Below are 144179 nucleotides of genomic sequence, written 5' to 3' on the forward strand. Positions count from 1 at the left end.
CACAGAGGTCAAGCAAGCAGACTTACAGCAGTTGCATTAGGTGGACTCTCATATCAGAAAGAGTTTTTCGTGATCATCGATCTCAAACTAAGAATTTGAATGTTGAGGGGGTTTCTTTGACCAGACCAAAGAAGGAGAGGATTTATTGTGAATATAGGGTGCATGCATTGATGTCCTAATAAGAACAGTTGGGCCTTAGATGTTTCTATATCTGTTGGGAAAGAATGTACATTTGAGAGCTGCCAGAGGCATAGCAGTGAAAGAACCATACAACAGATCAGGAAAGAGTCAGGTACGCAAGGGATTAAGACTTGTGTTGCAATCCATACCCTTTCAGGGTAATGGCTATAAAATTACTGACAGTTCCTTGTGCAAATGTTTCAGGCAAAAGTCTTTGGCCACTTTAGCTCAAATATAAACCTGTGATATCAATGAATATGTTAATTCTTTAGCATATAACACTTTTTATACACGTATATGTCAAATTCTCAAAAAATAAATGATTAAAGAAAGTATAAATGACCACTGCAATGATTAGTATTGTCACCCAATCTAAACTGATACCTGTTAGAAGGCTCAAAAGGATTAGTTAAGTTGAGTCTGAAAGATTGAAATTGACAGTCTGAAAATCACACCTTCATCTCAGCTGAGCTTAATTCACCACCATAGCTTGTTACAAGCTCACTCTCGGGCACCCTTTATCGATTAATGGACACACACTCTTCTCTTCCACAGTGCCTTTAATGGCTGAAATGTGTCTGCTGATGCGCACTAGATCGTGTACATTTTGACTGTCCTTGGACAAAGCTGTTTTTTTCCCTATTTTGTTTATTTGAATCAGGCATTTTCTCTTTTCTTATTTACATAACAAAAATGTTATATAACAAAGATAATAGTACCAAGACGTCTATAAAGAGCTGTATGTAGTGTAATGCATAAAAAGTAGCTGTTATGCATTGAAAATACATTTTCTACGCATGCATTGATACATAAACAGGAGCAGAGAAAGATGGCAGGGCCAGTATATTCAATTAGAAGACATTTGGACAAGCTTTGGCAAAGCAAAGAGGTTTGTCTTTAATGTACTAGCACGTGCAAAGAAAGACATGTACTGTTCCAATTTACGTGTGTTTAAAATTAAACAAGTGTTTTCAAGGTATATATTTCAGTAACAGGTAAACTGCACATAGTTGAAACATTTTTATAGTGTCCAGTAAACATATGCTGTCCAGAACTCAGCTCATAACATGCTTACATTTTTTTTTCTCAAAAAGAATAAATCTTTGTCACCATAAAAATGCAAGTGATTTCATGAGTTAAAGGCTAGACTGTCTCCCAAGCAGCCTCTATAATTGGTGATTAACTAAATGCACACATTTACATTCCTTTCAGGTAGCAGGCACCCTGGTGAAAAGGCCTGATTCTTCTTTAGCTGCTTGCCCCTTCTTCAGTTTTGCAACTCTGGAAACCCCCAACTCCTTTATTCACTTTCACCCAGAGACATCTCAAGGTCTGCATTAACCATTAAGGGGGCTTGTTTTATAAATAAAAGTATGGGAAATGTTTTTGTAAGTTTAGAAATACATGGGCATGTCAGTCCCCATCGATTCTGCCACTTCAACCTCTCTCCAGATGTCCTTTCAGGTGAGACAAGGGGGATGATGGTTTAGAGGATAACAGCAGGATCTTATTCAGAATGAGAGTCCTAATAGTTCGGACCCTATGGACTCATAGTAATGTCCCGGAGAAAGAGGAAAAGAGCAAAATCAGTGTATAGCGTTTAAGAGATGGTGCAGAGAAAGGATACTATGTAGGTGCTACTTTTATCATTTACAAATGGACGGAGACAGCTTCTTCAGAGGTTTGCCTTGAGGAAAGTGGGGAGTTATTAGGGCTCATTTTTTATTTATAGGACTGTCACTGCCATTAGTGCAGCATGTTAAGTGGCACTTAGGCCAGGGCTTTGAAGCCACTGCATTCAAATTATGTCTGTAGAACAGTAAAATAGTGGTATAGCCCATTTCCTTGCTACCAATAGGGTCCAGATCACCCTTTATTCACAGGGCACCAGGCCCAAGTAACAGGAGATGAAATGTCGTACTTTCCCCCTTTTTATTATTATGTTTTTTTACACAAAGGAGCAGAAAGTCTGCTTTGGACCTCAGGCCCAGGAGTTATGGCTCAATTAAATGGTCTCAGAGAGACAGCAGAGAGGGGGATGAAGCAAGATGGGGGCCCTTGTCCTTAACATAAGGCAAAGGGCAATGAAGTAGGCACTGCTAGCATTAAGGCAAAGGGCACCCCAGCCACAAAAAGGGGGTAACACTTGGGAGCCTATTTGTTTCTTAACTGGACAGAGAGCCAGTTTCAATAGTAGAGTCATGGCCAGGGATGGTGGGGAAGAGATGAAAGAAATAGAGGAGACAGGCTGCTACTCAGGGTGGCCGCTATGTTTAGCGCAACAGGTGCAGTTGCATTGGAACCGAGGTGTGCAAAGGGCTCACAACACCCCAATTATGAGAAGAAGTGTTTTTGGACAATTTGTTTTGTTCTATTTATTTGCTCTTTCATAGGTCTCACATTTAGTATGGATTATGAGCTGCCGAAGAGGGTCCCCTGCAATTAATTTATGAGCCTCACACTCTGTCCTCAGACTACCTCTTCCACTCCCCCAGTTCTTGCCATAACATTTTTGGGGATGTGGGAGGTTACTTCAAAACATTTTACTTAGGGGAGTTTGGAGCCAAAACAAGATGCTTGACCTCTGCTCGCTTTCCTCTCCATTTTGCACCATGCTAGCCTGGGTATCCCAAAATAGAGCTGAGGACCTTCCATGTTTTGTACCAAGCAGAGGCACACACGCAAAGCCAGTGCTTGTATACACTATACATACAAGGCACAGTATTGTATCCAGTTAAATACACAAAATGTAGCAGTGGGTCATACAAACAACATGAACCAACTACGTGTCTCAGAACAAAAACTAGACTCCATATAAAGTGATATGGCTGGATGCTATGAAAATGGGGTATTCCTTCTTTGTGAAAAAAATACCCATCAGTTGTCGATTGATACCGCCCTGTTCATCATTTGGGAGCCTTCACATCCAGAAGGTATGAGTTGTTTTTTTATATCCACTGGGGATAGGAAATATGTAGACAGCCTATCCAACCAATGAGGCCCAGTGTGTACTATGGTATACCTCGGTATAAAGTGACAACTGTAGAGCAGTGCATAAGAGTGGAAAAGTGAAAAAGTGCTGAGTGTGACTAAAATTGGATAGTGAAGAGGGAAAAGGACACTTTAATGAGACACCTCTTTACTCCCAAATAAAGATAAAAAGAGAGTAACAAGGCAGTAGTTTTAACAAATAACTACTGCTTAATTCATAAGGTAGACATGTTTCTGCAGACTATGTGGATCACAAGAGGTATCCTGCTGCTTCATCAGGACCATTGTCACTACTGCTCTATGTGCTCGTGAAAAAAATAAAATAGATATTTTCACATGGGTATTGTGCTTATCATCATTCTCCTGGCTTGCTTTGCAATCCCCAGGATGATAAATGATCAGGAAACACACAAACAAACACGTAGAAAGACACACAACCAAAAATTATTGTAAGTTTGGTCAGGATTCATATTGTAATCCAGATTTAAGATAAACTTTTTTATTCTCTGGTGCATATAGAATTGCACGGATACTCTCTAGGTAGAGTATAGACTCTCACTTACCTAGATGGCAGGAGAGAAAGACTCCACCTCACCTGGCCACAGCGCAGGTTAATGGAGCACCGCTCTAGAGGACAAGAACATCATAATATAAGGGGAAAAAATGACCAATCAGTTACCATATTCCTATAGTACTGCGCATAGCACCAAGATAACGAATCAATTGTTGTAATGTTTGATCTTCCGTTAGATAGCCCATTGTTTACTCAGCGTAAAAAAACAGGTCTTTTTTTTGTTTATATATTCACTGGTATAAACCCATTTTAACGCTCTTTTTTTAAAAGTAACTCTGAGTCAAACAATACTCGTGCATAGGTTTAGCTGTACGGTAGGAAAGTGACTCTAATTTTTTTAATCTTGCACGCATAATGTTTGATGTATTAGCATACACGTGATTGGCTGTATTAGACTATTTTTCAATGTTCGCAAGTCAAACCCATTCGCTCTTTGTCGGAACATTACAATCCCATTTGGAAGTAACTCTAAATGCATTGCTACTCGTGCGTGCAGTTTACAGAAAAACGGTAGCTCCGAATGAACAGGTAACTATATGCCACGTGTCTCGTCAAAGTCTAGTGCAGCGGAAAGGCATACAGAGCAACCAAGGCTAAATGATATCGCAGGCTTACCTTCCGGTCGGTACCCCTGGCGTCCCTCTGCGCTGTCTCGGGGAGGTACCGATCGGTGGGAGCCGTGCCCCTTATCCACATTAGTGCATTGCGCGGTTGACGTCTCCACGTCATCACGCTTCACACGCCTCCAATTACTGATGGGAAATGGAGTCCTTGTCTGGATCTAAGCCCCGTTTTCGGCTCTTTTTTTGATAAAGTTTTTCAAAGGGTATCTAGAAAAAGGTTTTCATTTCATACACGGACACGGACTTATTTTAATAAAGTTCATTGAAAACCATGTCCTTATTTAGGAAAAAGGCAAAGACTCAAAGTGTTTCTTCTTTATTTATGAGCCAATCAGAGGAGTTAAACTGAGATGTTTCATCAGTACTCAACTACCTCTATCTCAATCACGTACACTATCTTATTATCAAAACAGTGGAAAACCTTTCGTTAGCATTTAATTGATACCCATTAGCGTCTGTCCACAGTTTAGATTAGGCGCAATTTGATTCTAGAAACCCATCTTGCAAGCAACCTAGTTTGTACTATTGTTAAAAGGTATGGCGAATACTTATAGAGACAGTAGAGGTTATTTCATATCTCGATGTAAACGCTTAGCCATGAGCCAGCGGGTACTTCCGAAAACACATTTACAGAGACATATTCTAGTTGATACAACACCTTCTGCATCTAAAATGTATCAAACAACGCTTTAGTCACGAGTGTGTTGAATAGGAAAAGCTCAACACTGAACCCCGGTGTTGATAGCATAGACACCAATCTCTTTGTGAGTTATGAATACACCTCAGTCTTGTGTCTTTTGCAGACGCTTCCACAGCTACATACTCCAGACTCCTTGTTTGTCCCTATTGGGTCAAGACACATATAGTTCATGAATTTACAGTATGTTATAGCGACATCCAAGGGATGTCCTCGTTCAATCCAATCTTGTCTGAATTCAATTTATATACCCATTTCTGTTCCTTTTTTAACAGAAATTTGTTTATATCTGTTACATGGGTAGGGATTTTATGTCGGTGGGTTTATGTCCTGTTTCTAGAAAATGGGTCGTCAGTCTCGTCGCCTGCCTCTGACATCTAATCGAGCTCTTATGTTCAGAGATCCGGGTCTTAATTTTGCGCGTTGTCATCCCTACATATTTCATATTGCAGGGGCAGGTTATAAGGTACACAAGGTTCTGACTATTACAGTTTGTAAACCGTCGCTGCTCCCAGGGACGTGCCGTACCTATATCAATGCTAGTTGTTCTGGAAGTTTGGGGACATGCAGCACAATTGCCACAAGGATGATGGCCTGTGACTGCTGGCATATCCCATAAGGTGCCCACTGCTCGAGAAACCTTAGCCTTTGGTCTCGTATGGACCAATTGATCCTTCAAATTCTGCCCTCGTTTAAAAGCAAACAGAGGTGGAGGGAGCTTGTCTGTTCCCGTGTTCAGGATCCCCCAATGTTTTTTAATGATCTTCTGGATCTTATTAGACTGTGTACAGTAAGTATTCACACACGTAATTCGATCTTGTTTCTCTTTCGGGGGTAACAGTTCTAGCAGGCTCTCTCGGTTGTTATTGGAGGCTCTTTTCTTTGACCTACGAATTAAATGTTTTGGATATTTTTTAGCAGCTAGATTTTCTTCTAGAACTTTAGCATGGTTCAGAAAGGATGTTTTAGTAGAGCAATTGCGCTGGATTCTCAAAAATTGTCCATAGGGCAGATTATCCCATAAGGCTTTTGGGTGACAACTTTCATAATTTAGAAGGGAGTTTCCGGCCATTGGTTTACGGTATAACTCTGACTAAAAACCAGAAGATGTTGATGTGATCAAGAGATACAGGAAGGCCAGCTTGTTTTTATTGTATTCAATGGTAAATTTCAAAAACTGATTTCTCCCATTAAGCCACAAGTGGAAGCTCTCTAGGTCTTCAATTGTCCTCCGCCAAACAACTAACACGTCATCTATGTAACGTTTCCACAGCCGGAGACAACTGTGGTAGGGGTTAGTTGCATTGAGAACATGGTCCTGTTCAAATTTGTGTACATACAGATTAGTGAGATTAGGGGCAAAAACGCTGCCCATACTAGTCCCGCTAATCTGTAGAAAGATGGACTCTTCAAATTGGAAAAAGTTTTCTGTCATTGCCAATGTGGCTAGGGTCATAATGAGGCCGACCGGTGTAATGGAGTTGAGATTACTCTCGAAAAGCAGAGTCTCTATCACCTCCAGCGTCTCCATTTGTGGTATGGACGTATACAACGACTCTACGTCGAAGGAGATGAGTAAGTCCAGATCCCTGTTAAAATCAATCTCCGGTAGCAGCTTGAGGACATCTTTTGTGTCCTTCAGAAAGGTCGGCATCTCCCTCACCATGGGTTTGAGGAAGAAGTCAACAAATGTTGACAATGGTTCTAATAATGAACCTATGCCTGAAATTATTGGGCGTCCCGGGGGAGGACGTTATACTTTATGTATCTTTGGAAATACGTAGAAATATGGCATTACCGGATCTTTCGCACAAAGATACTCAGCCTCCTTCCCAGTGAGCCATCCTTCAGATAAAGCCTCCTCTACGATATGTCCAATGGCTATAGATAGTCTCTCTGTTGGATCTGTAGTCAATCTGCGATAGGATTTTGCATCGTTTAATTGTCGAAGGCACTCATACCGGTAAGTACTGGAGTCTAAAAGTACTATCGCACCGTCTTTGTTCGCTGGTTTGATTATTAGCGATTCATTGCTTGACAGATTCTTCAGGGCATCTTGTTCTTTTTTACAAAAATTGACATAAGGTTTATGGTGTTGTTTGAAGAGTTCTCTCACATCATGGTCCACTGCTTCCTCGAAGGTCACAACTTTTGGAGGAAGTCCTATGGTCGGATTGAAAGTAGATGGTCTCTTCAGACCCGTATTCTGGTCACTGTTCGTTGTATCTTGAACATCTCCGTTCTTTTTTGAGAAAAGAAAATGCAATCCAATTTTGCCAAAGAACTTTCCCATCTCTATTTGCATGAGAAAAGGGTCTCCAGTGTTGGTGGTCACATAACCCAGTCCTTTGTTCAGAACCTGTTCTTCCATGTCGGTTAGTGCATGCAAACTCAAGTTGACTACGATACTGGTCCTGCTGATGTCCCTGCTTGTTCCTGGGGGATCTTCTTCCCACTCCTGAGGTCCATCGTTTGTGGAGGGAGATTCCATTGGACCTGTCCTTGTTGCTGTGTCCGCTGTCTCCCTCTGGTTCTCCCCCAACCAAACCCTAAAAAAGGCTGCTTATTATAGTCGGAATAGTATTGCTGGGGACCATAGGGCCCTGCTTGTTGCGGAAAGAGTGGAACTCCGGATGCCCAAGGAGGTGGTTGCCACCAAGGGGGAATGGGTACTTGACCCTGGTGGGGATGGAATCCCCTCCAGTTTCTCCTATTACCTCTACCTCGGTACTTATTTTGTATGTTCCCTGAGTTAGAAGTGTCAGAGTCACTTGACCCATCTTCTGAACTAGAGGTCCCATAAGTTGACCCACCTCTTTGTCCATTTCTATTGTAAGGGGCTGGTGCATAGGTATCACTCGTGTACGGGTAGATCTTTTCCAAAGAAAATTTAGCAAGATCTTTTTTAAATTTCTCCAATTTAGTGAAAGGATGGAATCCTTGAATTCCTTGCTAGTTTTATTGCCCTCGTCTTGATTCTTAGAAAAGACCTTTGTCAAGAGAGTAGCCTTGATCTGACCTTCCAGGACCTGGATCTCAATTAGAATTTTATCTGCTGTTTGTTCTGCTGTTTTTATGATTAGTACTAGCCAATCGCGAGTACATTTCCAGGCGATCAACGACCAGTCTCTCAGAAATTCTTTATCGTCAAGGAACAATGGTGGGGCATTTGTGACAATAAGTCCACTTGGGGCACAACTGCCACGAAGGTACTCTGCCATTGATATCCCGTGTACACATACTCGGGAATGATTCTTTTTAAGTATGAGGATTTTTGCCCAACCTTCATCGTTGTTAACCTGGACGGATGGTATCATATCTAACACACTCGGATTCTCAGACAAGATAGATTGGATCTCTGTCTGTTCAAAGGCCAAACCTAAATTGGTTGCCATAGTGAAAAGCCACAGATGCCGGTCGGCTTTTTCTACAGGCAGATAATGTTTGGTCAGAAAAAAAACCTCTTCCTAGAGAACTCGTCCTACTAGGTATTTTTATATTTTAAGGGATAAAAAGGCCCACAGCCTTAGCTGCACAAGAACATTAACACAAAACTATAGAGGGAGGGCCTAAGGGGATATTTAAGGACCTGCAATGCTACAACCCCCAAAAAATACAGTTAAATACACAAAATGTAGCAGTGGGTCATACAAACAACATGAACTAACTACGTGTCTCAGAACAAAAACTAGACTCCATATAAAGTGATATGGCTGGATGCTATGAAAATGGGGTATTCCTTCTTTGTGAAAAAAAATAGCCATCAGTTGTCGATTGATACCGCCCTGTTCATCATTTGGGAGCCTTTACATCCAGAAGGATGAGTCCCATGCTCTCCATGCCACTGGAGTCAAGCTAGCCTGGCTGATGAGGGCTGAAAGCCCGAAACCGGTCCTAGGATGCTTGTTTCCATTCCAGAGATTACCTGGCCTGGCAGTTCGGTCTGGACTGTTCCCATTGGGTGCAGGGTCAAGGCTGATTTGCATATGGCTGGGTCCAAACTGGAATGGCATGGTGAGCAAAAAAACGATGGATTTAGGCCCAGATCTCTCAACTGGGGTGAATGTATGACATTGTTCTGCATTCTGTCCATCAATTGTTCTTTTAGCATTTGTCACCCCGAGTGGGACGGGTATGCTCAGAGGTGTGTTCCGTGCTCTCAATGCCACTGGAGTCAAGCTATCCTGGCTGATGAGGGCTGAAAGCCCGAAACTGGTCCTAGGATGCTTGTTTCCAGTCCAGGGAGGACCTGGAATGGCAGTTCGGGCTGGACTGTTCCCATCGGACGCAGGGTCAAGACTGATTTGCATATGGCTGGGTCCAAACTGGAATGGCATGGTGAGCAAAATAACGATAGATTTAGGCCCATATCTCTGTCCTGGGGTGAATGTATAACATTGTTCTGCATTCTGTCTATCAATTGTTCGTTTAACTTTTTAAAAGTGGCATTTTCAGAATTACAATTTAAAATCCAATTTCACCATAAGTTAGTATTTTAAATAAAGATTCCAGAGGCACCAAACATGAACCAGTTTTCTTCCCATTTGGAAATTACATTTTTAAAATGTAATGAGGCAAATCCAAAGTGATCCTATGGGAGGGATAGGCCTCGCAGTAGTAAAAAAAAACAAATGTAAGAGTTTTTCACTACTGGACATGTAAAACTTAAAACTACATGTTGAACTTTGCTGTTGGAGCTGTCCCATGCCCTTCTTAGGGGTGACGTATATGTATTAAAATGGAAGGTTCAGGCTTGGCAAAAGGTTTATTTTGCCAGGTCAAAAACTCAAAATGGTAGGTTAAAGTGCACACACAGGTTCTGCAGTGGCATGCCTGTGACATGTTTAAAGGGATACATATGTAAGTGGCACAATCAGTTAGACCCCCTGACAGCATTTAATTTTCAGGCCCTGGGCACATCACTAGGGACTTCAAAGTAAATTTATGATGACAATTGGGTTTAAGCCATTGTTTTAATGTTTTAAGCAGAGAGGCAGGCACTTTCGCATTGGTTATCAGTGGTAAAGTGCGCAAGGTCCTAAGGCCAGCAAAAAGTAAGGGAGTCATTACGATGATGGGCGGAATTCAGTCCGTCCGTCGTCGTATTGTATGTGGGACCGTCCGCCTACAAGGTGGTGGTCCCACAGGGCAAATTAAAATGCGACCACCCCCGTGGTGGTCGCAGTGCCCATCTTTTGTATTGCAGCAGGTAGGTACTGCGCAAGACAGATCCCGCCGTAAGACAAACCAGACACCCCACGCATATCCCTGCACCATGTGGTAGGCACCATGTAGTGCCTACCACATGGTTCAGGGATGTGTTGGGGCACCTACACCAAATGTCATGGGCCGGGGGAAGGGGACCCCAAAGTCCTTTTTCACCAGCCGTTTCATGGCTGGTTACCCACCATGAAAAGTCCGGTGGAAAGGAACATTGCAATCCCTACAACCTACTCTGCCAAAATGGTAGGGACTACAAGCCCCTCCACCACACCGGCAGGCTCAAGGAGCCCATCAGATGTGTGGCGGTCAGACTTTCCACCAACCATCACACCACCTGCCATTGTAATATGGCTGGTGGGAAACATGTGTGCGATGACTGAGAGACCGCCATTGACAGCCTGTCGGCGGTGGTCTCCCTGCCATCAAAGACAGGCCCTAACTCAGCAAAAGTAGGAAGTCTGAAGGCAAAATGTTAGGGGGAAACCATGTCAAGGATGACAGGTCTAACACTTAACTTCTATATGAGAAAAATAATTACCGAATTAAAAATGTACTTAACATCCTTTTCTGTTGGCTAAACGGTGCATGAAAAGTGGCTGTCCATTGCTGGTCTATATATTTTCCTTAGCTATTATGATGAAACCTTTCGAGGAAGAAGGCTGTAGCATGTTGCAGAGGTTAATGTTTTCATTGAATATCATGTGAATCTTCTTTAAGCGTGATACACGCAGGAAGATTGTTATGAAGAAACATTAATTATTGCAACATATTTATTGTACTTGTGGGGAAAGGATTACATGAATAACGAATGCTGCAGATATATAGTATATTTGTATTGTAGCAATACATGTCTACGAATGAAAAACAAAAGAAATGTTTTTATTTTTGAGTACCATTTCCTAAATACATGTTGACAGAAAATTATGTATATAAAAATGTCACGGTCCATTGTGTTATGTGCAAAACAGAATAAATGGATTTGAGTTATTGTTCGCAGCTCTCTTTCCTTTTAGGAGTCCTTTTTGCTAGGGCTCTTTATTTGTTTTGTTTTTTCAGACCATGTTGCCCTGTAGATCTTTTGAAGCCAGGAGCTCGTTTAAAATGTATTATTGGTTTAGAGTTTTCTGTGAACTTACTTGGCACAGTTGCACTGATATCTTATTGTAACTTATTATCAGGCTTGGACGAGAGTGCACATTTTTAGAAGTGTTGTTTTCATGCAGATCATTTTGTTACTTATTCTTAATGACTGCAATTTTATTGTGGGTTTGATTCAGAGTTGGGCGGAGAAAGTACAATGTCATCTTTGTAACTGAGTAACCTCTCCGTCAAACTTAAGGTTTGCCAGCCTGATTTACAGACAGGCCGGACTTCACTGTGTAGATGGAAAAAGACTACTCTGTCTCCGCTGCCTTCATACCCCTCTGTTGGCGTAAAAAGAGTAAGGACCTTTGGAGGTTTGATCATGTGTCCGCCCGCCTGATTTAGAGTGGGGGGACACATGGCCAGTTTTTACTTTTGCAAACTGCCACCCAAAGCAAGGCAGTAAAAACATCCATGAATCCCCATGCCATGGTGAGCAGGTATTTTTTTCATTTTCAAAAACAAAATCCTCTTTTGGGATTTTGTTTTGAAAATAAAAAATGAAATGAAAATGTGCAGTGCGGCGCCACCATCTTGACAGAGCCACACTGACCAATTTCAAAGCATATACATGAACCGATGTGACAGTGGTTTCTGTTAATGCTAAATATGTTCGCTGGGCCGGCAGACATCCCTAAATTTGGTGGTAGGAGTATTGACTCCATGGCGAGTTTAAAGTACTCAGCAATAGTGACGGTACTAACACCATCTGCCAAACTCCAAATCATGCCCTATGCCTTTTTATCTGGTTCGTCTATTGTCCATGTGCCATTTGCATGCAATTGACTTTTTGTTTTTCTACTATTTTTGTGGGCCACATTACTGCTGCAATTTTAATTACATTAAATGAATACATCTATTTATAAAAAGACTAAGTCAGAGTCTTTTGGTAAATTATTTATGGCCCAGTTTTGAATCCACTTTGCGACCCACTTATCCTGTAGTTCAACCCCTTTTCATAGATGGAAAGTTTTGAATATGTTCTATTCCTGTATTTTTGTAGGGACAATATTTCTGAGATATTTATGTAAAACTATATTTTGGATTTGAAATCTGTACCATTAATTGGGCCAAAATTGGTTTGTGGGAGTTTTATTTTGGCGTTCTGTTTCATTATGCACTGAAGGTTGCAGAGTTTGTGCCCGTGGAGCTGGGCTTTCGAACATTACATTAAAACCTATCTCTCTGGCAAATGAATCCTTACCACCGGTTATGTATTTTAACAGCCATCAAACTCAACACCCCACTAACATATCTAGTACGGACAAGAGGACAGACTTCATGAGGGTGTTGAAGGTAGTCTATAGATCAAGTGGGATGAGCATTGCCGCTCAGCCTTCACCACAGGTTAAGGACAGTGTTGTGGACATCTAAAGGTAGAGTGTTGCTCACCAGCTTAACCTGAACTCAAGCTTCTGTTGAGTAAGAACTGTGTTATACTCCCAGAACATCTGAAGTTTTGTTATTGTTGTGTCTTTCAAAACCTTTAGCAGAAAACAATCTTTGAATATAGGATTCTAGTGTAGTTAATACAGAGGAGAGAAAGTTTTGATTTTCTTGAGAAGAATGTTACATTGGCCTGCTTTAAAAGTTCTCCCATGTTCTAAATGAACATGTAATACAAACATTTTATATTGTTAATGATTTTTTAGAAAATTATTTCATTTTATTGTAGAGCTGGGATCACATTGGAAGTTATCTATATTCATAAAATTCCATAATTGTTGTCTTCTTTTCTAGTTCCATGCCTAAAGTGGACTAGGATACCTTCATCATATGACTTGTTTCTTAGTGCTTAGTCTAAAGAGACTGCTCTTGGAACTGAGGGGCATATTATCAAGGGGGTTTATCTCCGCTTTTTTGGCTTTAAAAGCCAAGAAAGCGGAGATAAAATTATCTCCCTATTACCTAGCTGTCGCTAACACCAGTTAGCGACAGCTAGTAGGAGATAGCGATCATCTTGGGCCCCACTTTGCATGTCAGTGATATTTATCACTAATGACATGCAAAGTGGGCGTGCCAAGATGTTTGCGACTGGAAACAGTCGCTAACATCGCTATCTCCTATTACCAACTTATGGAGATATTCGCGCTAAGCGCGAATATCTCCAAAAGCTAACACCTGCCCTGAGCAGTTCTTAGCCATGTTATCCAATGGGAGGTGGATAACATGGCTAAGAGCATTAGCTCGATAATGCATGAATATCGCTGACTTTTCAGCGATATTCATGCATTGCGGCAGATTTTTATCGCATTTGCGATAAACCTTGGTAATACCAAGGTTTATTTGCGATAAAAATCACCGCAGCTCAGGGGTAAATTTTTGTCTCTAACACCAAGCAATAGTGATAATTATCGCTATTGCTTGGTAATATGCCCCTAAATCTTTATGGCAATTTAGTTTTTGAGTTGTTGTTTGAGTAGCCCTATTTCTAACCTCTTTTCTGTTTTTGTCTTCTTTTTATCTGCAAATTTCCCTTGCATTATGCTATGACCTCCAGTTGTCAGATTAACCTCTAAGAACTTGGAGGATTCATGTGTCTGGGATTTGTAAAGATTTATAGAGCTATTTGTTCAATTTTCTGAGTCATCAGTCCATTTTGAGTAGTGAACTTCTGTTATTTCAATGAGAAGCAGCCTAAAGAGGTTATTGGCTAACTTTATCCAATTTATGTGTGGAAGATTTTTTTGTGTGTTTATATTTTTGTGCATCATTAACAACATGCTGAATGTAATTTCACACTCAATCACACATGCATACACTGATATAATACTCTTGTCTTTGAAACAAATTTCCTATGATGTGTAGAAGTGCGTTTTCCTGGCTCTTTTAAACTGGGCCTAAATTGGGTCTAGCAGCCGTTTTCATTGTTCATGCTGTTTTCAATGAAATTCCCTAGTTCAGTCACAAACTGTAACTACAGGTAAAGGTCGTTCTGTCAGTTCACTGTACCGTGTTCATTCATAATGGTGTGCTGCTGTTTATGTATCTGGTTTGCTCCACCGTCTCCAGATGAAGTTAGTGTAAAGGGGAAGAATAAGTATTCATGTTGTGGGATATTGCTTAGGTGCTAAGGCAATATGACATTTGACAGCATGAGAGTATGCTCTGGTTTCCTATGATTTTCGATTATACCATGATGATTCTGCTGTTCTATTAATTTTATACCTAAAATGAATGTATAAAACCCTTGATTTTGAGGGTGAGGCAGTAATATACCTGACCACTTGGGACTTAAAACGTTTTTGATTTTTCATGTATCTTACTAAGAGCCTTCCTGGCAATTACTCAGTAATTGAGTGGGCCCTTTTACTTAATAGATTGTATTTCTGATATTTTGGGAGGTGCCTTACTTCGGGACACATTATGTCATGAAATTGAGGTTTAACACAGTCTCCAATCTACCTGAACTTGAGCATGCTGTTGAGGCCAACATTGGGGGCTCAAAATTGTATGGTCTTCTGCGTCCACAATACCTTTCCTTTCCCATTTCTTCAATTCAGCGTAACCTGTCCATATGGAGCGTAAGCCCGTGCTAAATGACAAGCGAGGTAATATTTTAGTGTGTCATGCGAGCCCTGAAGAATGACATACGCTGGATGGATTCTATCCTTGGCAATTATTGGGAATGTCCCAGAAAATAAGATGTCATAGTGGTTGGAGGTCGAAATGCTGTAACAGATCTTACCAATGCATTGCCCTATTCAAATCCTTTCCAGCCCAGGTGTGCAGTTGATCATTCTGGTCTGTCAGGAGGCTCAATTTTATAATGGACATAAGGGTCATTGCAGAGAGTTCATTAGCGTGTCGGCCATTAAACTTAACAAGAAAATAAGGACCTGTAAATGTGTAAAATATTTCTTTGGACACACCTAAAACAGATTCATATGTAAGGCAGTATGTCAGTCAATCAATTTACAGTGAGTTAACAAAAAACCCCAAAGAAACCTAACTCACGGGAATGTTTTTCTGCTAATTTAAAATATTTAAAGTATCATTCTTTCATAGCGCTAACAGCCAACTCAAAGCATCCGTTCAGCACAAAAGTGTTTCAAATGTCACACCAGGCAAGGTCTAATATGTTTTATTTTGATGACAATATTTTCTTTAAAATGGTCTTGTATGTTTAGTGTTTATTTGCTCATAATCTTAGTTAAAGAAGGATTCTAACACTTTAGGGGGCAGAGAGCAGGAAGTAAGAAGATGTTACAGATGTATGTGCATAGAGTTTACATTAGATACTAGGCGATGCATGTGATGTCGTATTTTCTAAAACTGCATGACTGTAACCAGCCCCTGCTTAGACCTGCACATCACAGAGCACGCTTAATAAACATATATGTTTAATTTTCATGTTTTCAGTTATATGCAAATAGGCATGGAGCTGGCTTTCACTAAGCTGGAGCATTTTGAATTCTGTATGACTTCTCTGGTAGAATGTCTGTATAAAAACACACAAAAGAAGCATTTTACATACATATGTAGTTTATCAGTGAAATCGAGGAGACTGTGTTCCTTGTGAAGATCAACAGGCAGGGTGGTGCCAACCATGCCAGCTTGTTTCTGCTTCCCCCGACTCTGAAGCCAAGTATTTGATCTGCCAAATCTTTTGTGGCAGCCGATCTGACAGTCTTCCTAATTCTGGTTTACAAGAATATGTGACTTAAAAACAGAGGCCCTGGGTTCAAAAGAGATTAATAAAAAAAAACAATGTTTAGGGAAGTTACTGAACTCTTCTTGTAACGAATTTATACGAAGACAGAGGTCTTGAGTCCATGCAAACCACACTTGATCTATAATTCAACTATAAAAAGACAAATTATGTGGAGATTCGCTCACCACAACTCTCCACAGCTTATGAGTCATAAATCAGAAACAGGTGGTGTGTACACGTTGCCGGGACTGAATGGGTCTTACTTTCCACGGCATACTACGAATGTCTGTAGGTAGATAAATGCAATAGGGATAAATGGTCTGACTTTCTTGTTTGTTGTTCTAGTGGTTGAGTGTTTCTACCAGATGCGCATGCGAATTCCTTGGTATAAGAATGGTAATCCTATGTAATTTGAGTGATTTCGCGTTATGCCTTGTTTGGCATGATTCCTGAAATTGTGATATTATACCATGCTACTAGGCAAACATTTGGGGCAAACATTTGCGCAAGTGCAAACGAACAACAGTAATAATCATAACATGAGCGTTTGCTCTTTGCAAACACTTGAGATTTTTACACTTTTTTGTGCAAAATAGATCTTCGAATCCAAAATAGACACGAGGACGCATTTGGCATTGAAACATAGCACCAAATGTCGATTTTGCATACCTTATGGTGATTATCACAACATGTTACGTAATTACGTGAATACAAATTACGTGAATTTTTACACCCCTATTTTCTTGCTACATTGGCCAGTATGCTTCAAAGGGTATTGTTTAAGGGATTTTGCAGCAACAATGGCTGCGTGTCCATCACAGAATGTGCAACAGATGCGACACGCATCCTCTGGTACCAGTGACAAAGGGAGGCTTGGCAGAGAAGGCAGCATGAGAGGAAGCTTCCCGAACACGTTCTGTGCAACACTGGATGATGAAGTAAACAACGGCTTGCATGGATTGTGAACGACAACTTGGAAAAAAAATCACCCTATTCCTTCTCATTTCTGAATCACTTCAAATGTTAGGTGCGTCTCAGGCCTCCATCTGCCATGCTACTAGACAAGTATCATTCAAGAGAGTTACGACATTGATGGATGATGCTAAGTAAATTGCCGGGTGACTCTGCACACATTTTTGCAGAATCCCAAAGTCTCAAAGCTGACAGCAAATATTGTCTTTAGAAAGAGGCCAGACAGGGACCGTGGCAGGTGAGATCTGGCGCCTGCTCAAAGAAAAAAATCGTACAATAACCATACTCCAATAACCATACTCCACGCTGTTACTTGAAGCGTAAAAAGTCGTTTTATAGGACAAGGATGCAACACTTAAAACTTTATTAAATATTATATGAATGCAACTATCACTTTTTAGCATAAACCATACCGTTTCATTCTCCCTTTGCCATACTCATTCCCCATCTCATTTGTTTCCCTCCTCCCCTTTCACTCTCTGACCTCATTCCATATCTCCATTCTCTCCTTCACTTGTCCTCAAAACGTCGCCCCTTGAATTTCCTCTATTGCTCATTGCATCCGGTGCACCGCCATCAGTCACCTGCGCACCCTCCCCCTCCGGGGGTGGATCCGCCCATATGTGACTCAACACCCCTCCAAAGTACCACTGATGCCCTGCAACCTGTCCCAAACTGGCAATGCTGTATCACTCTACACCAGAACCCCCTTCCTTAACATGTTGGGTGGGGGGGCAGACTAACTTTTTAACCCGTATCTCCGGGTGGTGCTTGGTGTCAGGGAGAGGCCGGATCCTCCTCTAATGACACCTTTATAACCCTCCCTACACCCGCCCCTTCCCCTACGATCCCTACCACCCACCTTTTCCTTCCGGTGTTGCACGAAGAACCCCAGGGGTAGACTGTTCTGGAATCCTCACTTCTCCTGGGTCCAGCATTCTGATTTTCACCCAGAAATGAAGATGCAGGAGTGCTCTAAAAAGAGCCTGTTGGTCCCCATTCTGGGCACTAAACTGACAGCGGGATCTGGTCACGGAGCTATGTAGAAAATTAACATGTTGCTGAATTTTTTCACTACAATCATCTCCAGTTTGATAATTCACATTATTGAATAAAGAACTCTAATAATTATCCAAAGCTTGCAGCCAGTATTAATGGTTTTTACCACACAACCACTGCTTTTGCAATGGTTGGGTGTGAACATTTTTTAAAAAAAACACACACCTGGTTGCTTGAAATATTCTTACCAAACTGTCAAAAACTTTTGTACACTAAAGTCAGTAGTATTCAAGAGGTTATTTTGGACCAGATAATCAACCATTTTTTCAGTCATAAGCAGTCTGAATATGATCTTAAACAGCCATTTTTTTTATTTTTTTTGTTTGCAATTTATGCGTTCTATTTTAGTTGCATGCAAAGTTTTACTGCCTCCTAAAATGGGATTGCAAATTGATACTGATTCGGTATTTTGAAAGAGCATCCACCAAATCTATATGCAATGTATGAATAACTTACATCCATAATTCCATTCGCAAATCAATGAAAAGGTACTGACCCTGAAGTTGGGCTGGTAATCGATGCGCAAAAAGGAACATGTCCTCTTTGGACCAGTTCTTCTTTATGAATGCTGAAAAAAGATTCAGGGAGAGTTGGAGAGAGTATTCAGTGGATCAAAAAAACCACCGCCAACTCAAAGGGAGATAAAAAAAGAAAACATCTGTTTTTAAAAGGGGCCTTGTTTCCAGTAAGGAAAACAAGCTGCATTAAACAAAAATACAATCTTAAACTCAGTTACAAACATGGTGGTCTGCTAACCTTTGCAGGCCACTGTTTCTGTGATTCTGTTCAATGAAAGTGAGTCACAATTTGCAACCTATCTCATGAACATTAAGTTAGTAGGTCAGATCGCAACCCTTTCTGAATTGTATTAACCAACCCTTTTGGTACATGGGTCAGTTTGCTAAATTCCACACTGGTTGCCAAAAGAACTGGTCACAAATTGCTACCTGGGATAATACTACATCTGGCACATTGTTATCCGAGACTGTTGTGCCCACTCCTCAAAATAATTTGAGTATGTTTAACTTTATACACAGACAGCCTATGTGGTGAGAATAAACCCACTATTTGAGTTCACAACAGTTGATTTTGCGCTGCTAAAAAAATGTTCTCCCAAGAAAACATTTGGGTGAGCAAATCTAAGGAACTGTAAGGTTGTAAGAGAAACCTTTACCCCCAATTTGCAAAACATTCTGGAACAGATTTATCATAGGATTGCATTACTTGCATCACGCAAGGGGACACAAGGGTACCACAATATTTTAGTCAGATTAACCAAGCCACACATGGCCAGCTTGCATACCCCTGTGTAAGTTGAGTATAATGCAAGGCAGCACAAGCCACTGCCTTGCATTACTCAGCTCTGTAAAGGCTTTACATGGGTGGAGCATAGGTATTCCAATGCAGCCACCCATGTATTTTGGTACATTCCAGCTATACTAAAACTGGTAAACCTCTTGCGGGCTGCGGTAGCGTTCTGAACAGGTTCACAAGCGGGGAGTCGTTGCCAGTAAATTTGCAGGCAACGTGAAGAGTAACCCCCCCCGTATGCCCAGGCTACGAGTTGAATATCCACGTGCAATAATGGCCTCTGGGGATTTCTGGGCATGCCAACACGGGTAAAACCGTGAGTTTTTTAATTTTTTCACATTAATATCCTCACGGATCGGCTACGCCTTAGCGTGCGTGGACCACCGGGGATATTCACTTTTGGTCCTGAAGAAAGCTGCGCTGACTATAGCCTTAACAGCAGAAACATGTGGACCTACACTTCTTAGGACATAGTGGTTCAAATAATCTGACCACTGGGTGTCCTGTTCACCAGTTTTTAACGGTACCAGCTGACCAATTAATACAATTGTTGATGGTACAGCTGTTATCTTTTGACATTGCATTCACTACACTTGAGCACTTGATAAAACTTGATCAAAAAACCAGCTCCGCTGTAAAACAGGCGTTGAAGCACACTGGGGGGACATTCGGTTCCTTCCCCCAGTGGGAACCCCATGATGAAGCATGTCACCACTAGGTTGGTGAGTGAGGATTCTTTTAATAATTAAGATTTTAACTTTTAGCACGTTGTTGGTTCACCTTCTTCTTTTGATTATAGTTGTGGTTGCTTGTGGGTAATTGCTTTTACAGCACCTTGAGTTACTCTTATGTTGTTGTTACATATTTCTTAGGGGAAAAGGAGTGACCTTGGTACCCTCACTCTCTTGTTGTTTAAATATAAACCTAGGAATGCGTCAAAATTGCACACCTTCCCGATAGAGGAGCAACAATGAGAAATGTCTTTATTTCTCTTTGCTGTTTTCTCTTTTTAAGTATTCTTCATACTGCAGAAAACGTACAAAGAGGATAGCGTCTCTGACGATTGTTCTGTGTAGGAAGACTTCCCTTTGTGCACAACAGCACAAGCGTGCCTGCATTGGCACTAGGCAGTCACAAGTGCACCAGCACATGGAGAGAACAGGAATGAACTTTACCTTGATAGATATGACGCATTACTACCCTCCCCATTTGACGCAGCAAAGCAGGTTATCTTCTGCTGCATCACATTTTGATAAATCTGTGCCTCTATTTTAAACTGAATGTACTGTTTTTAATGATTGTGTATCAGTGGTGTGAATAATGTACAGAACTGTGGGTCTAAACTGACAAATACAATTCAAGTGTAAACCTATTTGAATCTTTTCATATGTATATGTTTATATTTCTCTTAAAATGTGTTTGAGAAAACATTAGGAAGGTAGCGGTAGAATGCAACCAGCCTTCCCAATTGCCACTGATTCACCCTTCCCTGAAAACCATTCATGAACCACCCCGATTCCTACCATAATACAACCAAAAAATCAAACTACTGGTTTTCTATAGAATTACATTCCATTTGAAGGCATAAATGTCAGAAAATCATTTATCTGCATTTATTTCAAAGATTTATATAGCGCTTATATGTCAGAAGAGTGAATAAGTGTGTTGCTTCGCCTACGAATGACTGATCCATTGCTTGTGATGTTTTTAATCTCTCTGTTTCAAATTGAAGGGAATTGTTGCATCTGAGGCCATGTTGCCCACCAGAGATTGTTTGCAAGTTGTAGAGCAATATTGCATTTCTTAGTGAATTGCTTTCTTTGCAATGCAAATTATTTTGAAATTGATCCTCACCTCAAAGTTGCATACTTGAATTTGCCTTTGACAATTCACAACACAGTTCATGAACATGGGCCTATGTCTAAAACAAAACAGCTGTGGCAAAACCTTGACAATTCTAATCATCAAAATGTTCTGAATGCATTGCATTGTCCAGGATGTCAAAATTAATGTGACCAATGACTTGTTGTAGGATTTTTCCCAATCTCCTGTTTTAACATTCTAAAAGTAATTTTATTGCTACACTCACATCTATAACTGAATCGTCATCATCCCAAACATAAAATCCCATATCACCTCTAAATCAGGGTCTCTCCATTCTCAAATGCCCTCCTTCTACATTGTGTTCCTCTTTTATCTATATAGCTTTTGTTTTTTAGAGGAGATGGTGTTGGACTGGCCTGTAGGCCACTCTGGCACTAGCTGATGAGCTGGCTTGAAAGGGCCAGTGTACAGCCCATTTTCTCAGTAAGAGCTGTACCATGCCATTCTTTTTTGGACAAAGTGTTCATGCAGGGTGCAATTGGTTTCTATGGTGAGTCCCAGTGACATGGCATTGGGTTAAAGTTTGACTTTAAGTTCACCCAACTTCATGAAACTGAGCCAGATGTGGACAAGCTGTTAGTTGTTAATGCAAATAGTAGGAACTCTGTTTTGTTAAGATTCAGGTATGTGTTAGACGTCCAGGTCTGCATCAGATGCAGGTTATTGTTTTAAGCTTTGGCTGCCTGGAGTAGAGGCGAATTTCAAATATAATTGTGTGCCTTTGGGGTATTTGTGAATTTTGCTATTATCTGTGTGTGGAGCACCACAGAGGGGTCTCAAGTATCAAGTGAAGATGATAGCAGACAAGATGAAAACCTGAGGAAACTCAGCAGGTGACTGTGATCTTAAAGAACCTGGAGGATTCCTCATGAAAGAATGTTGTTTCAGTGGATAGGGAGGAGGAGAACTAGTGTACCACATTTCCATTGGAACCTACCTCTACTCTGCTGAGTTGAATCCATGTTTCGCTTACTACTTTAGAAATTGTACTAGTGTGACAGTTTCAAGCCCTACATCCTGCTGTCATCATGGTTCCATTGACAGTTTCAGGTTCCCCTCTCAAATATCAATGTTTGTTTTGTTACATTAGGTTAAGTTATGTTATGTTATGTTAAGAACTACTTATTTAGCGCTTCAACCTCTGGAGTCTTCACAATAGGATGGTAAGACAGGAGCAACCAGCAACTATGTAACTGCAGAATACAACCATATGTTTTAAAGATTTCTAAAATACTAAGATCTAGCTTGTGTCACACAGAAACATTAAATAGTAGTTCATTGGCTCTGGGTCCAGAACACTAAACTAAGTAAGTTTCTCTTTCTACTTTGAAGTACCAGTTCCATTTCACACTGTTGACTGCTCTACATTAACTTTACTTTTGTTTCTGATCTGTTATGTCAGTTTCCTCTCAGTTCACTACAGATTTCACATGTCTGCTGTGTCAGTTTCTGGCATGCTTTCTGTTTCCAACATTGATCAGCTGAGCTTGTTTCATGCCCCCTTCCATACTACTGCTCTGCTTCTCAGTGAAGGCATTGCCACCTCACACTCTGCTGTTAATACTGCTCTGATAAACCTGTTTTCTTTCTTGTTCCTTACAAAATTCACTCATGTGGGGGCAACATCAATCAGACCTGACCGGGAGACCTACCTGCTGGACACACGCTCGCTCCTGGGGCCCATACGCTGTGGTCTCGCCGCTGCCGCATCGCTCCATCTCGTGGCTGGCGGCTGAAGACTACAGCTCCCAGGGAGCCTAGCGCCCACTTCCTGCCGCAGCGCGCCCGGAAGCGTTACATAATCAGGACGCTCCCTTGGTGGAGCGGGGGGCAACATCAATCAGACCTGACCGGGAGACCTACCTGCTGGACAGACGCTCGCTCCTGGGGCCCAAACGCTGTGGTCTCGCCGCTGCCGCATCGCCCCATCTCGCGGCTGGTGGCTGGAGACTACAGCTCCCAGGGAGCCTAGCGCCCACTTCCAGCTGCAGCGCGCCTGGAGGCGCTACATAATCAGGACGCTCCCTCGGTGGAGCGGGGGGCAACATCAATCAGACCTGACCGGGAGACCTACCTGCTGGACACACGCTCGCTCCTGGGGCCCATACGCTGTGGTCTCGCCGCTGCCGCATCGCTCCATCTCGCGGCTGGCGGCTGGCGGCTGAAGACTACAGCTCCCAGGGAGCCTAGCGCCCACTTCCTGCCGCAGCGTGCCCGGAAGCGTTACATAATCAGGACGCTCCCTTGGTGGAGCGGGGGGCAACATCAATCAGACCTGACCGGGAGACCTACCTGCTGGACAGACGCTCGCTCCTGGGGCCCAAACGCTGTGGTCTCGCCGCTGCCGCATCGCCCCATCTCGCGGCTGGTGGCTGGAGACTACAGCTCCCAGGGAGCCTAGCGCCCACTTCCAGCTGCAGCGCGCCTGGAGGCGCTACATAATCAGGACGCTCCCTCGGTGGAGCGGGGGGCAACATCAATCAGACCTGACCGGGAGACCTACCTGCTGGACACACGCTCGCTCCTGGGGCCCATACGCTGTGGTCTCGCCGCTGCCGCATCGCTCCATCTCGCGGCTGGCGGCTGGAGACTACAGCTCTCAGGGAGACTAGCGCCCACTTCCTGCCGCAGCGCGCTTGGAGGCGCTACATACTCAGGACGCTCCCTCGGTGGAGCGGGGGCAACATCAATCAGACCTGACCGGGAGACCTACCTGCTGGACACACGCTCGCTCCTGGGGCCCATACGCTGTGGTCTCGCCGCTGCCGCATGGCCCCATCTCGCGGCTGGCGGCTGGAGACTACAGCTCCCAGGGAGCCTAGCGCCCACTTCCTGCCGCAGCGCGCCCGGAGGCGCTACATAATCAGGACGCTCCCTCCGCGTCGCGGGCCGCGCGCGGGCGACGCCGGGCTGAGCCCAGGCAGAGGACGGGCCATCTGTGGCCATCAGGGGTCATCAGTGGTCGGGTCGGGCCACCACCCTTGGCTTTAGGATGGGCAAGCAAAAACTAAACACCAGACAAGAGGAAGGTAAGAAGGCCAAGGTGCCCCGAAAATCGATCATTTCTAACTTAACTTCTGCAGTAGGGGCTTTAAATGGTCAAATAGCAAACGTTGAGAAGGAACTGGGACTAGATTTACTTACAAACGCTGTGCCCACTCTGAATGTAGAACTGTCACCAAGCACCGCACCCCCGACTCCTCTAGAGCCAGACATCATTGTAGTCAATACGCTCCAGGGTGCCCAAGATAACCCGGTCGTTGTGGACACTTCCGAAACAGCTAGTTCGGGGTTGAAAAGGCCATGTGATGAAAGCATTAAAACTTCTAAGAAAGATACCAAAAGGAACAATCCACCAAAACAGACCAAAGGGGGAGTGGCTACTAACCCGGACCTTGGGCTACCAAATAATGTTTTGGAGTTGATGGAGGAATTGATTGAATCTCATTTAGAGCCTGTGCTTGTGAACATTGGCAAGGACATTGTGGACTCTCTGAACCTTTGTGTCGCAAATATTGTCAAGAAATGTGAAAATATAGACAATTTCCTGAAGGACTTAAGGGCCAATTTGATAGGTCCCAATCATGGTAATGCCTCATGGGTAGAACAAGCTAGGGTACCCAGACAGGATATAGATAATGACATTCCCTCGGTAGAGGACTTGCAAAATAATATAGGAAGTCTTAATAAACATCTAAAGACGCCAGATTCTACCCTGGGGGTTCAACGCCATTCCTTACCGAATGAGGTCACACATGTAAAGACTTTAGCCAAAGATTGACACACCTTAAAATTACCCAGATTACACCTTCCCCCACAAGCTGCCCCTCTAGTGGTGGTTTTGTCTGGTATCCCTCCTTAAAAAATGGTACTGAGGAAAATGAGAAAGATCTTTTACACAGAACCAAAAGGTGGTGCTCTCAGTTCAGTAGTGGGAGCGCTGACATTTCCACGAGTATCATCGCGGCCAGAAGGGTTGAGTGGGCGGGGAAACGGAAAAAGTCCATCCCAGGAGATTGTGTGGTTGTAAATTTCAGTAGACCAAACATTGGGGACACTTTGTTGTGGGATGGCTCTGAGCTTGATGGACTAGGCATCAGGCCACTTCCTTTGGGTTATTTTTATCCACCTCCCTTCCCACAACCCACAGCAGGTCAATACACAGCTCCCCCGACACGTGGTCCCACACTGAATGACAACAAAATCAAAAACCACTCATATCAATCACATCAGGCATCCTTAAGGGTAGCAGAAACAGGCACGGTTGACATAAGTGGCACAGGAGTCAATTCAGATATAACACTATCTAATAGATTTACCGCTCTGTCTAGTTTAGATATAAATGATTGACAACTACCCAATGGTAATGTGAACATGTCCAGTAATGCCCAGATCACTCAACCGAAATCCCCTTCCCTGCTCAAAATAATTAGTTGGAACGTGGCTGGATTAGGTAAGAAAGTCAAGGATGACAGTTGGCTACAATACGTGAAACAACATGAGATCATAGCCCTACAAGAGACCTGGGTCACAAGTGATCTCTTTTATCTAGATGGTTACTGTAGCTATCAAGTCAAGGCTACCCCCGGACTGGGCAGGAGACCTAAAGGTGGTCTATATATCTTAACTTCACTCAGACTCCCAGGTTCATTTACCGATTTGGGACCGCTCTCAGCTAACCTACAAGGACTAGAATGGAGTCGTCACAAACACCCAAAGATTCTATTACTGAATTTTTATAATGCGCCAGAGAAGGACACACAGCATACACACCTGAATACACTGGCCTCCTTTTTAGAACATTATAAACAACACAAAATGCTTTATTCGATGTAATCCTGATGGGAGATTTTAATATACACCCCTGTGCCTGGGATTGTTTGGCTAAACTAAATACAGGTCCACCTGGCTCAATCTCTACTCACTTCGAACACTCGCCCCAGGATGAGTTGTTGGAAGAACTTCTTGCAAATACCAACTTATATGAAGTGGAAGGTAGCGGAGGGGAGGAAAGGGCTCCGACCTTCGTAGGTAGAGAGGTAGAGACTGTAATCGATTATATTTTTGTTTCCCCTGGCATAGTTTATGTGTGTTCCTCTATTGAGGTTGCAACCTCAGTTTTTAGTGACCATAATCCATTGATTATGTCCCTACATAAGGGGTGGGAGACAGACAATCAAAGGGACATTGAGGAAAGTAATTCTGATAAAATTATTCCTAAAGACCAGGGGAGGAGATTGAATTGGGCCAAGGTGGTCCCAGACACTTTTATGATGGAACTAGAGAACAAAGTAAAGGAAGATATGGCAATATGCCTAGATAATCAGGCGGAGGGTAAAGTGGTCTTAAATTCTTTTTCCAACATCTGTGCTCAAGTTAAACTCCAACTGAAATGCAAGAAGAAGGGGGATGGTCCCGACCAACCAAGGTGGTTTGATGAGACGTGCTCAAAAGCCCACAAAGAACTTATTTATGCACTAAAACAAAATCCAAGAAACCGGGAGCTGGTGGCTGCACTTAGGAAAAACTATAAATTAGCCACGGATAACCGTAAAAAATGCATTAAAAAGGAGGCTTTGGAAGACCTCATCTCAATCGATGTACTTAGAGACAGCTCAAAATTTTGGGCTGTAATTAACCACCCTTACTTTACTGATACAAATAACAAGGTGTTGGATTCCGTGATCCCTGATGAGACATGGGTTGCGCACTTCAGTAAAATATACGATAGTGCTGAGGAGTATACTTTAATAGTTAATCCCATAGAAAATGGAGCAGCCCCTCCTTTATGTTTCAAGGAAATGGAGGTACTTAGGGCTATCACAGAGATGACAAAAAACAAGGCCCCGGGCCCAGATGGTGTGCCCGCAGACCTTTATAGGTCCCCGGTGGAGTTTTGGACTAAAACACTCACAAACGTATTCAACTCCACAGTCATCTCGGGGTTCCCCTTATCCTGGGCCACTTCATCTATAATACCCATCTTTAGAAAAGGCTCAAGAAACGACCCTGCCTGTTACAGGCCGATCTCTCTGATTGACTGTGCTGTTAAAATCTTGGGCAGAGTCATCCTGCAGAGACTCGGTGACCATCTGGAAGAGAGGAGGGTCCTTTCTGATCTACAATATGGGTTTAGGGCTGGAAGGGGCACCCTAGATCAATGCCTAAACCTCCACATGCTAATCAGTAAATATACCTTGGCTAAGGAGGGTCAATTATATATGGCATTTATGGATTTATCGTTGGCTTTCGACTTGGTCAATCGATCCAAACTTTGGGCGATTTTAATTAACATAGGGATAGACCCGCCTTTGGTGAATTACCTAGCGACACTGCACCAAGATCTCCGTGCCTCTATCAGAACTAATAGAGAGGGAGGTACCACTAGCTTTTTTAGATCAAAACGGGGAGTAAGGCAGGGGTGCATTTTGGCACCCCTCCTATTTACCTTATACATAAACTCCCTTGAATCTGCCCTGAAGGGGTCCACATCTGATGTCCCCCGCGTGGGGGAGTACACAGTTCCGGTGCTCCTCTACGCGGACGACACAGTATTGCTAGCCCGTACCGGGATGGGGCTACAGAAACTCTTGGATGATTTTGGGGTTTTTATGTCCTCCCTGGATCTACAGATTAACAATAAAAAATCACATGTAATGGTTGCAGGGAAACGTTTGAAAAGTGTAAAGGTAAAAAAGTTTCTATGCAACGGTGAAGAAATCGCCAAGGTTCCGGTCTTTACCTATTTGGGGGTCCTGTTCGACGAAAAGGGCACCTGGAAGCCACAACTATATGCTAAAGGCCTAGCTGTCACTAGATCCACTTCTGCTCTACTGGGCTTTGCGAAACGGCTAGGTTCAGGCCCAGTAGAAACACTACTGACAGTTTACAAGTCAAAAAGCCTTTCAATCGCCAGGTATGGTGCTTCACTATGGGGCTATCTACCGCAAGACAAACTACAGGTGGTAGAAAATAAGTTTCTCAGATCCCTGTTAGTGTCCCCCAATCAACTCCAGTGCTTTCAGTTCATACTGAGTTGGGTCTTGGCTTCATCAGTGATCAATTACAGCTAGCACCTTTGATCTGTTGGGCCAAGACCTGGCTGAACCCATAAATTAGTTTAAATCACTCTATTCTAACAGACTGTTTGGCACTGGATAAAGTGAACAAAATCCCATGGTTGGTCTACATTAAAAATACGTTTTACAAATTGGGTAGGCCTGAATTATATTTCGCCCCGAATACCATCAAGAGAGGTGATTTGCTATGGATTAAGAATAATTTTCTGGAACGTAGGGAGATGGAACGGGAAGAAGTAGAGCTCCAGAAATCGGGAGTAAGAGCTAATTACATACTGCAGACTACCCCGAAATTGGAACCCTACTTGACTATTGTATCTCGGCCCTTCCATCGTAATCTCCTTGTGAGATTCAGACTTAATATCATTCAATATTCCCTGGGGAATTACCCAGTATGGGGTACGCCAGATCCATCTACCCCCTGTAGCTGCGATAATTTCCCTGAACAAACCCTGATGCACTTTATTATGTTTTGCGGCTACTACGAGGAATGTAGGAAACAGTTTTTACTACCTATTCTGAGAGAAGCAGGGTTTATACAAGTTCGTCCCGCTCTCCGTTACCTACAGCTCCTAAGTAGCACTAAAGTAATATTCGGGGTCGCAAGTTTTCTGGTTGCAGCTACGCGCATTAAGTCTAAACAATTGAAGTTAAACGTTCCATGATATGCATTCATATTAACTGACCATTAGCTGTTCCAATGAATTGTACTATCCCATGTAATTATATGAAATTGTTCTCTTAAATGTTCCTTTTTAAAGCTAAATTGTTAATATGAATTGTTTTTAACATATGAATTGTCATTTGTATATTTATGCTGGAATTGCTTTTATGATTTTAATTAATCGAATAAAGCTTGTATTGACTTGACTTGACTTGACTTGACTTGATGTGTCTGAAACTCTAAATCTCCATCACTGCTTCTCCATATCAGTTTCACATCCTATTCCGTATGACTAACACTACTCTACTTTGTGAGATCAAAATTATCATTACCTCTTCTTTGCACCAGATCTTCACTTGTCTCCCCACCAAGATTCCAACTAAGTTTTATGAGTTCATCAGGATACTCTTTAGTCCCGTCATTGGTTTGCCATTTCAGTTGCCTGCCCCGCTCCCCAAAATAAAGGGCTGTTCGGGTTCAACTGTCTAGTTAGTTAACTACAGACATCACAATGTCCTATGTGATTACATTGACTGATCCTATTATTGACACTGCTTCTGAAATGGTCCATTCTTCACTGTCTTCTTGATGCATTGTGACCTGAAATCCAGTGCCTTGTGACTGCAGCAGCTGTTGTATCCTGTGGAGAGTATCCCAGTTCACACTAGGAAAAGGGATCCATTGTGTTCACAATAGGTTTACTTTCTGTTTCACAATACATTTGCTGACAGCATAGTTAGAATATGTTTGTGTTAGTACTATTTACAATCAAATGTATGTGTGTAGCAAGTATTTGTAGTTAGATATGACTTCTAATTCTTTCTCTTGTCAGTGGCATGAACAACAATCTGATCCTGACTATTTTTCCTTCCTGATTCCATAAGCTCCTTTACCATCTTCCATAACCTAGGGATCTATTTGAAAAGTAAAAGTGCACCTGTTTGGTAACTACACAATATGATTTTTTTCTTACTGTCATCTCAGTGAAAAGCCTCATCTTTGCATGTGTGCTCTGCAAGGACAACTATCAATGCAGCCTTTGTTTCAGACTCTTTCACTACACTCCACCCTTATAATGCCCTCTACTTTCCAGTACACTATTCTCAATCTCCTGAGATCTGGCTCCATCTTCCCTACAGCAAATACGTTGGTTGTGTACCTGCAGATTCCCAGACCAATATTCAAATTGATCATCTTGATTTTCACATGCATCCATGTTTTCATCCATTCCTACTCAAACTAATCTTCTCCTTCAATATCTAACTTTCCCAAAAGATCTCAAAATGTTATGCTGCATATCCATCACTTACCTATAGATTCATCAAGCATCCTTCTGCGATTCCTTATTAGCGAAAAATAAGGATTCGCTAATAAGGAATAGCAAAAGGCAATGCATGAAGAACTCTCTAAAAAATAGCGATTTCTTAACATTCCTTAATTGCGAGTCACAATTAAGGAATACCTCCTATGGGCCTAGAGGCCCATAGGAATGAATGGCAAGATATTCTCAATTTGCGAATCTCAATTGGAGAATCGCAAATTGAGATTCCAATTTCAAGGGTGTCAGGGTGTCAAAAGGACACCCTGTTGCACCCCTGAAATCTGCATATGGGTACATATTGCACACACTCCATGCCTGTTCTTCGCTAGCCCAACTCAACATCTCTCAATGATTCTTTCACCCCTATCCTGTTTGTGGACATTAACTTGATGCACTTCATATAATTTCTACTGGATGAGCTAATCAAACAGGGATCTACAATTTAAAAACATTTTAGTGTAGTCATTTAGAATTGCATTAGAAATATTTCTCTTAATATATTATCTGTGACGTTTTGACCATATACGTAATCTGCTGCAGTCTTCATAAAGTATAAACAACAAAAATACTGTTGGTACTAACAGGATTTTTGATTTTGTTTTGTGTGTGTTTTCTGTTGTTCTTTATATTAACTGTTACCCAGATCCTGAGGTTCACTGGGTCATCCCATTAGAAAGTAATGGGCAGCCTTCATAAAAGCAGTACTTTCTATTATTTTCTTTTATCGGTTTAAGAATAAAAATTGTGTATGTTCCAAAATAAACATTATCCAATAAATGTACCAACATAATCCGTTTTATTGAATTGTACATTGCACAGCATATGGATAAAGCTTCAATTAGAAAAAAGCCTTGCACTCTTCAAGGACAGTTATACTAAATGGCTAGTTATAACTTCAGCCCGGGTCCGAGGAGGGCTACAGTATTGTATCTATATGTCCCTTTGCTATCCCTAAAGCTTGGGATTTGGGGAAAGTAAATATAAGATTCCTTTGTCCCTTCAATGTGATAGTGAGCATCTGCTTCATTAATTTGCCCTATATTGAGAGATGACTATTCATGTGAATTGAAAAGCAGAAGCGGTGGTGGTGATGAGCGTGTAAAAATTCACAAGGTTTGTGCTACAAAGCTTGACACTTTTGATTTTTCTTTTCTTGACCAGTCACTGCTGAGTTGGTCACAAAGATAACTAAGAGAATGCAATGTCCTTTTATAAAATATAGGCATTTTTGTTCTTCTTCTACAGGAATTCTAGCAAGTCAGCACCAACGCTTTTTGTAACCCCTTCATTTTTCAAATAATAGACAATGCTGCCAACGCTTGCCATAAGACACTATGTAAATGCCAAATAAATTTTCACATCGGGAAATTACTTGTGCTCTTTCCAACGAAAGGGCCTGTCTTGCAGAGCAAATGCTAAAATTTTAGGTGATTAATCTGCCATAGAAAGACCAAAAATGAATTAACATGTATCTTAAAGAATTGCTATTTAGTAAACGTCAAACTGGACAAATCAGAAGCAGGATCGTAATATTTAAGACCCTTAGCACTAACCCATTTCTTAAGGTAAAATAATTCTTCCTTTTGCTTACAAAGCAACTGCAGACCAGAGATGTAAAATACAATTTGAAACATTCTCAAACAATGGCTCATACATAAATGTTCTTTTGCAGGACTACATAGAACTTCCAGTGGAATTCCTTCAAAATGATCCAAAGGGAACATGATGAAAAGCTTCCTTTACAATAGATGCTTTCTAAGGAAAGTAAGCATCCACGTCATATCACATTTTGCTCCCGGAAAACTGTGGGGAGGGAAGACTTGCAGGAGGTCACTGATTGGAAGAATGAGCAGGAGTGATATGAGCAGAACATCAGACGCTGCATCGATTTTAATAAAATTTCTCACATGAAAATGTGGCATAACTCTACTGTGGTGAGGCCCTCTTGGACCCACTTTGGGTATCCTTTTATTGTTTTGTATTTGAAATGTTTTAGCAGATTTAGTTTTAACTACCTTATTTTTTACATGATATTATTCTAAGAAACGCTGTACATGTTGCATGTTGCTTGTGTTTAGAAAGCCTTTCCTGCAACATAATTAGTAGACTTTGTCCAACGATGTGTTTGTTGTTTCAAGTGCAACATCATTAATTCATCAGTTAGGACTATGTGCAGCCTAAAAGTGTATAATTAGGGGCAAAAAGAAAGCTAAGCACAAGATCTCTATTATTTAAATACTACAGTACATCAGGCCTAAATCTTTACAAACAAGTGCATGCTATCGGTGGAATGATTTATTCAAACCATGAACATCAACTGCAATGAAAGCTTCATCATTAAATGACTCAAAGTAGTTCTTGAGGACAATATTTTTTTGTTTAATGGCCAGCTATTCCAACACATTAGGGTCATTAGGATTGCGGTTTTTCCGCATCCTCTGGGCCGGCGGAATCCACCGCCGGCCCGGAGGATGCGGAAAAACCGCAGCGGACCGACCAAAGACCCACCGCCACATTAGGATGGCTGGTGGGTCCTGGTTTCCGTCCGCAGCTTTTCCGCCGCGGTTGGCTTACAACCGCGGCGGAAAAGCTGTAATATGGTGACGGTTTCTCTCAGACACCGTCCACCATATTAGGATGCACAGAAAGAAATGCTTTTACACGGCGGATATTCCGCCGTGTAAAAGCATACGGTGCTTCACTGCGGGGGCCCGCTGCAGGCCCCCTGGGTGAAGGGGGGGTGGGGGGTGCACATGGGGGGTACCTATGGTACCCCCCTGCATATGTATGCAGCAAGCAGCAGGCACCGCGCGGTGCCTGCTGCTTGCTGCATACATATGCAATGTATGCTTTTTTAACATTACGGCGGGTGCAGCTTGAAGCTGCACCCGCCGCAATGTTAAATATCCAGGATGTGACCGCCAGGGTGGCGGTCACATCCTAATCTGCACGGAGGGACCGCCGCAGCCCATGCGGACGGTCCCTCCTACTCTAGGGTGGCGGACGTCCGTCCGCCATCCTAATGAGCCCCGTGTGTAAGCATGGGTGCATCCTGTGCATCAACAGTGGAGAATATTTATATGGCCAAATTTGAATACACACTTATCTACAATGAAGTGGCACCATTTTTCGAATTCATCTGGAAATGGTCACGCGTCATAGACAATATTTTCTTCATTTGGTCAGATACTGAGGACAACCTAAATGAGTTTCTGATATGGTTAAATCTGTGGGACAAAAATCTACACTTTACTCCTGCTGTAAATAATAGCCAGATAGAATTTCTGGACATTGCTATCGAACACGTTACAGGAAAGCTGGCTGTCGATTTGTTCACTAAACCCACGGCCCGTAACACGCTCTTTCACTATGGCAGTTTCCACCCCATGTCATAGAAAAACAATATCCCTTTTAGTCAGTTTCTGCGCTCGCGAAGAAACTGTACCACTATTACTGACTATTATTTGAAAGCCTCAGTCATGAGAGAAAAATTTCTGGCACGAGGATACCCACGAAAATTAGTGAAAGACTCATATAAGAGAGCAAGATTTTATGACAGACAGTACCTACTGATCAATATTAGCAAACACAGTACCACAGCACTAGTATTTGTTACCAGACAGTCTATGATGAATGCACAAATAAGACAAATCATCTCTTCAAGTTGGCATATTTTGAATGTCAACAAAGAAACCAAAGAGAAAATACCAAAGCCTCTATTTGCCTGCCGCAAGAATAAAAACCTCAAAGATCTAATAGTAAGATCACGGTTATGTGGAAAAGTAAATTTTGCCATGTTCTGTGTCCCTACGCGTCCTCCATCATATGTTATGTGTGCATGATTAATATGCATATGTATTCCCCATGTTCGATTAAAGACGCAATTATATTTGTGCCCATCTCTAGTATGCCAGTTTCCAGTTTTCGTGAATACTACGAATATTAGGCCTATTTAAAGTTACGTTGCCACGTTTCTCAGTGTGCACGTTATTCCATTGTAAAGTCCCCGTTTCTAGGCCTCAAAAGGGCCCGGACACCAGATTCAGCTCCTGTCTCCTGAAGCCCTCGCTGAGGAGCGATACAGCCCCCACCTGTATCCCTGACCCTTCACTTACTTCCTGCCTCACAGTGCCCGGCTCAGCCTGGCTCTGCCTCTGAGTCTGCCAAGAGTATGTTATGATTCTAGTTATCGGTCCAACCCCCCTTCTCTGCATTCCTAAGCTACTGAATCGCATCAATAGTTACCGTCATAGTTTAGCCTTTACGTCTCCATGTTAGAGAAATACTGTATTAATGATCATTTAATATTCTTCATCACGCACCACATGTAGAATAATGCATGCTCCAGTCTTAGAGTCTGTTAGCCTTTACCCTGATAACTTTTGGATTCTATCAACATGTTCTCTAAACATCAGATACTAGATAGTTGTTTAGGCACATGTCGCCCTGACTCTCCAGACTTCAGTCTCTGCTCCTAGCACAGAGTTCATAGCCCCCAGCTTCTCCTAGTAACACATCATTGCCAGCTTGCGCGCACCATCAGGTTAGAGGTCCCGGCTCCTTAGGTAGCCCCCTCCATGTTTCCGCCCCATTCATGACATATTCTGCTACGTTTGCATCACCTGTCTATGTATACGCCCTGTTACACCCACTTTCACCCTTATCTTTCGCGACTGCTACGCGTCACACCCTTTGCTCCACCCACTGCTCCGCCTATCATATGTACTGTAATGCAACTGTTTTACTATATATGCTTGTGTATTGTTCTTAAATGCTAGCGCGCTCATCCCAGATCCAGCCCCGGCAGCTGCCGGGCCCTGCCATCCTATTCCTGTGCAGGTTGTCCTGTTCCGGTCCTTATGCTGTATTAAACCTGCAAAACTCCTACTACCTCGAATCTTGACTCTTATTTATTGAGCTATCTGTTATTGCTATGCCTAGTCAAACCTAGATCCGGTATTATTTATTTATATACCACATAATGGCGCCCGAACAGGGACTTGCCCTTTCCCCACGCGCCGGTGAAGCCACGCGTGCCCCCTGACCCTCTGCAGCCGTGACGGAACCATACCGTGCACGTGCAGATATTTCTGCTTCAAGTATCCCTCAGGCCCACGGAGGAGACGGAGGTGGCGGTCCAGCATCCAGACGAGGCGGTGGAGGAACGCGGCGAGTCCCGACCAGAGCCCAAGCCGAGAGTCCAAGGTCCGAGGTATCCGGAGGCCCACCTGTAACAGAAGTCTGAAGTTCGTCCGTCCGGCGTCGAAGCAGTCCAGTCCAGTCCGAGGCCTTCCGTTCTTGCTGCCCGGTGAGTACCGTTGCTGGGGTAGTATCTAGACAGGGTCAATCTAATTGACTCTGGTCCGTGGGGTTTTGGTGGTACACATATCCCAAACGAAGTGTCCACTTCGGTGGATGCGGGTCCTGACGTGTCTCTTTATGAGACCGGTAAGTTTAGTACTGTTTTAGCAGTGCATCTAGTTCCTGTTCTAGTCAGTTCTGTTCTCGAGAAAATTCATGTATTCTGTTTTCCGTATTCCAGGTAGTATTCTGTTCGAACTGTTATTCTGAATGTTATTCATGTATTTTAATGTCGTGGTATGAGTGTGAAGTAATTATCGTGTATCGTATTGTGTTGTGTCCAGATTATAGTTCAGTCATGCCGCTCTTTTCAAAACTGCGTCAGTTAAAAACCAGAAAAGGTCTGCTAGAAGCAGCAGTTCCTGTTCCGCCTAGGGACAGTCCAGGTCATTTCATGTATCAGAAGCATGGCATAAGCGCCATATTGTATCTAGATTTATGGGTAGAGTATACCAAAGGTTTGGAAGAAAAGTATAGATGGCCCGTATCAGGTACATGGGATGCCGAGTGCATCATGAGAGTAGAAGAGGCATTATGGAAAAAGAAAGCCAGACAGTCACAGAAAGATGCCATTGAGTTATGGCGCAAAGAATCTCATAAAAGAACCGAAAAAGAAATCAGAAAGTCTGAATTAAGTAGAGAATCCTTAGAGCGAGCACAAGAAAAAGAATTAATCGAGATAGGTGAACGAATTAAAACCGAACAGTCAGACAGACAGAGGCATGCCCTTATTAAGGGTATGTATCCTCTTCTTGCCGAGGGCTTGCCAAAAGCGACCCCGGAGGCATCCAGTAATTTCCCGCCACCATTAGTTCCGCTCAAGCTACGTCACAAACCGACCGCAGCTGATATTTTCATTTCGTCCTATTTGGACGACACAGTCCCGGAATATGCAAATCCTGTTCCGCCAGTCCCTGTAAATCAGGCAATTCCTGCTCCCCCAGACACCGGGGCACCTCTTGCAGTACCTGCTACGGTACCCCCGGTCCAGCCTACGTTACAATTTCCCGCCACGCTAGTACGAAGAGTATCAGTCGACGATTCCAGTTTAGGGGCCGCAGGAGGAGGTCCTCCTGGTACCCCGCCGCCACACAAGCGTTTAACGTTAGCCGAATTACATGCACAAGCGTCACAGCGTACGCCCAGATATCAGTCTGTTGCAGAAATAAGAAAAGCCCTTACCGAATGTGGCTATGATCCAGTCCCAGGCGAGGATAATATGGTTTTATATTCATTACGCGTGAGAAAGGTGACCGAGTATCTAGTCACCCTACCAGATATGAAAGAAGATCTAGACAGAATATATCGTTTCATCCGTACAGGGAATGATCCAGAAAGTATTAGTGACGTCATGTGCCAAAGAAAAGTTGAAGTCCAGCTCATGCTATTAAAGTTTCTGATTAATTGTTTAATACGAGAACAAGATTATCCGACCAAAGATCGAGCCGAAATGAAAGTCCTGACAAGGTGGAGTGATAATATAGCCGAGGGTAAGCACAAGACTGTCAGTAGTATAGAGAATATGTACAAGAAGATTCGTAAAGAAATAATAAGGATACATGAACAACGCAAAGAAACACGAGTAAGCGAGAAAGAAAGTAACTCTGATACTGAAGAGGTAGAGGACGAGAATCCCGACAGAATAGCGTATGTAGGAAAATCTAGATTTCCAGATCGCCATTTACGTCTAGAATACAAGCCAGTTTTTCACCATCCAGCATCAGAACAAGGTTCTCTAGAACAAGTATTTCAAGCTACCGATCACATTCTGAAATCACGAATCGGTTATAGCGAGTTAAGTACCATGCATGAACAAGAACTAGTCCGATCAGCAGTCCGATGGATTACTGATTCTACCACTTTTCCAGACGGAATAGTGGCACAAATGTTTCTGAAAATGCCCCCAGCCGAGCAACGACTGGCGGGTATGTATATGATCCAGCACCTCATTACATTGTATGAGGATCAACATTCTGATCCAGGTCCGTTACACGATGTCCTGAACGAGTTACTCCAGTACAAATGGAAAGGTTTAGGTACCGATTTGATTAGTGTCATTCTAGAACAGCGCCACAAATACAGAACGTTTCTGAACCCACATTTTGTTCATGTCTCACCCCCAGAAAGTAAACCCTTTTACATAGACAGACAGAATCCGTTACGAGAAGTACATCCAATTAAGACAGACGGTGGTGAAATGCAACGAGTGTTTGTTTACACCCCGATCACAAAGATGGAACTCTTAGAGATGAAAAAGTTAATTCCCTGTCATGATAAAGATCCAGCAGGGTTCCACCGAGAATTAAAAGACATGCTCCGTATGGGAGAATACACGTATCCAGATATCATTAAAATGTTAAAAGTCTTGTTGCCCGCAGGGGTATATGAGAAACTCAAAGAAAAAGAATGGGAGGTGGGAGAGAAAAAGATCGATTGGGCAGTTCTAGAAGCCGAAGATAAGGCACGAGTACCAGGTACAGGTCTTGGAGATAAATGTAAAGAATTACCAGAATTATTAATACAAGTTTTGCCTAGATTATTGACAACTAGAAAAGAAGACTGGGATGCAATCTCAGCCTGTAAACAGAAACAAGACGAAGATATTAGTGATTATTATTCCAGATTTGAGAAATGTTTTAGCATCAACAGTGGCCTCAAGACAAGTAGTGAATCATACCCTCATCTTTTTGTTACTAAATTAGTCGAGAATTCAAGTCCACAAATTAAAAACCGAGTTTTGAAAGTCGAAAGTACCTGGCAAGCTAATACCCCGTCCCAAATGTTACAGATGCTTCAATACCACCAGAATAGAATCAGAGAAGAGCAAGATCACGAGAGAAAACGTATGAAAGACACGAAAATGAAAGTACTAGTTGCACAATCTGTTCCTCAAGACAGTCAGAAGAGGGGACCAAATCAAGCCAGTCATCCTGCAGCTCCCGTTAAAGGGAACTGCAATTATTGTAAACAGCCAGGTCATTTTATAAACGAGTGTGCAGTTCTGAAACACAACATAGCTACCGGTAAGACTAAAGAAAGACCACGTCCGCCTAGACAAGAACAAGTTACACAGACTCCTCAGTCACAGAATGCACCACAGACAGTTACAGCACCGCAGCCTATCGCTGCAACACAGCATGTTACACAGCAGATGTACCAGTATGCACAGTCCGAGTATCCAGAGTATCAACCGTATTCATGAAACAGCCTAGAGAGGGAGGTAGGCTTGCCTCTCATCGAGATACCTGTAGATCAAGAAGGTCCCTATGTTCACAGTCAAGTATTAGGGAAAGACAGAAAGTTTCTGATTGATACAGGGGCAAGTAGGACCACTATAAGCCACGCCGAAGTTCCAGGGGCTCCGCTCTCAGGCTCTAGAAATGTTTCCCTTGGATTTTCAGGAAAGCCTATTGTAAATGAAATATCAAAGCCAGTTACTCTAGAAGTAGGTCCATTGTCCCGCACTACTGATCTGTTACTTACGAAGTCATGTCCAGAGAATTTGTTAGGCATTAAAACACTGAAAGAGTTAGGTGCAGTTATATGCTGCTCCCCAGAGGGAATACGATTGTTCCTACGCGACTTCAAGGGTCACTATGTATTACAAGATTTTGATCCCAGATTGTCCAATGTTCCGCAGCATCTATGGGCGCAAGGTCCAACTGATGTTGGTTTTATGTAAATCACACCCCATCGTGTGACTCTCAAGCCAGGTGTAGTGTTACCACGAATAAGACAGTACAGATTGCCACCAGAGGCTGTAGCAGCCTTATCCAAAATTATTGACGAGCTCATGGCTCAGGGAGTAGTTGTAGAAACCGACTCCAATGTATGTAATTCTCCGATCATTCCTGTCATGAAACGTACTGATCCAAATGCACCTCCAGTATATCGTTTAGTGATTGACCTTCGAGAACTTAATAAATGTATTATTCCCCAGTACCCAGTTGTCCCAGATATCTCTTCCCTATTGACAGCCATTGATTCTGAAGCCTCATTTTTTACAGTCATAGACCTCAAGAACGCGTTTTTCAGTGTCCCCATTCATCCAGACAGCCAGTTCCTTTTCGGATTTTGTTTAAATGGAAGGAGCTATATGTTCACACGAGCTCCTCAAGGTTTCACAGAAAGTCCAAGTATTTACAGTCAAGCACTTAAGAGACAACTAGACAACATTCACATGCCAACTGACACTGCCCTGCTCCAGTATGTCGATGATCTACTGATCACAGCCCGTTCTGAACGTGCTTGCGAGCGAGCCTCACTTACAGTCTTGTATTTCCTTGCCGAGATGGGGCACAAGGTGTCCCCTTCTAAGCTTCAATTCTGTGTCCAGCAAGTGATCTACTTAGGACACTTACTGTCCAAGAGGGGTAGGCAGTTGACACCAGACCGTATCCAGTTAATAGCGAGTCTTCCTCAGCCCAAGACCCAGAAGGAGGTACGTGCTTTTATCGGCCTTACTTCTTATTGCAGACAATGGATTCCTCAGTATGCATTTCTAGCTAAACCACTGATACAGTTAACGACACAGGAGGCAGCCGTATCGACTGTCCTCCCTTGGTCATCTGAACATACACTTAGTTTCAATGAGTTAAAGAAAGCTTTATGCCAAGCTCCAGTTCTAGCAACACCGAACTACAGTAAGCCTTTTACACTTTTCGTCACAGAACGCGTAGGTACAGCATTATCTGTCCTCACACAAGATCAAGCAGGACAATACAAGCCTTGTGCTTATTTTTCGAGCACATTAGATCCTGTAGCCCAGGCTCTGCCTGCGTGCCTCAAGTCAGTTGCAGCCACAGCACTAGCTATCAGACAAAGTGATTCCATAGTGTTAGGACACTCCCTGACAGTACAAGTTCCACACTCCGTGGAAGTTCTTTTAAACCGAACACAAACTCAGCACTTGACAATTGCACGTTTAACAGGTTATGAATTGACACTGTTCCAGCCACACATAGAAATCAGACGCTGCAACGTTTTAAATCCTGCTACACTGTTACCGTCAGTTACATTGAATCCTGCCACACACGACTGTGTGGAAGTAGTTAACATTATGACTAAGCCAAGACAAGATCTGACAGATATTCCATTACCAGATCCCGACCTGACACTTTATGTGGATGGTTCATGCATGAGAACAAGTACAGGAGAACTAGTAGCCGCGTATGCAGTGACTACTGACACTGAAGTTATTGAAACACACCGTATTGACACCCTGTCTGCTCAAGCAGCAGAGCTAGTTGCTCTGACTCAAGCCTGCATACACGCCAAGAACCTGAAAGTTAATGTTTACACAGATTCACGTTACGCATTTGGAGTCGTACACGACTTCGGAGTGCTCTGGCAGGAGAGAGGTTTCATGACTTCTCATGGAACCAAGATTCAGCATGGTCTCCTTATTCAAGCTCTGTTAGATGCCATACACTTACCGACATCCATTGCTATCATGAAATGCAAAGCACATACGAAAGTTACTGACACTATTTCCCAAGGTAATGATCTAGCAGATCGCACAGCCAAGCTTACAGCACAGGCTCCAGACATTTCAGTTAAGCCAACACAGACACTTACTCCAGATCCGACTACATGTATGACAGTTAAAGACCCTACACAAGATGTTATAGATATCCAGTTACATGCTACTCCCGATGAAATCAAGAAATGGTCCGAACAAGGAGGGGTCCAGACAGATCAGGGATGGGTGACGAAGGGAAAAACCACATGGTTTCTCCCCGACTCTATGGTTCAAGTCATTATTAATACCGCACATAGTCCAGCACATTTAGGAGAAAAAGCAATATTAGACAGTATCCAGAATATTTGGTTCAACAAGCATTTACGAGCTGCAGCCAAGCAGAAAGTCCGTACCTGTATGATATGTTGTCGGTTTAATCCAGGTAAAAGTGTTCCGGTGGAACAAGGTGGATTCCAGCCCCCTGACCACCCTTTTGAAGTCCTCCAGATGGATTATATTCAGATGGAGCGATGTCGAGGTTTCAAGTATGTCCTTGTAGTGGTATGCGCTTTGTCCAGGTGGACAGAGGCATATCCAGTCCCAGATTACACCGCCGCGACCACTGCCAAGCAGTTGGTTCGTGAGTTCTTCCCCCGTTACGGACTCCCTAGGGTCGTATATTCTGACAACGGCCAGCCATTCTCATCTGAACTCATGAAGCACGTTTCCCTTTTGTTAGGGTACCAGTGGAAGTTCCATTGTGTACGCCATCCAGAAGCAGCCGGTCTCGTAGAGAGACATAATCAGACCCTGAAAATCCGAATCGCAAAAGTATGTAAAGAGAAAGGTGTAGACTGGCTAGTAGCTCTGCCAGTTGCCTTGTTTTATATGCGCATGGTCGCACATTCCAGATCAGGTCTGTCCCCTTATGAGGTCGTATTCGGCCGCCCCCCTAACATGTGGGGTACTCCTAGACCTCGAAGTATTACCGATGTTTCAAGTAATATGCTGACAGATTACCTAGCTTCCTTGATGTCTGCCCTCAACTCTTGTCGTTCACAGGTTGCCGCCGCATTTCCAGACAATACCGAGGTGGCACCGCATGAAATCGCTCCCGGATCCATGGTCTTAGTGAGAAATTTTGATCGCTCAAGTCCGCTGGAGCCTCGCTGGAAGGAGCCCCGACAGGTCCTCCTGGCCACCCGTACAGCCGTAAAGTTGGAGGGACGCAAAGGCTGGGTGCATCTTTCACACATCAAAAGATTTTATGGATTGAAGCCAGTCTCAAAGAACATTTCCCAGGATTTAAAGGACTGCCAAAGTACTATTCTTAAGGACTGTCCCGCAAAAGACACTGATACTGCACCCTCCCTGTTAGAGACAACTCCGCAACAGGAGTATAAGAAAAAGTTAAGGTCTAGTAAAATAAGTCAGCCAGTTTGATTGTCTAAGTCCTCCCCTAGGTGAAACGGTTAGACCGGTTTCTGACATGTATAAAATAGACCCCCATAGTGAGAGAGTTAGTCAAAACTCAATCCGATGTATCGTTTTTCTATGTTTCATATTATTTCTCAGTATTATGATTTCCTGCACCAGTTATGCGTTTTATCTGTATTTTCCAGTTTCTCATGTAAATAAGTCTTCTAATGTTATAGTGTTCTGTGTCCCTACGCGTCCTCCATCATATGTTATGTGTGCATGATTAATATGCATATGTATTCCCCATGTTCGATTAAAGACGCAATTTTATTTGTGCCCATCTCTAGTATGCCAGTTTCCAGTTTTCGTGAATACTACGAATATTAGGCCTATTTAAAGTTACGTTGCCACGTTTCTCAGTGTGCACGTTATTCCATTGTAAAGTCCCCGTTTCTAGGCCTCAAAAGGGCCCGGACACCAGATTCAGCTCCTGTCTCCTGAAGCCCTCGCTGAGGAGCGATACAGCCCCCACCTGTATCCCTGACCCTTCACTTACTTCCTGCCTCACAGTGCCCGGCTCAGCCTGGCTCTGCCTCTGAGTCTGCCAAGAGTATGTTATGATTCTAGTTATCAGTCCAACCCCCCTTCTCTGCATTCCTAAGCTACTGAATCGCATCAATAGTTACCGTCATAGTTTAGCCTTTACGTCTCCATGTTAGAGAAATACTGTATTAATGATCATTTAATATTCTTCATCACGCACCACATGTAGAATAATGCATGCTCCAGTCTTAGAGTCTGTTAGCCTTTACCCTGATAACTTTTGGATTCTATCAACATGTTCTCTAAACATCAGATACTAGATAGTTGTTTAGGCACATGTCGCCCTGACTCTCCAGACTTCAGTCTCTGCTCCTAGCACAGAGTTCATAGCCCCCAGCTTCTCCTAGTAACACATCATTGCCAGCTTGCGCGCACCATCAGGTTAGAGGTCCCGGCTCCTTAGGTAGCCCCCTCCATGTTTCCGCCCCATTCATGACATATTCTGCTACGTTTGCATCACCTGTCTATGTATACGCCCTGTTACACCCACTTTCACCCTTATCTTTCGCGACTGCTACGCGTCACACCCTTTGCTCCACCCACTGCTCCGCCTATCATATGTACTGTAATGCAACTGTTTTACTATATATGCTTGTGTATTGTTATTAAATGCTAGCGCGCTCATCCCAGATCCAGCCCCGGCAGCTGCCGGGCCCTGCCATCCTATTCCTGTGCAGGTTGTCCTGTTCCGGTCCTTATGCTGTATTAAACCTGCAAAACTCCTACTACCTCGAATCTTGACTCTTATTTATTGAGCTATCTGTTATTGCTATGCCTAGTCAAACCTAGATCCGGTATTATTTATTTATATACCACAGTTACCCCAAATAAAACAACCAATATAGAGAAGTATTGTGGGGCCATCACCAGTAGTAGGAAATTTTAAATGCGGCACTTGTAAAATCTGCCCCTTGGCAATAGAATGTGATACAATAAAACTGAATGGCCAAACTGTAAAGCTGAAAAACATGACCAATTGTAAAACCAAAAATGTAATTTACCTTTTACTCTGCCCATGTGGACTGGGGTATATAGATGAAACAGCACGCCGCCTCAACATACGACTCACTGAGCATCGCTCAGCGATTTCACAAAAAAAATGTCAGCACCGATAGTGGAACACTACGCACCATTCAATTTGGATTATCTTGCCTTGATATAGTTTAATATTACAGCTTTTTCATTCGATCTTGACAATGTATTTTTTACAACATGCTCTTTGAGCACATTTTATCTATTAATGGCGTTGACCGTATTACATATGGTCACAATCTCGATAACCATCTGTTCGAAATATTACGAACATGGATTATCCATGACAAAATGGATGCCGTTACCAATCTGCACTTTAGCCCTCTTTCTATCTCTATGTGCAGGTTCTATTAGGGCGGTTTTCAGGTCTAGTCCTGGCCCATTTCTGATGACATCAGATGCCATCCAGCCACGGCAACCTGCTATATAAAAATACCAATTCTCACTGGCAATTCTCATAGCTGTTCCCCCAGAGGACTACTATTCGTGACGGTTTTTCAACATTGACTGCGGTAAGTGATGCTGCAATCCCCACATTTAGACTACAGGCATATATTCCATACCAAGAAATTGTGAGGGAGGCTCCCTTTATATTTTATAATAGATCTTAGGTTACGCCTAGAAGGATTTCGAGTAAGATAAGAAAACCCATTAGTTTAGGAATTGGACGGCAAAATGAGCTGTCCCTGTCATGCCGTATAAATATAAGTTCTTTGTACTTTTTAGTCTATCCTTAATGGAAAACCATACAACTATCGGTATTCAAGTACAACTAGTAGACTTCTTTGATACCACGGGCATATTACTGTATAAAATAGAATAGCGGGTACCGAACTTTCCAAAAACTAGTATCCTCATGTTCTGGCATCTAACTCTAATGATAATATATTATTAGGTTGCTTACAAAATGTGGGAATATCGGGGCACCTAGTGTGGACTATTTTACACCAAGTATGTATCTATGCTTTCAGATAAGATTCACGGAGGGGGGATAAAAACTATTGGGTCAATACAAACACTCTTACTGACGGTGCTCCTATCCCATAAAAACATCATGTTAGTAAAACCAAACTGGTTATAGAATAATGAAAATATGGGACACCATTCGTTGCAACTTTGATTAAAAATCGGTATATCTATTTTTAATTTTTTTCAGTAACCTAGGTCAGTCGCCCTTTCTTTGAAGAACATCATTCAATTTTTTTAAAATATGGATGAACACCACTATTTAGATCTACTGTAAGTCCTACAACTTTACCCCACCTCTTTCTCCTCCGTAAAGTTGGCCACAATAGAATTACTTTTCTGAACAATTTAAAAAAAATCTAAATAGGAAAGACAAATGGTTCTTCTGTTTGTCTCAAACAATACATCATTGACCAAACATTGATAACCTCTATTTGTTTTCACAGATTGAGATGTCTCTATGATGCTTAAATCACTTCAATATTCAATTTGGACATTCAGTAGTCTCCTAAAATAAGGTATATACTATGCAATGCTGTTACACATCTTTTGAATATATCGCTATCTGAACTAAATAATGGGCAGGCTTAATTAGTACCTTATTTTCTTGTTATATGTCCCTGTAGGCCCAGAAATATAGGTATCTACCTTGTTTACGAGGTTACCATTTCATTAATAACAATCCTAGTATACTGGGTCTAACAACCATCGAAAGACTAAAGATAGTCATTGTATAGAAGACATTTTCTTTTCTCTTTTTTAAATAACAAAAGAATTTTAAAGCATATCTATTTTTCCTTAGCACTATTTCTTTGCGCGGGTAACGTTAATCATACTTTATTCATTTTTCATTTTTCTTTTTCAAGGAGACATAAGGTTATATCTCTTTTTCTTCTAGTATTTCTTGGATGATAGCTTCACGAAACAAAGAATGTGTGCTGCCACATTCAATCTTATTATGGATTTGTCTAGAAGAATGTGTGTTATTCTGTCAACATTGGCATAGACATCAAAGCTATGAAGCATATAGTGCTCATATTTCTTTGATAATCATTGTTCCAGGCCTAGAGTGCTTTTGTATATTTTATATTGTGTCTATTTTGAACTTTATTATAGAGAAAGTTGAGACGGTACCCCTGACGAAGGCTCATATGCCAAAACGCGCTCCGTGTTCTCATCGACCACCATCCTTTGAATTATTTGCCAACATACCAACTCCTATTTTTTTTTTATTATTTTGTTTTATAGCACTGTAATTTATTGTTTTTGGTAGAATAGTTTGTGCTTTTGTACATATGTGTTTTTTTTTTTAATCCTCATTTGCCTTTTCGCCTCCCAATACTCAACGAAACCACCCTAGGCTTTTCACCTCATTTACTGGTATTGGAGGAAAGGCAAGCACAATGCTATTTAGAGCTGAGACTGCCCTCCGTATGAATGGGACAGAGAGTCTTCCTCCAGAGCGTGTCAACCCTTACCGCAAGTCTTCACAGTACCTAAGAAGACTTCAACCAGCTGAGGTAGGCGAAGGCTTATTCATTGGATTTGTAGTTTATCAAACGTATAACACCCTTACCTTCACCCAAAACACAGCAAAAAAGGAGTCCAAAATTTGTATCTCTTTTTTGACTGATCCGAAATATCCAACTTTGCAGTGAATCTCGACCGGCGAAACCCACAATTTACAAATCTCTCTCTGTGTCAGAAGTATGGCATAAAAAATGAGCTCAGCATTATCATCTGTAGCCTTACCTTTCAGGTCAAGTCTTCCAGATATGACTAGCTCCAGGCTTACCTTGATCTGCAGGCCTAGGGCCCTTGAGAGACAGCTACTCACGGCCTCCCAGAACTCTTTGATCCTCAGACATAGCAGAAACATATGCAGGTCATCTTCATTAGGGCTCTTGCACTTGGGACACCGAATTTGAAAAGTCTTCGAGGGGACCAGTATGCCCTATGAATTGGAAAAAAATGGTTCCGCCTTAAATTTGCAGGTTTTACTATTTTATAGAGCCAAGACATTGTTACTTGCCATTGGTCTTCTGTTGCGATCTCCGGCAAGCAATCTCCCCACAGGACCTCGGGCAGCTTGAAAGGGCCGTCCTCCATCTCTAGCATCAGCCAATACCACAATGAGACTTCTTTTTTAAATACACAGTTTAAAAAGAGCTTCTCCTCAAGCTCATTGTAAATTCCAATTTGATCTCCCACTTCCATTGACCAACTCTGAATCTGCAGGTATTTAAATCTGGAAAAGATTCAGCCCCATTCTTGTTTGCAATATCCCCAGGAGACCAACGTCCCATCTGGAAATAGCTCCAACCATCTCTGGGGATCCAGCTTCTTTAACGGTCGAGCCAGCGCATCTTTCGACCAAAGGGGAGACTCTGGCGCATCCAAAATCAAAGCCATCTGGCTATTATATGAAATCTTTAGTGCCCTCCTGATTTTAAACCATGTCTCTGCTAAGTCTCTTAAAACCTTTAACCTGACCTTTTTAAAGAATCTCGGATCAGCAAATTTATAAAGAAAACCATGTTCATTAAAGTTTTGCTTTCTGAGCATTGCACAAAACATTTTCCCACTCACGGAGTTAGCCGGGGTATCCAACAACATTCTACAGTTTTTCAACAGAAAGGCCCATGAGTAAAATTGCAAGTCCGGGACCGCTAAACCTCCTTCAATAAGTCTTCTCCTAAGTTTCTTCCAAGACAAACGCGGACCTTTTGATGCCCATAGGAAGGAACTGCTCTCACTCTGTAAACTTGCAAACCATTCCTTTTTAAATATCAAAGGAACTGTTTCAAACAAAAACGTTAACTTTGGCAAAATCATCATTTTCACCAAGTTCGTCTGGCCAAACAAAGTGAGTGGTAGATGTGCCCAGCCTCGCATACTAGCACTTATCTCCGTTTTTAACCTGGTAAAATTGACTTTAGTAAGTTCCCCAATGTCCTGAGTTATCCTAACCCCAAGATATCTCATCTCACTCTTACAAATAATTCCCTCAGAATTTGTGTTCCAGACCATGACTTCTGTTTTTTCCTTATTTATAGCATACCCTGAAACGGCCCTGTACTCCTTAGTTAAATCTAAAAGACATTCCATTGACTCATGCAGATTAGGGGTGTAAATAATTATGTCATCAGCGTATAGTCCAATCTTTTCAGACCAACCTTCAAATTCAAAAGGGACAATATTCTCAGCAGATCTTATCTTACATGCTAGGGGCTCTATGTAAAAGTAAAATACAAGTGGTGACAGGGGACACCCTTGTCTGGTCCCTCGCATGATTGGCACTGGCTGAGTAAGTATCCCTTTGACTAACACTCTTTACGTGGGGGACTGATATATAGCCGAGAGGGACATACTAAAGTTCTGACCCAAATTGAGATGTTTTACTAAGAAATGCAGATAGGCCCATTCACACGATCAAATGCCTTGGCGGCATCTAAAGCGATAACCGCCAAGGGAAGATCGTGGGCCAAAGCCATATCTATAGTACCAATAAGTGAGAAAGTTAGCTCTTTCAAATACCTGCCCTTTATAAAGCCTTTTTCATCTTCGTGGACTAACTGTGGGGTGACACCATTCAACCTACCAGCCATAATTTTAGCGAAAAATTTGTAGTCAGAATTAAGTAATGATATGGGCCTATATGAATCCATATACTTTGGTGACTTCCCTGGCTTCGGTATTAGTGTGATATTTGCTTCATTCCAAGAAGAGGGCAGAGATGCATTACCCATAAAAATCTGGTTTAACAGCTGACAAATAATTGGTGTTAATATGCCTACCATAGATTTATAAACTTCGGCAAGAAGACCATCTGGCCCGGGTGCTTTACCTCTTTTACCCCCTTAAATAACCCCTTCAACCTCCAACTGAGATATCTCCTGATGTAAAACATCCTTGAACTCATCCGATAAGGGCCCCAGAACTTCCGCCCAACCCTGCACCGCCTGCTCTTCAACCCTCATGTCCTCGATATAAACCTTCACAAAATATTCATGAAAAGCAGCCACTATTCCTTTATTGTCTGTAATCATCAGCCCCGTCTCCACATCCTTCACTTCTTTAATCAAATTCCGAACCTGGTCCTTCTTTGTCTTCCATGCTAACAGTTTACTGCAGCCCTCTCTATATTCGAAATGTGCCAGTTGACTAGAGTCCCACTTCTCCTTAACCCTCTCTCTCAGGATTCCTACCAGATCTGATTTTAGCTCTGTTAACTCTTGAAGGACCCTTTCATCTGAAACATTTCTACCAGGGTTCACCATGTCTGCCTCCCGCTGACGGATCTTCGTCTCCAAGTCTGTAAACTTTCCATAATTTAGTCTCCTTTTTTTCACCCCAAGGCTCCCAGTCTCCCTCGTAAAAATGCCTTATAGGTGTCCCAGACAATACTCCCTGATCAGAGAGGACTGTACGATATTATCTCCATATTGAACCCGATATACCCTCCCCTATTTCCAACCAAAGTGTAGTAGCTGAATGATTCGAAAGATGTACTACAACATGACCCACCTCGGCCGCTGAATCCACCAGCCTAGAATCTACCAAGAAATAATCAATACGAGATTTATGATTGTATTTTTTTATTATAGAACGTGAACCCTAATTGATGTCCAAACCTGGATCTCCAAATGTCCCACAACCCTAGCTGGGACATCATCAACTTAACTCTATTTGACATTTTAGGATTTCCAACAGCTCTACTCTTTTCAGAGCGATCTAACTTATGATCCAACACAAAATCACCTGCCATAATGATCTTTTGTGAGAAATTCAGTAGTTCCCTAGCCAAATCATCTAAAGGACCTATGTCATCCTGATTCGGTCTGTAGTAGCCAACCACAATAAACATTTGCCCACAGATCTTTAACTTCACAATCAGCCATCTCCCTCGTACATCAGTTGCTTTATCTTCAACTGAAATATTTACACCCCCTGCGTAATTAGAACTGCAACCCCTTTGGTAACAGCTGTCTGAGGGGTATAAACTGCATGAGCCACCCACCTCTGTGATAGGAAAAGTTTCTTGCTTTCATCCCCCGATAAATGAGTCTCCTGTAATATTATAATTTGAGCCAAAGAATCCCTCAGATATTTCAAAATCAACTCCTTTCTTCTTTTTACACGCAAACCATTTATATTCCAAGATAGGATTCTCAGCTCCTTTAAATTACCCCACACATCCCACCCTAAGCCAGCAATCTCGTGCATCCTGACTTATTTTAACAGCAAAAAAAGCTTCTGAGGAATTTTTCTCCATTTCTCCCCTTACCCTTACTCCCTCCCCTCCCCCACCCCTGAAACACCCTAGAAACCTCCCCCTTACCCTGGAAAACCCATCCTGAATACCCATGTCCGTAAACCCTATGGGTGCCCTGCAGCGGACAGTGCGCATAAACAATATTCCAAGTAAAACAGAATTAATGATGTACCTGCCAAGAGTCTAATTTTTGACACAACATAAACAGGCCACTAAACACAGCATATAACCATAGCAGCAACTGCCCTACAAACCACCAGTTTGGCACTGTTGCAAGAAGCTATCAACCTCATCAACAGAACAAAAAGAATACATTTTATTGTACATATGTGTTTGTGCTTATGTAATGTAAACATTGCACCATTTGTGTGAAATAACACTCATTGAAAATATCAAATTATAAAAAGAAAATGCAATAAGAGAAAAATATAATGGAAAAATATAGTTTGTAATAAAAAGAATTGTTTTCCTGTCATATGTACATGTTTATCTCACATGCACTTTTTTGTAAACATTTAGGTCTGATGTACTGTAGTAATTAAATAATATAGATATTGTGATTAACTTTCTTTTTACCCCATATAGTACCTTTCCCTGCAGATAGCAAGATTCATATTTTTTCAGTAGGGGTCCCCTTTTTACCAAATTGTAAAAGTGTATAATTTACACAAATAATGTGTTACCCAGATTTACACATCAAAAAAGCTCTAAAACAATAAGGTGTTTTTATCTGCCCAAGGAATACTTCAGTATCAGGATCATTTTATTCTAAATTATATGTAGTCTTTACATAAAGACTTTACCATTTCATGTCAAACTCTTGTCAAACAACGGGTGATTTTGTATATGAAATATTGACATATGTACTAATACATGAATATAAAATTTCTATTCAGAAAACAGTCTAGACTGTGTAATGTAATTAACACACCCTATGATACCACAAATGTATACATTCATTCAACTACTATATATATATATCTTTCTATCTATATATAGATATATATATATAGATAGATATATAGATATATATATATATATATATATTACCTACTGCCGGTCGCCAGTAGGCAGTTATAGTTAGGACCTACTTTCCATAGGAAATCCACAACATTCTATTTGGAATAACTTTGGCGCTGGTGGACGAATCTTTGGGAATTTCTCCAAGAAAATGGCCTGCTTGGCTCCGCTCCTTCCCTGAAAGTTGGGGGGTGATTCGTCAAGTGGGGGCCGAGAAAAAAAGGGGGTCCCAAAACATGTTTTCCCCATGCAATTTTCCATAGGGACCTTTAGCCAGGGCTACAGCCCGAACGACTGAACGGAATTACACCAAATTTGGCAGAGAGGTACAGTTCAGTTTGCAGATTGTGCTTTTTGTTAAATGGTGTAAATCCGTTCAGTAGTTCCTGAGAAAATTAAAAGTAAAATCATAGCGATATCTAGAGATGAAGTACCGCACGCATACGGAAATCCGTACAATTACGAGCATGAGCTGCATGCTGATTGGCAGTCAACTGTCTGTCAACACTCCAAACCAGGAAGTGTTGGCAGCCATCTTCTGTGTCGCTAGAACCGAGTCACAAGAAAACAGTAAAACAAAGTTGAGAAATAAGGAAAGGGGGTAGGGTAGAATCATGTTGACCCTCTAGGCCTGCTCAGGGGGTCCCACATGAATCTTTGCCCCACATTTTTTTTGTTTTAAATAAAGAAATCGCAGGGTATGCGTACGTGGTGGAATAGAAAAAAAACTAGAAGACTGTTTTATTCTTAATTAGCCCCCGGGGGCATTTTTTTCCATAATGGGGGGCTTGTAAGTCACTTCAAGACCCAGGGACAGGCACCTCCTAGGGTTTTATTTTGAAGTATGGATGCGGGGAGCCATCTGGGATCCTGGGTGCAATGCGGCTAAAAAAAAACAGTTCGTTTTGAGAACTAACTTTACTGGTTAAAAAAAGAGCTATATTTCTATGATAGTATGTAAAACTTTCCGTTTTTTTGTCTACGCATGCGCAGCCTCATTTCTAAGCCCATGTTTCTTTTTTTATCTTTAAGTTCGCCAAGCAAAGCTGTCCTCATTTCAGGTATTAAATTTGCCGCTTTCTTTACCCGGGCCCTGTGTGTCATCCGCTGCTATACTTTTGTAATATATTAACAATCATATTCTATCTATATTTATTTAAAACGTATTGCCGAGGCGCCAAACGTTGATTACATACTCCGTCAATCGTTATTTTAGCAGTTTTCTTTCGTTATTTTTATTAAACCTGCTACTTTCATTTTACCCTCCGCCTATCTTCTCTGTGATCCATGAGATTTCCTGCCACAGATACCACGGTGTTTGTCCTTGGCCTCCGATGTTATCAGACTTGGTCACACGCATACCTAAAAACTAATTTGAAGCACGCAAGCCACAGCTATTACAACGCGTGTCCGTCACCACAAAGCCATTAGAATGTTTATGGCTTTATTATGCGTGGTAAATGTATAGTAGTTGTAAAAGCATGCGTGGTAAAGGCATGCGTGGTAAAGCCATATGCGTGCTAATGGATTTGTGGTGACGGTCACAGGTGCTTGTGACCGCGTTGTAATGGCTGTTTCCCGCCAGGACACTGCAGGAACCGGGTCTGGGTGTGACGGAGTCCAGGGCATCAGGCGGTTGGCCACGCAGCCTCCCTCACACTATATAGATATCTCCGGGGTGTGGTCGTTTTCGTGGTTTGAGGGGTGTCATTGAGGCCCATACAGTTAATTTTGTAGGGGGGTAGGTTTGCATGCAAAAATTTCGCAAGAGGTTTGTAAATGTGGTACACATTGTTTTACTTTGATTTCCTTTCTATGTTGTAGTCCATCCAGAGAAAATATAAGTTATTGTACAGCCAGTACTTTTTAACCCTACTGTCAAACATCTTACCATAGTACTTCAAATTATAAATATTATTTTTGTTGTAGACCGTCCCCCCCCCCCAAAAACAAGTATATTGTTTTTTTTATTAACTTTTATTAAAATAACAATAACTGTAATTGTAACTTAAAGATATTGTAATAAATAACTAGAAAAATAACTTTAATAAAACAGTGTTATAAACAAATTGTGATGTGGACTTCAAAAGACGTTGGGTAGGTAATCTGCAAAACAAACAAAAAAAAGAGTTTAAAGTTATGTAGATGTGACTAAATAAGGTGAAGCATTACAAGTGAAGGTAACAGTACGATTTTACGTATGCAGTGTGCCTAGTACATTTCACTTCTGTTATAGTCCCGCATTTAAGTGGTGTCTGTATGGAAGTGCCTACATGTTACTGACACAAACGTGGTACAGCGGGATTGTAAATACGCCGACTTATTTCTAATGCATTGCAATGGAGGCATTGTATATCTAGGCCGCTGTGCTTACCTTGTATAAACACTGCGGCCACCGGAGTTTACAACTTGTATTCAACTGTGCTTCTACACGTTAAAGTAGACAGCAGTGTCTATAACTTTAAAAGAGAAAGAGAAATGATGTCACAGAGAGTGAGAGAGTGAGAGAGAGAAAAGAACATAAAAACTGTCTTGCAGAGTCTGGAGTTGAGATTTTTTGTTGAAAAGTCAGACGCAGATTTAGAAGCTCCTTGCTCCACGTTTCCCATGTTAAAAGTGACACAAAAGTGGTGCAATAAGCTTGTAGATCTGTTTCTCAGACTGTTGTAACCTATCTGTTGTCACTGCTTGGAGGTAATTATACATTTCTACACAGTCAAGCTGGTGCACACTACCCACTCTCTCTTTTCACAAATAAAGGTAACACTAGAATTTTACGTGTGCAGTGTGCTAGTACATTTGACTTCTGTTCTAGTCCCGCGCTCAAGTGGTGTCTGTATGGAAGTGCCTACTGCGTTACTGACACAAAAGTGGCACAACAGGATTGTAAATACGCCAACTTATTTCTAATGCATTGCAATTGAGGCATTGTATATCTAGGCCGCTTTGCTTACCTTGTATATTTAGTGCGGCCAAACAGTGCGGCCACCGGAGTTCACAACTTGAAGACACCGTTGCTTCCACATGTCAAAGTAGACAGCAGTGTCTATAACTTTAAAAGAGAAAGAGAGATGATGTCACAGAGAGTGAGAGAGAGAAAGAGAGAGAAAACAACATCAAAACTGTCTCGCAGAGTCTGGAGTTGAGATTTTTCTTCAAACGTCAAACGCAGATTTACAAGCTCCTTGCCGGGAGGGCTTAACTTCAAGGAAAAAGAAGAGTGGAGCTGCAGGAGCTTTAAGGGGGAGGGACATGAAAGCCTCATTAACAAGTAAAATGTCTTTCAAAGACCTGTGAAGTACTCGCATGCGACTGTGTGTGGGCCCAGGAAGCTATCTGATCCTAGCTGAAGTCCCGTTAGCCCAATGTGTGTTTTGCGCGCCTGCTGCACACTACACATTCTCTCCTTTCACAGATAACTTGTATTATTATTTCGGAAACAAGCTTCTTTGCTCACCTTGTGCCATTGCCGTCGTACTTCTTACATAATCCATCGCGAAGCTCTACATCTAAAAGATATTAAAAGAAGGATGTTATGATTGGTAATTGTTATCATATTAATTTGGAGTTAGATAACATCATGCTTTTATACACGTTCATTCTCACATTTCTACAAACTGTTTGTATTGGTAATATTCCGGACATTTCAGCGATTATAAAAAATTTCCTGCTATTTGGGAAAAATTTTATGCATGTATAAATTAATACACTATATAGGAGTGCGTTCGTCTAAAATACTAAGTCGCGTTTTTGTATCTAGTCTGCTACAACCCTGAATCCCTCGGATGCGTACTCAAGCCTCACTGCTCACCTTTTCGTGGAAAAGACACCTTCTTCATGATGTCGTCCTGATCTCCAACAAAGAAGTCTCATATATGGTGCCGAGTCTTGATATCTCTATGGCTAACAATATACTCGTGCTCCCATCCTCTTCATCGCAGGTTCTTCCCCGACTCAGTGCTTCGGGCACCACGAACTCAGTGACGAAAGAGGCCACGCATGTAGTAGTGGGCCCCTTGTTCGGTGCTTTGGTAACAATTCTAAAATGGTGTACGACATGTGCGCTCCGTCTTTTTTATACATAGGGTCACGTGTGTAGTGATGGATATGCTGAATGGGTGTGGTGTGGGTGTATACCTGCCATGAGGGAGTGTGTGTGTCGCTGAGACAACTAGTAGATTAAAAGTGAAATAGGCCAGTGCACTGCTGTTGATAAAGTTTCAAACAGAAAGTAGAATGTTTGTAGGTGCTCTAAGGTGTCGCCCAACACCCTAGGGTGAGAAATAAACAATCCGCAATAGTGTGATCAATGGTACATTGATGACATCCCTTAGGCACTCAGACTGGTGTATCCCTCCTAAATGATTGACTGAAAGGTAGGTATTTTCAACCGTTTTTATTTTTCCTCAGTAAATGGTATTCATTTCATATCCATTTTCAATATTTTTCCAAAAAACAATCCAACTTCCAAAATGCGTGTTATTAAATCTTGCTCTAATGCATTTCGGGCATCCGCCCTTCATCGGGGAGCCTCTAAAAATAAAGACGAATATCGTTGTAACCATCATAAAAAGAATACAAAATGTCAAAAGATGGAAAGTTCCTTAACCCACTAAAAACACGAAGGTGCTTGTTAGCGTGGTTTGGTCATTTCTATAAAACTCGACAGTTAAACAGTGACTGATTTGTGATATGTGATGAATCCAACATTACGGAGTGAAAAGAAGTAACGTCTAAACTGAGGTAGTGTGAAAGATGATGGATTTAAGGTGAAAATATAATATGGCTAAAACGGGTAGAAAACGAAAACGAAATTCAGTAAAGCTGGTCACGAAGTAAGCTCATGCCTGATTAACATAATATCTGGATGACGTATATTCTAAACAAGGGTGAAAGACGCACAAAGAGCGGTACTCTAAATTAATAGTTACTTACGGTGTTTGAAGTTTGATTAAGTTCCGAACGCCGACCAAGACCGGCAAAGGTTTAACCGGAAGCGTGAATACGCGCTTCATAAACAGAAGCCATGAGAGTGAGTGAGTCATGTGATCGGGAAGTGTAGAACGAGAAAGAGGACCAGTGTAAGCGTGAGATAGAAAGGAAAGTGAATAAACATGATGCAATAAAACTATGGTGATAAGTTCATATCTACAGAGCAAAAATAATCGGAACAATCGCAATAGTTAAAGTAATTTAGTACATACAAATGCATGGATAAAATGAAGTAAAAAATAAGTAAACATTAACCAAAAAATATGCAGATAAGATGGTTACCCACAATTAGGAGACAAAATCAGAACTATATGGCACCAAAAAAGTGCTGTCATTCAAAGTTGCAATAAAGTTATAGATAACATGAAAACTCAATGCGTTCATTTAAGCCATGCGGCTTAATTGAATTAAGTTTGTAAATCCAATGATTCTCCCGTTGTAATAACATCCTGTTATTATCTCTTCCATCTGTCTTTTTAATGATTTCCAATGCCATGAACTTAAGTTGGGCTATGTTATGGTTCATTTCCACAAAATGTGACGCTACTGATGATTTTAAGTTCTTCGTTCTGATGTTGGATTTGTGTTCATTAACACGGGTTTTTAACTTGCGTTCTGTTTACCGATGTAAACCTTCCCACATGGGCATTTGAGTAGGTAAATGAGATTGTTAGAGTCGCATGTGGCCGTAACATTTAAGTTAATGTTGTGACCTTTCATAGGGTGAGATAGTTTGTTTCCAGGGATTATGTTGTGACAATTATTGCAGTTGTTGCATGGTCTGGTTCCTTTTGTGATCAGTGATTGTTCCGTTGGTTGTTTTAAAATTTCACCCAAGTTTTTCCCCCTGGTGTGGGCAAATATCGGTTTGGCTTTAAACATATCTTTAAAGTCTGTCTCCAACTCTAACATTGGCCAATGTTTTAAAATGATGTTTTTAAATGTCGAACTGACGTTAGAATATTTGGATACTATGACCATCCGGTCACTCTCCTTTTTCTTAGTTGGTTGTTGTAACAATTCGTGTCGATCTAGCACTGCCACCTCGTTTTTTGCTTGTTTGAGCAAATCTTCTGGGTAATCCCTCTCTTTGAAGCGGTCTACCATTTCATCCATTCTTACTTTTGCCAAAGTAGGGTCAGAGGTAATGCGTTTGACTCTAAGTAATTGAGATTTAGGTAGGTGGTTTTTCAACGATGTCTGGTGAAAGCTAGAGTAGTGTAACATATTGTTACGGTCAGTTGATTTGCGAAAAATGTCAGTTGAAATTTGGTCATTTTGTAGAGTTATTTGAACATCCAAGAATGTTATGGTTTTGGAATCTATTGACCAGGTAAATTGGATTCGTTGATTGGCTGAATTTAAGGTTGTCGAGGCAAGTTCCAAATTTTCCCGTGTGTCTTTCCAAAGTATGAATAAATCGTCTATGTAACGAACATACATTTTGAGGTGATTTTTCCACATGGGGTTCGACCAAATGTTGGCCTGTTCAAATTCTCCCATAAAGATATTAGCGTATGCTGAAGCCGCGCTGTTTCCCATGCTGGTGCCCACTAGTTGCAAAAACCAATTGTCTTTGTAAGTGAAATAACTATGATATAAGGTAAACATAGTTAACTCCACCAAAAATACTTTCAAGGGTTCATCCACTTCTAGTTTCAGAATGGCTTGTTCCATAGATTCTATACCCTCTTGGTGTGGAATAGAGGTATATAATGAGCTGACATCAGCAGTGCATAACCATAGTTCCTCATTAGGATCAATTTGAATATCTTCAAGCTTTTTCAAAAAGTCTGTGGTGTCACGAATGTAACTAGTCAAGGATTGAACAATGGGTTGAAGATGGCGGTCCAAATACTGGCCTATCGGTTGATGTATACTACCACAGGTTGATACAATGGGTAGAATCGGTGGGTCCATGAGATCTTTGTGAATCTTGGGTACTGCATATATTTGAGGACTTCTAGGGTACGATTTCAACAAAAAGTTCTTGGTTCTTTGATTGATCACACCAAATGTTAGTGCCTTGTCAACAATTTCTTGTAGTATCCTCGTGTATTCTGTGGTAGGATTGCCTGGTAGTTGTAAATACGTGGTCGCGTCTGAAAGGTGGTCACTAAGTTTCTGATGGTACATTATCGAATTCATAACGACTAATGCGCCGCCCTTATCTGCTCTGACAACTAGACCTGCAACTAAGAAATCACTACAATGGAAATTTGGGCCTTGTACTGTTGTTGTGTTTTCCTGGTAGCGTAAGAGTGGCTTTCTTTTTTCTTTGTGACGCATTTTATTGTACAATGCGTTTCAAAAACTAGTTGTGGTAGGCTGCATTTAAATTAAACTGTGTACTCTGCTTACGAGTTTGTTGAGTGTAGAAGTATTTTTTTTTCTATTTTCTATTGTATCATAATTGTGCTGACTTTTCTCCTTTAGCGTGCAGTACTATATTATTTTCTAAAATGTATAACTGTTGAAATCATCTTTGAAAGAAGAATGGAAGCATGTAAGCTGCTCTCTGTGCCAAAAAGCAATGCCGGCTCCCGCAGGAAGTGGGGAGCCGGCTGGGACTGTGGAGGCCTTCGTGCTCTTCCCACGGTTCTCAACGTTACATTTGAGCCCCGGGGGGATGGGGTCCTCGGGGATTATAAAAAATTTGTGATAAAGGCTATTTTTTTATGGTAGATTTATCGTACGCGTACCAAGCACGTATGGACGATGTACGGTGCGAAGATTGGAAGTCGTCCCATAAGCGTACTGAAGGAAGAAAAAGAAGAATGTTTTTCAGATATTTATGAAGTGCATGTGTTTAGATGTTGGGTGGCTCTAAAAAGAGCCCTTGTGTTTACTGGGAGATTTTAGTACCTACAAGTAAGTACCAATGCAGAGACTAAAGTTCAAGAGGAAGACTCTGTTACCCTCATCTGCAAAATGTACACCATTTCTCCTATAGATGTCATGCATATTGAAACACAGATTGTTGTGGTAGATGGACCCCATTTGATAGTCTCGGAGAAAGGCAGAAACACATTTATTCACGTTTCCTAGCTTTCTCAATCTGTTGACAATAGTGGTTGGACCAGTTCCATTTCTGCCTATGGCATATATTAGAATAGACAAAGGCAGTTTGGGGGAAAAGTGTCATCAATTGTGCAAAGGTGTCCTTCATAAGCATTTCCAGACCTACCCCTGTCAAAGTCACTAGGCCATTGCCACCACAGTGCACAATTATGAGGTCAGGGTGTTGGAGGTGTAAAAAGGATTTCACCAATGGCATCAAGTGGTGCCACTTTAATCCTCTCTGTCCAATTCATTTAATGTCTACATTTGGTAAACGTAGGTCTTTGTGAATTCTTTCCTGTTCTGCGTACCTTTGGCTCCAGAAAATATAGCTGTGTCCCACAATCCACACTGTAAACATCTTGAAGAGAGGTCTGGATGCACTGTGATGGTCTCTGTAAATGAAATGTCAGTTTGAAAAGTAAGATTTTTCTAAAATGGTGGACAACATGCAGTTTTGAAAAAAGAAAAGAAATTATTAGTTGTTTGACAACATTCTACACCGAGGTCGGATGCATGTTTCTGTTTTTTAAAAGCCTGATTTTTATTGGTTAAGAAAAACTGATAGTAAAGAACGTTACATAAAATAAGCTGGTATATTCTCAAGTCAAGTACACTTGCTGTTTTAATTTGCAACAATGTATGATGAACTTTTCACCTGTGTGCTCAGTTAGGTGTTCCCTGAAGTGTTTCTATGGTAACTGGGAGAATGTGGAATGGAGGAAGGGTTGAAAGTTTTGTCAGTTGGAAAGGGTGCAAATGTTCAAACAATATAAGTGTGTTTCGTTTTGATTTAATATGGGAATAAATGTGATTTTTTATTTAATTGTATATGTGTGTAGATTGAGTGTGTAGCTTGACAGGAAAAGTTTGCTGAGCCTTGTTGGCCCTGGGGAGCACCACCTTTGAGGTCCGGCTCCTGTAGTGTTTCGGGGTGCGTATTCCCTGGACACTGCTGTTTGCTATGGTAGGGCGAGAGTTCTCATTCAAGTAGGAAAGCAGATTGCTTTTCATCTGAGAGAGCAGCATGTAAGCTAGTCTCTCTGAAAAAAAGCAATGCTGGCTCCTGAAGGACGCAGGGAGCCGACTGGGACCATGGGGGTTTTGCCCCCCCCCCCCCACGGTCCTGAACGCTTTATTTGAGCCCCGGGGAATGGGGTCCCCGGGTATTGTAAAAAATTAGTGATAGATGCAATTCTTTTTTTTACGGTATATTTACTGTACGCCTACAGAGGGAATTCTGAAAGTCATACCATAAGCGTACGTAAGCAAGAATCAATTAAAAATATATATTTTACAGATATCTATCAAGTTTATGTGTTTATATGTTGGTTGCTTCAAATGAGACATTTTCTCTTTATTGGTACTTATAAGTAAGTGCTTATGCATAGTCTAAATTTGTTGAGTAGCAGTGTTTTATAGAGTGCTGAACTTTTGACCACTGTTGACAGTTGACTTTTGCATGATCTGTTGGGGAAAGGGTGGAAAGTTATGTCAGTTGGAAAGGTTTGAAATGTTGAACCAATAGAAATGTGTGTTTCGTTTTGAATTAATGTGTGAAGGATTTTAATTGGTTATTTACATGTATGTATGTGAAAAATGAGAGAGAAAAAATGTTCCATTTCGTGGTTCTGCTGCAAACACTGAACTAGAGAGATTCTGTATAAGAATATCTACTATGTGAGTGGCATTCTTGTTAATCTACAAATCAATTTGAAAGGTGAGTTGATAAGTTGTATGAGAATGTATGTGGTGCATCTTTGTACATTAAGGAATTATATTCGTCACTTTTTAAACGTTTTATAGTAGTAAATGTGTTTTGCTATAATGCATGCTGTTATGTTTTTTTGTTTAATATCACATTGTGCGTGTGTGTGTGTACATTAAGGAATTATATTTGTCCCTTTTTCCATAATTTCTAGCCTCTCTATTTTTATACTACCCTCTCTCTCCTCTTACTCACTCTCTTTTTCTTATATTGTCCTCTGTGCTCATATTGCCCTTCTTTGTCTTTATATTTTCCTGTCTCTCGTCTTATTCCTTCTGTCACCTCATTTTCTTCTCTCTCTCTTCATATTTCATTTTTTTCTTGATACTCCCTGTTCTGTCCTCTTTCTCGTTTGTCTCCCTCTGTATATACTCTGGGCAGATTTACAAGCCCCTTGTGCGTCTTTGTTGTTTTATTGTGTTCGTTTTTTTGATGTAATAGTGGCAGAAATAATGTAGTAAATTGCATATGTATTTGGAAAATGAGTCAGTGTTGTTCACTGAAATGTAGTAATTATATACATGGAATATGTATAGTCACTTAAACGTTTTTCAGTAGTAAATGGTAAAATGCATGGTCTCATATTTTTTTGTCTAATATCACACTGCATGTGTGTACATTAAGGCATTATGAGGCATATTATCAAGCCTGGGCGATAAAAAACATATGTATTAGGGGTGTTATAGTTAGTGTTAGTGTTAGTGTTCACTCATACAAAACCATTGAAATTCCTCCATTATAGTTAGTTATACTAACTGTAACTCTGGCGCCCACAATCCACTGGTGATGATGTCACATATTACATCACTCATGACATGGTCAGTGACATCACTCATGACATCACTGATGACGTCTCAAATGACATCATTGATAACATCACTGATGACATCATCCAGTGAATGTGTGTCTTACTGATGACATCACATATTACATCACAGTAGTAAATGTGTTTTGGTAAAATGCATGGCCTTATAATTTTTTGGGTAATATCACACTGTGCATCTGTGTACATTAAGGAATTATCACCCAGATTCATGAAGGTGCCATTCTGCGAATAGCAATTTGCGAGAAATTGCGATTCGCAATTTGAAATTCGCAGCATGGCATTCATGTAGAAATGCGACTGAAAAAAGCGAATCGCAATCGGCCGCAATTGCCGATTGCGATTTTGCCACAATCGCTTAAATTTCGCAGAATCTGCATTTTTCCATATAGAAATTGCGATCTCGCAATTAGCGAAATCGCAATTTGCGATCTCGCTAACTGCGAGATCGCAAAAACGGGAAGTCTCATTTCGAGCCCATTGATGACATCACAACCAGCAAGTAGGCTTTTCCCACCCACAAACAGAACACAGAGCCAGAGAGTGGAAGCAGCATTCTGAGGAGCTCCAAACGTTTGACTGTGCAGCACCCCAGCAGGACACAAATCCTCAACATGTCCCAGGATGCAACAGGGAGCAGTGGGCAGGAGAGGAAGAGAAAACTCAAGTTCTCAGAACTAGAACTCGAGTATTTGATTGAGGGGTTCACCAAGGACCATGCACGCCTCTTCGGCAAAGACTCCCGGAGGGTGCCAGAGGCAGACAAGCGCCGGATCTGGCAGCGCATCCGCGCTAAAGTAAATTCGGTCGGGGTGACCCAGCGGTCAATTGATGACCTCAAAAAGCGCTGTTACGACCTGAGAGGTCATTCAAAGGAGCGTATTGCCGAGAGGCTTGGGGAGCGACTGGCCACCGGTGGAGGGGAACCTATAGCCACACCAAACACTCCATTGGAGGACCTCATAGAGGACACCATCGCACCAGAAGCCTGCGTGCAGGTGATCCAGCTGGACTCGTCCCGACCCAGCCAACAATCAGAAGGTAAGTGCCAGGCGACTGCGACCCTGTCCCCCAACAATGCCCATGACTCTTGAGCTAGCAATATGACATCCCCAACAATGCAGGCCATGCACACCTGAAATGCCCCATTGCATTGTGGTAGTTGTAGTGAAATCATATATCCCCAGTTAGCTCAACACAGCCAGACCTGTCAAATCACAGTAATTCCAAAAGCCAGTCAGGGTAAGCAAGCCTGCATGCATGTATCAACATCGCATGTGCAAGATACATAACATTAATCGTGCACCCTTTCACATTACAGGTGCTGTTGAGCAACCCAGCACAGATAGCGAGGCCCTGCACATCGCGGAGACCCAGGAGGACACTGAGGGTGAGGGCCAGTCCAACCAACGACCCGGTCCATCACAGCCACCAGCAGTGCTACCACCACCACCACCCCGTGTGGACAGGGTCACCCATGCAGCCACAGGTGTCCAGCCAACACCCCAACAGACACCCACAGCAGTGGTACAGGCCCCACCACCAGCGCCTAGGAGGCAGATGAGGCGCACAGCTGGAGCAAGAACACACTCCAGCGCACTGAGGCGCCAGCAGCGTCAGGCCTCAACAGGCACGGGCAGGGCACTCCTACTTCCTGATCCTGGCCTTGCCATTGAACGCTGCATGCTGGTGGTGCACCATACCCAGGCGCGTCACCTGGCAGCAATACACACACAGCTGCAGGCGACTAGCCAAAATATCGCCCAGATGACCGCTGCTGTCAGAGAGAACAGCCAGCTGCTGGTAGCCCAGCAGGACATGACCCGCCGTCGCCACCGCCAACTACTGGCCCACCTGTCGGCCTACACCAGGTCGAACCACGTTGTTGGTAATGCAACGTCACAGCTGGCACGCAGTTCACTTGCCATGCAGGGCCAGATGGTACAGTGTTGCCAGGATGTGGCCAGGTCACTAGATCTGCTAACAGCAGCAGTGCTCGGCAGCCAGCCCACTGCCCATGGAGAACCAGGGGGGCCTGACGATGTGAGCGAGGTAGCGTCGACAAACAGCAGCGCATCCTTGCCGCCTGTGCCTGTACGTCGCCGCAGCAGCAGGCCCACAGCATCAACTCGGGCCGACACCGTCCCTCAGGACCCAGAGAGACGACTTGGTGCGTCTCGTCGCAACCGACAGTGAGAACTTAGACACTCTCGGGGAGGCCATGCTGGACACCCCTGCAAGCCCTCTTCCCTTGCATGGGGAGGTATGAAGTAATACTCTCTTCACGTGAGACCAAAGTAACAAAAGGCCAATTTATTGTGCATTAACAATAAAGATTTATGGTCTGACTTGAATCAGACTCATGTCATTATTTCATTTGTCATGCATGAGTGCAGTGTCTTCTGAGGGGAATGGGTGCACTAGAAACAGTTAATAGTGATGTGGTTGCGGCGCCTGTGTCCTTCAGCAGGATTTTCTCCGTGTGCATGACGCACATGTGGAGGTGGGCGGTTGTCCCCTTCCATCTCACTGCCAGATATCTCCACTGGTGTCCTGCGCTTGGTAGCAATGTTGTGGAGTATTGCACACACGGCCACGATGCGGCAGCATACCTCAGGTGTGTATTTGATGGCCCCACCAGTCTTGTGAAGTATGCGGAAACGGCTCTTCAATAAGCCAAATGTCCTCTCAATGCATTTTCTTGTGTGTATGTGTGCAGCATTGTAACGCCGTTGCTGTGGTGTGGCAGGGTTGAGGTATGGGGTGAGGAGGTACTCACGTAGACCGTAGGCACTGTCACCTGAAGGTAAGAAGCACAGGGTGAGTGCCTGTTCTGCACAGATACATGATCACAGTGTAATATTTGGGGGCATGTGTACTTACCTAGTAGGTGTACTTCGCCAAAGTCTCCCCTGGCCAGTCGTGTGTGCATGCCGCTGTGCCGGAAGATGAAGGAGTCATGTGTGCTCCCCGGATATTGTGCCACTATGTCCGTGATGATAGTCTTGGCGTTGCACACCATCTGGATATTGAGGGAGTGGTAGGACTTGCGGTTGCGGTACATGTATTCCGTTTGTGCTGGTGGGCAGATGTGGATGTGGGTACAGTCAATGCATCCAATTACATGTGGGAATTGTGCAATGTTGAAGAATTTCAGCTTGGTGTCATTCAAGTCCTGTTGGGTAGTGGGGAATGAGATGTAGTGGTGTAGCCGGGTCAGCATTGCATCCAGGAAACTCCTTAGGCAGCGGGACATGGTGGGCTGGGATATCCCCCCTGCAACAGCGGCTATCCCCTGGAAGCTTCCGGAGGCCAGTAGGTGCAAGCTGCACAATACCTGCACATGGGTGGGCACTGCATTGGTCCTCCTTGTTGGGTGCTGCATCAGGGGGTCTAGGTCCCGGATCAGCTTGATGATCATTGCCCCATTCAGGCGGTACTTCGAGTAAATTTGCTCATCAGTTTGGCCCAGGAGGGTGTTCCGCTGGCGGAATATTCGCTCCTGGATCCGGCGTCTGTTCTGTGCTGCTCGCTGTAGCCTTCGCCGCCTGACCACCATATAGAGTCCAGGCATTGTGAGAATCCTCATGCTCCAGCTGCGTCCCCTTAAATGTGTTTGGTCAGAGCTGCACCTGTTGGTAGTTAGGTAAAGTTTTTTTTGTTTTTTTCCTTAATGGTTACCACCTGGTTTGGGTTCTCCTTAAATTGCGCCTCGCAAATAGCGATTTTTGGGATTTTCCCTTTTTCCGAATTTTCTTGAATAGCGATAGCGAATATTTTGCGAAATTGCAAATTGTTTCGCAGAATCCATGGTATCTCGCATATTCCGAATTGCTAATGGGCTTCTTCCAGGATTCTGCGAATTTATTTGCGATTTTGCAAATTTTATTTAGTGAATTCGCAAATATTGAGTTTTCACTTTCAAGAATTCCTTTTCTTCAAATTGTGCTCGCAATTGAGAATTTGCAGCCATTGCGAGCGCAATTTGGCTTCATGAATCTATCTGTATATGTGCCCCTTTTTGCATATTTTCTACACTCTTTTGTCATACTCCCTCCTCTCTCGTCTTATTCCTTCCTCTCTCATTATACTATCTTCCTTTTCTTATATTCTGCTCTCTTTTTATACTTTCTTTTTCATACTTGCTCCTCTTTTCGTATTTTTCTCCTACTCTTTATATTCTCTCTTGTCTTTATGTTCACCACTGTCGTCATAGTTCTTACTGTCTTTTCATAGTACTCCCTCTCTCCTTATACGCTCAGTCTTCCCTTATATTTGTCTTTTCTCCACATTTTTGTCTCTGTGTCTCTTTACATTCCTTCCTCTTTCTTCATATATACTCTTCTGTTCTTATATTCTCCGTTTCTTCTTATTCTCGCTGTTCTTTGCAGATAATCGTTATTGTTTTCTCATACTTTTCTTTTTCTTCTCATACTCTTGTCTCTGTAGTCCCATTTCTCCTCTCTTTTGTTATACTTCGCACTCTCTACTAATATTGCCGTGTTTTCTTTTTGTCACATTCCTCTCCTCATTTTCCACCCTGTTCTTATACTCCTCCCTGTTTTCATATTCCCCTCTCTCTTCTCTTACTTCTCCATGTCTCGTCATACTACTGCGTTTTTCTTATATTCCCTTTTGTCCTATACTCCTTCTCTCTGTGTTCATATTTTCCTCCTTTTCTTCATATTTCTTTTCTATTTTATTTTTCTGTGCTCTCTGTTTATACTTCTTAAATCTGTACATATTCTTTGCTCTCTTCTCTTACTCCTCCTTGAGTCTCTGCATACACTCTGCAGCACTTTCATATTCTCTGTCTTTCCATACTGACCTCTCTCTTTATATTTGTTTCTCTTGTCATACTTCTGCCTCTTTTGTCATACACTTTTTACTCTTCATAATCCTCCATCTGTTTATACTCCTTCTTTTCTCCTCATAGTGTATCCTCTGTTCTTGTACACCACTTTTTTCCTTATGCTTCACTTTTCCTCACATTCTCCGTGCTCTCTTCTGGTATTGTTCTCTCTCTCCTTATACACACTGTCCTTTGCTAGTATTCCTTTTTTGTTCTTATAGTTGCGCGTCTTTTCACATAATCCTTTTTTCTTTAAAGTCTTTCTCTCTGTTCTTATAGTGCCCCCTCTGTCGTCTCACTCTCTTTTTTCTTCTTAAACTCTTTCTTCTCTCCTCATATTTCCATCTTTCCCTTCATACTCTCCCTTACCTATTCATACTCTCTTTATCTCCTTATATTGCAGTGTCTGTTTATAATCCCCTTTTTTATAATATTTTCCCTTGTTTCATACTCCTTTCTCTCTTGTTGTAAGTGCTTTTATTTTCATGGTCCCACATTTGTCCTCATAATCCTCCGTCTCTTCTTATAAGTAATATAATAGATTGTTTCATATATTTATTTTTGCAATGTTATATATATTTTGTTTTATAATAGATTCTGTTCATCAATACTGAAAAAAATGTATTATGCCTATGAAAACTCAAAAGAGGAAACAACGAAAGAAAGGTGTTTATTTGAAGAGAAGTCATCCAGAAGATTTACATGAAGAACAATGTGTTAACAAAAAGAAAAAAAGTCCTGGTAAGAGAAGGAACACTCTTCTGAGGAAAATATTAAAGAGTAAGAGTAGTGTGCAGAAAGAGAAAAGCAAGAGGCTACAATTGCAGCTGAGATTGCTAGAGACAGTTCTCAAGACAGTCAAACTTCTGCTCCGTTGAGTCAGGACCCACTATTAGAACCGATTGTTCAAAATGAAGCAGCAACTGCTATGGAAGAAGTAGAAACAGCAATGTATCATGCTCAAGGAGATGTAACAAACGTAGGAAACTTGGAAGAACAACTAAATGTTGAGCAGAAACAAATATATGACCAAGTGAGAGAACAGATTGACCATGGATTACATCATGAAAAGAAAGAGTGCTGTTGCTCATCATTTCAACCTATCCGAATGTACGTGAGTGGACAAGCTGGAACAGGAAAAGTTTTTTAATTAAAGTAATTACAACTTATCTACAGAAAACAACTAAGTCGCATTTGTCTTGTGTTGTCACTGCTCCAACTGGGTTGGCAGCACGAAATATTAAAGGAATTACTTTACATCGTTTATTAATGCTACCAGTAGAGCATGAAAACAAATTAGAATACCACAAACTATCTGGAGAAGCTTGTTGTGAAGTTTCAAGAGTCTTGAGCAAAATGAAACTTCTCATTATTGATGAGGTAAGCTTGGTATCAAACTTAATGCTTGCCTTTGTGCATTTAAGAATGCAGCAAATTCTTAAAACAGAGTATGACGTATTATTCAGAGGAAAACACATCATAGTTTTTTGGAGATCTTCTACAACTTACTCCTGTAAAAGGACAACCAGTGTTTAAAACACTGGCGCATGAAGATACCAGAAAGTCTTTGGGGAGCATTGGAAATGTAAACATTTGGTCATATTTGGAGTATAAGGAACTTATTACAAATATGCGACAGGCAAATGATGCTGATTATGGAACTATTCTTCAAGATATAAGAATTGGAAAAGTGACTGAATATGGCAAACAAGCTTTACAGAGACGATTACTTTCCAATTTGTTTCCAAATGAAAATATTGTCCCAGAGAAAATATACATGAGAATTGCAGAAAACAAATCTGTAATCTGCTTAATGCCAACACTGCGTGAATGTTCTATATTCAATGAAGAAATGTTAAAGTTGGAAAATGAAGAAATTATACAATTGGAAGCTATTGATAAAATAGAACATGAAGGAATCACTATTATTTTGACTGAAAAGTTGAAGAGGAAATTGGATTCTTTAGAGAAATCGATAAGTAAAACTGCTGGTTTAGAAAAGAATGTATATGCATGTGTAAACTGTAGGGTAATTTTACGACGTAATTTGAATGTGGAAAAGGGTTTAGTAAATGGAGCAATGGGTAAAATAGTTAATTTTGTTAATTATGTAAATAGAGATGGTATATCATTTTTGAAAATCAAATTTGATGAAATTGAAGAAGTACAACAATTTAGTCGTTGTACATCTCGGTTTTTGCTTGTAAAAGATGTGTATGTTCGCGGAAAACAGTTTCCTATTTGTTTGGTGTATGCCGTGACCATTCATAAATCTCAAGGTTTAAGTGTAGATAGTGCTTTAGTGAATATTGGAAGTACTGTGTTCAAAGAGGGTATGGCATATGTTGCTTTGTCTTGAGTGTCAACTTTATCTGGATTGTACTTGCTTGATTTTGATGAGACAAAGATTAGTGCAGATGCAAGTTGTTTGAAAGAGTATAATAGGTTAAGAAGAGAATATGCACCCAATCTAGGTCAATATCCAATATTTGAAAAGCGTGTGGTAGGTAGAAAAAGAAGATTTGAGAAAATCTGTAGTGAAGCTGTAGAGAAAGGAAAAAAACAAGATGAAGTTGTGATTGCAAGCAAAAAGAAAAAGGACAGTGTTGAAGAGAATGTTGGTTATCAGTTTGAAAATAGTTCTGCTGTCAACTGCTATGCTAAGGTAGTTGTTAATGTTGTTTTTTTCTTGAAAGTTTGCTACAGCAACTTGTTGAAAATCGGAAAGAAAGATTCTGTTCGTTGTTGTATTCTGTTTATGAGAAATGTGGTAGTGATAAAAGTAAAATACAAAGTGTTTCTGATATTCGAAATGTTTTGGACATATGTTCTGGTTCTACTCAATTTACGCAGAATATTCAGCAAGATTGTCAGGAATTTGTAATGTATATGCTTGTTGTATTGGAAGATGAAGGTATAGATATTGAAAATCTTTTTGGCCTTTCTTATAAATGGGAACATAACTGTGGAAAGTGTTTGTTTACATGTAGCAGTAACATTGACAGTGAAAGATTCAAATATTTTACTTTACCTGACTGTGAATCAGTGTCTTTTAACAATCTAATTAGAGGAGCAAGTCAAAATGTGGAGTGTGGACAATGTAAATCAGAAATGTCATCAACATTATTTATACAAAGATATGGACAGTATGTAATTTTAATGCTGCAACGTTGTAGAGCTGATGGAAGAACATTGGAAACTTTAATTAAAAATGTTGTAGCTGGTCAAGTTTCAATATCAGGAAGAACTTTTGTAGCTGTTGCATTTATTTTTCATGATTGACCTTCTACAACATCTGGACATTACACTGTTTATTTAAAGTGTCTGAAAGGTTGGATACATTGTAATGATAGTCAATTGATTTTTAAACAACGTTTGCCTAAAGAATTACCAAATTCTTACCTAATATTTTTAAAGCCAAAATTTTAGGAACAAAATTTGGCCTTTCAGGATTACTGCTGTTAAGGTAGGTTAGTCTGGTGTTCTAGAGTATTTTGTAAATGAGGGTGAGGAGCTTGAAGATGATCCTCTTGTTGATATTGAGGCAGTGTAGGTGTATCAGGTGGTGGGTGATGTGGCTGCAGCAGGGAACATTGATGATCACTCAGGTGGAGGTCTTTTGGATTTGTTGTAGTTGTTGTAGGTGTTTGGCTGGAATTCCTGTGTGGAGTGTTTTGCCACAGTGTAGTCTGCTGCTGATGAGGGCCTGTATCACTGTTCTTCTTCTTTTGGTTAGGGTCCACTTGTAAATGTTGCGGAGCATGTGGAGGGTGATATAGCAGTACGAGGAGACGGTGTAGACTTGCTTACACATGGAGAGGGAGGAGTTGAGGATGGATCCTAGGTTGTGGACATGGTCGGTAGGTGTTGGTACTGTTCACAGTGTAGTCAGGTAGCAGGAGTCGTCCGAGGCAGAGGGGGTGGGTCTGAGGATGAGTACCTTCATCTTGTGCAAGTTCATGTTTAGACAGCTGCTCTTTATGTAGTTGGTGACGTCCTTCATTGTGTCGTGGAGGTTGCTTTTGGTGGTATGTGGCTTCTTGGTGAGGGAGAGGATGAGCTGGGTGTCGTCCGCGTAGAAGGTGATGTAGAGGTTGTGATGGCGGGCCACTTGTGTGAAGGTGGCCATGAAGATGTTGAATAGCGTCGGGCTGAGGGATGAGCACTGGGGGACGGAGCAAATGATGTCGGTGGTTTTGGATCAGAAGGCTGGGAGGCAGACGCTCAGGATTACTATTGAACAATTTCCAAACTAAGAATTTGACACAGACTATATGGTCGTGCGGAAAAGTATGTGAAACCATTAAGGACTTTTTGTTGTATATTTTGTCAATATATATGTGTAAGTAACATTATTTACAGTGTATGAAAATTAATCATAATGTTTTGTTATTTTATGATTTTTTAAGATGTTTCATATTTACGTAAGAAATTGCTCTTAGAAAAAAACATTTAAGATATGTTTTATTTCTATTTTTTAGATTGTTATTGAGAATGTTGAATGTTTTTTTTAAGATAATCTTATTGATTGTCTTTTTTTTGACCGCTGTTATGTGATGAGTACTATTGAAGTCACTGTTTCTAGTGAAATTCAATATATTCTGAGAACAGCAAAAAAGGCAAATGTAATACTTTACAAACTATTTTGTGTTGTAAAAGATATATTGTAACTGTATTTTTTTGTGTCTTCCACAGATGATAATTTTATAATATATAATTTTTTTATTATTTATTATGCTTAAGGTAAGTACAAGTAACTGTTAAAAATGGTCGATGGAATGTGCTTCTTCCGAGCTGAAGTAACAAAACATGGATGGAGTACATAATTGTTTAAAGATGGTTTGTATCTTTTAAAGACATTTCAAAAAATTATATACTGAGTGTACCAGTGTTCTATACCTGTTGCTGTGAGTATTTTCGACTTATATAAGGAATTACTACTTTCTAATTATGTTAAAAGGTGAGTACTGGATAGATCTTTAATAGTTTATTTCTGTGAAAAGACATGAAGTATTCAAAAACTAGTGTACCTAAATACACACAGATACACAGTGTTATTCTGGACAACCAATAGTATCTCTTGCATTTTACTAAAACACATTTACTATTTTGGAATGGGTAAGGTGAATGACATATTCTACATTTTTTAGTACTGCATTTACTATAACAGCCTGAGTCTTTTCCTATAGTCATAAGGAGTGACTGGTTTCAAAATTTAAGAAAACTTAAGAACAGGATATCCTTATAAGTAATTATATTTATATATCTTTATAAAGGAGTACAACTCTACTAATGGAATGTTATTAGACAATGGTATTTATATAATATTTTTTAGGCCAAAATAGTTGAAAACGCTAGTTTTGTATTATATATTAAGAAAACTGATAAAATGAACTGTTTATATTTTTATACAAGGAGCTACAACATAACAGAACAATTATGGAAAGAGAACAGACCCATACTGAGGAGATTTTGGAAATTACCTTGAGTGTAATTGAAGAACTAATCGTATCTGTCACAGGCAATGAGAGTGAAGAAGGGGAAATTAGTTCTGCAGACATGATCTATGATTTTGAAGACAAAAGCTTTGATGCAGATTTTGTGGAACCATTAAATTATGTTGAAATTTTAGAACAAATTAATTCCGAAACTGCTAACGAGGGAATTGATGTTTATGAAATACCTGATGAACTTGTTTTAGAAGCTCTGTTAAATTATGAGATGTTAGAAGAATACATTTATTGTTTAAAAATAATAAAGGTTTGAGCACTATCTACTAATGTATTCATTGTATTAAAAGTGAAGCACTTATAGATTCAGTTATACATTCTTTACATTTTTGTATTGATTTAAAATATGCAAAGTGAGTCTGACGGCATGGATTGCTTAAAATCCCTATGGACTATACATACAGTCTTCTATGCACCTGCAAACTTGTGTTTTATACCTTCAATTCTCCAGTCTGTATCCTTCCACTTCCACTAAACACTCTGACACTGCTGTTTCAGTATTGTAGTGAGTCATTCAATAGTATGTGCTTATCTATGTACTGTGGTAAAAACTGAAGCTGTTATAAATTTAGTTAGGCACTTTGTTTGCAGAATTATAATCATCTAGTCAGTACTTAAGTATTCATGGAGCAAAGTAGGTCTTACACCATTGACTGCTTTAAACCTCTATAGACAATGCATGCTGTCTTTTATGCACCTGCAAACTTGTCTTTTATACTTTCAATTCCCCCGTCGGTATCCTTAGACCTCCACCAAACACTCTGACACTGCTGTTTCAGTATTGTAGTGAGCCAGTCAGCAGTATGTTCTTTTCCATTGTACCGTGGTAAAACTGAAGCTGTAATAAATTTAGTGAGGCACTTTCTTTGCAGAACTGTAATCATCCACTCACTATCTAGATACTCATGGATTAAACAGGCCTTAGACCATAGATTGCTTCAAACCCCTACAGACTGTGCATGTAGTGTTCTATGCACCAGCAAGCTTGTATTTTATACCTTCAATTCCTCAGTGTGTATCCTTACACTTCCAACAAACACTATCATACTACTGTTTCAGTATTGTAGTGAACCATACAGCAGTATGTGCTTACCTATACACTGTTGTAAACGTAAAGCTGCTATACATTCAGCCACACACTCTGCTTGCAGAATTGTAATCATTCTTTCAGTACCTAAGTACTCATGGTGAAAGTGGGCCTTAGGGCATGGACTGCTTGAATGTCCTATAGACTATGTATGCACAGTTCTATGCACCTACAAATTTACCTTTTATATGTTCAATTCCCCAGTCTTCATCCTTACACTTGCACAAAACACTCTGTCATTCCTGTTATAGTTTTTTAGTGACTCATTAATCAGTGTGTAGTAATCCATTCACCACATTCAAACAGTAATCAGCAGATGTACAATAAGTGGTACATCCCCAGAGATATGCCAGTTATTGTGCACTGTGACATCACCACCATGGATGCATTGTATTTACAATGTGGTGTATTATGGGGCAAAAACGGCACAGATATGTGATGTATTTGCGTTGTGAAGGTGGCGCATTGCTTGACTTGTGTTAGATACAGAGCGCAGCTCCAGCAATGCTCTTGGGGCCCTATGCTTACAATGCTGTTTCAATCCTTACACCTGTTTCAAGCAGATGCAGGATTTTGATGCAGGATAAGCGTAAAAGTGACTGAATTAAATCTTATAGATTTCACTTAGTCACTTTAAGGAGGCGTTCCTGCACCAGAACACCTCCACCCCCCTCCCACCCCCTATGCGCAGGAAAGCCTCCTTCTGGTGCAGGGCTGTACAATGTGATGCACCTTCCATATGCATGTCATTATAAATACCACACACCATGGCACATCGTTTGCACCACCGCTGCATCACAAAAGTGACGCAACAGATGTGTAAAAGAGGCACAAGGGGGTTGTTAATCCGCTCCTAACACATAAAAATTCACCCAGGCAGTTTCACCAGCCGTGCAAATTGAAGCATAGATTTGTAACATATTTATATGGATATGTTACATTCAAGTGCTTCGGAAGTACTACACTATACTATTAATACCTTATAGATTTATGCTGTAGCACTTCCTTATAGTTCTGCACTTTCACATTCACCATACAGTAGTAATGTATTCATTCATTCATTTATGAACTACACATTCATTCTGAAAAACTTTTACACACTAACATAGAAATATAGTTCTTTCTTTGACCAGTGAAGGTAGTTCTAAAAAGAACTGTTTTTTTGTGTTTTTAGTTTCCTATTTTTTTGTATTTTTTATCAAGTTTTTTTTGTTGAAAATAAAAAAATAGAACAGGAACCAAAAAAGTGTCCAACAGGAACAATATGGAATGTGAAAAAAAACAACTAATGACGATGACAGCGATGCTCACGCCCCTTAACATAAAAGTTTGTCACAATAAATGCAGAGGATTTTAACTTCACCAAAATCATGTTCGATCTGTGGTTGTGGACTGCTTCCCACAGGTGGTGGTGATGCACTTGATGTAGTTGCTACAGCAGCACGTGGGTCCTCTTGCAACCTCCGTGCTGCAGCTCTTGCAAAATTGTTGGGGTGCAAGGTCTTCACATGCCGCACCATACTTGCAGTGCCAAATGAATATTTTTTTACAGAATTGGCCCTGGAAAGTGTAGTTTGGCAAATTGTACAGGTCACAAGAGGTGCATTGACCTTTTTTTCCCCTTCAGGGAAAGTGAAAAACTTTCAAATGACCGCCTCTTTTTTCTTCCTCTGAGGTGGTTCTGCAACAAGTTATCCATCAGAGGAGTGGCTGGAAGATGAATCCATAGGTGTTGTCATCGTTCTAATTTGACAGGCTTCAGAGAAGAGATACTTCTTCTTAGAAAGGCAAAGTAGAATGATTTAAATAGGAGGGGTCTTTCAATAGTTGGAATAGGAAGTGTTATGAACCAATCTCGTCTCTTCTTTTTAAATCACATGGCTTTATGTACGCTTACGGTGCGTTTACGGTGCTCTTACGATGCGAGTGTGAACGACGTGCTTCCGCTATTTGCGTAATTGCTTTTAAAAGTAATATACGCTTAGTATAAGTAAAAAAAAACTAGTTTCATGATTATCCCAGCTAATGTCTTCCCTTAATATGTACATTAAAATCATAAATATATGTTTTTGAACAATTACAAACTTTCGCGGCGTGCACATACGGAACGCCGTACATGATGTCACATGGAAGCGTTGATGCGATGTGCAACGTCAAAGTGTATCCGTATCGTGTGCGTGGGTTTGCGCAGAGGAAGATTTACTGTTCAAAGTATGGTACGATCGCATATAAAAAAAATGAAAAAGAAATTATAAAGAATTTAATTTTAATATATTTAAAAAAAAGTGTAATTAATAAAACAAATGGGAAAGTACTTTTGTTATTATTTTACATGAAGAATATGAAATATAACTTAGAAAATAAAATAAATATAAATATTTATAATAAAAATGTAAGAAATTAGTATAAAAAGAAAGAAATATAATAATTAATTCATTTAAAAATGATCATTTACAAAACCTTTGAAATTCACTGAAAAAAACCATAGATTTCAGCCACGTTATAGTTAGGAATTGGCATTTAAAAAACCTTGCAAATTCACTGACAAAACCATAGGTTTCACACACGTTACAGTTAGGAATTAGCATTTAAAAAACCTTAGAAATTCACTGAAAAAAACATAGGTTTCACACATGTTATAGTTAGCTGGACATTTCACTCCTACAAAACCATTGAAATTCCCCCGTTATAGTTAGTTCAGCTAACTATAACTCACGCACCCACAATGCACTGCTGATGACGTCACATATTACATCACTCATGACATGGTCAGTCAGGGCCGGAGGTTAGTCAATTCATGTAAATATCAATCATCATCTCGAATCGTATAGCTACATAAAATTCATTTTTATAATTTAATTAACAACTATACCACTACCAGAAAGACATTAGTACAACTAGGAACCTAGTAAAACCAATAAAACTCATAGTATTGAATGAATTGTAAAATAGAATTAGATTACAATGATTAAGTAGATCTATATCTAAAATTCATCGATAATAAATAGATAAATACAAATGGATTAAAATCGCTATTCACAGAATCATTAAACCAGAAGTATGCAAATATATATTCTCATAAAAATATATAAAGACAAAACAAATGTATAAAATCACTCTAATTTTATATATATATATTCATGTATTTCGGAGCATAATCCTATTAGCCCACTGGCTTTCAATTCTTGTCCTGTGAAGGGGCATGACATTCTACATCTAATCCATTCAGACACCATGGGGGTCATTAGGATGGCGGGCGGACTTTGTCCGCCCGCCACCCTAACAGAGATCGGGACCGCCCGCCATAAGGGCGGGGTCCCGTTGGGGGTATTAGGATGTGCCCACCACAGTGGCGGGCACATCCTATATGTTTTATATTGTGGCGGGCGGTGCTCTCTGCACCGCCCGCCACAAAGCAAAACATAAGTTGACGCATTTACATATGAAAAGCGGCAGGCACCGCGCGGTGCCTGCCGCTTTGCATATGTAAATGTGGGGGGGTACCATAGGTACCCCCCATGTGCCACCCCGACAGTGGCGGCAACCTGGGGGCCCTGCAGGGGGCCCCCACAGCAATCTCCGCCTGCCTTTCCGTGGCGGCATTGCCGCCGCGGAAAGGCCCCTACATTTTGCCATTGTTATATGGCTGGCGGTGTCCATTGGACACCGCCACCATATTAATCTATTACCGCCGTGGTCGCAAGGTGACCGCGGCGGTAAAGCGGCAGACGGTCTTTCCGTCCACCGCTGTCCCCTCCGCCATCCTAATCTGGCGGAGGGAAAAACGAGAGTGGTTGTCAGGCGGACTGCCACCGCCACCCTGGCGGAGGCAATCCGCCCGACATCCTAATGACCCCCATATGTTGAAATGTCTCCAACATTCTTCTGAGACATATTTTACCTCTCAGATTTATAATACACAATGTACTTACCCATTCTCAAATATGATGATATAGTAGTGTTTGATTAAATTCTAGTTGTAACAGCATTTCATTGTTTTATCATTTCACAAAGTCATATACATCAAATAACTCTACATAAGCAGTTTCTGTTCAGTTCTGAGAATTGTCCCAGCCTCTGAAAATCATCAGCAGAGTGTTTTTTACTTTCAGCATAACCTACTCCATCTGAGAAATATGCAACAACATCCAACAAACCAACTAAACATTTCAAACCCTTGTATAGATCTTCTCACTGAAGCGACTTCTGCAGTGGCTTTCAGTACCTGCGCACTCAAAAATCTTCAAATTCTTCTTCCCAAAATATTAAGACACCATACTGCGTCATAAATTGCCTACTGCGTAGGAATCCTGTTCTATTGAAATTAAGCTACATAGTGTGAAATTTCCTTTGCCAACTTCTAATTAGGCAGTATTGCTGTCAGCGTATAAAACTGCCTCTGTAGTCAACATTGATACTGTTTGTGATTTAAAAGTCTTTAATAGCAATACAGGGGGAGCAACACTATACCCAGGTCCGCTGGAATTTTGTGGCAGAGGAGGACCAATTTATGCGGCAGGTTTGACAAAATTATATGGAAAGGAAAGGCAAATTATGTGGTATAAAGAGACACATTTGTGATACTTTTACTCCATTATTTTGTCATTTTTACACCTGGTAACAGGTGTTGCAACTCGATTAGGTTGCTGACACTCTATTAGAAGAACTTCAGGCTTGGGCAGCTGAGCACAAAATCATACCATTCAGTCAAACTGGCTTTTCTAAAGCTGCAGGTCAACAACCAGCATCTTACCTATGCCGCTGCTCATGGACATGGCGAAGTCATCAAAACAGGCACTGCATCTCTGCTTCATAGACTTCAGGGCAGCATTTCAAGACATAGATTGAGCAAGACTCTGGAGAAAATTGGCCCTCTGGAAAATTCTGCAAGCACTCCTGGACATGCTATGTGTACATACATACACCTGGGTGCAGGTACAACTGTGCGATGGCACACATCTCTCAAGGTGCATCTCTACCACCAAAGGGCTCAAACAAGTATGTGTGCTTGCACCAAACCTGTTCAATCTCTACATGGCGGACATGGCACAGCCCCTTAATCATGCAAGGCACATGCTTCAATGATGGGTGGCAATGCTCTATCTAGTATTTTATGCGCTGATGATGTGGTTCTGGTTAGCCATATACAAGTGGGCATGCAACACCTCCTGAATACACTGCAGGGATGTGCAGCAGACAACTCCCTTGAAGTAAAGTTAGAGAAAACCAAAACAATGACCATAAAAAGGGGAAGGAAAAACTCATGTCTGGTACCTGATCAACCCCCAAAATTCAGAATGCAACTACCTACAAATATCTAGGAGTAACTGTTGATAATGGTGGTCAATACGCTAGCCAACTTGAGATGATTAGAAGTCCAAGACAAAGGACAGCGAGACCGCGCTTACTTCCTGGTGTACTCACCAGGAAGTAAGCGCGGTCTCGCTGTTTCTGGCAGAACTGGAGCCTCTCGGATTTACCTCCCGGGTCGTCTTAATTTGATTAAGGGCCCCCGTCGAAAAACGTTCGAGTGCTTATCTGGATTGTTAGCGGTTGGATACATTGACACTGTGGCTTAAGGACTCTACATGGAATTTTAAAAGTGGGGAGCCATGAGTACTCCTCTTTGATTTGAGGGATCGGTATACCGCAACGATTGCTTAGGACTTAGAACTGGGCATCAACAGATAGCTCCCCTTTATCGGCCATAAGATTGATGATTATTGGCCTAATATATCATTTCTATATTGGAAGAGCACCGGTCTCCGTACTATTTAAAACAGTGTAATCCCTAACGATTCTCTATCACTGTCATAGACTTTTGAAACAAGTGGTAATGAAAATTACAACCAGCAAATATTTTGAGCTACGTTGACATTGATGAGAAGCTCTGAGGAATTGCGGAACCCCGTAGGAGGTTGCCCACCCACAACTCCTTTGTCCTGAAGAAGACCCGCCCTGTAAGGAACATTTACCTACCTATATTACGGGTCGAAACGTTGACTACCTGACAACGACCAATCTCCTACCCCAAGCAGGACTCTAACGGCTGTAACGGAGTTTGGATCTGTGATTAACAATTTTTTGCTTGGACTCTTTTTTGAGCTGCTTGAGGTGGCCCTCTGGTTAAAGGGACCACTCACATTAAGTTTCTATATTTGAAAATTATATTTGTCACGGAATGAGTCTGACTATCTCTTGACCCCACCCTACCACTTACACTACCCTCACTGTCCCTTCCCTGTTGTGATTGTGGGCACGTACGTTCATTTTCAAATTGTTATGTATACAATGAAATGTTTGATTAACTTCATCCCATGAAAGGGAACCATGCAAACTTGATTAAAACTCCTTTGCATTGACTAGCTTTGCTGCCAGAATTTATTTTGCAATAAGATTTAAATTTGCAGTATTCTGTCCTTTGTCTTGGACCCCTTTCCTTTATACTGATAATTACCCAGGTCCTATTGACAGTAGTGGGTTTAACCCTGTTTTTCATAATCTGAGATGATTAGAAGGCAAGGGATGGCTCTGGAAGCAAACTTGAGGACCTTAAAATTCAAGCTGACATGCCCTATGCTCTCCCCTCTTCTCCAGGTTGCACAATCCAAAATTCTACCCACCATCACATATGGTAGTGAAGCCCTGAGAGGAAGTGACTCTAAAACCCTGGACATTTCATTTGTTAGGGCCTACAGAATCATGTTTAATAAACCCATGGATGTCTCTGCAGCACAGATCAGGCTGGAGTTCGGCCTTTTCAAACAGCATCTAGCAATACAGGGGCCTACATAGTCTGGTGTTACAAAATTAGGAAGGCCCCCTCAAGTACCCTAAATCATCTGCTCGGGCAAAAGTTCCAGCACAGAACGACATCTCCGGCCAGAAACTTTCTACAGGAATCCCTTGCAACGACTGGACTCTCCCAGCTGTGGAGTGCCCCAACTAATCATGCAGTCTTTAAAAAAGTGGTGCGGAAGGCAATACAGAGCCTCTTCCTAGTGGAAAATAAAGCCACTCGCTCAACTGGTAAACAATTCATGGCTAGAAATCGCTTAGCCCACAGAAATCCTCGGATATCCCAGGAATACAAAGACACTTTTTTGAAACATCGGCTAGGAAACCTTTCAGCTATCCTGCAACTCCCACCATGGCTGAGGGAGCAAACACCATCATGCTGCTGCTTGTGTTTCAAGGGAAATGAGGACATGGCACATCTGGTCTGCATGTGTATTAGCCTGAAAAGGACAGGTCTTGCCTGCTTAAACCACTGTTCAAATTTCATGGGACCATATGCAGAGACAGGCTGTGATAGCTTGTTTCAAACCAGAGGACCTGCCGCTAAACTGCAAGTTAGTACATTTGTTGGACTGGTCGAAAACAAACTGTCAAGAGCATGCACAGACATGGCCTCTGGAATGCCCCAGGCCGCTAATACTTAATTCCAAAAACCACTATTCTTCCAGATGGGGCCCCCTCCGTTCGGCCCGGAATGACGGATTATGGAAATTAAAAAGACTCCAAGCAAGACTGCTGCTGCTTTGTCTACTATTTTTAACAGTTTGCAATTTTTTAATGTTCCTTTAATACCACTAGATAGAAATCACACTGCTGTTCTTTTAGAGGTTTCAGTTTTTATACATTGCCATTTCCTTTTGCTTTTGCTTATTTGCACAACAAATCTCACACAGCATTAAGCACACACAGCATTTTATTATTATTTCAATCCCTTTTTTTTGACAATTGCTAAGAATCTGTTATGGCTGAGGCTGCTGGGGACACATGTTAGATTAATTTGTAACTATGCAATTATTAATCTTTTATTCGATTTTCATAATTCCCTAGAATGTCATCTGATTTTATAAAATCAATTGGTTTCATTTGTTTTGCACATTGTGATGGTTTTAATTACCTATATACAATAAAGATTACTTACTAATTTACTTACCTGGTAACAGTGTCTGAGAAAAGGGTTCACCTTAATTAATAACAATTTAACACCAAAATACATCAATAACCAACAGAAAGGTGACCAGTCAACCTCTGCGAAAAGCGTTCTGGTGTGCATGAACCCGAGTCACTATACTTTTTGTAAATATTGATCCATTTGAGCTTGAAACAAATATTTTTATATTAAAATCAGCAGATTATGTAGTAGCTGATGGATTATGTGGCAAATGCAGCAAATTCATATTTATGCAGTCACTGAATCGCTCAATTCCAATGGCCCTGACTACACCGTACAAATGTCAGCCAAAATGTAAAATAAATAAAGCGGTGTAATAATGTGTGCACCATAACAGATCCATTATGACTGGTAAATAAGCCTACACCACATTCATTGAAATATTGAAACGCAATGAGAAGGATAATGTAGTCTATCATGCACAATAAACATCATGCACCACAAATAGGCTCAATTCTTCACTCCAACATTACTACAAAAGTAGTTTTAAAAACCAACCAACAGAAGATATGATGCAGGCTGCAGCAGGACTCTTCCATGTCCTATCCCAGATAGTATACTTTATTAACATTTCCTCTTGAAGGAGGAGCATAGTGACTAACAACAAAAGTTAAATATCCTACACCATAGCTGGATGAAGTCCAGGAACTAACATATCAATATGACTAATACAAATTTGACCCAGGACAGGGACTGACCAAGTACACTTTAGCATGGACACCTTCGGTTCTCTCATGGTTGTCTTCAGAGTGAACATGGAAGCCCAAAATCTGGACAGTATACTGTGCTTATCCAGATTGCTGTCATCATGGCATGTGTGTGCACATTTGTCACACTAGCATTGTACCTGCAATTGTTTCTGTTGTGCTATTGATGTGATAAGTGATGTAGAACGGTTTTCCTTTCCCTCCTAGACACAGTGTTTGTTAGGAGTTTTTAGTTCATTTTTAAAGTTCATGTTTCGCTGTACTTGTATCTACATGTAAAATCTTACTTTTGGGTATATGTGTAGTACCTGATGTAGATTATTGTGAATGAATTGGGGATAAGGTACAGTTTGAAAACATGCAAGATTAATTATTGGAGTTAACAGTCATATGTCTCCTATGCCAACATACGCTGTTATTGTTTGTTTTCTTTCTTCTCGCCTTTTTCATTATGTTTCCATGTGTTGAAAGCCAAATAAAGGACTATTTACAAAAATGAGTCATTCCAGCATTCGGTAGCTCTCCTTCTGATCCCAGAAGTTGCAGGGATCACAGTATGCAAGAGGATATTGCAACAGTTCTCTACTAACCTGGAAACTAGGTTGCAAGACAGCACACATCATTGTCTCCCTGACTCCTCTCAACTCTGAGATGGAATGGTTAAACAGTCAAGGCCTAGTTCAAATATGTTGCTGTGAAGTCTTGACATAATGTGTAACCACAAAATCCTGACTGAATCTTGAATGAGGGAACCAGAGGCACGGGGTGCTGGGAACCGGCAGCCTCCAACTTTGTGTGAGAAGCCTGCACTCACAGATTAATTGGCACTAGCACTAGCAATCCCACTGGGAGCGGCTTCATTGTGGTAAACAAAGTTTACACAGTTATCACAGACATAGTAACGATGGAAAGCCCAGTAAGAAGTGTTACCTTCTTGTTTTTAATTTTTATTATTCTTATGTTTCAATGAAATATTTCCAATGTACATCAATAATACCAATGTAAGTCAATGTAAATTAATGCATTACATTAAGCAAATTTTATAGGCTGCATGCTTTGCAAATGAAGTAACACTCAGAGCTAAAAGTAATAACACAACATTTACATTCAACATTGACAATTGAAATAGAAGATATATTATGTAGGGAGGAAAACGAAAACAAGGTAAAAGTAATACAAGCAAATGGTTTTTAAGCACATAAATTGCAGAAGTTATTTTAACCGTAAATGTATGAATCTCAAATATACATCATATATTCCTATTTTGACAGAAATAAGAAGTCTTTAATTTACTCATTTATTGATGGAGGTCTTTTAGATTTCCATACTTTCTAAAATTGGATTCTTGTCTATCAATCACCAGCCAACAATGCTGACCACGCCCTAATGGTATGGTGGGTGGCAGTAAATTGGAAAGAATTAGCATTAGAGCTCCAGATATATTAAATCTCACTACTCTATGAACACTATTCCGTACTGCCTCATTTTTTCACAAGCTACTGGACTTATTTTAAATGGTGACTTCAGCAAACTCTGGGGAAAGTTGGGAGAGGACATTTGTCAAAATCTGAATTCATGTTTGAGTTTAGCATTAAACATAAAGACCATGGAATTTGATAAGATTCTACCTACTCCAGAGTGCAAGTAGGTAACTTTTAAGATAAAAACGGCATTCAAAAATGTATGTAGGAATGTAAACATGGGTATCAAAGGATGCATATTTTCACCAAATGCATGAAGAAAGGGAAAATTATTTGGCCCTCAGTTAATAGTTTAGATATGGTGGCCACTTGTAGTCAATGTAGCAATGTAAGTTATTGTGTATCATACATAATGACCGGGTAGTACCTGAAACCTTTAAATGTGGCACATTGCTAAGTCTAGAATTAATTAGAGTGAAATTGAAAGGACGAATAAAAACATCGAGTCTTCGGGCGCACAAAGCCCGAAAGGGCTTCCTTCAGATATTTTTAAGTAGGAGCTTAATACTAGGACCAGATTAACAAACATGTCACGCAATGCAGCAGACAAAAATGCTGTGCAGCATAGACTTACAGACAGGGAGAGAGCAGGAGAGTGCCATATCTCTCCCTAGCACTGGTGTAGAACTTTGCTGCCAAACGCTTTGCACACAGCTCTGAGCAATAATGCAAGGGTGTGTGCGTGAATCTAGCATAGATTTTGTAATGAAGGGCTCCTTTACAGTGCAAAATACCATGCCTAGACCAGTTCACCACTTGTCTTTTCCTATGATGTATGTGTGCTGTACAGTGCAGCACACATGCAAAGTCAGAAAAGAAAGGAGAAATAAAAACGTTTCTCCTTTTAACACATGCTCTCAAGAGGCATTGATTTTTAATATAAAACCCATTCTACCATTGTTAGTAGATAAGCTTTACGTCAAAAAGTATGGGTGGTTGCATGGGAACGCCCATATACTACCCAAGTAAAACTCCCTTGTTGCTAAGTAATTCAAAGCAGTGTTTCGTGCTGGTTTGCATTACTTTTAGTCATCTTTCTAGTATAAAACAAGTTTTGCACTGGAAATAAATAACACAAATAACATATTGAATGATGCAACATGTTTGTAAATCTAACTGTACATGCCATTTGTAACCCCAGGGATTGTCCTTGCACTATATCTTATGTTCTATCCCTATGCAAGCATAGGACAGGAACGTCAGATGTATTTTCATCTATAGTATAAAATACAGTGTATTATTAGTAAAGTTATTGCCTTCATTCATCTTTATATATTTAATGCAGATTTACTGTCCACAAATCTCTTTTCTGCTCTTTTCTGCTCTTTTTCAGTTCTAGATTTCTTCTTTACATCCTAACATCTTTCTCGTTTTCCCTCTCTTTTAAAAAAGATGTTCATCCTTAGTCTTCCCCTTCTGCACTCTATATGTCTGGGTTGACAGTGCAGTTGTCACCATACTTAATGTGATCACCATAAAAAGAGTCATAAGAAGCAGTACTGAGAGAGGGGCAATGGGTCTGCCACCAGTTGGTCTTTGTAACCTTGAGTGAGAAGGGTGGGATGTTAGTACCCTGTTATTGCACTGTGCTAAAGTCTGGAAACAGGTAATTTATTGCATGGGTGTCACATTTAGCAAGGGTTTTAGTGTTGGTAACCCAATCTAAAATAACCCTGGAGTAAAAGATTTGACCTGGAAGGATCATTGCTGGACCTCTTTTGAAGGGTCGTATACTCCTTATTGTTTCTAATTTTGTAGAAATTAGTAATTTTATGGTGCATGCCTGATGGATGCCTAGGGGGACAGCTTATGTTCAATATAGTAGGCTTGAGTTGGCCATTGAGACAAGCGAATTTTAAAGACTATAGGCCTGACTGGTTAATTGAGAAGAGTAATAACAAATAGCATAGGTCTGAACAGTCAATTTTTCTAAGGAACACGAAAGACAGTAGGTCTTACATGTGATGTGTCAAAATGATATGCTGTGGACAAGTGGCCTTTAAGGGAAGAATACAATTGCACTGTTTATATAGTAAGGATAATACCATTCCAAAATTATAGCTTGGATGTATGTTGCATATTATTTTATTTCAAGAATATGCCTGCGACATTGATGGAATTTTTCTTCTTTTATTATGTTAATTTATCTTTCATATCTTTGCTGAGTTTGTTGTCTGCATGTATGTGTGTGTGCTATTGTGCGTGGGTGAATTAGTGGATAAAAGAACAAATGTCTCATGTATATGTTGACAGTATCTAATCTGTCACAATGACAATAGAGTATAAACATTGCGATTTGGCTATAAAGGAGAATACTCCCTCACTGCCATAACCAAACCTTTCCGATGGCATAACAGAGTAAGGGCCATCGGAGAAATGGCTACATGTCTGCCCGCCTAATGAGGATGGGTAGACATGGAGCCATTTTTTAATGTCCGTCACTGCCCAAAAAATCTTGTGGGTGAGGGATAGTAAAAAACAAATAATGACTCCCATGGTGAGGGGAGCACTACGTTTACTATTTGGAAAAAGAATACTGTTTGGTGTTCATTTATTAATTTGGTGGATGGGACCTCCACCACTGTGATGGAGGAATTCCCTCTATCACCCTGGTGGAACAAAGTCTGGACCACTAAAAAATAAATCGGGCTCTAAGTCAGTGGATGAATGAATGGAAGCATGAATGCAAGGATGGTCAATGACTTTAGATCTGGCGGTGGATGATCGCATAGAGAGTGATCATTATCCTCTCTCTTTGACCCTTTCAAGATCATTATTTAAGATATCCACAGAGGTAGTACCCCAAACTTACAACATGAGCTCTGACCCCTTAGAGTCTAACAATCGTAGGACCTTGAAATTGCCCGTTGTTATGGGAAATGGTTGTATTACCAAGAAAATCTATGAGCTCTATGGAAAGCTCATGTCCCCGCTAGCTGATGGTAATATTAAGAGCACCTCTTTAATAGAGGTGCATGGAAAATTGATACCGGAGCTTAGTGAGATACTTACTAAAGTAACTAAACGGGCACGCTCTGGGCAAAGTATTCCCCCGAAGGATGGACTTTGGTATGACGAAGCATGCCGCAAAGCCAAAGCGGAACTAATAACAGCTGTAAAAGGGAAACATATAGCCATTGTTAGAGAAAAAAGGAAGCAATACAAAAAAACAATGACATTAGCAAAAAAGGGCTGGGCCGAAAAAGTCTGGTCTGAATTACTGGAAGCATGCAAGCTAAAAGACCAGTCCTTGTTCTGGGGTCTCATAGCTAGGGGCAAGAAAGAAGGGACACCATCTAGGGACCTGTTCCTAGAGGAAAATATTTGGGTTAAACACTTTTCCGCATTATACTCATGCGGTGGAAATGAGCAAAGGTACATGGAAGAAGACTTAGGACCAAACTTAAGCATGACACCCTAATCATTTAGTTTGATTGATACCATAACAGCCATTAATACAATCAAATCGGGGAAAGCACCAGGCCCAGATAAAATACCTGGGGACCTTTGGAAACATGAGAACATGCTGTGGGCCCCGTACATCAACCTTCTCAGCAATGAAATTGCGAGAGGTGCCCCAATTCCTGAGACCTCGCGGGGCGCAGAAATCGTGACTATCTTTAAAAAGGGAGGCAGACTTAACCCAGCGCATTACAGACCTATCAGTCTCATAGATGTCCTTCAAAAGGTTTTTGCTCGTCAAGTGCTAAGCAAGCTAAATGCGTGGATTGAGGAAAACTCTATTTTAACTAAATACCAGGCTGGTTTTAGAGGGAAAATTAGCACTGTCGATCAGGTTTTTAGATTTTTATGCTTAACATGGAAACATATTAATATCAGGAACTCTCACCTTTATGTGGCTTTTGTGGACCTCAGAGCGGCCTTTGATCTTGTCCCGAGGGGAAAGTTGTAGACATCATTAAGGAACCTGGGTGTCCCCGGGGAAATTCTTGAATAACTTATCAGGCTACACGAGGATAATTACGCAAAAGTGAGGTGGGGCCCTAATGGAGAATTAACAGAGAGAATAGACATAAACAGAGGCGTCTGGCAAGGATGTGTGCTGGCGCCGACTCTTTTTTCTCTGTATGTAAATGACATACCGGACACCCTCTTGGGCTGCGAGCATGACTCTCCCAAGTTGGGTGGCCAAGCTGTACCGGCTTTACTATTCGCAGACGATGCCATTTTAATCTCCCAGACCCCAAAAGGACGGCAGAACCTGCTTAATTATTTCCGACTTTATTGTATGGACAAGAATCTTGAAGTTAACTTGTCCAAAATAAAGTTTATGACGATCAGTCCCCATAAGGGTTTTAACAAAGTATTTACTGTTAATAATGAAAAGATCGAGCATGTGCACAGTTTTAAATACCTGGGTATTACACTTGATACAAAAATGAACTGGAAGCCGCAAATTGAAAAATCTAAATTAATTTTAACACAAAACCTGGCACCTATAGCCAGAAGGCATTGGAATAGCTATACTAGAGCCGTATCGCCCGCAATCGAGCTGTTCAAATATAAAGCCCAAACAGCCACACTATATGGGTCGGAATTGTGGGGCTATGCAGCCAAAGATGCTTTTTCAGTATATGAAAATAGTTTCTTTAGACAATTATTAGCAGTACCACGCTGCACCCGCTTAATCCCTTTTTTTCGGGACTTGAATGTACACAGCTCCGATGACCATGCTACTTTACGTCCATTGCTATACTGGATTCGCCTGTGGTCAACGGACGAATTAGTGGATTATAGAGAAGCACTAAAAGAACTAATGGAAATAAAGTATACGACTCGGTTGGCATGGTTGACCCACATTGAAAATTGGTTCCAAAAGTTGGGATTATACCACTATTGGACAGACCCTGACTCCCTGACTCTATCTTGTAAAGAATTGTTGCGGATAAGGTACTGGGAACACGTCCTAAACTTTTCAGTACAAAACTCAAAAATTGGAGTACTCACCCTCAAGTTCCTAGATGTGAAAGTCGAAAGCAAATTTGAATGTTTCATGGATGAAATTTTCCCTACTATGGCAAAATCATTACATTAAAGTTTCGTTATGGCATTCTACAAATTAAATCCAACACATCAAAATGGGCTTGTAATAAGGGTCCTACAGGGAATGTTTTGCTAGAAACTTGTGAATTGTGTGATATTGGCACAAGGGAGGATGAGGCTCATGTTTTATTCTTATGCCCGGCATATCTACATATTAGGAAAAAGTGGATAAAGCCTATCTGTCGCCTTTTAGGCTTCAGACATATTAAGGAAGCAGAAAGAGTGTTCAAAGGTGATACATCACAGACCATCGTCTTCAGCTTAAGCCGCTTTTTCCTTGCGGTGGCAATAGTCCGAAAAAGACGAGGCTTAAAATTGTAGTTGTAATAGCTGGTCCAGTAAGGATAAGACACTAATTATTTAAATTAAACTGACCGAACGAGACCAAGTGTAGAGCGGCGGGTGTGTTATTGAAGCACTACTTATACACTTCAGCTTGCTGTATGTAATGGATGTAACACCCTTTAAACTGTATATGATTTTAATACCGTATTGTTTTTATAATGCTAGCAGCATCAATTAATAATAGCACCTGGTATCTTTTAACACTACTCATTATATTTATTGTCTTAAATTCTTAATATTGTATTCCCTCCCCCATTTATGCTTGGGTTGCACAAACCTGATGGATTGATTCTAATAGTGCGCTTGTAATTATTAATGTCTGATGAAACTGTGTGTCCCTTTAGAGATGAATTTGTATGAGGCCATGGTTCGTTCATGTGGTGTTTTTCTTATCTAGATACTGATGTTGCTTGAACTTGATGGATGTTTTAAGAGATTGTCTTGTATTATTGTATGACTCTTTTATGGTTTGTGATAACCGAAATAAAGATTTGAATTTGAATTTGAATTTGAATGCAAGGATGAGTGACAGAGTGCATGTATGATAAGTTATTGAATGCCTGAAGTCACCAGAGATTGGAGTGGCACTTTCATTTATAATAGAGACCCATTTACATAGCCTGTGCTAGTTTCTTCTCTGTCCTTGTTTTTTTAACTCACAGATACACTTTCCCTCTCATAAATAGTAAAAGTCTTTATTCACAACTCGCGCCCTTTCATTCTCACTTATCTTCTTCTGCCTTTCTTTATCCTTGCCATTCATGAATGGTTCATACAACTGGAAAAAATGTTACTAACGTTTTTTAAGATCTTGATGTTTTGTTGTTGTGAGACCTTTCCTTGCTCTTCCCAAGTTTTAATTTTCCTTGAATAGACATGTCCACCCAATCCCTACTCACGAATTAATGATTTGTCAGTTTTATTCAATCCACTGATTATTTCTCTATCTTTAGTTTTACTTGGTCCAATAATCTTCCACCAATTTCCACCAATCTTGTCCCTGCGATGAATACAAAAATACACATTTTAAACAGATGTTTATGCAAACATTGTCAATGTATTATATATGTTAAAACTTGCTTAACAGAACTAGATTGTGTCTCAGCTGTATTTTAAACTACATTGTAACCACAAATTATACATCCATCCCACATATTGTGCGGCAGATTTGTAATGGCTTTATGTCGGTGCAAACTGGTGCATAGTCTTGATAAATTATGTAATTTCTAGCACAAATCTTGATTTGCCTCGAAAGCAGCCCTAAAGTAAAGCAAAGAAGCACTTTATGCATTTGTTCTTCTGCCTTACATCATGGGGGCATCCCAACGGGTCGTACATGGACGTTCCCATGCAAACACCCATGATTTTTAATGAAAATTCATATCTACAAATAATGGTAGAGATGGCTTTTAACAAAAAAAGAAGCTTCCTCGAGGCAGGTGCTACATTTGAAAAATGGTCTCTTTTGTCAAAACAGTGTAAATTTTGAAGGCACGTTGTAATCTACATGGAACATGCAAAGTGGGTAAAGGTTGAAACTAAGGTATTTTTCTCTGGGAGTGCACATTTTGACTGCAAACCTATGCCATATGTAGGCTATCATGCATTAGGTTTGAACCTATATTAACTGATAAAAACCTACCAAATGGGAAACAGCCCTCATCAGTGTAAACATATAAAAGTTGAAAAAACACTTGCGCAACCAAAAACTCAAATGCCTTTCAAAGAAAGGAAAGTGACAGAGAATGATTAATTTTATTTAAATCTTTAGGGGCCAACACAATGTAACCTTGTTTAGCAAGGCAGTAGCAAGAAAGACTGGCCTAAGATTATTCTGCTTGAGTGTTTTGGAATAGAGAAGCCACTAAAATATGATTTCTAATTTTGCTTTGTTTCCTCTGGCTTTGTGTGCTTGCATTAAAGGGGCATGGTTAGAAGCATATTTTAGGTCTGACTCAATTATTCTATGCACTGCAGAGATTCTGAGAAATAAAATATCAATTTTTTTCCTTTGGCAGTGTTGAATTCTTTCACTGATTGGAGAAATGACTGGCTCATAAGAAGTTATGTCAATGTGTGCTATCACATTTCCACACAAATGGGTAAAACCATTTTAAGCAGTAAGTGCAAGGTGTAGTGACAGGTACCTGGTAAAGAGCACTGTCACCATGCACATGGGATAGTAGTGAAACCATAATACAAGACTTTCCTCATACCAACGGAATTCATAACTGCAGAGTTTCTTATTTTTATTTCATGTTGCATTTTGTCCAGCTGCACTTTAATGCTGGGGTTTTTGATCCCATAATAACAAGGTTAACATCAAAATGTCAAGTCCCAGAACACGATGTGAATTCTGTTTAAAGGTCAGGACTGACTAAACGTTAGACATTGGCCAAGGGGGCACTTGACAACTTTTACTGTACACACACAAGCAGTACCACATTAATGAAGTCAGGCAAAAAGTGTAGAAAAGCAGTGGTGAGCATGATTAATGCATCAGGTTTCCGATGTCTTAGAATGCATGGCTTCAAATTCATCTTGGGTAATACAAAATATTAAATGTTTCACAAGGTACTATGCTGTTGGCTGGGTCCTTGAATTTGTTAATTAAAACTTTTTAATATTGATCCCTTACTTTTTAATACATTAATAGTCCTGTAAACCAGACAGTGACTGTGAGAGTCAAAAAATGTGAGAGTGGGTAATGAGAAGTCAGTGTAAGTGACAGTGCAATACATAGACTTTCTACGCTAAAAACAGTTTAACATAGGTCCATTGAACTCACTGCCATTGAGAAGAAACTACATACCCTACATTACTCCAACTTTAAATTAAATAGGTGCTTTATAACAATCACAGCAAAAAAGCAACATGATATTAAAAACACCAGAAAACACAGTTTTTGTCAAAATAAGCACTGATAACAATTAATTTCAAAACACTTGGAAAACACTGAGAAATGCCACAGAAATCCACAAAAAAATAAACACTGAAAACAGGACAGCCAAGCAATATGCTTTCGTCTAGCGCAGGCGAGATCAGTGAGAGTGTATCAGCCCCATACTTTAGTAGACATAGAGCTGTCCTGCTCTCCCTGTTGCACACCATACAACACAACAACTTTTGTTGCAGCATTGCATGAATTCTAAGGAAGTCTGCCCTTGCTCCTTTTTAGCAGCCTTTAAAGGCCTGCCAGTTTTGCCAACTACCCTAAATGTAATACGGGACACGTTCTACACAAACTCCAGTAGGCTGGCGCCTGCAGATCTACATTAAGCTACATCAATGTAATAATAGCATCATTTTCAGTATCCATTAAAGTAGTTAATACTTGGACATTATCCAGAGACATATTCAAGAAACATTATAAATTCACTGATTAATTTAACATGTTCCTATCAAGTTGCTGAAGATTGCAACCAAATGTCCTTAAGAGCAGGAGCTACCATAGATTTTGTGGAGCTGCTCCTTCTGTATTCTGTGTGCTTCTACATATAAATGTTCCCTCTGCTTTAAGTGGGCACAGTTCTTAATTTGTCTGGCCCATTTGGTTCCAAACATCTAATCATGACTGCATAAAATAACAATTTTCTTCAGTCCTTATACTGTTTTTACCACCAGTGTTTGTTTAACTGCTAGTTATCCCCCCTATGTTACACCCACTCCATTCTCTGCAAATTGGCTCACAGTATGTCACTTACAATAGTAAGGGCATGTCATGCTTTGCATTGCTCTGTTATTATTGTTTTTGTAGCACCATGTACTATAGTATGGTGTTACACAGCATTTCCAGTTTATATACCATCACAATTTTCTTTCTGTTTAATTCTCCTTTAGGATTAACTTCTTGTTTTCTCTGTGTGGTCTTAGCAGTGTGGCATTAGATAAGCAGTCACAGGAAGTCAATAACTAAACACAGCCCAAGAGCAAAAAACATAGGAACTCATGTAAAAACATTCCATTCACGAAGTTGTGAATTGTAACAAACAACGACTCCCAATTTGGATTCATTCATGAAATGTAGTCAAATGCATCAGGTAGAACTGGTTGCAGATTTACTCACCAACTTGAAGTGAATGTGGAGGTATTTTGCAACCAACCTATGAACTAATAGGTCAGTTTACAAAATACGAAATCCTAGTGGGCCGCAATGCGACCTAACTCATTAATATGCATGGAGTAGGTCGCAAACTGTGACCGGCTATGATTGGCTACATTCATAGGCATGGTGGTCTGCTGGGGACAGCAGGCCACCATGGCTGTGATTGCTTTTAAATAAAGCAATTTTTTTTAAAACACAGCCAAATGGGTAAGAGAAAACAGTACATGTTGAAAAAAATGTTTAACTGACACAAATCCTTTTAGAGGCATTTTTGGCAACATTCACAATGAGGTACGGGCCCTTGGGAACAACTAAACATCAACTTTGAGGAAGTGAGAAAATATCAATGTTTTGTGACCGGATTTCCATCGACAAACATTAACATACCGTAAGTAATTAGTATCTGAAAGGGACACCCCTAATACACCCCTTACAAACACCGAATCAGTATGTATTCACAAAACCGAATTGCGTTTCAGTGACTTGTTAAGGAAACGCAATTTGAGGTTTGTGAATACAAAAATGTAGCTTTGCAGTGGCAAAGGCTTTGATTTCACGAATTGGGACCTTTCTGACTATAAAGTAGCTTTGCACATGAGGGCCATAGCCCTTTGGCAACAGCGTCTGCCCTCTGGCCTGAATGCAAAGCCCCGTGCATGCATTGGAAGCAACATGTTGTTTCCTCACTGCTGGGCGCCTCATCAGTGACATGCCTTTGCTTTGAAGGTGGCCCAGGAGCTCTCCTGCCTCTCTCTTATATGTGGGAAACATTGTCAGGTAATTCTTATGTGGCAGAAATAGTACTTTGGTTTGTCATTCAGTGAATAATATCACCTTTGAAGACTGCCCCAGAGATGCAAAGAATAGCCTGTTCTTTCTGGCCAGCACATTTACTGCTTTCTTTACCCACTGTGAAAGGAGCTATGCATCACCAGGAGTTTTTCTCTGTGAATATTAAGTCGTATTATCAGTCGTGCTGTACACAACGTATGTTGAATTATAGACCAGAAGCTGCACTAGAATTAAAGCTCTTAATACTGGCTTTGTAGTTGCTTTAAACATTCTTTATTTTGGGAGAAAAACAGAGTGACTGATACACTTATTCTTCTAGTCCCACACAAGTTGGGCAAGTGAGGGAACAGACATTAAAAATCAAACTTCGGGCTGCAATGCCAGCAAATGCTTAAATGAGTCCCTTTGTTAATTACACAATTAGGCTCTCAGGTGAGACTAATCCCAACAATGACATGAACTTGCTGTAAATGTGTGCATGTTGGAATACAACCATCAAACATGCACTGTCAAACTCAATACACAATGTCTTATTGATGCAACAACAATATGGGTTGGTATTGAAATGATGATAGGATTCAAAAGGCTCTCTAACACTGTTGAATCTGTTGTGAACTCTGTTAAGAGTAAAAAAAATGCTACATTCATTTCGACTCGTGGGAGGCCAACAGAGATAGCTACGAAATACACCTATCTAGGGAGAATCAGACACTACAAGATTTCTCACATCTTCAACATATAGGCCTTAAGGTGGATGCTCACATCGGAGCCCTGAAGCGATTATATTCCTATTCTGACCATAGGAATTTTCACTCCCTAATAGAAGTGTATTGCATGAAAATACCTCCTATTTTATCTTATGCTTTAGAATATATCCCAATCCATAAATTGCGAGCTAAAAGCACGAGAGAAGGGAACCTGCTTTGAAAACTTGTAAAGGTTAATCAAGCAGTCCCAGTTCAAGAATTATGCCTCAAGTTATCCATAGTTAGCTCCTTCGCTAGAGCTATAGCAAATATAATAAGATGGGCGTATACCTTATTACACGCTGAAGTGGGATCCTTAAGGGACTTACCAAAACTTGAAACATTTAACCCCTTCCCTGCGCCGCAAATTCTGCTGCAGCGCGGGGGAGGGATAGGGGGTGAGCGCGGCGATTCGGTGCTCATGACGGCTCCCCGCCGTCATGAGTCACGGGCGGTGGGTCCTCATTACGGCGTGGTGCTGTCATGACCCCGCCCGCTCATTAATTTGTCTGCACAGGTGGGGAATTAGTGCCTCGTGGCAGAGAGACAGCGGCATGACTCTTCCACGCCTTCATGAGCACACGCCTACCGTGAACACCCAATGGGTTAAAAGCGAATCTGTGCAATATACTTTTAATAAGAATCTTAACACAGGAGTAGATCTTTCTCAATGCACAATAGCACTTTTAAAGTTTTAGACTCCTGCACTTCTGAAGTTATTCTTGAAGAACCTGACCCCAAGAACAAGCTATGAGCTCAATGTAAAGCACTGAACTCAGCTATCACAATGCAAATCCCATGCAGACACTATGGAAATCAAGATTCAGAAATATATATGCGATTTCCACTAGCACACAGTATCCGCCGCTGTATTAATCTGCTGCGCTTAGGGAGTTTACCACTAAAAGCTTACACAAAACATTGAAATAAATCTGACAATAATACTAGCTTATGTGATCTTTGCAATGGAGGAATACAAGCTATATCTCATGTACTATATGTTTGCCCAAACAAAATATTGGTATAGGCCAGATGTCGCTTTTTAGTGCTTTTAAGATCACCACCTAACGAATTTTTCTGCCATAACCTGTTTACATTTCCTAAATTTTCTTTTTTAAATAGTTTTAAAAGATACATTGTGATTGTTTTATAATGAAAATCACCCTCTGTAAAAATGTAAATTTACCTTCTTTATTGATTTCAGTAGAGATCTCAATCTAATAAAATTATTGACTGATTGATTGATTGAGAACTCTGGACCCCAAAAGCTCAGTATCACTGTGGAATCTGTTGAGAACTCCAGGCATCTGCACCTTTAACGTTTTTTCTTTCTCAATGCACTTTTTATGGGACCCATGCCTATAGATGCTAGAGGCACTCAAACTGTAAAACAAACAGTCACTCTCTACCTTGGCACCCGCTAATCTTGGCAAGTAAGGTTCTTTGTTAGCAATGAAGATGGCCACTTTAAAGGAAATAGTCATTCATGAGTAAAGCTAAGTCCTTATCTAACTGATACTGCCCTGAAAACGCCTAGCCAATATATATGAAAAACTGTGCTATAAACTTGCATCGTTTGGATCTTTTGATAAAAGATTTTTGGGAGGACACTTTCCCTCCTAACCCTTCCACCTGCACACACCACACTCGGGTGAGACAGGCATGCTTGCTACGTACAACCACTGCAAAGAAAGGATTGTGAGGTTTGTTTGAAATTGGTTGTCAGGGCTGATTTGGATTACTAGTCCCTGAGTCTGTGGGAGAAAGCATGCGGCGCTGTTGATAATGCTATGATTACGTATGGTAATCCCCATTACTCTTAGTCCTACTCGTCCTCGACCCAGTCATCACACATGAGGTATTCCACACGACAGGAAACAAAACAGGAAACGCTTTTAGACTCCACCCACCCTCCTGTCAGGTGCTATAACACACCTCACCACCAGAAGCAAATCCTGATGTACCAAGCACCAAAGGCCTGGAAAGGGAGGGCGGGCGGGTTGTATGACTGGGTCGAGGACGAGTAGGACTAAGAGGAATGGGGATTACCATACGTAATCATAGCATTACCTCTACGTCCCTCGTCCTCGACCCAGTCATCACACATGAGGCATACCAAAGCAACGCCCAAACAGGCCTTTGGCAACCCACACACAACAAGACACAGACCAGACACAAAGGAGTGCAGCAAGACAATGTTGCAAGAAACAACAGAATCACATCGGAGGGGAAACCCCCCCACAGCCAGCAACACCCCACGACCAAAAACCGGTCCGGTCGGACAAGGCACAACCCCACCAATAGTGCCGCACGAATGCGGACTCGGAGGCCCAGGACCCAGCCTGACAAATCCACGAAGAGACACACCCAGGTAAACAGCCCAGGAGGCAGACACGCCCCGAGCGGAACGTGCCATGACACCCGTCGGACAGGGCAAACCAGCACCAAGACAGGCAAGAGTAAAGACCGCCATAAACCAGCGATCCAAAGAGAGCCAGGAAGCAGCCGCAGCCAAACCAGCCAAGCCAAAGGACACGGAGAGAGAGTCAGAAGAGCGAAACACCCCAGAACGAGCCACAGAAATGTACAAGGCACGGTCGAGGCCAAAAGAAAGAACAGAAAGCCACCAGGCATGACAGAAATGCAAGGCCCACAGACTCCAAAGGGACAAAAGGGGAAGACTGCAAAACCCCCAACACCAAGGAGAGACCCCAAGGGGGCAGCGAACAGAAGGAGAAGAGAGAAACTCCGAAAAAAAGGCGAGAAACCCAACAAGCCATCAGACGGAAGAAAGGAACCCGGGACCCGGAAGGCACGGATAGCAGCCTAAAGGCCCAACAAGGAAACCAGAGGAGGAACACCACCTCGAAAAGAAGACCAGCGCTCCGAATAGGAAGACAAGGCAGACAACCTACGAGAAGCCCGCAACACCAAACCAAGAGGGCGGGCAGACCACGGGATCCAAGAGACACCCGAACAACCCCCAAACCGCCAAGGAGAGGAGAACCAGAAAGAGGGACGGAGACCTCAGAGGAGAGGGGGGACGGGGCAGAAGCCAAGGAGGCCCCACCGTCAGGGCCAGCAGCAGAGGAAACCAGGACCTCCACGGCCAGCGAGGCAGCACTGCCACCACCAGAGCCTCCACCCGCAGAACCAGCAACAGAAAAGCAGGAATCAAGGGAAAGGGAGGAAAGGCAAAGAAAAAACAGGGAGGCCAAAGGAGAGACAAGGCAAACACCCCCCATGCGCCCACCTCCGGAGACCTGGAGCAGAACAGGGGCACCAGGGCAATGAACCCCGAGGCAAACAAGGCCAGAGCCGGAGTCCCGAACCTCAGGCAAAGCGTCCGGAAGACCCGGGAGCCACACACAGGGACAGAGAAGAGGGAAACCACTGACTCAGGGAGTCCACCACCACATAGTCCACACCCTCAATGTGTGGAGCAGACAGGGCTAGAAGATGAAGCACCGCCCAAGCCGAGACGGAACAGGCCACCAGAATCAGGGATGAAAGGCGGGACCCCCCCCGCCCCCAGGCGAATCAGATACGCCACAGTCACCGTGATGTCCAAGCACATCAGGACATGGCAACCCTCCAGACGAAGACGGAAAGAGCGAAGCGCCCTCTCCACCGCAGACAACACCCTCCAGTTGGACGACCTGCGAGACTCCGACGGGAGCCAACGCGCCAGCACCACCCAACGGGCCAGAGTCGCGCCCCAGCCCGAGGCGCTGGCATCCGTTGTCATAACCAGAGGAGGAGGGAGACGAAACACCCCCACGGAAAGCGGGATGGGTCCAGCCACCACAGGAGAGCAGACACAACATCCAGAGACACAGGAACAAGAACCGCAAAATCCCAGACAGGAAAGTGGACCCACCGCTGCACAAGCCACAGCAGAGGCCCCAGATGAACCCCGGCTCAGGGCACGGTGAAAACAGAAGCAGCCATGAGGCCACGAACCCCCAGCCACTGAAGCAGGGGAGCAAAGGCTCGAGACAACAACTACCCCAGCAAGGACTGCAGGCGACGACTCCGGGCGTCCGGCAGGAACACCCTGCCCAACACAGAATCGAACACGGGTCCGAAGAAGGTCCTCCGGGCCGCAGGCTCCAGTAGACAAGAGCCAAGGAGATCAAAACCCCATGGTCCCTGAGCGTAGACATGGCCAAGTGAAGGCGGTGAGACATGACCTCCAGGGACGGAGCACGAACCATCCAGTCGTCCAAATACGGGAACACAGACACCCCCAGGAGATGGAGATGGGCCACCAAGGGAGCCACCACCTTGGCGAACACCCGGGGGGCGGACTGAAGACCAAAAGGAAGGACGCAGAACCACCAGTGCCGACACACCAGGCAGAACCGCAGGAAACGCTGATCCGACACAGCCATCGGGACGAGCAGATACGCATCTTGGGGGTCGAGCGCGGAGAACACCCAACCCGACTGGATCAACAGAATAACCATCTGGAGGGCCACCATCAGGAACGGGAACTTCCGTACGAACAGGTCCAGACCCCGTACAACAAGGCCAGGTGGCGGGAACAGCGAGAACGTCCTCAAGGGCGGCCCAGGCAGGAACGCCGTGGACCAGACCCGGCACCCCTCTGGGAACATGAGAGAAAAACCGGAGGAAAGAATGTCCAGCGCCACGATGAGTCCGAAAGGAGGACATCCGAGTAGAAACGGCATCCAGTGAGACACCAAACAGACGGGCACCAGCGAAAGGCAGCCGCAAATCCATGGAACGCGGGGCCGCGTCCGAAATCCAATCCCGCAGTAACAGGACACGGTGGGCAGCAACAGAGGAACCACAGGACACAGCAGAAGTCTCCCATACAGAAACAAAGGCGACGGCCGACAAAAAGACCACCAGGCGCTCCATAGACTCCAGCAACTCCGGACAACAGGCACCTGCCTGCATGGACGAAAACAGGGACTCGAAAACGGCCAGCAAAGACCGGGCAACGTACTCCCCAGAAATGCTAGAACGAACAGCCAGATGAGAAGCGGCAGAAGAAATCCACATGGCAGAAACCACCCACTCGCCCACACCGTCCCTCAGAATGCGACCAGCAGCCATGGAAGGACGACCCACAAGACAGGCCACCTCAGAGTCCACAGGAACGGAAAAGGCAAAGCGACAGCCAAACCCATAACGGAGAAAGCAAGAACACAAACCAGGGCAAGGAGAAAGATCCGGGTCCTTCCACACCTGCAACAGAACCAAGGACACAAAAGATGCACCAGTAGAGAAGAGGCAACAGGCCCCCAGAAGTGCGGCAAGAGAATCTCCAGAAACGAGATGGGCACAAAACCCTCAGGAAACCCCACGGCAATCCATACATGGGAAAGGAGGAAAGGCAAGTGCACCCTGGAAATGGACATGCCCGGCAGCGCAACCGTAGGAAGTGAAGACCCACTAGATAAATCAGAGGAAGAAATCCGACGAAAAGGCAGAAACCCCAACAGATAACAAAAGGACAACAAGAAGCCGGTCCCAGCACAAGAAAGGAAATAAATCCAGCATGAGCAATAGGCGTCAAGGCGCAGGTGTTCGGCAGGAAGAGTAAGCAAGCAAAAGCCCAGAGTCACATGGCGCTGAAGTAACCTGCGGCCAGCGCCGGGGAACGAACCATGAACCTCCAGGCCCGGAGGCAGGCGCCCAGGCCACCGCGCCACACCCCTCCCTCAAGCAAAAGATGAGCCCCAACAACAGAAAGACCCCAGAAGAAGACGCCCAATCCGGGCATCAGCACACCTCCAGGCACGCACCACAGGAGAGGGGAGGGGCCCCACCGGAAAAAGGGGAAATGGAGGTACAGGAGAGAAACACATTCCCTCATGACGGAGAAAGCACACGACCAGGGTTCCAAGCGGAACCAACAGAAGAGTGGTGGCCAAACAGCCGGCGTGCAACTACCCCAGTAAAAAACATCAGAGGGCAGTACGTAGCACAGTGAACAAAGTGCAAATCTACTCACTTCCAGTAAAAAGGGCACCATCAAGGGACAATGCGGATGCGGGGCAGGCGAGCAACGAACCGTGAATCCCAGCACCAAAGTCTTAAGCGCTAACAGCATGGCCACATCCACATCCACGGAAGAGCGCAGGCTTCGCATGGAAGAGGCCCCGGATGCAATCCCCGGCAGCTCCAGGAGGCACAGGCACAAGGCTGAGGCTTCTGCAATGTCAAATCTTCAGAGCCACACAACCGTGAACAAACACGGAACAGGCATGGCACCGCCCAGTGAGGAAAGGCCCCAAGAACCGGAGCGCCCGGAGCCCACCCGGGCAGCCGCCCACACCAGCACCCGGCACACCGAACACTGCCGACGGGTGGAAAAGAGGACAAAGCGCATGCGTGCAAACCCAGGAGGACGCCGCCAAGACAGCCGGCAAAGCACCGCCGCCAGCCGCCCCAGTGCAGCAGGGAGAACAACTCGTCCCGCAAGCACACTCAGGAGCTAACGCCAGGGCCCCCACAAAACAAAGAGGCACTGGCGAGAACGGGGAATCCAAAGGGGAGGAGCGCGCTCCACAACAGCCCAGCGCTCACAGCCCCAAACCCCTACCTGCACTCCAGGAACCAGGCAGGAAAGGACATCGAGTAGCAGGAAATCCGGAAGATCCACAGCACATCCAGCAGCAGGAACAGAGACCAGGGCAGGAAACGAAACAGGAAGACCCATGAAGCCAAGCAGCACAGGTCACCTGAGCCCAGGAGGAGAAAGGGAAGCCCAGCAGCCCCACTCCAAGGAATCCCACGACGGTCCATGGGAGTCCCCCCAGAGCCCAGCAGTGGAGGATCCACAGGACAAACGAAGCAGGTAAGCGCCCGGCACTCACCCCAGCGTCTCCCATCAAGTAAACCACCGACAGGAAACAAAACAGGATTTGCTTCTGGTGGTGAGGTGTGTTATAGCACCTGACAGGAGGGTGGGTGGAGTCTAAAAGCGTTTCCTGTTTTGTTTCCTGTCGTGTGGAATACCTCATGTGTGATGACTGGGTCGAGGACGAGGGACGTAGAGGTAATGTTCTTTGTTATTAGGATAAATGAAAACGGCATACTCCTTATATTTGCAAGCTTTCATGAACACAGCAGGTTGCCTAGCACAGAAGTGTTGCTGTCGGTTAGAAGCAGGCTATCGCATTGTATCAGTTTTCAATGTTTTGTGTGTGCAGACAAATTCAAGTCTTAATTGGACATCTTACTTTTGTTGGAAAACTTTTGTCATAACTCTTCAAAAGCGCACTGTCTGCCAATGCAACAGATAATTGCAGAAAAACTCTTTTGAATATTTCTGAATCATTACGTATTGCCGAAAGAAAGAGCACTGGTCATGTTAGTGACAGTCTGTGCAGAGTAGTTTTAGAATAACTGGTCAAAATGTAATTTAATTTCTGAAAGTTTAGGAAGGCTGAGGCCAGGGAGACATCTCTGTTATTGGTGATGTGAGGAGGTGTTTGTCGTACAAAAGTACTGCGGCTTAAATATTAAAAAGCAAAATATTGTAAAAAAAAGGATACATACGTAATACATAGACAAGTATGCATCTTTAGATCTACAATTCTTAACTCCATATGGTGTACTTTGACTATATATATATATATATATATATATATATATCTATACTACTATTATAAAGCGAGAACTGGGAACCTTTGAGGCGGGTAAACTCGAAAAGTACACCACCAATCACAACACCCAATACAGCGTTGGAAAGGGGAGGTCCAGGAGATGGACAAAGGACAGCACCACACCATATACATTTAGGGGGGGAAGAATGTTAGGGGAAAAGTAGTCCGGGCGTATGCATACAGTGATATGCACGCGGCGTTCCAGAGGCGCAATGGCGTGTGGGCGTGGCGTTACGTAAACGCGGCGTTAGGTGTCCGGACAGAGCGCTGGAAGGAGCATGGGACAGACAGCTTCCCATATATGCGGAGGCTGACGTGGAAAGTGGAAACTCGGGGACGGTCGGGGAGTAGACAGACAGTGGTTTTCTTTTCTGGTGTTGGTTTTTTCTGTGCGTTAAGGTAAGAACTGGGTCTTTTCCGGGTGTTTGTGGGGATGCTGTTGTGAAGCTGTCAGACTTATCCGTTGGTTTCCTTTACCCCCGGGTGACTGTTTCGCCATTAACGTGCACAGCACAACTGATAGGACATTTGCGGCTATCTTCTCTGCCTTATTATTTTTGACTTCGTCTTAGCTGTGAAATAGTATATTTTGATGTCAGCCAGTTAGATTTTTTTAAAATACTTCCTAGCGTGCAGGTTTGAATAGCGCGAGTCATTTCACAAGCGTGGGTCGCTTCACATTCAGATGTAAATGCACTCTCACCAGCAGAAATTGTCAAACGCGCAGCATTTTTCATTATATGACACGCGGCAGCACATGGATGCCTAACGGGTCTTGCGAGTAGGGGATATTTGTGGGGAGTCGATGAACATTTGAAATATAATCATTTATTTGTGAGTACAGAACCGTCCCTACCAGAGTCATTCTGAGGCTGAGCCTTACTCAGCCTGCGCAGCGCTGCATAAAAAATGATTTGTATTTGTTGAATGAGCATGATGTATCATGTGAGTGACTCAGTCAGTCACTGAATCTTGTGTCATCTTTCATGATGATCATTGAAGTGACCCGTAGTGGGGGGATTGGGGAATATATATTACAGTCAGCGAGCGGGCCAACTTTACAGTGTGCAGAATTTTAAAATGTTGGTAAAAAGTTTACGATTGGGATTTTTTTGCGGCGAGGCTGGTGGGGGAGGAGCGGCGATGCTGCTGAGTACTCTCGCAAAGCCTACCCGGACAACGTCGGGACGGGCTGCTAGTATTTTATTTATTTATTTATTTTTTACACTTATATGGCGCTCAGCTACCCAAAAAGGGTTTCCCGGCGCCTATGACATGTAAAGGAGCAAAGCCGTATGGTGAACTGGTTTAGCATAGCTGTTTCTGAAAGAGCCAGGTTTTTATGCTCTTTCTAAACCTGCCGTAGATTTCTTCTTTACGTATGTGTGGAGGGAGTGAGTTCCACAGAATGGGTCCTTTGACAGCGAAGGATCTTCCTCCCATTCTTGTCAGCCTGAACCTGGGGACCGTGAAATTTGCTGCTGTTTGCGAGCGCAGATTTCTCGCTGGTAGATAGGGAGTGGCTAAGGATTGCAGGTAGTTTGGTGCAGTTTTTGATTTTATCCTGAACATATAGCTCAGGGCCTTAAAGCTGATACGGTTCTCTACCCTGAGCCAGTGCAGATCATTTAGATGTTTTGACACCCTGGCGGTTTTTGATATTTTGCACAGGAGTCTCGCGGCTGAGTCCGGAAAGTCCTGTCTGTAAGAAATGACTTGATCCATTTCAACGCCTCACCACGGATACCGTTCCTCTCGAGTGTGGCCAGGAGTTTGGCATGGGAGATGGTATCGAAGGCCGCACTCAGATCTAATAGAATGAGTGCGACCGTTTGACCTTTATCCAAGAGTCTCCTGATATTTTCGGTCACACCCAGCAGGGCGGTCTCCGTGGAAAATCCGGCTCTGAAGCCAGATTGTGTCGGATGGAGGAGATCGTTTTCTTCGGTGAAAAGAGTAAGGGCAGAGTGTATGTGCCTTTCCAAAAGTTTCGAAAAGGCCGGGAGCAGAGATATAGGCCGGTAATTGGTCAGTATTATGGGGTCTGCTGAAGGTTTTTTCAAAAGTGGATTTACCATCGCATGTTTCCAGAGAGATGGAACTGTGGAAAGTTGGAGGGAAGAGTTTAAGGTATTTGCTATAATAGTCAGAGATGTGGTATCGATCTGTTTCAGAACGCTGACAGGCACTGGGTCCCGAGGGGAGCCTGATGAGATAGTGTTGAGGGAGGTTTTTAAAGAGTCCACGGTGATAGGGGGCCATTGTTTTAGGATATATATATATAAATATTACCTACTGGCGGTCGACAGTAGGTAGTTATAGTTAGGATCTAGTTTCCAATGGAAATCCACAACATTCTATTTGGAATAATGTTGGCGCCAGTTGGCGAATCTTCGCGAAATTCTCTGGGAAGATGATCCCCTCTGCTCCTATCCTGAAAGTTTCGGGGTGATTCGTCAAGCGGGGGCTGAGAAAAAGGTGGGGTCCCAAAACGTGTTATCCCCATGCAATTTTCCAAAGGGACATTTAGCCGCGGCTACAGACCGAACTGTTGCACGGAATTACACCAAATTTGTTAAATGGTTTAAATCCGTGCAGTAGTTCCTGAGAAAATCAAAAGTAAAATCATAGATATATCTATTGGTGCGTAGGGTACGTGTATCCTCCACGTACCCTTCCGAGCACGAGCTGCATGCTAATTGGCTGTCAATTGTCTGTCAACACTCCAAACCAGGAAGTATTGGCAGCCATCTTGTGTCTCGGTAGAACCGAGACACAAGAAACTGAAAAACAAGTGCGCAAAAGACGCCAAGGGGGCAGGGTAGAAACACCCTGACCCCCTAGGCCTGCTCAGGGGGTCCCACAAGGACTCCCAAGGCCCAAAGAAAATGGTTTTTTTTTTCGAAAAATCACGGGATGCGCGTAGGATACGCGTATCCCGCAAAAAAAACACAGAAGCCTGCTTTATTTGTAATTAGCCCCCAGGGGGCCAAATCCCGGGGGCAATGTTGTTTATTACAATGGGGGGCCCAGAGGGGCCTCCCAGCCCCGGGGACCGCCACCCCCGGGGCTTTAACATTATGTATGCGGTGGAGTTCATGGCCCCCCGGCAGCCCGGGCTTCTTTTTTTTAAAAGAAAAAGAAAAAAACCTGTGTGGGGGGCTCAAGCCCCCCCACACGCCCCGGGTGCCGCTACCTCCCCAGGGCACTACATTTTTAAATTGAGGGTTCCGTGACGGAACCCCCAGCCCTGGGGACCACCATCCCCCAGGGCTTTTAAAGGTTGGGAGGGGGGCCATGCGGCCCCCCTCCTGGAGCCTTGGGGTGCCCCTGGGGACTGCCACCCCCCAGGGCCGGCTCCTGCAGTGTCCCGGGGTGCCTACCCCCACCCCGGGACACTGTAGTTTGCTATGGTAGGGCGGGAGCCGCGATAGCAAACTGCTTTGGTTTTTGGAAGAGAGAGCAGGAAACCTGCTCTCTCTTCCAAAAACCAAAGACTATTGCTTTTCTACATGGGGAGCCGCATGTTAGCTGCTCCCCATGTAGAAAAGAAATGCCGGCTACCGCAGGATGCGGGGAGCCGGCAGGGATCGTGGGGGAATTGGGCACCCCCTCACCGTCCCTAATGAAGAGGGCCAGCCCCTGGGGATGGGAACCCCGGGGCTAGAAGTGGCCTGTCCCTCCCCAAATAATTAAAAAAAAGAAAAAGAAAAAAAAGAGGCAGGCCAGCCCCTAGGGATGGGGTCCCCGGGCCAGAAGTGGCCCGGGATGGGAGCCACACAACCCCCCTCCCCCTAAAAATGTTTTTTTTTTAATGAGGCAGAGCCCCACGCGATGGGGTCCCCCGGGCAAAAAGAAGGCTCAGTAGGGGGGGCCAGGCAACCCCCTCCCCATTTTTTTATATAAAAAAAATTAGGGGGCAAGCCCTGGGGGATGGGGTCCCCAGGGCAAAAAAAAACAATAGAAAAAGAAGCCCCCTTCTTAAAAAAAACACCGGCATCGTGCCGGAGGCCACACCCCCTTCATGCAGCACTCTGCATACGCGCCCCCTGGTGCGTTTGCAGAGGGAGAACGAATTCCCCTTGTATACTGGGGGTCCCTAGCCCACCAGGAACCTCCAGTATAAGCCAGTGGGCTGCGCTGCAGAGTGGTGTTCTGCGGCCACGCCCTTTTTACACCTCTCTGCAACACAGCTCTGTGGCGCTTACTAGAGGTAGCTGGTGGGCTAGTTGCGCCCAAGGCACCCCAAGGGTTCAAGGGGAGTAAATCCCCAACTTAAAACGTGCCACCGGGCGTGTTTGCACAGTGGTGAAGGGAGGGGGCGTGGCCTGAGTTCACATGTGTGCAAACACACCCTGTGGCTTGTTTTAAGTTGGGGACTTAATTCCTTGTCAATCCTGAGGGTCCCTGGGGGGCAACTAGCCCACCAGGCATCTTCAGTAAGCGCCACGGAGCTGCATTGCACAGTGTTGTAAAAATGGCCGTGGCCTCTGAACATCTCTCTGCAACGCAGCCCCCTGGCGCATATTGGAGGTATCTGGTGAGCTAGTTGGCCCCCAGGGACACACAGGATTGAGGAGAAATTATTTCTCTAACTTAAAACACGCCACAGGGCGTGTTTGCAGACATGTCACCTCAGGCCACGCCCCCTTCCATCATCAGTGTGCAAACGCGCCCCGTGCTGCATTTTAAGTTGGGGAATTAATTCTCTTTCAATACTGAGGGTCCCAGAGGGCCAAATAGCCCAACAGGTATCTCCAGTATGCGCCAGGGAGCTGCGTTGCAGACAGGTATTTAGAGGCCATGCCCCTTTTTACACCTCTCTGCAACGCAGATCTGTGGTGCTTACTGGAGGTACCTAGTGGGCTAGTTTGACCCTAGGGATCCTTAGGATTGAAGGGGAATTAATCTCTCAACTTAGAACGGTCACAGGGCCCATTTACACAGTGGTGAAGGGAGGGGACGTGGCCTGACGTGATGTGTGCAAACACGCCCTGTGGCGCGTTTTAAGTTGGGGAAAAAATTCAACTTCAAACCTGAGGGACCATGGGGGCCAAGTAGTCTACCAGGTGTTTCCAGGAAGCGCCACTGCGCTGCTATGCAGAGAGGTGGTGCATGTCATCCCCCTTTTTTCATCTCTCTGCTACGCAGCTCTGTGGTTCTTACTGGATGTATTACCAATTCCAATGTACTCACCTGTTATCAGGAGAGACCTCAGTGCTGAATCTTTGAGCCCAGTACTGATCCTCAAAAGTAATTCTAACCATACTTACTAGTAAATTGAATTTCCTTCCATAGGCTAACATTGACTGGTTTCACTTGAAAAGTCTTTTAAGTGTGGAGTTTTGGAACTTTAAAATATTCCTATAAAATCAACCGAACTACGAATTCCGATTTACTCACCTGTTATCAGGAGAGACCTCAGTGCTACATCTTTCAGCCCAGTACTGATCCTGAAAAGTAAGTGTAACTGTACTTACCAGTAACTTGAATTTCCTTCCATAGGATATTACTGCCTGCTATTTAAAATATGTATCAAATAAAAAATATATACAATAAAAAAAATATTACAATTTTAATATTTTTAAAAACATTTTTTTAAATAAAATATCTAAAAATAAATACTTTGAAACAATGTAGTAAATCAGTATAAAAAAATATAACAATTAATACATTTAAAAATTATCATTTACAAAACCTTTGAAATTCACTGAAAAAACCATAGGTTTCAGCCACGTTATAGTTATGAATTAGCATTTTAAAAACCTTAGAAATTCACGGACAAAACCATAGGGTTCAGCCACGTTATAGTTAGGAATTAGCATTTAAAAAACCTTAGACATTCACTGAAAAAACCCATAGGTTTCACACATGTTATAGTTAGCTGGACATTTACATTTACGGTGAGAGGAGGTCTGCCACTCTTTCACAAGGATGTTGTCATCAGTGATGTCATCAGTGATGTCATTTGAGATGTCATCAGTGATGTCATGAGTGTAATATGTGACGTCATCAGCAGTGCATTTCGGGCGCGCAAGTTATAGTTAGCTGAACTAACTATAACGGGGGAATTTCAATGGTTTTGTATGAGTGAAATGTCCAGCTAACTATAACATGTACGAAACCAATGGTTTTTTAAGTGATGTGATCAAGGCAGGGATCTGCGGAAACGCGTCGTGACGATATGGCAAGCACAAGAATAAAGATTTAAAATTGCACTGAACCTGGGTCTTCCTCGTCTTTTCAAGTTTGTGAAGCAGGACGAGCCTTGCAGCATATATATATATATATATATATATATATATATAAATATATATATATATATATATATATATATATATATATCTCGCTCAAAATTTCAGTGCTTCAACAGGAAAGACAGCACTCTGGAGGGGGCAAATTCAACAGAATTTCTTTATCTTCATGGATTTACCTATATCAGGTATGTCATAGGTGAGGAACCTTCTACTGCCTGCACAGGCCTTACATCGACCACAGGGATAAAATCCCTTCATTTCCCTCAAGGTGTTGGTCTTAAGTGTTGGTTTATCTAGATGACTTCTCACCAACATATCCCTCAATGACCGTGCTTTACTGAAGGTCACCAAGGGGTGCGGTGGTAGGTCGTCCCTGATCACACTATCCGTCAGGAGAATGTGCAAGTTCTTCCTCAGCATAGTTCTCAACTGATTGGCCCTGGAAGAAAATGCGGTCACCATCCTGAATTTTCCCTCAGTGGAAGTTTCACTGCCCGTGGATTTTTTACCCAAAAGTTCTTTCCTCGGGATTCTTCTCACCTTTTTAAGGGTGCTCTGTAACAACTTAGCATCATACCCTCTAAGACTAAATCGTACCAGGCATTCAGCGGCAGCCGCCTCGAATTCCTGATCTCTCGAGCTGGTCCTACGAAGTCTTAGTAATTCGCCATAGGGTATGCTTCTGACCAACTGTGGTGGATGACTACTACTGGCAAACAAGGTGGAATTGCCAGCAGTTTCCTTTCGGAAATGTGCGGTGTGGATTTTGCCACTATCAACAAACACCCTCAGGTACAAATAGTTCACTGACACTGGACTAATGGACCCCGAGAAGTGCAAGTTGTAGTCATTGTTATTAAGGATCTCAATATAACCTTCCGTCGTACTCATTGCCCCTTGCCACACAATGAATAGGTCATCAATGTAGCGGTACCAACGCACCACTTTCCCACTCTCCTGTCCCACCTTGCAGCTCCTGGGCACCTGCTCCTCCCACCAGCCATGTGGCTCCTGCCCTGTCATAGTAACTTTGCTTTGCTTCATTGAAGCGAGAGCAGGAAAACCTGCTCTCGCTTCAATGAAGCAAAGCAGAATTGCTTTTCCACAAGGGGAGCTGCATGTCAGCAGCTCCCCTTGTGGAAAAGCAATGCCAGCTCCTGCAGGAGGTGGGGACTGGTCAGGGACCGTGTGGGCATTGGGGCTCCCCCCACGGTCCCCAACAGTGCAGCCAGGCCCCTCCCATTGGAAAAAAAAGGAGAGGCCGGCCTCAGGCGATGGGGTCCCGGGGGACAGAATTGGCCTGAGGGGGAGGGCTATGCGGCCCCCCTCTAAATAACAAAAAATAAATAAACATCTGGCCATGCCCTGGGGGATGGGGTGCCAGGAGCCGACATTGGCCTCGGTAGGGGGGCCATCTGACCAACTTCTTGTTAATTTTTTATTTTATTTTAATAAATAGGGTTCAGGCCCTGGGGTTTAGGGTCCCCAGGACCCAAATAATGGGAAAAGAAGGGAGGCCACGCAGGCCCCCTACTGTAAAAAAAAAAAGCCGGCATCTCGCCGGAGGCCCCGCAGCACGCCCCGGGTCCACCACCTCCTCGGGGCTATTTTGACAAAGCCCTTGATGGCCCTGGGGACCTCCACCCCGGCTCCTGCAGTGTCCCGCTCTGTCATAGTAAACTTTGCTTTGCTTCATTGAAGCTTCGTTTAAGCGAGAGCAGGAAAACCTGGGTCTATCTCCTGCAGTCACTAAATATTTATAGTGTTAGTTTTGATGCTGTATCTGGGCTTTCACTAGTAGAGGTTGTATGATTTTGCTTGGTCCTGGAGTCTTCCCTTACCGATGTCAACACAGATAAAGAGAATGAGTGTTTATCTCATTTATGCCTGTGTGTGGACTGAACAAGTTGTTGTTATAAAAGAGACAGGACCATACTTGACTGGTCTTCCATCATCCACTTTGAGCTCCTTCCTCTTCATTCTCCTTTGTGATTCTCTGCTAATCTTTCACCTCATGCATCTCCTCTCCACCTCATCTCCTGTCTCATACAGCCCATTGTAGGCCAAGGGGTATGAATGGCTATCCTCCAATACAACCTTTTCTTCCACCCTACTCATATAGAAGTGTAAATCTGCAAGTGCTGAGGAAATAGTATGCCGGTGACTGGGGGAACTCAACACGCTATGTGCGTTTAACGTAGGAGTTAACCAACATTTCTTAAGCTAATATGCCTACAATGAGACACACGACTTGCAGCATGAAGGGTTCCTGGCAATTGATGAATATTGGCAGCAAAGCATTGGTATGTTCCCTGGTTAGGACCATCTAGCGCAGCTACTCATTCCTTACTTTATCCTCTTTTTCACAACAACTTCTCTGTTGTGAACTTTTGCACATATTTGTATGCATGACAATGTTGGATTTGTTTCTCTGAAACTACTTTGTTTACACATACAGCTTTGCACAACATTATCACGATGCCTCGAACATCATGTACAAGTCCTCTTTAGGCTCTTTATATAAATACCATTATATCTTCATCCATGGGGCAACAGAGCTATCTACATATCCATAAAATCACTAATCTTCAACGCACTTTGCAATGCTGCTTTCTATTATAAACACTGAGCATCCCGAAACATTAGCAGAGGAGGCACTTAAGCTGACACTGAGGATCCCTGCATGCTGAGACTTCACCATGCAGCAGTCAGACATCTCATGAGGGGTGTCCAGTTTGTGACCAAGACAGGTTCCTTCCTCTCTGCCGCGAAGCAATGGGGTTGGATCATCCCTTGGGGGGATTCTTGGATTTACACCCACATACACTTTAGGTACACTCAGAGTAGGGTTTGCATAGTAGGAGTCCAACTGATTCTTGCCCTGTTTGTATGCCTGCATATATATACTTTTTAGCACCATTGTAGAGTAGTGCCTACTATTTACTCTTTTGGTGCTCATAATCACTTTTATCTGCTTTTGTCTACTGATTCTCACAGCACATGTATACTAGAATACTGTTGGTTCAATAAATATATTGAAATCGTCCTACTTTTTATTCTGTATATTTCTCTGAGCACGCAAAAGCACGAGTGACTGAGCGAAAGGTTTCAATTTCTTTCCATGATCCCTGAGGGATCAGGGTTGTGATGTTCAGTGGTTGCCAGAAACCATTCGCTCGCTGGTAAGGATAGGAAGTCTTATGGTGGCACTATGAGCTAGCAGATCTCTAGGCCGAGATATCCTGCAGGGGTGCATGGAATCAGTCTAGGCACCTAACCCAAAGTTGATGTCGTCCAACAAACGCGCGGGTCCTAAGGATAGTGGGAACTACACAAAAGCATATTTGATGCTCTCAACTTCATGACACCTACCCTCAAGGTAATTGTACTATGAGTAAAGTACATCCAAATGTTTACTGAATAAGGAATAATTATCAAAACAAAATTACAGATTTGAAAGTCAGAATTGAAACATCTGAAAAGGTTTAGCATCCCATTCCATCCCTATCCATTTGCGAATAAGCATTGCATCTGATTAACGAAAGCAGGATTTTATAATTTTATTAAAACAATAGCAATTGGAGATTCTTATTGATTTGTTTTCCCCGAAAAAAGGGAGAATGACTGGCTGAACTGCATTTGGAATGATTCACATCCAAATAATTTTAGATTTAATGAGTCAACATTCGAATCTATTTAAGAAAATAAAACTTGAAATCTTTGGATTGGTCACTCAGTGACACATTTCAGAACAAAGTAGGCCAAAGAGCATAACACGTTTGAGGGGAACAATACTTCATTAGTTCTCACCTCACCTAACCTGCTCCCTTTTAACTTTGTACTTTTGGTTCTTTCATGCTGAGACATTCTACAGGTTCAACTTATGTAATATCCATTCCCACCAGCTCCAGTCCCAAGCTCCATTATTCACCTTCCAAATATACGGGCTGCAGTTCTGTTTGCTCTTGATGAGTAACATTCATCCCTGCATTCTAGAGTCTCTGATAGGAACACAGGATAAGCAAGCTGAATAAATGGAAGCCAAAAGGGAGATACCCCAAAATCCAATCAGGGATACAATATTTCTGAGCCGAATGCAACTGGAGACTGCACACCAAGCATTTCAGTAGGCTCATCACCAATAAAGCAATTATGAATACATGTCATACAGTGAGCTTAAAAAGGACCCAGCATGGTTGCCCCATTCAAGAGCACCAAATAATCTGTGATATAAACCACGATTGAAAGGGACACACATAAGTGTTGTCATTTTACACATTCATCTCGATTATGTTTAGAGTCAACCAAAGTACTGATGTCAAAGAACAGAGTAACCTATATCAGTCCATTTATGATGGTTGTATGTCACTGTATCATAGGCAAAATATTGACATACAAACATATTTCAACCACTACATCACCTCGCACTACATCTTCATGCTAAATATACATTTTTCTCTTTCTTTCCACAATTACCTACCTAGACTTGCAATGTAGTGGTATATTCAAAACAGTGAATGCATCAGACGAAGATTATACGTTGTTCACACATTGGTACTTATCTCCAACTCAACAACATGCAATTTTCAGCAGACTAGATATATGCTGGAAAAACTGTGGAAAGAGGCACCTTCATCCACATGTAGTGGTCCTCTGTAATCATTTAAACATATTCAAAAGAGATTCTCTCACAAATTCAACACTTAGGGCCAGATGTAGGTAGCCAAATACCGGTCGGTAACGGCCGAATTCGGCCGTTAACGACCGGTATTTGGCTTTTGAGATGTAGGTGGGTAGTTATTTACAGAATCGGTATATTTACCGATTCGGTAAATTTACAAATTCGTAATTTTACCGAATCGGTAAACATACCGATTCTGTAAATCCATATGTAGGTGACACTCCTAAGAGTGCCACAGGCCCTTAGGAGTCGGTATTTTACCACCCAATCCTATTGGGTGGTAAAATACCGAATTCAGGTGTGCATGCACATCTGTGCATGCACACCTGTGCAATGTGACACACAGACATGCCCTTAGGGCATGTCTGTGTGCCACATGTTACACATGCCTGTACTTGGGGTGCTAGAGGGTGTCAAAGTGACACCCCCTGCACCCTTGCAGGATTCGGTATTTACCGATTCTGTAAATACCGATTCTGTATTTCCCATTGATTCCTATGGGCTTCAAGGCCCATAGGAATCAATGAGAAATACAGAATCGGTATTTACAGAATCGGTAAATACCGACTCTTACAGAATCGGTAATTTTTTACCTACATCTGCCTCCTTCCAATTAACCGAATCTTAAATACCGATTCGGTATGAGTCGGTATTTAAGAGTCGGTAAATCGGAATTACCTACATCTGGCCCTATGGGTCTATTATGAGTCTGGTGGTCCGAGGACCTACAGACTTGCGGGGGCTCGGCAGTAGTGATCCTGCCATCCACGCCAGTCATCTGACCGGCCCATAATGATTTGAGAAGTCAGACTGCCATTTCAACACCACGGTTGCCTGGTACTGCCATTCCCTGGCAGTGGAGCGGTGGTCAGTGCCTCAGTAATATGCTTGTGGTGTTGCTGCAGCACCGTCATGCACATTACGAGTTTCATAATCACCAGCAGTGTCATGGAGGTCTTTCCTTCATAAAAAAAGGCTGGGTGTCCTGAAACAAAGAGGGCCCTCCAGGGCCCCCTGTTGCCATGTGCTGTGGGATGCATGCAGAGGGGCACAGCATGCACCCCAGTTCCTGCACAGCATGGAATTTAAAGTCTATGCCGTGCATAAACAGTTTTTGGCATTCCAATGGCAGGGCCCATTTTCAGAGGCAACTCCGTGGGATCGGCAAAAACAGCTCGCCGGACACGAGGAAACTCATAATCTGGCAGGCAGTGCATCCATGGGATTGGGAGTGCGGGGAGCGGCATGCCGGCATGGCGATCCGCTACAGCACTGTTAAACTCATAAATAGGCCCATAGTGGCATTGCTATACCCCTAAACCCACTAACAATATATTAGTGACCCTGGGGAAAATAGAGGAATTCCCTCAACTACTCCTCCAGGTAGGCTTATCACACATGTATTAGAAGCTGCTTGTATGGTATTGGTACAGATATGGAAGCAACCTCTTACTCTACTCTTACATGTGTAGTTGTAAAAGGTGTGGAATATTTATGCTCTTGAGAAATTATCAGCAAGTATACATGAAAGAACACACAAATTCGAGGCTATATGGCTACCTCTCAAAACCTACATGAAAAGGGATAAAATGTTGGACCCAAGTACCTGATGTGAGCATCAGAGAGCTCCACAGAGACAAGTGTCTTGTAATAGACATATATACATTGGAAATTGTTGGTAGTTTATTTTATAAAGCATATCTTTATTAAGAATGCAATTGAATTGCATTAAGAAAGACATTGTTTGTCATCTATGTTAAGTCAATCTGATAACTGGTATGTTAATGAAACTCACTGTGTGGGTGCACTTTAACTGTGGTAAAAAAATTATTATGAAAAAAGCAGTAAAAAAAAAGAAATAATGAATGCAAATTATTTCCTGTCGAAATTTCAACGTCATCACAGTGGTAGACAGTGGTGTAGCAAGGGGGGGGGGAGCAGGCTGCCCCGGACGACACACGTTTTTTGGGGGGCGGCGGCATCGCAACCCGCACCCGCCATCCCGCTCTGCAATGCGTCCGTCGTAGGCGTCAATTGGTGGAATCACGCCAGCATCCCCTGCTCTTTAATGATGCCGCCACAGGGTGGCAAATGCAGGGACCCTCACGGGCGGCCAAAGGGCTAGATATGCCACTGGTGGTAGAAACTATTCAGGACTAATTCTACCAACCAATTCCTGGTCTATAGCCGTCTTTTACCAGCAACTGAGAACAGTCTACAGCGCCATCACCAAATATTACAGTGACAGGCTGCCCGCAAATAGTTATTTGTTTGGAAAGAGTGGTATTCCTATCTATTAAATAAATGCAATCTTGTTAGGTTACAGCAAAGTTCTAAGGGCCAGATGTACAACCATTGGAAATTGCGACTCGCAATTTGCGCTCGATTGTGAGTCGCAAACTGTGAGTCGCAATTTCCAATGTACAACAGTGTCTGAGAAACTGTTTGCAAATTTCAATGGGGTCGCAAATTGCATGCCTCATGAATATTAATGAGGGACTCGCAATTTTTGACCCCATTGAGAATGGCAGTCACTCCCAGGTATGGTGGCCTGCTGGACTCAGCAGACTTCCATGTCTGGGACTACTTTTAAATAAAGAAGTTTTTTTATGCAGATGCAGCCCATTTTCCTTAAAGGAAGAAGAGCTGCATTTAAGAAAAATAAATAAAAAAGTTTTCGTTTCATTTTTCAAGGGCAGGTAGTGGTCCCTGGGACCACTGCCTTCCCCTAAAAGATATTTCCCCCTGCATTTGCAATGGGGAAGGGGTCCCATTCCCATTTGCCACTGCGTTACCATACTCTTGAAGAGGGTGGTAAATTGATACTCTTTTGCAACCGCAATTGCGGTCGCAAAACATTCATACTTAGGGCTGCGAGTCGCAATTAGGAAGGGACGCCCTTGGAATGCCCCTTCCTAATTCCAAGTCACTAAACACTATTTTGCGAGTCACAATTTTTTGCGACTCGCAAATTAGTGTTAGTGCATGGCCCACAGGGATTTTGCATGCTCAAACAGGTTGCAAACCCATTTGCTCATGCAAAATCCTGTCATACATCTGGCCTAAGAGAATCTCTGTTTTAACCCAGACAGGTACAGCACAAGCAGCAGTCAATTCTGTCTCAAGAGGAATATTTGTTGATGCAAGCAGTACCAAACAACATTAAACTCAGGAATAAAACAAAGTGAAATTCCTAAATAAATTGCGAAAAATCAAGACAAATTTAATATAAAATAGAATGCTAAAATGATTACAACTAGAGTGGTAGAACCAAACAATTGTTTTTTTTAAGTTGTAAGGCAAAGAGTGCTCAAATAACCATTTGACATTCGCAATTAACAGTTAACCAAGACATAGCATGACAGCAACGGTGCACATGCCAGGGAAAGGGCTATTGGTGATAGTCGAACTACCCTTTATTATATGACTTGCTGATGGATTAATTTCTCCCGTTTAGCAGCACCAATGTAGGAGTGTTAGATGTTGGACTGTCAGGTCAGATTGACCATCTGGATGCTGCGTTCCTGTCCACAACTACTGAGAGTAGTATCATAGAGGAAGTTGTCTCTGCAATTGTAGGTGGGACTTCGCAATCCCCGGCCTCTTTCATTCAAATATTATCATTTAATGTAGCAGGGCTAGCCAAGTTATTAGAAGAGGATGAGTGGGGTCACTTTATTCATGCATATGACAACCGCATCTTTCAGGAGATGTGGTGATTAGTTACTGCCCATAGGAATGGGTATTCTTTTTTTCAAAGGTAATGAAGTCCACTTTGCAAGGAGGAGACCCTCGGGGGGACTCTGCATATGGATTAAAAAATCACTCCAATGCAGAATTTCCCAAGTGCCTGTAGGTTTACTTGACATATTAGCAGTGAGATTGGTGCTCCCATCTGGGCAGATACTTAGAATATTTAATGTCTACAAAAGAGTAGGGAGTAGCAATCAGGAGACAAATGCCATTGGTGTTCTGAAGCAAGTTCTTTTGGAGAGCCCGGATAAGGACAGGCTCCTAGCATCAGGGGATCTCAATGCTACCTTTGAATCATTTGTTGCCTCTCCCTTAGATCTAACCCAAGAGCAGGATATTCGCTGGGGCATCCCTGCGTTGGATCTATCCACAGTTAGGTGAACTGCCAGGGCGAGCCAGGTATTGGCCATGACATTAAATTGGGACCTTACAGCTACCATATGCCATTCTGATCGTCAAGGCAAGCAGATAATTAATAGGATGGGATATAGTATCAGAATCAACTACTTTTTGGCAGATGTAAAGCTCTGGCCAGCAATTGTGAACGTGGACATAGTTGAGCGCCTAGATAGCAACCACAATACCTAAGCATGAAGCTTTGCGATAGAGTGACCCCAGCGAAGACAGCCGTTGGTAACAACGACACAGGATTGCTATCATATACCAAAAATTTGAAGTCAATCTGATGGGATTGGGTGATGAAAAAACTGGCAGGATTAGAAACAATCAAACAAAGTATAATTGCTACTTATGAGACTCTATCCAAGCTAGCTCTTGCTTCCAAAATTGAGATTTGTGCAAAAAATCATCAGAAATTATCGGAGCATGTTAGAGATATACTGGGAAAACATAGGCGCAGGGGGAACAATGAGCTCATCTCTGGTAACTGGTATAATGGAGCATGACCTGTATTGATTGTGGGGACCAGCAAGGGTGTGTTCTGGCCCCCACTCTTTTTATATTATACATAAATGCGATAATCAGCTTTTTAGAGTGAGATCGGTGTGATGCCCCTATGATAGGTGGGCAGAGGGTTCCCGCACTTCTTTTTGCAGACAATACCTCGTTAATTTCTAAATATCCCCAGTGTTTGCAACAACTCCGCAACTCTTTCCAATTATTTTGTGTGGATCGAGTCCTGGAGCTTAACTGCTCATAGACCAAACTTTTTGTTGACTTTTTGCAAGAGTAGGCTTTTAGTGTGTAATACAATTTTAGATGTGGTGCCAAGCTTGGAGTACTTGGAGATTAAACTGACCAATAACCTACACTGGATACCACAGGTGGAAAAAGCCCACTTCTCCTTGATTCAACACACAGCACATATAGAAAAAATTCCCAGGAAAACAATATAAGGAAGGGTGGCTCCAGCATCGGGTCCAGCATTGGAAATTTATTTTGTGAAGGCCCTAGGGGCATTCCTTTATGGCGCTGAGCTGTGGGGCTATTCTCAAATTAAAGGTCTATCCATAGTGGAGCAAAGGTTTTTAAGAACCCTATTGAATCTGCCCGTACATACACCACTGTTCCCTCTTTATCTAGACCTGGGTCAAAAGAAAATTGCTGATAAGATTGAATACAGGATGCTTACTTTTTGACATATGTTATAGACAACACCTGCCCTCGAGTCTTACAGTGAGCGTGTCAAAGATCTCTTGATCTCCCATACCTTAGCTCTGCGCTATGAAGGAATTGCCTAATAGATTGAACATGGATGAATATTGGATTAATCCTAAAAGCATGTGTCCGATTGGCACAGCCAGTATAAAAGGAGTGTTTTGGAAAAATGTGGCAGTCAACAACATTTGGATGTGTATGGTTCCTTATCCGTGCCTTTTAATGACCAGATACCGTTGGCTGCCTATGCAGGTGCTATCTATGAAATTACCCCTCCACTGGCTTGGAAACTCTAATTGCAATTCAGGTATGGTACCTTACCCATGAGTTCATCTACCAGTCGATGGCAACAGGAAAAGGGGCAAAATGATGATCTGTGTCCGGGCTGTGAGGAGTGTTTTGAAACGCCCATTTATGTTTTGTCTTCTTGCCCCTTATATAAGCAATGCGTACAAAATGGATTGTTCACTCTTGTAAAATTCTGGGTTGTAGGGTGCACAGGGAAATGTTCTGAATACTGCAGGATGCCACTAGCCAGATAGTAGTCTGTTGTGTGATCATGTTTCTTAGGGCTCTTTGAATTAAGCGTACAAAACTCTTACAGTCTTCCGTGGTTTTTATATAAGAATGTTTCCAATGTGGTGATGGAGCAAGGTTTCATACTTAAAGAAACTTGCTTGTATTCAGCCCTCTCAAAATAAAATGTAACTTACTAACCAATATGTTTTGTGATTGTTAAAACCACACTACACAACATTTCTAGTATGTAGGGGAAGATCGCATATGTGTTTTACCAACCAGTAATCCGAGTGTCCTAAAATGGCCACCGAAAAACACGGGATCCCTTTGCGCATGCCTCTACTGCATCAACGTACTTTGACGTCTTTTGCTTTTGGTGGGAATTACTTGCCGCTGCGCAGTAGTGTTAAAGATGGCGGCTTCAAACGTCACATACTAATGCATAAGCTTTGCTTAAACTAAACCTTGTGTGTTCTGCTTAACTATTAATGCTATAGTTAAAATAAAGTAATGGGGTTAGAGTAGAAATAAGTGGTATACAGTGCATTCATTTATTTATGTATTCTAATATGTCTCCCTTTAACTTTGCTGATAGCTCGTATGTGGGCCAAAAAGGGATCGCAAACTCCATTTGGAAACGTTGGTCATGCGCAGATGACATCGAAATCCTTGAAGCTTTTGACATTGAATCGATGCCAGTTCCCATCTTTTCCGCGACGTTTGTGGGAATCTTACCTAGTGACCCAGAGCAAGAGGAAGAGAAAGCACAGAACTTTATACATTGTATATTAAATTAAATAATATTGCTGGGAGGAATAAAAATGCATGGGAAAGTAAATTATGGGCAGGAACCTGAATCAATTGGAATCAATGCAAATTACTTCATACTGGTATGGTGTGATGACCTCTCCTCGTCTATCTGACCAATCAAATGAAGGTAACACATGGAATTTGCAACATTAGGGGGGTGGTACACACTCTGACATGGAATAACTAAGGTAGGCTTAGTCAGTTAGATTTTCTGACTTGTCACAGACCTGTCACTGACCCAAAGTATGCTGGAGAAGAATCATGGATGCTGCAGACCTCAGAGTGCTGGTCGAACACTCTAAAAGAAGAACCGGGAAATTGCTGAGGGAAGAGACTCTGTCACCCAGAAGGGATTTTCGAGAGTAGCTGCAGAGAGGGGTGTGACGCTGACATTGCTCTTAGCGGAGGTTACCTGTCCTGTCTTGCATCTGTCCTGTCCTGTTGGCACCTGATTAGTCGGGAGCCTTTCTTGTCCCAGCCCGTGGCCAGGGTTGGTCCTCGTTGCAGTCTAGGTAAATATGATCTGTGTGGTACGTCCTTGTGCCGTTTTCCCTTTTCACCCTTCCCAGGTACCGATGTTTAAAACTATTTGCTTGAAGTCTCATAAGATTTTTGCTTTAATAATTATTTTCTTACTTGAAAAATCCCTGACTGAATTGCTTTGGGTCTTGACTCATACAATATTGCATAGATAAAGTGTTTAAACTGTTCCTGAGTCTGTGGTTATTTCATAAAAGGTAAGTGTGATTCTCTACCTATTATTCTAACTCCCTTGATCCTTAGATTTAGGATTTAGAGCACAAGTGACAAGGATTTGGTAAGTCATGGTGTACAGGTGTAAGTCCTAAGGTGAATAAAACTCTGATAGGCAGGAAGTTAAGTTGGATTACCGGTTCAAATAGTGAATGTTTATGGGCCCAGGTGAGTATGATAAACTGAGCGGGTAACCACACTGTTTCATTCATTTATGTCTTACTCACATTGCCCTTTTAACTATTCATTGCCCATTTAAATGTACAGTTTATTTTCAATTGTGGCACATGCTTTGCTGTTGCTATTACATCACTTGGAATGAATCTTCTGGTCATTCTTATCTTGGATTTCTACAGCAGCAGCAGTAGATTGGTACTGTGCTCACTTCATTAAATTCGGATTTTATTATATCTTGGATTCAAGCATTTTTCCTTCAAGAATTCTACACATGCGCTATCAGTTATTTTCTTGGTAGCAGAGGAATGGTTCGGGTTTAGTTAAGATAGGTAGTTAGTTGTGTATATATTCTATATTGATTTATGTATTAACCAAAACCTGTTTGTATTGTTTCATGTTGTCTGGAAATCCCCGGGGATACTGAATAGCGGGTGGTAAATGGATGACACGCTGCAGTGAGGTTACTGGCCTTGATGAAGTAAGTGCGTAAAGTTAGGTAGAACTTGAAGCCCTGGTTCGGGACTATTTTATTGTATAAAAGTGCGAGTGATTGATAGCAAAAGAGTTCGCTGGTGAAACTTTAGTCTTATATCACATAGAAAGGGTAAGTCTGAAGGAATAGCAGGGTATTTTAGCTTGTGTGACGAGTAAGCAGAAGAGGTTTTACTTGTAGTACATGACCGGTAAATGGAAGGGTTTTACTCACTGTGAGAGAAATTGTCTTTCCTTTGAATTTAGTCAATCACGCACAGTAGTGAATGTTTCTATATTGTTAATTATTGAAATGTGCATTTAAATTTGAAAGAAATTGAGTTTGTCATATTACCTTGCAAAGGAGGGGGCAGTTGCGGGTGTTGCACTGACGTCACAAGAGCCGCGCTGGGATAGGTTGAATTAGGGTGTGTGTAGCTGAGGTAATGTTGTAAACGAGGGGTGAGTTTAGAGAGTGAGAACTCACGTCACAGAAAAGCTGTGCAAGCATTGGTTAGCCGGTTTTGTAAAACAAATGTTGGTTGGTCATTAAATTTAATGACGCGCTGAGATTGGAAAAGTAGTTAATTGAAATAAACAATTGATTAAATTGCAATAATTGAAAATTGAGTGTAATAGACAGCGGTGATTATATGTGGCATCTAGATCCAGCATTTATAGGAAATCGCCCTGATAGAAAATACCTAGGTTTTTCCCAAGAACAGTGTATAAGATGAAGACCATATATCATGTACGGAGAAACGAGAAAAATGTCCTTCTTGCAGAAAATTAAGAATTATTTAAAAGGGTAAAGCCTGTAAAAACAAGAGAAGGTATTATTATTTCACCACCGAAAACGCCCGCATCATACATGATGATAGAAAGAGGCTACCACACTTTTGTATGGTTAGAAAATTGGATAGAATACACCAAAGATGATGGTATATTGGCATTTCCAGAGTATGGTACATTTATTGGGAGAATCTTGCACAATTTAAGAACTCACATGAATGAATTAGATCCCAGACCGAGATTGACACAGTATGAGGCATTAGAAGAGAGGGAGACCGAGGCTTTTGAGAGAGACAGACTGTAACAGGAACATAAGTAAATTTATCCCAAATTTCCCAGAGAGACAAGAGATAAGCAGATGAAACAATGGAGACAGTCTATGTTGGTGGAAAGATTATTTCCTGTATTTACATCAGAAGATCCAACAGGAAGTAAAAGTACAGAGAAAACAAAACATTAAGGAACTGGAAATGGGAATTCTGAAGAAGATTATCTTGAAGATTTATTAATGAAAAATCCACCACCTTATCAGTAAGAAACAAATAGGGTAACCCCCAGTGTTCCATTCTAAAACCACCCTTGATTCCACAGATTGTACATGAGATCACTACAGAAAAGGTATGACAAGAGAAAGAAAGGGAAACAATAAATAAACAGCGTAATGAATTAATTCAGAAAATAACCCAACTGAATACGAGTCCCGAAGCTCTAACGATACCAGTAACTATAGGTCCCGTTGTTCCCTTATATGGAGAAAAGCAACCTAGTCCTAAAACTCCATATTTAATTACACCCATAGTACAACCCAGAAAAGAAAATATAATAGTTGATGACCAGGCAAGCGAGTGTGAATAGGTAATTTCCTTACTGGATTTACCTATAAGAGAACCAATAAGTGAACCATTTAGAAAAGTTACCCCTGGATGTTCTTGAGAAGTACAGATGGAAACATCTATTGGATCGAGAAGTGCCACTGTAGTAAACCCAGAAGAAATAGAGAGATGGAACGGAGACATAGAAAAGCCAAAATCCCAACCAAAGGTATTGGACATTTTCAAATTAAGAGTAGAATTGGAAGAAATGATAGCTGGGAATGTAGGGCTAATAGTTTATGGGTAATTTTTTCTTAACAATAAAAACGATAGATATAGCTGAAGCACATAACGAAAATTTAACATGCAAGTTATATGAACACGAAAAGGCGTTTTTGAATCTAGTAGAGAAAAGGAGACAGGATTTTCATAGAAAGGCCACTGAACCGAAACCCCAGACACCCAAGTGGGCTGAAAGGGAAGATTTATTTACAACTGGCAAGACTCATGCTGCTATGTCTCTGGATCTAGAAAAGAAGGGGAACATCTGTCTCCATAGGCTGAAAACAGAGTATAACAATATATTCATTGGTTCCAATGAATGTGAACACAATTTCCTAATAATTGGGGGTTGGGGACTAAAAGAGGGAACTGATCCAGTATTTCCTGGAATCTATTATATTTGTGGGAACAAAGCTTATTTTAAGCTGCCTGATCATTGGTGTGGGAGTTGCTATTTCGGAATAGTATTCCCAATGGTATATCACGTGAAAAGAATTAAGCATGGGCGAATTTTGCGAATTCGCAATTTGCGAATTTGCGTATTTGCGAATTCGCAATCCGCAAAATTCGCAAACTTTCGCTGTTTTTTTTTTGTGTTCGCAAGGTTTTCTGCCAGTTCGTGAGGGTTTTTTACCAGTTCACAAACGCAAACTTACTTGTCGGGTCACAACGGTCGCGACCATGTTGTTTCTGCATCTGGTTCATCACAGCACCCTCTGTTTCACCACTGCCACCCTCTGTTTCACCACTGCCACCCTCTGGTTCACCCATGCCACCTCTGGTTCATCACTGCCACCCTCTGGTTAATCACTGTGGATTATGGGGGGGAAAAGCACACCTGCCCTGCCTCAACTGACATGAATTATTTTGGGGCTGATTAATGTGTCACAAAATTTGAGCTGGCACCTGCTTCCTTAGCTGTAAGTGCTTCCTGATTAATGAAGAGCTTGAACTTTTGCACCTGCTAAGTGCTTTCAGTTTTGCAAAATTTGTTAGCACACCTGCCCTGCCTCAACTGACATGAATGAATTAGGGGCTGATTAATGTGTCACTGAATTTGAACTTCCAGTCTGGCACCTGCTTCCTTATCTGTAATTGCTTTCTAATGCAGTGTAATTTTTTTTAACAGGACCTTTGTGGCATACTTGTAGCTATTCTCTGAGCCTGCTGTGAGGGTCAGAGCAGGTTCATAGAATAGTTACAAGTAGGCAACTGAACTCTGGAGGGGCCCCTCAGGAAGCACTACAGAGAATTGTTACTAATGATGAGCTTGAACTTTTGCACCTGCTGAGTGCTTTCAGTTTTGCAAAAATCGTTTTTCTGCAATTTCGCGCGATTCGCGGGGTGCGAATTTGCGCGAGATCAAATTCGGAAGCCGCGAATTCGTGCGAATATGCGAATTGTTTTTTTGCAGCGTGTTAGTTCCCGTGGTTTTGTGCGTTTTCGCAAGCCGCTTGTAGCGCAACAAAGCGAAGTTACCCTAGCGGTCGTACATGGGCACGTCCATCTTGTTTGCGTGACGTATTTCCGTTTCCGGGCGCTATGTGTAATCTCGCAAAGTGTGCGGCTCACTAGTACAAGTTTGCGTGTGATCGCGGGGGAAATCTCGCGCAAACTTACCCACGTGGTCATGAACGGGCGCGGCCATCTTGTTTTTCATTCATTGCTATGGTTCTGGGCATCCTTTCTGTATCCTCTCCCAATCTCGGCCATCCTTTGCTTGTTTGAAGTTTTTTTTAATCTATTTTACTTATTATCTATCCCTCTATTTTTCTAGCTCTATATTTTTGTGTTTTCTGCTACTTTTGGTTAATTTTAAACTACTTTTTTAAACTCTTTTCTTTTCTTCTTCCCTATTCTATTTCTTATTTATTATTTACCCTCCTTTCTGCCCAGACCGTGGTAAAGGGAGCCGGGAAGCAGCCCGAGAAGGGGAAGGGTCCCGCACCCCGTGCCCGGCTCCCATGCGGGCGTTTGAGGGGGGAGCTAGTGATGCCACGGGAGATCTTTAGCGCTGAGGAGGTGGCCGCACTGGTGTACTATGTACAACGCCGCCTCTCCAGGACCATCGCGGCAGGCGGCAGGATCGCAAGCGGCTACGGGCTCCGGGAGCGCCGGAAGCGGTGGGAGAAGGTGTGCCGGGCCATGTATGAACACTCTCGGGTCCGGCGCACCTACAACCAGGCCACCCACCGTTGGACGGATCTCCTGGACCGGGAACGCGACCTGCTCGACCTGCTCGGCGTCGAGTTTCCCGGGCTTGGTGAGTAGTAGTAGCTATTTCATCACTACTTCTCCTGCTCTGTGTGTTATTATATTGCAAATTTTTGTTTTTTACCAAGAGCAATAATGCTGTCGATTACATTGTAGGTAAATTATATTTCAAAATCTTCTGTGCATTTCAGGTGCACTGCTCTCCTTCTCAGTAGCGTTGCTACTATGCTTATTTGTTTTCGATTTTGTGTTCATTTCATTGGCCTGAGAAATTATGTATGAGTGTAGTTTACAGAACTGCGTAATGCTAGACACTAAGGGGCAGATTTGCAATTACCGGCGCATCCCTGCAAAGTAGCAGGGATGTGCCAGTAATTGTGCGCCACGCCACCACCACCCATGGTGCGCCGTAATTACAATGCGGCGCACCATGGCCCAAAACGTCACCGAAGCGTTACGCATCTGTGCCGTAAAGGCGGTGCATTGCTAGAGTTGCGTCGCAACGATGGCACAGCTCCAGCAATGCTCTGGGGTGCCCTATCTCCCCAATGCTGCGTCAAGCCGTACGTCTGCTTCAAGCAGGCGCAGGGTTTGAGTGACGCATCATTGTCCTAAAAGTGACTGATTGAAATCTTGTAGATTTCCCTCAGCCACTCTTAGGATGCGCAGGAACGCCCTCCCTTTCGCCGGAAAGCCCCCTGATGGCGCAGGGCTTTACAACGAGATGCATCTCCCATATGCGTCACGTTGTTAATATACGCCGCACCATGGCGCCTCTTTTGTTCTGCTGCTGCGTCACAAAAGTCACGCAACAACGGAGCAAAAGAGCCGCAAGGGGCTTGTAAATCTGCCCCTACAGACTCAAGTCCAGTCCTTCCTTTGTACGCCTGGCAATAAGAAGAAATAGAGGTGGTGGATTGATAGTTTGAGTATTTTAATAACTGGTTAATGTAGTAGGAAACTTTTTAGTGTTGTCACTGATCTGCAATCACGATGGAGTTTGTCTGTCACTTTGCCTGCTGCGGACTGCTGCCTGCCTGTCCTAGGCGAACCTTTTTAGTTGTTTGTTTAGTGAGTTACATAACGACGGTCCGCAAATCAAGCAATAATAATATCGTAGTAGACCACATGAGATAGGTCAATATATCCCGTGGATAGTTGTCTATTTGCTATTTCGCCAAAATATTTTGTTATTGTTCTTTTGAAATGTTTGATTTGGTTGACAACAATCATCCATGTTTTCGGGTCTTTCTTTCTTTCATGTTGTACATCAGCTCCCCCCAGGGGCAAGAGGACAGAGGAGGTGGTATCGGCTGCTGCTGCTGTAGAAGGCCAGGATCGGTCAGGCGAGGGCTCCTTTGCTGGCCCCGGTAAGTTTTCATTTTAATATAGAGTACCTATTTTTTCCTAGCGTTCCTCATTTTTTTTTTCTAAATCGTCTTTGATCTTCATGTAGACTGTATCTAAATTCCTATCCTGCCTCTACTATGACTCCCTGTGGTATTACTAGATTATTCTTATTAGTCTGTCTGTGTAGCTAACTAAGATTGCACAGTTGGCAAAAGGTGTTAAACGACACTCCCATTCTAGTCAGCAACAGCTCTATGCACTGAGTGCAGTCCTCTGGGATTGTCCATAATGTCTTTTAAAGTCTTCTAAATGTTTATGCTTTGACAATTCCCAACAATAAAATGTGAATGACCACCAAGAAAGAATAAGATACTACTTTACTTTTGGTTTGGATAGGAGGACAATCCATACTACTACTGTTGCAGGGACAAATCTGCACAAACAGAACTATGGACACTAAATAGTGCATTGTTTATCAATTATAATAGGCGCAGGTAGACTTTCCACATACCTCAGTGATAACAGACTTTGAAGAACCCCCAATCTCCTTACTGACTAGATAGTGTGGCAGAGTCATTTAGCTCCCAAATTCATCGATGATTGATCCCCAATGATGATTATCCAACGCAGGGCAAGAGTACGGAGGCAGAGTCCAGAAGTGTCAGAGGCACGGACTCATGCTTGCAAATTGCAAAACCTTTTGCTCAGTCACTCTTGACCAAAAACCACAGAGTCTATTTAAGTTTTAAAGCTTTATTAAAAGTAAAAACATTTATTAAAATCAAGTTTTTCATAAAACATAAACGGTTGATTAAAAATGGAAAAGTGCTTAGGTGCAGATTTATGTTAACTGGCGCATCCCCAGGGATGCGCCACTTAATGTGCGCCACAGTGCACCACAGCTCCGCCACCCATGGTGCGCCGCATTTACAATGCGGCGCACCATGGTGCAAGGCAGGGAAGATGCGTGACGCATCTTCCGGCGTACGGGCGGCGCATTGCTGGAGTCATGTCGCAAGTGCGACATGACTCCTGCAATGTACAGGGGCCACCCCTACAATGCATGGTGCGTCACCATTACGCCTGCTTCAAGCAGGCGTAAGGAATTGACGTAGAAAGTGACTGAGTGAAATCTCATAGATTTCACTCAGCCAATTTTAGGAGGCGTTCCTGTGCAGGAACGCCCCCCCCCCTGCGCAGGAACGCCTCCTCATGGCGCAGGGCTTTCCAACGTGACGCATCTCCTAGATGCATCATGTTGTAAATAGGGCGCATTGTTTGCGCCCCCGTTGCGTCAAATTAAGTGACGCAATTGCGGCGCAAAGAGGCGCAAGGGCCTCATAAATCTGCCCCTTACTGATTTATTTCAAACATTTATTGTGGGCGAGCCAAGCCCTCACCTGGTTTGAACTTTAATTTTTCTTTTTGGTGCTGAATCGTTGGTCACTCCGTCCTAGTGATGATGATCTGATCTTGCTCTTGTTCTTAGAAGTGAAGCTTCTGTCTGTTATGAGAAAAATGGTGCGTGTTAAAAAGCAAGCATTCATCATTTGTGCCAAAAAGTGCAGCAACACAACACCCTTCCCTGGAAAAAGGGACATTTTTACTTTAGATAGAGTAGACAGTCCCAAATTATTAGATTGGTTTCTGTATTCACATTTCTTCATTCCCAGAAAAAATACTAGTGAGTGGTGTATGTCTATGACATCTAACATTCTTAAATGTACTTTGTAGGTGGAACATCTGGTGCCGGGGCCAGCGTGGAGGTGGAGGAGGACACTTCTGGGGAGGAGGTGGTGCAAGTGCCGGAGGAAACTGCTGTGAGGGTTGCCACAGTAGTGGCGGGCAGTGGTAAGCTCCTATATTCCTTACTTATTGAGATTGCGGACTGCAGAGTGTGCTCTCTGCACGGGTGTAGTATATATGTTGTACAGTTAAGTTACTATACTGTTAAGAAGACTTTCAAATTTAGAACAAAGTTTTTATCAACCAGGTAGTAGCCTCCTCTAAATTTACTTCAACTGAGCGGCGAATTTTTTTTCAAGAATCCAAATCAGATCTGAGATGAACTTGATGGATGGGATGAACGAAAAGCGAAAGAAGGGTGTAAGTAAGTGTGGAAGGACGAGCAAGTTAAAAGTAAAGACGACTGACAAAGAAGAATGATACGTGTTTGATTGGTGCCCGAGTTGGCTGGGAAGGAATATGATGCATGGCTGGGTGAAGGATGAAGCAAGGATGGGTGGAAGGAGAACAGCCTGGGTGCGTGAAACAGAAACTGTATGTGTGCGCAATATATCCTTTGGTTGAAATTCAAATGCAAGTCAAGCACGGATGTATGGCTTGCGGTTTCCCCCAAAAATTGAAAAGGTTGTTTTCCTGTGAGAAAATGTAAGGTTTGTCCAGATGAGAGACATGAAGAAGAATGATTGACATATAGTTTGAATGGATGGATGCCTGGATCATGGTACTATCTGACTCTTAGATAGCATATGTGTATCTAGAGAGAGTAGACGGTCACTGGATGAACTAAGTGTTACTTTGAAGAGCATGTAACACCGCACCCGCACGTCCGTTCCAGTGTAGGAAAGGCAAGGAAAATAAGTTTTAATTTTGTCCGAATACTACCATGAATAGTAGCAGTAGCTTGTATTGCAAGGACAGCATATATACGGCTATTACGATGGCCACTCACTACCTCTGTTAATAAGTTTAGTAGTACTCGGTCATTCATGTGTGGATGTATCACTGTTCACTCAATAAAAAGCAAAGCACCTAAAGTCATCCCATATGTAAGCAAATACATACCATGTGCAGTGATAGATAATCAGATTATTTATCTTCTTCATTTTCCTTTTCTAGTATTCATTGGCACTGTAGGGTGAAAGTTAAATTAATTAAGCAGTAGCCCTTGTAACAGAGTATTCTCAGTGCCACCCGTAATAGAAAAGTAAGAGCATCACCACCTGCATGTACTGGACCGGTACAGTAACGCAAGTCTGTCTCACTCATCATAGCAGGCGTCTGTTTTTCTCGGGTGCAAGTTGACTGCGCTGGCAATATGCCGGCTTGCAGAAGTTAACGTACCAATTTTGCTAAACAAGAGAGAAGAAGAAAAATAAGACTGGTGTACTGTCATAGTCGACTCTAATGGAGTGAGTCCATAGTGCTCGTAGAATTGATTCCTTAAACTCCCACTAATGTTAGAGCAAGGATGAAGAAGTGGGAGGTTAGATAGATACTGGCCACAATAGTTATGTACTGCGCTTGCAAGTTGCTAGTTCTACTGTGACACAACTTTCTGCTGAACCATTTTGTGTTAATCTTAAAGAGCATTGGTTACAGACTATGTCTTTCTTTCTTCATATAGATGCTATTTCCAAACCAACACGGAAGGAGCTGGCTAAAAGGGTCCGGCAACGGAGGCTGGAGGCGACTGTCGCCGAATATCGGCGGCTGGTGGCCCAGGAGGAGGGGGACACGCAGTCGACCACAACATTGACCGGGACAGCTGCATCCTCCTCCGCGCTCCCTGAGTCAGCCAGTCAGCGCAGCAGGTCTCCAGCGGTACGGAGCCGGGGTACCGCAGCCACCCGCCACTGCCGAGCAGCAAATACATCAGCTGCCCCCCACAGCAGTACCAAAAAAAGGTTGCACCGCCTTTCACTCAGGGTGTCCTACCTCGAGCAGGAGCTGTTGAACACCAAAAACCTGCTCGAGACCCTCTGCAAGGAGCATGCTGACCTAGCCCGAAAAGTGAACAGCAGCCAGCAGTAGGAGGAGACTGTCCCTTGCCCCTTTTTTAAAGACTTCTGGGGGGTGGGAATTGGGAGTTGGGTTTTTTGGACTTTTCCTGGACATTCATTGGGGTGTGGGAGGGGGGGTGGGTTGGGTCTTGTGGGAGATTATTTATGTTAGGGATCTAAATATACTTTAAACTTTATCTTAGCATACGTGTTTTTTACTGCTTTTGAGGCTGGTGGGTGGGGGTTTAACAGTAAGTTTGTTTTCCTGAAACTTAAGTGGCATCTTGATTCAAGTTGTGTAAATAATTGCCCAAATGTTGTCAAAACTAAGTGCTTCTTACAGAGTAAGTGAATTCAATAGTCCTAGGACTTTACTAGTACTACCGTCAGTCTCTCGTCTCTCCTAATACTCCATTATACTACCTCCCCCCAAACGCTTATCTTACCTGTAATTTGTGTTTGGAAATAGGGCTAGGCACAGGGCTGGCTGCACGGGAAATGGCGATTAAGGTTGGCAATCCTGGGCGGATGAAATGTCATCATTGCGGTGGTACTAGTGGTGTTACACAGTTGCAGCATATGAAAAAAAAGAAAATGAAACCTTGTTGGTCCTTACCGTAGCATTAGAATGGTACGATAGAGAATATAGCAGGTGACAGTACACTAGAACAGTGCCACAATGTAGCCTAACAAATGGTAAAGTATTGAAAGTATAACTACTACTTGCGTTGAATTTCTTTGACATTGGCTACTACTACAAGAAATAGTACTGAAGGTGAATGACACAGCAGCGTAATCATTTGCCACGTCTAGGAGGAGGATGTTCTTGATGATCAATCAAGTTGATGGCGCACATGAAAATCTGCTTTCATTTGCCAATAGTCATGGGTCTGTGTCAAGCTGAGTAAGAATATATCCTCGGATTCCTTCACCAGCCTGTTGCTATGACCTTATCCTCCCCAGCAAGTGTGTGGAATTATTGCTGTCATTTAGTCACACATCAATCAAAACCACACAGCCTGGGGGAAGAGGGTTAGGGTTTGGAAAATGGATGGGAATGGGGTTTTTTGGGAAAGTTTTGTTGAGAGAAGAAAAAAAAAGCACAGCATGGACAAACAATAATTGAAGATAAACAATTCTTTGGGTACAAAGCTATCCATAAATCTTTTAAGTGACATAAAGGAAGTGCATGCACTACTGCATGCATGGTTACTGAAAAGTAAGTAGTGCTTTCGACAACCGTGAATGAAAGAATGCGACAGTACAGGGCTGCAGTAATTATGCGTTTTCACTTGCCTATCTCTGCACTCAGAGAAACACTTCGTACATTAAATTAGGTTTGAAAAATAGCAGAAGTAAAACCTATACAATGGCTGTAGGGATGAATTTAGAAGCAGAGATCAAAGAAATGCAGAGTCACACTCATAGAAGTTCACAGCAATAACATTACTTAAAACATAATTAGAAAAGAACGGATACTGTATCTGTATGTTGTTGTAGTTGTCCTGTTGAATTTGGGAAGTTGCATGCATCCAACCATTCCTCTTATTAGCGGGACTCCTCCATTCCATCTGACGCTCCGTCCATCAATGTTGGTGACCAGAAGACACCCTGTCCACTGCCTGCCTGGCGGATGCTGAATTGCGGCTCGCTAATGTGAAGCCTGACTTCATCCTCTTTTTCCCATTGCCCAGGCTGAAACCCGGCCTGTAATTATTGATGGAAAAACAGGAAGTGATATTAGAACACCACTGACAAATAAATATAAGGTATGTTCGCTGTGTAGTGCAAAAAGTCACACTTTGGGTTTCCTAATAGACAGTACAATATTTTTGAAAGTGCGTAATCTGTCTGAGTCTCCTTTTGAAGGATAAATAAGTATTGGCGAATTAATTTAGAGGATTTTTCCCCTCAAGCTAGGTGTACTGTAAACTGTGTTTTAGAACAAAATTAGACCTTCCCAGCAGTGCTCCCAGACCCTTACTAAACCCAGTCGCAAAAATGTAGAAGACCCCCAATCAGATCTCAAAAAACGTGCGATACTGCTACCTGTCAGAGGCCTAGTAGAAAATGGTGGCAAAACGTACTTTGAAAGTAAAAAAGGCCCAAATCCCCCCTTACCCACCATGGATTGTATTCAAACCACTTGCAAGCAAGCACAAGTATCCATACCCAGCATTGCTCCAAGACTCGCAAACCCCCCCACAAACACCAGGAACCCCCACAAACAGCCCCCCGAAAACGGTAGAGTGAGCGAAATCTCAGAAAATGCAAAAACTTTTTCCCCATGGATTGTCTCCAAAACACTTTCTTTCGGGTATTAGACCTTCCCAGCAATGGCCCCAGAACTGTCAACCCGGGTGAAAACAAGTTTAACACCCCCAACAAGCCAAAAGGCAAAACCCGGGAAAAGCCACACTTAGAAAACTTTGGGCCCACCTGGAATTCAGTCCAAATGCGCTCTGCAGCTAGGCCCCAACTCCCCTTTTCCACCATGGATTTCCTGTAAAACAAATGCAATCAACATTAGAATGTGCCAGCAGTGCTCACAGACCCTAAAACCCACCCCCAACAACCTAAAAGCCCCCCAAACAGCACCACAAAGACAGGCAAGTGATCAAAAGCGCAAAAACTTTTTGTGCTCCGATTTTCTCCAAACCACTTTTAGCCGGTATTACACCTTCCAAGCAAGGCCCCCAGACCCGTGAACCCCGGCAAAAACAAGTTTCACCCCCCCAAAAAGCCGAAAAGCAAAACCGGGAAAAGCCAATCTTAGGAAACTTTGGGCCTACCTGGAATGTAGTCCAAATGAGCTCTGCAGCTGGGCCCTAACTCCCCTTTTCCACCACGGATTTTCTGAAAAACAAATGCAATCAACATTAGACTGTGGCAGCAGTGCTCCCAGACCCCAAAACCCACCCCCAAAAACCTGGAAGCCCCTCAAACAGCACCCCAAAGACAGGCAAGTGAGCCAAAACGCAATATACTTTTTCACCTCCGATTTTCTCCAAACCACTTTTATCCTGTATTAGACCTTCACAGCAATGCTCCAGACCCGTCAACTCACCATCAAAGAAGTAGAACACCCCCACAAGTGCAGAGTCTTTCTTCATTGGGCATAATCCAGCCATCTGCTTTGAGGGAAATAGGAGTCTGGAGGAGGAGATTAGAGGAGCATGTTCTTGTGAACTTGTGAACCTGAGGAATGCAGACTGCGGCACCTTCAAATCAATAAGCAAATAAGTGAAGACAGTTCTGCTGATGGGCTTGTTTTTATGATTAGGTGATTAAAGGTTTTTACATAGAGTTTGCAAAACAAAGAAAGACAGATACACAGGAATAAAAGTGAATAAGGACGAAAAAGAAAGTTAGTGATTCATTGACTCATTTTCAGGGCTCGGTGTCAGAGAAGAAGAGCTCGTCCTCAAACTCTGCGAATTCAGACGGGAGTAGGTCAGTTAACAGAGAAGAACTTCCCTCATATAAGTTGCTGTCCTCCTCGTCTTCTTCCTGCATGCATTCTCGTATTTTGTAATCTGGTGGTATGAAGTGCTGATTCATCTTGATCATTGTTAACCTCTCCACATTTTTGGACGAGAGGCGGTTCGTTTTGGAAGTTACAATGCCACCAGCAGCACTGAAAACACATTCAGAGGACACGCTTGCGAGTGGGCAAGACAAGTAATTTATAGCCAGGTTGGTGATCTCTGGCCACACATCTCTTTTCACATGCCAATACGCCAATGGGTCATGATGAACATAGATCTCTGTTGAGACATTCAGATAGTCCTGCACCATCGATTCAAGGTTCTCCAGGGTTCCTCCACTTTGCTTACTTTTTTCTGGGACCTTTTGAGAAGCAAACCCAAGCTGAGTTAGCCAATCCTCTTCTTCACACAATATTACTGTTGTGTCTGGTGCAGATGATACGGTTGCTGGTGTCGTTAACAGCTGAGAGGGAAAATCACTCACTTCTGCCACAGCCACAGATGCAGAAGTGGATTTTTTTGACTCCGGATGGCCTGCTGACGCTGATGCACTGCCTTTTCCTTCAATTTCCTGCCGTTCTCTTTCAAACCGAGTGGCTGACACAGCTAGACAATGTTTGTACTTTGTAACATTTGCGTCATCAAAAGGAAAGAATACTCTGCCTGCCACTGCCTTTTTGTACCGTGGATCCAGAATAGTAGCAGAAATGTAATGCTGTTCTGTGTGGATCTTTTGAAGACGTTCATCGCGAAGTAGGCGCTGTAATAACTTCTCCGCCAACTCAAATGCTTCTTGCTTTCCATCTTTTTGAAACGTAGAAGACACTGCCTTCAGTTTGTCCTCTAGCATGCGCAACAATGGGATAGCTTTTCCCAAATTACAGTCCTCCCTGCTGACTGCACGCGTGAAGACCTCAAAAGGACGAAGCATGTCTGTCAGGCTTTTAACTAGCTCCCATTGCTCCACCTGTATCCTCAGGTCTATCATAGGTGTACCCAGTTTAAAGAAATACTGATCGACTACCGCATACTGCTCATACAGACGCTCAAGCATGTAGAAGGTTGAGTTCCAACGTGTTACCACGTCCTGGATGAGTGCTTTCACTGGCACTTTACGTTCATGTTGCAGGCACCTCAGCTGCTTCCGGGCCTTAAAAGAATGGTTGAAATGTGTGCACATTCTTCAGCAGGTGGTCAGTAACTCATAGACTGGACTTTCTTCATGCAAGAATTTTTTAACAACCAGGTTTATACAGTGCGCCAAACACGGCACTCTGAAATAGTTACCAATATCCATGGCCTTAACTACATTGGCGCCATTATCCGTGGAAACATAACCAATCATGCGTTTTCTTGGGGACAGCCATTGAAAGACCTTTGTGTTAAACTCATGCAAAATGTTTTCTGCTGTATGAGTTTTCTCCATGGCAAACATGGCTACTGTTGCATGTTTCCGAGCAGCTTTATAAACTTTGTCTGTGTCAACACCTGCGTTTAGCTTTGCTTTAACCCCTGAAAAAGAGACCCAGTGTGCAGTGATGCACATGTAATCAAGGGCTTGTCAACTGGTCCACATGTCTGTTGTCAGATGTATAGTGTGAACAGCACTCTTCTGCAAAGCTGCCCCAATCACCTCCAGCACATCTTCATGTAGTGCTGGAACCGCAACTCTGGCAAAATAGAACCGGCTAGGAACCTTCCATTTAGGGCAGAGCGTTGCCACCATTTCAAGAAAACCCACCCCTTCCACAAAAGAAAAAGGGAGAAGGTCCAGCGCTAGCATTTTAGCCAGCTTAGTCTTATACAGACGCGCCATTGGGTGGTTGCGTTCGAATGGCGCATCTGAAAACAACATGCTTCTAATGGTGCGCTGCACCATTTTACGGGATGATGATGACTTTTTCGACCCAGTTACGCTCAGTGATGATGATGAACTTTTTTGCATTGGTGTCTCACTCTCTCCCACACTCTTAGTGTGGCTCACATATCTTGCAGGGGGTGTGCTGCTGACAGGGGTACTGGGTGTAACTGAAGAAATGTTTGACGCTTCTTCCTCCTCGTCATCATCAGATGAAACATCAATGGACACAATTTGTTGACTTGCAATTCGGGCTGCCTTGATCTCCCTTAGGTGCGCATGCCATTTGACAGTGTGCTGTCTTTCAAGATGACCTCTCTGGCCTCCGGTACCATAGTTGGTACCAAGCTTACCACGACTAACTCGAACCTTACAAATGGTACAAATGGCTATGTTTTCCCTTGTTGGGCTAACACTAAAGAAGTCCCACACTGCGGACTTCAAATGTCTGTGGGGGGCGGAGGAGGCGATACTGGGAAAGCTAATGCCAGATGAAGTGGAGGATGTGTGTTGCCGAAATTTACTACGTTGTGCACTTACAGCACCACTAATTGAGGAAATGGAGGTCGAGGTGGATGGAGGTCCCTTCTGGCGAGAAAATATGGAAGCTGTAGGTGGTGGTGTACTAGTTAACTGCATTGGTGGTGGTCCCATTGACACGTCGCCAACATCACGCTCAGCAGCATTTCGGGATAGGGTTAAAATGCCTATTTGCTGCATGCCCGCTGAGGCTGGAGTGACGTCTATGATGACTGCGTTGTCGTCGTGAGAGTCTTCATCAGCAGGATTATACGCCACTTCTTGTTCAGCGTCATCATCACACTCCATAACTCTGAGACTTTCGGGGACCTTCCTTTTACGCTTAGCTACCTTTGTCAGATCATGGTGTGCCTCACTCTCAGACAGCACTGGTGGTTCCCAATTTTCATCCATATCATCAGATGGAAGGGGGCTTGAAGAAGATGTAGACACCATCCTTGATCTTTTCCTTGCTGGGGATCTGGAAGACAATGAATTATCAGGAGGAGTGGCTTCCTCAGATGATACCTCAGCTCGAATGTCGATTTCCTGATGTGCCCCTACTTCGGGAGGAACAACTATTGTGGGCACTTGTGCCGCTCCATGCACCTCTGCTTGCGCCTCTCCTTGCACCGCCTCTCCTTGAAATGAAATGAAATAAAATGAAAAGGGGTTTTGTTGAGTGCTACAGCTGCCCTGAGGCGTCCAGGCGCTAGGACTAGAACAATGCCTTCCAGAGAGACAGTCCAGAGATGGTCTAATTAGTTGAAAAGAAAGGTCTTAAGCTGTTTACGAAAGCTCAACAGGTTGGAATTGGTTCTCAGATGAAGGGGGAGTGTGTTCCATAATTTAGAAGCATTGTAGGCAAAAGATCGGCCTCCTGCTCTAGCTCTCTGAATCCTGGGGACTTTAGCCAGGAAGGCATGTGATGAACGGAGTAGTTTGTTGGGTTGGTAGGGTGAGATCAGGGAGTGACTGATTTCAGGGCCAGATTTCCAATATGCTTGATTAAGCAATCACATAGATTTAAACTTGACTCTCTCCCTAATGGGAAGCCCGTGCAGAGCTCTTAGACCAGGCTTTATCGAGATTCTATGTGGAATTCCGAGCTGCACAGTTTTGAGTCCGCTGGAGTTTTTGCAGACTGTACTCAGGCGCCCCAAGGTCCAGGGCATTACTGAAATCAAGGCGGGATTGAATTAAGCCTTGTATCACTATCTGCTTGGCCTCAAAGGGAAGAAGTGGAAGGAATATTTTTATCATCCTAAGGAGGCCAAAGCAGGTCGCTGACACCTTGGTTGCCTGTGTATTGAAGGTCAATGATTTGTCCAGCCACACCCCCAGACTTTTTATGTTATCTCTGGGAATAGGAGGCGCGCCCATGCTCAAAGGCCATAACAGCTCCAAGGTGGAGGGGGCTGATGGGCCAAGAAACATAAGCTCCGTTTTATCGTCATTGAGCTTCAAACAGGACTTCGTCATCCAACTCTTGACCTGTTCCAGGCATGATGTTAAATTGGACTGTGGTTGGAGGCCGTTCTTTTGCACAAGGGAGACCACTAGCTGGGTGTCATCCGCATAGGTAATGATGTTAATACCATGTGGACGAACAATCCCAGCCAGCGGTCTCATGTATGCATTGAAAAGCGTGGGGCTCAGTGAAGAGCCCTGCGGCACCCCACAGCCCAAAGGCTTGCTTGAAGAGACAGATGTGGCTTCAAAGACCTGGAAGGTTTGATCACTTAAGAAGGACTTGAACCAGGCCAAGGCTTCTCCTGATATTCCTAGGTCAAAGAGACGGTTTAGAAGGATTTTATGGTTTACCGTATCAAAGGCGGCGCTCAGATCAAGGAGGATCACTGCCACTGATCCTCCCTGATCCAAGATCCGCCTCGCTTCCTCTGTCACGACCAACAAGGCAGTCTCCGTTCCATGTTTGGGGCAGAAACCCGTCTGGGAAACATCAAGCAGATGGTTACGCTCGAGGAACTGAGTTAAAAAGATGTTAATGTGTATCTCGAGGATCTTGGTTACTCAGGGGAGCAGTGAGATCGGACGATAGTTGTTGGGATTGCCCGGATCAAGAGTGGGTTTCTTCAGCAATGCCCGTACCATGGCGTGCTTCCAGGCCGGTGGTACCGTCCCAGTCATTATGGAAGAGTTCAACAACTCCATAAGTGGGGGAAGGATGGCTTTATCGGCCAAGACCAACGTGCTTGGAGGAGCAGGGTGGTCATATGGGGAGCCAGATTTTATATGATGTATTAGGAGCTCGAGTGTTTCAGGATTCAGCAGAGGAAGGTGGTCTAAGTTGTTCTGAAGAGAGTCTTCTGTTTCCGTGGCCGGGTCAGATCTTTGAGTGGAGAGTTCTACGGCTGGGTCCGGAAAGGAGAGATAGATTGTGTTTACTTTATGAAAGAAAAAGTTAGCCAATGCATTACATCAGGAGATTAGGTTGTAATTGACTGCCGAGGGGGATGGAAGCCTGGTCAGAGTTTTTACTATCTGATATATCTCTTTAGGCTTGGACTTGGCCAACATTATCTTTTCATTGTAGTAGGCCGATTGTATGGCTTTTATTTCAGATTTGTAAGTCCTAATGGCTTCCCTGTAAATGGCTTTGTCCGTAGTGTCGTAAGTCATGCGCCACTTTCTTTCCAATCTCTTACAAAGACGTTTTTTGTCCCTGAGCTCTTCTGAATACCAGGGCGCTGTTTTTTGCTGCCTTTTTGAGCCAGAAGTACGGAGGGGAAGTATGGAGTCCAAGGAGCTTGTAATCCAGTCATTATATAAGTTATTATTAACGAGGGGGTCGCAGGGGAGTGAAGGTCTGGTAATGGTAAGGTTATTGGTCCAGTTATCTACACGAAGCTTAGACCAATTTCGTGTTTTACGTGGGATGGAAATGAGAGATGGTGATTTATGTGTGGTCCAGGTAAAAGGGATCAGGAAATGATCTGTCCAGGGGAGGCGACTAATAGTGCCCACTTTGAGATGTTCACAGTTACTAAATACTGGGTCTAAGAGGTGACCTTTAACATGTGTTGAAGATGGGACAAGTTGCTCCAGTTGGATTACAGCCAGACTTGCTATCATTTCTGTGGCGATGGTATCTGAGGTGTTATCAAAATGGACATTAAAATCTCCAAGTAGCGTAAAGTTTGAAGGAGATGTGACCAATTCTGCCACGGCAGAGGGGAGAGCTATTTGAAAGTGTTGGCGCGCCCGCTGCGCCCGCCGGCTGCGCCGTTCGGGATAGGTCTTCATTTTATAGAGCCAAGGGGGGCGGGGTACAGACAACAGCTAGTGCGCTCACATCTTTCACGCCTAAGATGGCGTCCAACCCTGTATGCGCCTGCGTGAAAGCGGGGTTCTAGCCATGGCGAGGGAGCGAGGATTAAAGGTGAGATTTCTAGTAGTCACAAACTCACACACAGTAGTGAATTATTAAAAATGTTAAAAAGGTTTAGAGCCTAACCCCCGGCTTCCGCCTGAGGGGAATGCAAAGCTAGTACTAAGCGCTTGCGTGTTAGCGCACCTTAAGTAGTTTGGGAGGGCGGGGGACAGACAACAGCTAGTGTGCTCACCTCTTTCACGCCTAAGATGGCGTCCAACCCTGTATGCGCCTGCGTGAAAGCGGGGTTCTAGCCACGGCGAGGGAGCGAGGATTAGAGGTGAGATTTGTAGTAGTCACAAACTCACACACAGTAGTGAATTATTAAAAATGTTAAAAAGATTTAGAGCCTAACCCCCGGCTTCCGCCTCAGGGGAATGCAAAGCTAGTACTAAGCGCTTGCGTGTTAGTGCGCATTAAGTAGTTTGGGAGGGCGGGGGACAGACAACAGCTAGTGCGCTCACCTCTTTCACGCCTAAGATGGCGTCCAACCCTGTATGCGCCTGCGTGAAAGAGCGGTTCTAGCCACGGCGAGGGAGCGAGGATTAAAGGTGAGATTTGTAGTAGTCACAAACTCACACACAGTAGTGAATTATTAAAAATGTTAAAAAGGTTTAGAGCCTAACCCCCGGCTTCCGCCTCAGGGGAATGCAAAGCTAGTACTCGGGCTTGTACTTGCACATGTGGTTGCTGTTGCGGCTGTGGTTGTTGAACACTCGTCAGATGAGTTACAACAACCTGTGTTGATTGAGAGATGCTGCTACTTTCTTGCGATGAGCCAACATCACTGGTCGATGGTGATTGAACAACTATACTGGCTGCCTCTGCAGCACTCAAGGGCTTGGACCTAAGTTGGCGTGGTGGTGGTGGCACAGAGCCCAATGGAGCGGAGGTGCTGCTCCCAGCTTGGTCCCCAGCAGACCCCGCTGCTGCTGCAGGCGTACTTTTTTTCCCCAAAAAATGTGGCGGTCGTCACACCAGTCTCCTTGGTAAGTGGCGCCATTTGCTTCTTCTGCTCCTTACTGGCAACTTTCTTGCTAGAGGAGCTACGGGCAACTTTTTTTGGGGCCATCTTCTTCAGATGTCAGAACAGCAGGCCGCAGTTGCACAAGTTGCAGAGTTGTCTGTGGCCACACGTGACGTTGTGCTGCACACACCGCAGCAGGACTTCTTCCTGGCACTGATGAGGAACGATGAGTCTGATGATTCGTCTTTCTGCACCTAAAAGCAAACGAAGCCAGAGGAACATCAGTTAAATAAATGTTGCATATGTAGCGCTTCAATTAATAGTTTGCAAGTAAGCATTTTTATTATACCCACTCCCCAAAATGGAAAGACCAATAAAATGCCCCACTGACAGAGTACCCCTGGGCATAATGGATGAAAGCATGGCAGACTGGGTGCAGGCCTATGGCACAACAAAGCACACTGCCTGGTTTCAAAATGGCCCCTAGACACCCACCCACATGGCCAGGCCCTGCCTGGACCAGGCCTCAAAATGGCTCCCACCCACAAGAACAGGCCCCCACCCCACCCCAAAAAGTCGAAAAACACACAAAAATCACCACAATCCAATGCCATCCATGCCCTCCATGATGTTTACATTAAAGAGACCCCACAGAAAGACTCAGTCCATGCACCACTGAGTACCCCTGGGCAAAAGGCCCCATCAACAGCCAAAAAATCGAAAAACACACAAAAATCACCACAATCCAATGCCATCCATGCCCTCCATGATGTTTACATTAAAGAGACCCCACAGAAAGACTCAGTCCATGCACCACTGAGTACCCCTGGGCAAAAGGCCCCAACAACAGCCAAAAAATCGAAAAACGCACAATAATCACCACAATCCAATGCCATCGATGCCCTCAATCATGTTGAAATTCAAGACACCCCACAGAAAGACTCGGTCCATGCACCACTGCGTACCCCTGGGCATAATGGATGAAAGCATGGCAGACTGGGTGCAGGCCTATGGCACAACAAAGCACACTGCCTGGCTTCAAAATGGCCCCTAGACCCCCACCCACATGGCCAGGCCCTGCCTGGACCAGGCCTCACAATGGCCCCCACCCACATGGACAGGCCCCCACCCCACCCCAAAAAGTCAGAAAACACACAAAAATCACCACAATCCAATGCCATCCATGCCCTCCATGATGTTTACATTAAAGAGACCCCACAGAAAGACTCAGTCCATGCATCACTGAGTACCCCTGGGTAAAAGGCCCCAACAACAGCCAAAAAATTGAAAAACACACAAAAATTACCACAATCCAATGCCATCCATGCCCTCAATCATGTTGAAATTCAAGACACCCCACAGAAAGACTCGGTCCATGCACCACTGAGTACCCCTGGGCATAATGGATGAAAGCATGGCACACTGGGTACAGGCCTATGGCACAACAAAGCACACTGCCTGGCTTCAAAATGGCCCCTAGACCCCACCCACATGGCCAGGCCATGCCTGGACCAGGCCTCAAAAAGTCCCCCACCCACATGGACAGGCCCCCACCCCACCCCAAAAAGTCGAAAAACACCCAAAAATCACCACAATCCAATGCCACCCATGCCCTCCATGATGTTTACATTCAAGAGACCCCACAGAAAGACTCGGTCCATGCACCACTGAGTACCCCTGGGCAAAAGGCCCCAACAACAGCCAAAAAATTGAAAAACACACAAAAATCACCACAATCCAATGCCATCCATGCCCTCCATGATGTTTACATTAAAGAGACCCCACAGAAAGACTCAGTCCATGCACCACTGAGTACCCCTGGGCAAAAGGCCACAACAACAGCCAAAAAAATCGAAAAACACTCAAAAATCACAACAATCCAATGCCATCCATGCCCTCCATGATGTTTACATTAAAGAGACCCCACAGAAAGACTCAGTCCATGCACCACTGAGTACCCCTGGGCAAAAGGCCCCAACAACAGCCAAAAAATCGAAAAACACACAAAAATCACCACAATCCAATGCCATCCATGCCCTAAATCATGTTGAAATTCAACAAAACAGTTGTATCATGCACCCATAACTAACCCTGGTCCTACTGGATACTGTGGCTACCCACAATATATTTTATTTAATGTTCTGAAAAACTTCCAAAATTGTAGTTGCAGCAACTTTAATGCCCCAAACAAACTTACTTGTGAAATTTCTAATCCATAAGTGATCCAAAGAAAGTCAAAAAGGCCTCAAATCCAAATATCCAGCAGCATCCACAAAAAGTAATCCTTCCAGGTCAAGATCCAAATCAAAGTGACCAGGACATGAACAAAGCTTTGGGAGGAGCCTGCTGGACAGGAACAGGAAGTTGGAGACTGTGGGGCACTTCCTTCCTCCCACCCCCCCCCCCCCCAAAATGGACTCCTTGCAAAAAAAAAGTGCAGGCAAATGTCAACCTGAGGAGTTATTCTGATAACAATCATCATTTTCAGAAGGTTTATGCTGCCTGCTGGTGCATTTCTTGTGCAGAATTGCACATTTTGCAATTTCGCGAGCGCGAGATTGTTGCTGCCCGCCGCATCTACGTGTTCGCAATTGTTTATTCCCGCGATGCGTGATCACGGGCCTTTATGACGTACTCGCATTGACAAACTCTCGCTGTGCAAGGTGGCAGGCCGCAATGACGTAATCGCGATCGACAAACTCCCGCGAGATCACGCAGCAAGATCCAAAATGGCGCAGCACACGCAAACATGGAGAAAAAACACTCTTCAAACGCTGAATGACGGCAAGTGAACGCCGCGTGCCGCAATATTGTATTTGTCAAGCGCGACCAAGCAAAAAAATCCGCTGCGTGCGAATTTTCGGCAAATTCGCGAGAATTCGCAGATTGCGAATTTGCCGAAAATCCGCAAATTCCGCGAGCAGAACGGATTTTACGCCCATGCTTAAAAAGAATCACTGGAAGCACTGAAGAAGATAATGGATTAACAAGACAGAAAAGAGCTCGTTTTTCAGAAATTGTAGGTAACATATTTAGTGCATTGATACCTTCAGTGGGAGTAATTCTGAATACACAAAGTATTTGTAAATTGTCTACAGTGGTTGATCGCTTATCGACTGACACTGCTGGTGGGTTTTTATTGATCAATACCGAGTTAGTTGCGGTAAGATCAATGGTTTTGCAAAATCGACTTGCTCTTGACATATTATTAGCAAAAGAGGGCGGAGTCTGTAAAATGTTGAAAGTGCAACATTGTTGCACGTACA

The sequence above is a fragment of the Lissotriton helveticus genome, chromosome 7 (assembly GCF_964261635.1).
Source record: "Lissotriton helveticus chromosome 7, aLisHel1.1, whole genome shotgun sequence".
Classification (NCBI taxonomy): Eukaryota; Metazoa; Chordata; class Amphibia; order Caudata; family Salamandridae; genus Lissotriton; species Lissotriton helveticus.